Below are 144,179 nucleotides of genomic sequence, written 5' to 3'. Positions count from 1 at the left end.
GGTCGAGGAGCTGAACTCCATCCTGTGGGCGTACCGGACGACACCCCGGGTCCCGACCGGAGAATCACCTTTCAGCCTGGCTTATGGAACGGAGGCCATGATCTCGCTGGAGATCGGGTTACCATCGATCAGGGTTGAGCAGTATCGAGAGCCGGATAACTCCGAGTGTCGGAGAGCCGACCTGGACCTCTTACCTGAGCTCCGACGCGAGGAACAACTTCGTATGGCTTCCTACCGACAAAAGGTGGCCTGATATTACAACGCCAGGGTGAAGCCGAAGCTTTTCCGGCCTGGAGATCTGGTCTTGAGAAAGGCGGAGGTCTCGAAACCCTTGGATCGGGAAAAATTATCCCCAAACTGGGAGGGACCCTACAGGGTAGCCGACACCTACGGACCGAGAGCTTACCGATTGGAGACCCTAGAAGGGACGGCCATCCCGTGGACTTGAAATGCTGACAATCTGAGGATGTACTATCAGTGAACTCTGTATCCCCCTCACTTGGAATGCGACCTCAGTTTTAAACTTCGGAGTCTGAAACTTTGACTCTTCGACTGTTGTTCGGTGCTTACCAAGGGATATAAGTCCCCGACGTCCCAACTTAGACTTAACGTTCCACTGAGGGCCATCGGGTCGGTCACCAACGATGCGTCAGATGCTTAAAGGACCGGCGCATCCGCAACAACGGGAGTTGCACTCCTTCGGCATTTGAATCTCTCGACCAAAATGATCGAGCGGAACGGTCGGCCAACTTGCCGACCCTGCTCCGACCGGGATAGGCAAAGCACCAACGCAACCGACGTCGCGTTCACGACTTACCGACCAGGTCAAGACCGGTCGAAGGATATTCGGCTTGCCACCGTTTATCACACGGTGCGATGCAGGTACCCGACCTAAGTCTGGGTAGTGGGAACTCGACTTACCATCGCTTTCCCGACCAAACACGTTGACGCCGTATGCCGATGTGTCGGTCGCAATCCGACCGATCCCATCGGACGACATTGGGGTCATCGGGGTCCGCCCAAAGGTCGGTCGACCTTCGTCCCCACAAATGACCTCCGACTCCTCTGGCACGACCGACTCAACGGACTCGTGCCCGGAAGTCGGTTGACCCCCGACTCATCCCAGGGTGATGCACGTTCGACTCTGTCATTCGACTTACGACCTAACGACGGACGTTCGATCCAGGTCTAAGGACGGGCGATTAATGGTCGGAGTTCGTCTTGCTTACCCTATGGCGCACTACCGATTATCTCGACTGACAACTCGGGATGTCGTAGGGTGCCCTAGTGCGGTATGTCGGAACTGCACCTCTCCGACCTTATGACCCCACGACTATAAGTACATCCTAGCGGGCAAGGAAAAGGTGTCGGAAAAAAAATCAGAAATTTCTTAAGTCCTTTTAAGTCTACAAAATCGGGTCGAAGCCCGGTTACAAGTGCGCAAAGAAAAACAAAAAGCAACAAAGGAGGATAAGGCCGCGATCATCCTTCGGAGTCGATCTCTTCGACTGATGAAAGTTCGGGGATGACCGGTGTATCTACAATGGTCGGCACTGGGTCAACGGTCGGCGTCGGGTCGACGGTCGGCATTGGATCTTGGGCCGAAGCTTGGTCTGGGGTCAGGACCGTCCCTCCTTCGACGATCCGATCCGGGACAGCCTCTCCCACCACAGCGACGTCCCCCGACGACGGGTCGGCCATCTCTTTCGTGGCTTGGTCCTCGGCCCCCGGTGGAATGATACCGCTGAGGTCCAGCTCCGGGTACAAAGCTTGGACTGCATCTCGACCGTCTTCGTACCCCACCCGGTATGATGCAGAGCCGGTCTCTAGCAGCTCCTCCCGATATCTATCGGAGCCACGGAAGTCGTCCACCGCCCGACTCAGTGACTCCTTCGCCGACCTCGCCTCCACTTCCACCTGACCGAGAGAGTCCTTCGCCGACTCCGCCTCTGCCTTCGCTATGTCGGCGTCGGCCTGGGCAATCGACAAGTCCTCCTCAACCTTGGCGAGGTTCTCCAGGCTGACCCGGAGCTGCTCGCGTTCGGCCTCGAGCTCGGCGGCAACGCCGTCCTGTTCGTGCCGCAGACGGTGCGCAGTCCGACCCTTGCATTTGGCCTCCTTTCGAGCCGACTTGAGTTCGGACTCGAGATGAGAGACCTCGTCCTCCAGCCTCGCCTCCCGGTCGGTCGACTGCTTTAAGTGCTCGACCAGCGCCGCCTTGTCCGCTTCGGTGGCCGCCGCCCTGTCCTTCCAGGCTGCCCGGATGTTCCCAAACCTCCAGTACCCGACCTCAAGTTCGGACATGATATAAATTAGCTGCAAACATGGACGCTGCGTCAGGAAAGCGAAATAATGAGAACAGTAAGAAGGAAAGAGACGAAGTGGAACTTACTCCGACCATGGTCGGGTAGAACGAAGATAACATCTCGGTCACCTGCCGAGACCTCAGGACCTCCACGTCGGCTGGGAGAAGGATCCCCTGGCATAGCCTCCTGGCCAAGTTATGGTCGGCCAAGGCCGAAAATCCTTCGGGGGCCTGAGCGCCAGGTGACGCGGCGGTACTCCCTGACCTTGGGTCGTCGATGGGGGCCATTGGGGTTTTCCCCCGGTCGGCCACCCCTGCTCGAGCTTGACTGAGCGCCCCCCGTTGCAGCTGCAGACGCCATCGGACGACGTTCGGGTTCCCGAATGGTGTCCGACGCCACTCTCATTGGCGAAGCCGCCGACGTTCCTTCGGCCACTTCCCCCGTCGGCCGCTCCACCAGTTGCACCGTCGGAGCCAAGAGTGCGATCACCGGCTCCGACTGTTCGGTCCCCGACGCTGCGACGGTCGGCGCCGCTGTTGAGGGTTTCTTCGGCGGTCGTGAGGGTCCGACCCCGGACGCCGGCCTCTTCCTCGCCGCATACTGTCTGATTTCGACGTCGGTTGGCCTCATCCTCGACGGTGTCCCTGCGATTCCGATGAGAGGATCAGTATGTGCTCGAGAATAAATACCGAATAAAAAGACAACCGGTGGATCGAGCGATACCTAGGCGGGGGACCAGGCTCAGGCCAGCATCATAGAGGGCTTGTTCGGTAACAAGCTCCCTCTGCTTCGGGACCGACATGTCCTTGAGTCAGTGGAAGTCCTCCCGGTCGTCCGCCTCCACCCAGCTGTTCTCGTTTGCCTCGGTTCGGGGCGCGCCCCAATGAGAAGGAAAGCCCCAGGGAGAAGAAGAAGAAACAAAGAAAAACTGGTTCTTCCACCCGTGAATGGACGTTGAAAGACCAGTGATGAAGGAAAGACCCTTCCGGGGGTTGAAGGGCCACCACCCTCGAGCCTTAGGGTGGGGTCGGAGGACAAAAAATACCCGAAAGAGAGAGATCCGAGGGTTGGTTGGCAGGAGCTGACACAACAGGGCAAAGCTGATTATCAGCCGAACCGAGTTCGACGCCAGTTGCGTCGGACAGAGTCCGTAATAATCTAGCAGATTCCGGACGAACTCCGGAATCGAAAGCCGAAGACCAGCCCGGAGGTCCTCGACGTACAATGCCACCTGGCCCGCGGGTGGGTTGTTAACCCGACCGCCGGCCCCTGGGGCGGAAAGTCGGAACTGCTCTGGGATATGATACTGATCCCGAAGCCGATCAACATTCGGCCCCGAAAGCGAGGAAACCTCAACTTTCGGAGTCGACCGAAGGTCATCGGTCGGGTTTTCCGACCGAGCCTCCTGAGGTGAGGTTCTGGCCATAACACCAGAACCGAGAAGAGGACAAGACCGAAGAAGAAGGGGAAGGAAAAGAAAGAGTTTTAAGGAAAGCAAGAACAAAGAAGAAGGGGGCACGAACCCCGAACGAACCCTTGCGAGAGTGAGGGTGGGGGCAGCTGCCGGCGACGACGGAGAGACCGTTCGGGCAGAGTCTCCGCAGCAAGACCGTCAGAAATGAGGCTTCGAGCACAAGTGGCCCCATATATATAGGGCTGTTCGACGGTCGGGATGTCGCCGCGCCGACCGAAACTTCTCGGATGGGCGACACGTGGCAGCATCCGAGCCCTCTTTCGGTCCGGCGGTTCGGCGCACCCATCCCGGAAGGACCACGTTGCCTTCATTAATGCGAGGGACGCCGGCCCAACAACCTTTGACGCGTGGCGGAAGGGCCGCGATTCGGAATTAAATCGCCCGCGCCGATTCGCGTCCCCGATGGGACTCCTGGCAGCGGCCCGCGCTCCCAAAGCCGGCGTCGGATGACGGTTGGCGTTCCCCAAAAGGCGCCGGACACCCGATCGCCTGACGTCGGATCATCCGGCACTCGATCGTCTGACACCCGATCGCCTGACGCCGGATCGTTCGGCACTCGATCGTCTGACACCCGATCGCCTGACACCAGATTGTTTGACGTCGCATCACCGAACAACGGGACACCTGACATCGACTTGCCCGGATCATCCATCGGCAAGACTAGCAAACTCGATCCAAGACGCAGCAGAGAATCCACTCCTTTCGCCCAACGTCCCACCCGCGTGGAGATGCGGGCCAATGCGACATCAGGCTCGGGAGTGGGGGGGCAACTGTTGGGATATACCGACCGACTCCATCCGACCGACCGACTCCATCCGACCGACGGTGGGCGACACCGACAGCGACTACCGATTGTGCCTCGACCGGAGCGGATCGGCCTAACGACCCGACGTCGCCTCCGATCGCCTGAGGGCCGACCCCCCGCCACTGACTTCCTGTCGGAAGGGACGCCGACGACCCACCATCAATTTGGATGACTGACGTCCCACCTCTACAGGCCCTCCTAGCCATCGGATGAGCGGCATGGGCTGCAGTCCCTCAAGTAAACACCGTACGAACGCCGGGGGGCATTACCCTGCCAGGAAGCCTGGGGCGCTGTCCTGCTAAGGACGAGAATTAATTTCTAGGATCTGTCAACTTTGTCAACGACGTGACAACCTCCGACGATTTGACAACTCTCCAGTTGTCTACATCACCGACGGCGAGGCCCAACCACCTCCTACTATAAATCGGGGAAGGCAACAGCGCTAGAGGCCGCTCCGAAAAAAAGAGCGCTCAGGCTCTCTCTCTCTCTCTCTCTTTCTCTCCCTCTTCCTGTAGAGCTTCTTGTCTCTTTTTTTACTGTTGCCTAGTCTCCTCTCTGATTTGACCATCGGAGGGTCTCCGCCGGAGCCACCTCCGGTCAGCGTGGACTTTCTTTTGCAGGCGCTCGTTTCCGGCGACCAGGTGATGAGGGGATTGGCCGCAACAACATCTATGCCGGTGGATAGAAGAAAGAGATTGTAGTGCTTTGACAGTTGTGCAAAGTGCGATCGGACGGTTAATATAAAGGATACAACCTGACCCTTTATAGAGGGGTGCAACTTAACTTCTCTACATTTTTTTTTCTTTTTGCTGGTTGCCTGTATTACACTTGCTAGATATGGTTTATATATAATGCTCAAGGTTTAGAAGCTTTAGTAATACCCTGCAATTAGCGTCCCAGAGTCAAACATCCAAGGGATCTATTCATTTTTTTAATACCAACAGAAAAAAAAATATTATCTTAAAATAAAACATGTCTGTCAATTTTTCTTGATGATATTTGATTATGGGGTAGGGCTGTTAGTGGGCTGGTTTGGCCCAGTGACTGGATCCAAGGAAAACTGAAATGGGGTTCACAGACATTGCCCAAGGGCTAAATTATAGGAGCATGAGATCCACCAATCTTGGTTGGACCAAGTCAGGGTCGGGCTAAAAAATTCAGGCTTGTTCCTAGATTTGGGAGCCACCAATCTCACTAAGATAGCGTTTGGTGATCCAAATGAGATCACCACAGTGATCCGAGATCATCGATGATCTAAATTCTGTGATGATTTGATCATCAGTGATCTAAAATCATGATATTTAGTAGGTCATGATCAGTGATTAAAGATCCTTGAATATCCACGAGTAATCTGTTTAGTATTCTATGGAAATCTAAAATTACGGATTATATAATATATTTCATAAAAATATATTTATTAATCATATATAATATATTATAAATAAAATATTATTATATTTATTACTATATTAATAATTAATAGATTCTATAAAAAATACATTTATTAATACTATAAATTATTAATCCTATAGAATTAATATTCTTATTTATACTTATAATATAATATTTATTAATACAAATGTTTATTTTGATTAAAAAAATAAGGTAAATTGAAGTATTATATTAAATATTTTATTATATAAATATAAAGTACAATAAAATATCTTTACTCTAATTTAAAATTATCATTAACTCATAATATAACAATAATATTATTAATAATATATTATCATATAATATATATCATAAATATAATATATAATATCAAATATAATATAATATTATATATACAATATTAATATGATATATTAATGATATTAATATATCAATTTTTTTTATTAGATCAAGGAGTATTTTTATCCTTAAATTTCAGTTCAGAAATGATTTTAGATTATCAACCTCGAGGACGAATATCCCATCATTGGATTGTGGGATAATTTGAAGAGTAGAGATAATTTAAAATTACTGTCATATAGGATCATCATAGTGCAATCAAATAAAGTGATCTCATCATCTTCATCCTCATCATTTCTGATCTTGAGTGAATCATCTTATATCAAACCTTTCTTATCAGTGATAACTAGGTTATAATTTTTTTTTGATAAACTTATAATGTGTCATGATCCTCCGTATTTTGATTTTCTCATTCCGTATAACTCACATGGTGATCTAACTTTTTTTTTTTTTCTTCTCTTTTTCACTTTTTTTTCGGAATAAAGGTGTTTTTGACGTATGGTTTCCAATCACATAATTGTTGCATTTTCTCCAAAAGCTAAGGTCAATTCAGGAAAGTCTCCATTTTCTAGGATAAGTGCGGCTGCTTTTGGGAGGACCAAAGCCCCACACAAAGCCGCTCTTATCCTGCCGTCGCTTCGTCCTAACCCCCTATTCACCCATAATTAAAGACGAGAATAAATGTAAAACCTTTGAGGCCCAATCTAGGAACCAAATGGAATTGCTTTCTATGTATCTCAAAGAATTGGCGATTACCACAACAACAACGGTGACGTACAACGGTTTTAGCTCCTTCGCCATGTCATATATAATGACCGATAGTATTAGACTGTTATAACACTAGGAAGACCAGACGGACAAGACCACGGAGTGAATCCGTCACTCAACAGTTTCATTATCATGAAGAAGGAATCATACTCCCTTAGTATGAGTACAATTAATAAATCAGCAAATAAAATCTTTCGAAAGAAATTACATATAAGATGTTCCAAATCCATCCATTCAAATGCTCCACAACATACGAAGTAATCCAAGCAGTCTTATTCGCCTCTTGATACATATGCAATGCTCGACAGGAGACATAATCACCTGCTAGCCTCCAAACATTTTGCAAGGATCGATTACCATCCGTCCGCGGCTCCTATTAGCTTCATTATTTTATAAGACACCAAGTACTCCCCTATACACAACATACTCATTTCACCAAATCCTAGCATTCCCTTTTTTTTTTTTTTAACACCAACTGGAAGCGATATGCAATCAAACTCTTCCACGTGTCTTATAATCCACTGTGGCCTGGTCACGTCACCTTGACCTCAGAAGTCTCAGGTCTTCCCACCCAAGCTTCCAAGCCCTTTCCCATTTCCCCTCCATCTTTTCCTATTTGTTCCTCCGAGCAAAACAGCGTGAGAGAAAGAGAGCAAGGAGAAAGAGATGGGAAACGCCGTTATCAAATTTCTCAGGGGAGACTGCAACCTATCCATACCTCCTGATGAGCCCCAATCCTTGGGTCCCCATGGGGTGACAAAGGCCACCGTTGGCCTCTCTGCTCTAGCTCAAGATCTCTTCAACTTTGACATCACCTCTCAGGTAAACTATCATCACCTCACGACCTCCATCTTTGTAAAGACATCAATAGTAGTTTATCCATGTCTTCTTCATTTTTTTTTTTTTTTTCCTTCCATCCAGAATTTATTCAACATAGATATGTTTATCCATGTCATTTTATTAAAGATTGACATGAAACCCTCTTCCATTTTCAATGTCAAAAAAGGTTCCGGAGGGACTGAGCCGCCATGTGGTCTCCTCCAAGAAAGCACAAGCTATTTGGTATAACTACTCACTCTTAGCTTGTTACCCAGTGTTTAACACTTTGTTCAGTTGTGATCAAGTGGGAAAAGATGAGGAAGACAACACTAAGGGAATGGACTACTGTGATTCATGACTTATGAGCTGCTTGAGTCCATGATATGAAGAGAATGTTGCTCTCATATGCTTCATACCCACTAATTGAGATTTCGAAGTTTCTCAGTATTAATTGAATACTAGCTGTATTAGTTTTGAAGGGCATGTCCGTCAATTACTTTCGATCTTAACGTAGGTACAAGAAGCTATTACAGGCATGGAAGGAATCCAAACCACCACCAAAAACACCAGAAGAAGCAGCGAGTCTTGTTATCCGGACTTTGAAGCAAACTCAGAATGCAGACATTGAGGTGAATTCTGACCCCCATGCAGCTGATTGCACCAGAACCTTTTAGTAGAATATATGGTTCACTTTCCTCTTCATGTTAGAATGAGGTTATTTGAGTATCTTCATCTCATAGGCCTTATAAATAAAGTCTGACATCCTTTTTTTTTTTTTTTTTTTTTTTTTGATCAGGGTCTCTTGGCTTTCTATGGACTTCCTTCTCCCCAAATTCCTGCAGAAACCTCCAGTGCTTCATCATCATTGCCTGAGGGAGTGAAATTTAAACTGCATACACTGCCCGTGAGATAGCGTTAACCTTGTATGACTTGACATCATGTTGAAAGCCTGCAGCTTTATTTATCTCATATGATCTCTGGTATTAGGTTGATGCAAGAGCCGTTGTTGATGGAGATGGTTTATCTGTGTACGTGGACACAAAAGACCCAAGAGAGTCAGCCAGTGTGCCACTAGAAATACATGAGGCAGCCATCGCGAGAAGCAGCGCTCGTGCTGCAAAAAACTACTCAGAGGCAGATGCACTTCACAAGACCATCATAAATGCAGGATATAGGTCATCCAACTCACTATCTATCATAGTATGTTATTTACTATGGCTGAAACAATTAACTTCCATTGCAGAGTTATCAAAGGTCCAAACAATGAGCAGATCCTAGCAAAGAAATATCGAATTAGGCTGAGGTAACGAGCAAAAGTTAGATGTTCATGGACAGTAAGCTTGTGTCTGTATTGTTGTCAATGGTCTTGTCGTAACTTGAAATGCCTGCAGGGGGATTGATGCACCAGAAGGCCCAATGCCTTATGGGAAGGAGGCTAAGGATGAACTGGTTAAGCTCATTCAGGGGAAGAAGTTAGAAATCCATGCATATGGCCAAGATAAATATGATCGATGTGTTGGAGATGTTTATTGCGACGGTGTATTCGTGCAGGTGAGAGCAAGTCCTTACCTGTGTAGTTGATGCTCTGCTACTGATTTGCTTTCCAACCTTTTACTGCAGGAGCAACTGCTGAAGAGAGGCTGTGCGTGGCATTATGTAACCCATGAGCAACGCCCTGAATTCTCAAAAGTGTGTTCCGGTAGTATTGGCCTTCATATTTTAATGCTTTATAAATTTTATTAACTCAAATCTTTGGATAAAATCATAATCTCAGTGGGAAAAAGCTGCACGCAATGCACGGAGAGGTCTGTGGGCTTTACCAGACCCTGAGGAACCATGGAAATGGAGAAAAGATAGAGGCAATGGTGCATGGAGAGCAGCCAATGTCCCAGTGCAGGTTCACTAACTGATGGATGGCCTACTTCTGGGATGAAGTCTGCCTCAGGGAGCTCGAGATGTACCTGTGTTCTTCAGTATTCTCACACAAAGTTGAAGAATTTCTTTAACAAAGTATGGGAGTCAAGAAAGAGTTACATCCGGGAGAGATTTACGGCAGGCACAAAACCAGGAAATGGGGATAAAAAATTAAAAACATAATCAGCATCGATTGTGAGTTGTGTGATTAGTTCATGATCTTATATTTTAGTAGTCATGAGATGTTTGTGCTTTAGTAACTCATCTGTACATTAAATGTTAATAATGTCTTGCACTGATGTGTTATTTGTTGTACTCTTTTTTCCTTTTTTTGTGATAAGTACCATTTGTGTATATTTGAATAGAAAAACTCACAAATAACAAAATCATGCGAAGGAAGCTCATTACGTTTTATCGACATATCACAACCTGGGAATATGATCTTTCTTGCACCAGAAAGAAAACAGCTACTACAGCCCCTGCTACTTATCACTTAGTACATTTTGTATATTATAATCAAGTGAAAATATATTGATATAAAATCAGGAGCATACCAGAAACAATACCTCTATATTGTGGAGCCATGATAAAGGCATTGGTAAGCCATTAATCAACGAGGACTTTGCCAGCACATTACCACAGTATTTGGTTATCCTTCAATCTGCCAAACTCCAATCAAAATACAACCAAAAATTACAATGCATATTACAAGAAAAAGCTTATATACTTTGATATAGTCGTTCACATGATAAAATTTAAGTGATAAAATATATAATATGATGTAAAAACCATCTCCAGTGTTTGTACCCTAGACTTCTTATTTGTGAGAGAGGTGCCAACCGAGTTAAGGCCAATTAACAACCCATTAATTGGATTAACTGGAGAGATTAATGTATGAATCAACAAAATTATTATTTCAATTTCTGCTAGCGAAACCAATTTATGTCACTCAGTCATATACAACTAATAACGGGGAGCTACCCTTGTTTTGCCACCGCAACATCTGTTGAGCCCTGAAAACAGTATATAAAACTTATGCAGGTGACTGAAAAATTATTGCTATGATATTTTGGGTGTCAAAAACGGGTCAAACCAGCTTTTCTCCATTATTTTGTTCAGCTAATGCAGAGGTCAAGAGAACGTTATTTCTTAAAGATCACGTCAACGAGCAGAATAGATTTGATTTCATGATTACTACAAAACAAATGAGAAACCGTGGAAAATGCATGAACAGCTACCGAAGAAACCAACCTGCAGTCAAGTGCAAAACGGGAGGGGACATCGGATGATTAAAGGACACATGCTTACAGATCACCCAGAGACCGCTTTTATCACTGTATGATCGGTCCACTCTCTGGGAACCACTTGATCTAGGCAGGACCACTAGATAGAATATTCAGGTTACATCAGTACAGTGGAATTCTGAGATCAGGTTCTGACTGCCTTGGTCTCCTATATTTAACAGTTGCATCACACATAGCTGCATTTGATTTTCCCCAGCAACTTGAAACATCCTGCAATGAGGCAATGCCATGTGTTGCATCTTTCAGTGTGGCCTCCACACCTTGACTTCTCAAGTCTCCCCTAGCAAACTTCATACTCTTTCCCCTCTTCCTCCTGTATATCCGAGCCGAATAGAGTGTAATTGATTAACGGAGGAAAATGGGAAGTACTCTGTCCAAATTTTTCAGAGGAGACTCTGACCAGCCTGCACATCCCATGAGGCTCATGATCTTTTTACCTTCAACATAACCTCTCTGGTGTTTATCATCAAATCATCACCACCACCACCATCTTTGTCTCTGTCATCTGAAGCTAAAGATATCAACAGTATTTTATCATGAGCTCATTCCAAAGATGACATTTTTGCAAACTTGTTACCCTGGAAACTTGCTCTTCAGTTTTTACTGATAGGATGGTTCCAGGAGGGCTGAGCCAACATGTTGTCTCCTCCAAAAAAGTGCAGATCAATTGGTATCACAACTTGCTCTTAGCATGTTAGCCCATAGTTCAACAATTAGTTCATCAGTAGTCAAGTAAGAAATGATGAGCAAGATAATGGGAGAATGAAAAAGAAGGAAAGAAAGCACATCTTGTGAGGATCTATACGGACGTATATTTACTCCAATATCGATTATTCACTAGAAAGATTTAAGATTAGAAAACCCAAATAATACCTTCTGTCTAGTCTTTTTAGATGAGGTCCTGCATTGTGACACACCTACAAGAGTATCACTTCAGGTTCCCAAGCAGATGGCCTTGCGATCTTGGGATGGAATGCCTTGCCATCCACATGCAGCTTGAGTCTGTAGCATTAAAAGAATTTTGCCCTCAGGTGTTGTGTAGTAATGAGCTCTTCCACCGTCACAAAGATCACATGATGCTGACTAACAATTAATAGGCTATAAACTATATTAGTTTAGAAGAGCATGACACCCGAGTAGCTGAAGAGGTCCATTTTTATGCTTTCCTACTTAATATAGGTAGAAGAAACCATCAGCGGAGTGGAAGGAAACCAAGCCATTACCAAGAATACTAGAAGACGCAGCCAGGCTTGTCCTCTGACAATGACAAGGAATCAGAAAGCTGATGCTGAGGCGAAACCTGTGGAATCCCATCAACCTGTTCACACCAGACATTTTTATACTAAATTGTTCACTCTTCTCTTCCATCTGGGCATTGTATAGCATTTTTCATCCTTCTTTGATCAGGGCATCTGGGCTTCCTATGGTCTTCCTCCTTCCAAAGTCCTGAAGACACCTCCAGCATTCCCATCACTGCCAGGAATGAAGTTTGAACTGCATACATTGCCTGTGATTTACAAAAAACCATGAATAATTCAAACTCAAGTTGAAAACATGCAGCGCTGATCATCTCATATGACTGACCTCTGTCGATAGGTTGATGCAAAAGCTGTTGCTGATGTAGATAGTTTTATGTTGCATGTGGACACTGCAGACACAAGGGAGCTAGCAAGCAACCCATGAAAAGTGCATGACACGGCCATTGAGAGGACCAAGGCTCAAGGTGCAAAGATTTATACGAAGGCAGATGTACTTCAGAAGCCGATCAATAATGCAGGATATTGGTCACCCAAATCTCTATTGTAACCTTTACTTATCATGAGTGAAACAATTAACTTTGATTCCCTCAAAATAAAAATGAGAAAAGATTCTTTGATCATAGGGTCATAAATTGTTTGAATTAGAAGACCCTCACAAGTAAATACTGAATTAGGCAAAGGTATGAGGCAACAAATTTGATGGACAGAGAGGAAACTTATACCTGTACTGTCATCAGGGTTCGTCGTACCGGCCCGAACCGGCCGGTACGGGATGTACCGAGCCGGACCGGTGCTTTAACGGTCCGGTTCGGACCTTTTTTTCGAGAAACACCCCGAACCGCACCGAACCGAGCGGTTCGGTCCGGTTCGTTTCCATACCGTCCAAAACCGGACAGTATGGTTCGTTTCAGTCCGATTCGGCGTGAACCGAACCGTACCGACCGTCCCATGTGAATAAAGTGAGGAGGGGGGAGGGGGGGAGGGGGGTAGGGTCGGAGACCACATGCATAAAGAGAGCATGTTTGGAGTTCTCTGAGATATCTCAGAGAACTCCCGAGGGTCCGAAAGTTGCGAAGGTCTCAACGAAACCGTTGAGACATCCGAAAAATTAGAAAAAAAGAAAAAAACTCCGTCAAATTGTAGGAGTGGTTCGAGGAGAGACTGATCTTTGGCCGGAGGTAAGATAATGTGTTATTTTCTTAGTAAATATTTTTTTTTTATTTTTATTGTTAAAAATAGGATAAGAATGAGAAAGAATGAAAATAATAGAAAATCATGCCAAAATCTTATGATTTTGGGATGATTTAATTATATGTGATAGATCTTTGGAAGATCTACACGATGACACCAAAATTGTTAATTTTTGTTAATTATATTTTTTTAAATATTTTTAAATATTTATTTATTTAAAAATTAAAAAAAATTAAATTTAGGAAAAAAATCAGAGTTTGGGAATCATGTTTAGAATGATTCAAGCTACTTAAATCTAATTTCAATTTTTTTTCAAATATTTGAAATTAAAATATTATTTTTTTAATTATTTAAATTAAAAAATTTAATTATAAAATAAAAAATATATAAAAATAGTGTTATATTTTAGTTAATTTAAAAATATTATTTGAAGCATATAACATATTTATTTTGAATTTATAAGTTTTAAAATAATTATTAAAATTATTTTAAAATTATATATAATTATTTTAATTATCGTTAAACTATCGTGTTTTGTTATACTTGCATATATTTATAAGAAAAAAATTTAGAGCATGACGTTCGTTCACTTTAATTAATCAGCTATTTTATAGTATATATTTATTTATATAAAAATTATTAAAAAAATAAAAAAATAAAAAATCAATGTTAGTTTTAAAATTGAGAATAATGTTTAGAATGATTCAAAACAATTGAAATATTTGAATCTAACTTGAGATTTTTTTGATTTTTTTTTTGTAAATATTTAAATAGTAAAAAATGTTATCAAATAAAAAATATATGTAATTAGTGTTATATTATAGGTAATTCGAAATAATTAGTATTTTGTTATATCTGCAGAAATGAATAAGAAGAAAGATCAAGAGCGTGACATCGATTGGGATCATGGCGAGATGCTCTCGGCTCGGCATCATTGGAGATGCAAATGGTGCAACACAGAGTTCAAGGGAGGAGGAGTGACTAGGTTGAAACAGCATCTGGCTGGTGGTTATCCTGATGTGTCCATGTGTCGGAAATGTCCGCAAGAGGTCCGACAATTGATGAAAAAGTACTTTGCTGATTCGAAAGCAGTGAAGGAAGGGACAAAGCAGAAAAAGACCGAAATAGACCGTCGAGCTGCAGAGCTACCTTCTTATCACTCTAGAGAGTTAGAGAAGGCTTCTGCTCCAGATGATAAGGAGGCACAGATTGAGGCTGCCATTCATGCGAGCTTGGCGGATCAGTACCAGCAGGAGGAGATGGCCCAGTACAGAGACCGATTCGGACCATCATGCTACGAATCAAAATCTGGATCAGCGACTGGTAGGGAAGAATTCGAGTTCAGGAGGACTACCTTAGTCAGAGAGCCTGGTGGTAGAGGGAGCAGACGCAGCATGTCTTCTTTGTTGGGAGCTTTTGGCAGTAGGAGGAGGTCCTCCAGAGATATTCCAGCAGGAGCCAGCATTCAGGATTTGGATCCACATGCTTTGTCCAGCAAGGATTCAAAGCAGCAGAGAATTGACAGTATGCTGAAAAAAAATAAGAAGAAGGATATATGGTGAGCTATTGAATCATGGTTTCATTTCAGCCAGATTCCAGCAAATATAGCAGTCAATCCTTACTACCGATCTGCTATTTCAGCTATAGAGGCTGCCGGTCAGGGTGTAGATCCTCCAGGACCTAAGGACATCTATTGTCAGCTTCTTGACAGCAATAAGGAGGATCTGCAGAGATGGATTGCTTCTTACAAAAATAAATGGCCTACATACGATCTGACAGTGATGTGTGATGGTTGGACAGATCCTACTAGACGGAGCATCATTAATTTTTTGACATACTGTGATGGAAAAATATTTTTTTACAAATCAATCGATGCTTCAGATAAGATGCACAATGCCACATATATCCTTGGTCTGATGGAGGAGGTGATTGATTCAGTAGGTGAGCAGCATGTCGTGCAGGTCATCACAGATAACGGATCACAATATAAGGCTGCCGGAGAGTTGCTGATGGAGTAGCGACCGCAGATATACTGGACCCCATGTGCTGCACATTGCATTGATCTTATATTGATGGATATCGGAAAGATTCGCAGGGTGCAGCAGGTAGTGGAGATTGCCCAGATCATTATTAGATTCATCTACAACCACACATGGGTTCTTTCATTGATGCGGATGTATACTGGGGGGGAGATCTTACGATCGGATATCACATGGTTTGCTACCAACTATATAGTACTTGATAGTCTTCTTCAGAAGAAAACAGCCTTACGTCAGATGTTTGTCAGTGCCGAGTGACAGGAGAGCAGATATGCGAGGGCCGGCACTGATGGAAGTCATGTGGAGAACTTGGTGATGAGTCAGTCATTTTGGCAGCAGGCTGAGAAGATAGTGAAGGCTATTAAGTCTTTATATGAGGTGCTTCGCGCCGTGGACAGCAAAAGATACCCCCAGATGGGCTTCCTATATTACATGATGGAGAGAACAAAGAAACAGATCAGTGAGAATGATCCCAAGCATGCTCAAGAATTCATTAACATTATTGAGCGCCGTTGGGACTATCAGATGGGCAGAGATTTGCATCTAGCTGGTAAGTTTGGATTCAAGAATGTTTTAAAATATTTTTTCGAAGCATGAAAATAAAATTGTGCTCAATCAGTCTTGAAATTTATCTGCAGCTTATTACTTGAATCCGAGATTTCAGTATACTATTCCGGAGATAGATATGGATAGCGAGCTTCTTGCTGCTCTTCGCAATGTCATATATAAGATGGTGTCCGATCCAGAAATCGCGTCGTTGTGTCTGCAAGAGGTATGCTAGTTTAAAACAGATATAATTATTCAACTAAATTCGATCTGATATATTTATAAATAATAAATATATTTTATTTTAGACGAAACAGTTTAGAGAGGGATCAGACAGTTTTGGAATCCCATCAGCTGTCGTAAGCAAAAAACAAATGAATTCAGGTAAATTACATATCAATAATGAGCAATATAGATTGATATGTAATTTTGCTTAATAATATCATCAAATTTGATATGTAATTTTACTTTTGTAGCTGAATGATGGATTCATTTTGGAACGTCAGCACAAAATTTGAGACATATGGCTGTCCGTATTCTTTCTCAGACGATCTCTGCTAGTGGCTGTGAGCGTAATTGATCCACTTTCGCCCTTATCCACAGCAAACAGAGAAATCGTCTGACACAAAAATGCCTCGACGATCTTATATATGTTCACTACAATCTGAGGTTGAGGCTAAAATGTATTCAGGAGGAAGTTCAGTTGAAGTACACTGATCCGACGCTGGATGATTATGCCGACGAGGACGACGATCCGATCATCAGATGGCTTGCAGGTCAGTAGTAGGAACCAGAGCTTGATGAGCCAGGATCCCCTCCACGACCAGCCAGTGTGGTGACAAGGGAGATCAGGGTGGATCCAAGGCAATGGGCAGAAAAAAATATTCCACATAGGATTCCAGCTGATCAGCCACAGTCTGAGGGGACACAAGGGACTCATTCATCACATGACTCACTATCCGATACATCTTTCCAGATATTCGAGCGAGAGATGTATAAACGTTCCTCCCAGCAGCCAGCAAGAAGGCATCCATCCTTCCAATCACAGGAAACTCAGTCACAGAGGGGCACAAGGGGAGGGAAAGGAAAAGACAGTTGCACGTGCACCACTCTCGAGAGTACAGGAGTTATCTGATTCAGATAAAGACACCAGGGAGAGTGATGATGATACTGGTAGTAGTAGCCATGGATCTGATGATCAGGGAGGAACTGGAGGACAGGAGACCACCGTTTATGAGACACAGCCACAGAGTGATATTCGATTCACCGGTGAGTCTCAGTTTACGCATGTCACACAGGATAGGGATCATGGTGGACGAGTCGGTAGAGATCGTGGGGAGTCGATTTCATATAGACGACGGGCTCCTAGAGGTCGTCCAGCACATGATGCAGCTGCGGACAATCTTGCACGTGAAGTAGGATCCATGGATGTATCTGGATCATCCTTGCATTATGGATCCTATTATCCACAGTCACCTTATGATCCATATGCATATGGTGCATCCGAGGCATCATCTTCTAGTGGTTACTATCCTATGCAGCCTGGAGCATCTTACAGATCATATTTTGCTACTAGCATATTTGGATGGACTCCTCCACAACCGTACCATCATCTCGAGGATACTTCTCAGAGTCAGAATTTTAGCGAGAGATCTGAGATATCTTACAATCCAGAGAGGATGCCTTATGAGATGATGAATATTCGAGAGTACGGTGCAGCTTGGCTAGAGGGTTGGACTGATGTCCCTTCAGACTATGTTGATGATCCAGATATCTACGAGCGTCACAGACACTCGACAAGAAATTAAATGCAGAGTACATCTTAAGGTTCGTATATCAGTTATTGCGTTTTGTACTTAAATATTTAGATACATTTTAATGCGTATTTTATATATTTTTTCTTTAGTTTTAAGATGACATAGTTGAAATATAATGTAAATAAATATATGTTTGAAATTTTGGATCAAAAGTCTTTGTACCGCAACCTAACTTCAAATTGAACCCAAATATGTCAATAATATGTGTTGTATTTATCAATTATTAACTTTAAAAATCTAAAAAAAAAATTTGAAAATCGAAAAAAATTGTGTACCGGATCGATACGCTTGGGCGTACCGTATGTTGGTACGGTACGGTACTGATACCGTACCGTACCGATTCGGCACCGGCACGCCGTCCAGTACCGGTACAGCAAACCTTGACTGTCATAAATTTATCTTGTCATAATCTTTGAGAAGCCAACTGGGGAGCTTAATGCCTTGTGGGAAGGAGGCCAAGGATGAGGTGGTTAAGCTCATCCACAGGAAGAGTTTGCAAATTCATGCATATGGAGATGATCAGTATTGTCTATGTTGTCGGAGATCTTTATTGTAATGGTAATTTGTGCAGGTTAGAGATCAAGATTAAGTACTTGCCTTCGTGCTTAATGGCTCTGCAGATGCCCCTGTCAAGCACTTGTAGGAGCAGATGCTGAAGAGAAGCTTAATTATGTGACCTATGATCAGTTCTCTGAACTTGCAGTAGTGAGTTCCAGCAGCATCAGCCATCACATCTTATAATCCTTTGAAAACGCTACCAACACTATCCTTTGCTTGAATGATACTCTCAGTGGGAAAAAGAAACTTGGACTGCACATAGAGGTCTCTGAGCTTCACCAATCCCTGAGAAACCATGAGAATGGAGAAAAAACAGATGTATTAGTGCATCAAAAGCATGCACGGTCCCACTGTAGGCTTATTGACTGATGGAAGGCCTATTTCTGGATTGGAATTTCTGCTTCAAAGTGCTCAAGATGTGCCTGTCTTCTTCTGCATCCTCACAAAATATTGAAGAATTCCAAGAGGAACAAAAGGTGGGAGGAAAGAAATAGTGACATCTCGGAAAATTCTATAGATGAGAAGACATGATCAGCATCAAACCAGAGTCTTGTCACTAGTTCGGCATCTATCTTATCAATAGTAGCTTCGACATGCTTGTGCACTGATAACTCATCTGTGAATCAAATACATTACAGCATCTCAGTTAGATTGCAGTGATGCACCATTTATCTATACTTTTCTTTCATTTGGAGAAGTATCATTTCTCGACATGTGACTAGGAGAAAACTCAAAAAATACAAACACATACCTGCAAACTTAATTTATGTTCTATTGACATAAAAAATAATTCAAAAATAAGATATTGGAACATATCACTCATTGGGAACATAATCTTTCTTCGACCACAAAGGCAAATGGTCATTACAGCACCTTGCTCAACTTATATTTTATATTCAAGTGAAAACATATCGATATATGCATATTCAGAAGCAAAACAAAAACAATATCCCATAATTAAGTAGGCATGAAACAGGCATTGATAAGGATTGATCAAATACAATACTGTCAACAAAATACGTCAGAAGTCAGTTATCTGTCAATAAAGCAACCTTCAATTGTACATGCTAAAACAAAACCAATAATCTAATACAAACTAGCATTAAGCATATGCCTTTATATACATGTTTGGGATGCATGGGGACTGGGGACTCTCTACATGTCTGGGGTGCACAGGACTTTGATTGCAAAAATTAGAGACACTGCTCTGCCATCTGAAAAAAAAGAAGCAGCAAAAATGTGGAGTCAATCTCAGGGAAGGGATGCTCAAGAACAAGTCATATATGGTGGTCTGGTCCCTATCGGAGAGTATTTTTTTAAGAAAAGTAAATTTGGGATGGAGTCCAAATAAGAGACTTTCTATTATAATGGTAAGATATTGTAAGAAGATACCAAGCAATATAAATGGTTGAACATGTTCAAGTACATTGCAGATGTTCTGACTTATCTGCCTGACATGATCAGAAGATTTGGCCTAATGAGCATAGCGCTTTCAATCTGTCCCATCACAGCAGCAGTATCAGTAAGCTAAAAAGTAGTAATTAGTCAGGGTATTAAATTTCCATTTGGTTGAATGGTTTTAACTATACCACTTCGTCAATCATTTCTCATCATTGGTTGAGGAGAAATCAACTCAGGAACCATACCAACTTCAATAAATTGATATGTATACAACTACAACAATCTTCATTAATTTCAACAATATAAATAACTTCTTTAAGTTACAATAATCTGTTGAATCACCAATAATCATTGCACGAACACAAACCATCTTTGAAACAGTGGTACCGGTTATTATCCCTCACAATTACTTCACGATTGATAATTTTTGAAATGAGTTTTATAGCTTCATGACAGTCATTACAGACACGAAGGTTCTTCACCACCCGGATTGTTTCATCTGGTCTGGTACTGATGAGACCAAATGCAATGGCTAGCTTCTCGCTATGATGCCCAAGGGAATGCTCCTTCTCTTCCTCTTCTATGTCAAACAAGACTACTTCTGTTGTTGGCATGTATCCTAGTGCCTTTAGTTGCTTACCCAACTCATCAAGCTTTGAGTAAATTTGTTTGCTCAAGGGATGGGATTTGTCCCCAACATGGAACTCGTGAACCACACCTTTCAGTTCAATCCAGCTACGTCCAGGTGTCTTCTGGATCCCTTTCTCCTTCATGACTAACCTGAGTTTTGCTGCATCTTCCCATTTGCCACTTGTGGCATATATATTTGATAGCAGGACATAATTCCCTGAATTTCGAGGCTCTAGCTCAATAAGCTGCTTCAAAACAAGCTCGGCTAGTTGGGTGTTACGGTGTATCCTGCAACCACCCAGCAGAGCCCCCCAAACAACTGCATTGGCCTCCATAGGCATCTCCTTAATCAACCGATGAGCCTCCTCCAACAAGCCTGCACGGCCAAGAAGATCAACCATACAACCATAGTGCTCAATTCTGGGAGTCAAGTTATAAACCCGATTCATGCTATAAAAGTACTTCCTTCCATCTTCCACTAGACCAGTGTGAGTACAGCTACAGAGAATGCCTATGAAAGTATTCCCATCAGGTTGGACTCCCATCTTCTCAATTTGAGCAAAAAGCCCAAATGACACCTTCCCATGGCCGGTCATGGCAAGCCCTGTTATCATTGCATTCCAAACTATAACGTCTTTTTCCATCATTCTCTTGAAGACAGTCCAAGCCTGAGCTGTGCTTCCACATTTGGCATACATATCGATCAATGCCGTCCCTAACACAGGGTTCGAGAGAAAGACATTCATGTCCATTTGACGGCTGACCTGTTGGCCCAACTCCAGAGCTCCTAATCTAGCACAAGCTGAAAGAACTCCGACCATGGTAAAACAATCAGGCCTCACATTCACAGCCTGCATTTGAAAGAAGAGCTCCAAAGCCTCTTGAGGCAGCCCACTGGAAGAATATCCACCAATCATCGCACTCCAAGACACCACATCCTTCTCAACCATCCCATCAAAGACAGCTCGAGCCTTGTCCATGCTTCCACATTTAGTATACATATCCACAAGCGATGTAGCAACAAAAACATTCTTTTCCATCCCTTTGTCCTCTATATACTGATGTATCCACTCCCCGGTCTTCAAGTCCCCCAATTGGGAACAGGCAGTCAAGACCCTGACCAGCGTGAAACTATCTGGCCTCAAATCCATCTCTAATGACCTCCGAAACATATCCAGGGCTTCCACCAATCTTCCCTCGCCCATGTAGCCGCTGATGATCGCGGTCCAAGATACAACATTTCTCACCGGCATTTCATCGAACAGCCGCTGGGCTTCGTCCAGGAGGCCACATTTCGCATACAGACAGAGCAAGCTGGTCTTGACGAAGACATCCAACTCGAACCCGGCTTTCAAAACGTGGGCGTGGATCTTTACCCCGGTATCGAGGTCGAATAGGCGGGCGCAGGCCTTGAGGACGAAGGGGAAGGTGAAGTTGTTGGGGGACAGGCCCTCGCGCCGCATGTCGGTGTAGAGGTGGACGGCGTCTGCCATGTTGTCCGCGGCGACGAGGCCTCGAACCATGTTGTTCCAGAGGTAGAGGTTGGGGTGGTCGGTGCGGCGGAAGAGGAGGAGGGCGTGGGCGGGCTGACCGGAGTCGAAGGAGGAGCGGAGGAGGAGGTTGAGGAGGTACTGGTCGCCGTCGAGGCCGAGGCGGAGGAGGCGGGCGTGGAGGTGTTTGAGCTCTTGGAAGGAGCGGCATCCCTGGAGGAAGCGCCACTTTAGCTCCGGGGCGGCGGAGAGGAGGGCAGGAGGAGGGGATTGGCGGGGGAGAGGGATGGCGGCCATTCCCGGCCCAAAAATTTAAAGGGCCGCATGGAGGGAAGGAATGCAGGTTATGGAGGCTTTGGAAGCAAATTAGGTTAGACTTCATCGCCGGAGAAGGTTTGTAGTTATTGGTTTATACTATTAGGTTATATAATCAAATGTTTAGTATTTATTGAATTATTTGTTTAACATATTTTTTTGCTGTAAATTTAATGGTTATGCAGTCATATAAACTGGTTAAAAAGCGCGTAAAAGCAAACATTGCTTTTAAAGGTTTCAGATTTGGAATAATTTAATAAAATTTTGGTGTAAAAGATATAATTTAATTAATTATATTTATTTTTAATACATTATATCGCAAATCCATCTCTTGGTTAGGAAATATTTTTCTTCTTTTCTGTCGAAAATTATCAAAATCCAGATTTCTTGTTTAGAAGTTTTGAATTTTTTATTAAATTACTTTTTTACCTATTGTAAGGTTTATATGAGTAGGTTTGTTTTTGTAGATTGTCCCTACTCCTTATCTTATTTTCAAAGTACTTTAAAGATTAAAATTTAGTGAAGCATTTCTTTCTTCGGCTTGCGAGATTTAGAGAATCCGTTTAAAGAGATAAGGAAAAAAACTAGCCTAAGAGATGGGGACTGGATTATTCTCCCTCAACCTAATTTTTGAGGGATATTGCAATCCTCGTTTGAGGTGATTAATCCTGTCCCAAGACAATTAGGATTTGATCTTGCCACTAACCCGTTTATTGAGAAACCCTTCCCTCCCAATTTATTTGTGGACCCAGAAAAAAAAAATGCCACAGAGATTTTGTTGCACGGATGAGATCTTCCAGCGTTCAACTTACATCAAGTTTGAACTATCCTCCGTATTCTACGCGGTGGGACTAGTTCAGGCATATCGCGCAAGATCTATATTGATGTCAGCAGACCAGTTGCCGATACTGGTGCAAACAACATGCAAGGACAGGCACGCTAATCCAAACTCACTACTGCTGAAAGCCAACACAAGAAAACAATATTTCTCCTTCCAAATCCAAGGAAAAAATTGCAAATTACTAGTAAATCACTCTAATGATGTGTTTGTCATACCTCAGGAGAGAGTATTGTATTGTCCAGGTTGTCTAAACTCTAGAAGCGAATTTGCGGTGCAAGTTATTTTGCTTTTCTCCAATAAAGGTGAGATGAATTCCATACATCGTACATAGCATCAACTTAAAAAGGAAGAAAAAAAAAAAAGAAACTGTGTTGAAAATCTGCCACCCAGACTCTACCTGTGATTTGCCATGCATTACTCAGTATGCTGTTGAAAACATTTATTACGCATATGCAATCTGGATGATAGATTTCTGAACTATTTTTCAACTTATAAAAAAATATGCATAGATTACTTTTTATCAAAATACTGTCTAAAAAATATTTACTGAGAAAAATATAAATCCTGGATAAGTTTTTTACCCTTTAAAGGGGCCTTAAGGTCACACAAACACTCTCAGTCTCAAACCGAGTCAGCACTGACACGGGCAATAAGGCCTGCACAAAACCAGGAAATACTAGACTCTGAAGGAAGCTCTATGCACTTTAAAGATTTATGCCTCTTAAATCCACACACCAAAATTTTTCACTTAAAATTACATTGAGGGACAAGGACAAGGTCTGTTTCTTTCATCTAGAGCCTTCGCTAGTGAATACAAGCTCACTGTAAAATACATTTTGACACAAAGAAGAAAGGATCAAAAAGAATATTATACACATAACAATATATACGCACGAACAAAAAGACTCCCTTCTGTGCTGATTCTTTGGTTAACGCAGATTACTCCGGCTGTCACTGTCTCATGCCCCTGTTCAACAACTGTATTACTGAAGGAAAACTTGCATGATTTGGCATATACCAGATATGGAGAGCTCCAAAAGTTCAAAAAGTGATTGGTGCTTGATAATCACTCCAACTATGAAGAACTCCAATTCAAGAAATGTCAGGGCTTAAGAATCACTCCAACTATCTTCATTGTCTTCATCACTTCCCACAAATGCCTATACCAACAATATGTTTGCTAAGATGGTTACAATGTGAGAGAGAGAGAGAGATATTTAACTTATGGTCTATTGGTCAAGGACCCACCTGGCGGATTGCATTTGCTTTCTCTATGATAGCAGCAACCTTCAGATTTGTTGTTGGACCCTTAATGTTTGGTTTTGTGACAACTGCTGGTTTGAGGTTGAACGACTGACAAGAACAAACAATCTCTATGTGAGAACCAAAGCTAGGCCTTTAATAAAACCAAGGAAATCCAACTGAGTGCACCTAACCTTGCTTCTTATCTGCTCTAGTAATGAATCCCTTTCAGCGGCCTTTGGCTTATTGGAAGGTCGAACTATCTCTGATACCTTTCTCATCTGCAAAATCATTAAAACACAAGATAAATGGAGGAAAAATTCTTATGCAATTCTTATCTGGCATAGATTTCTAAAAATATAAGCTTGAGGCACTAAACAATCATTACCGTGCTTCTATCATGAGCAGCAACAGCCTCAATCAGAGGATCTCTAGGCCGGTTACGAATCGAACGAGGTTTGACATTTGAGTTCTCATCATCTGGTGTTGGTAAAACATCAATTTGAGAAGATTGATCATCTTCCCTTGAAGTTACATGGACTAGCTTAGGCAACTCTGGTCCCATAGTTGGTACTGGCACTGATGATTGCAGAAGATGCATATTTTCAGCTCCACAAATTCCAGAGCGATATTGACACTTCTCATCTTCTGTATCCGACTGTACCAAGAATGTTTCTGGAGGCTCGCTTGTTTTGCTCTCTAAACTTAAGTGACCATGTTCAGACTCTTGATCTCTCTCCAACTCTGAACTTAGCAACTGATCAAGTTGAGAACTCGTAACCCCTGAAGGCTGTAGTGTTTCGCCCTGTAATAGTGGGGGACACTGAGAGATCTCATCTTCTAATACTGATAATGATGCAAATCGGTTTGATGGCTGCAACATCACTCCCCCCACTGAATTATGACTGCATGGATGCTTCTCATCTTCTACAGGTGAAACTACCAAACAAGGGTTTGAAGAATACACAACTTTCCCCTCTAAAAATGGGGCATCATGTTGATGTCCCTCCTCACCTGCAATTGGTGGCAGTTCAGACAACCTAAAGGGATGCATCTTTTCTCCCTCTGATTTTAACAAACCATGCTGAGAACTCTTGGCTTCCAACACTGGTATAGTAACAAATGGATTTGTTGACTTAACCATTTCGCCTTCATCTGCCAGTAAACATCCATTCTTCCAATCAGTAGCTGATGGTACCATTGATCGATTTGTTCCACTTGGAGGTTGAAACAAACTTCCAAATGATGATAGAGAGCCCAGTTCAAGCTTTCCTCTTCTCCATTCAAGTGGAGGAAGTGGTGGAAGCGGTGGTGGTTCTTCAACATCTTGGAAAGGAAAGCTGGAGACTGGTTTACCAGACTCTGGCTCCACAGGCAATTGAGAAGAAGTTTCCAAAACCATGACATCAGAGCTTGTGAAGGATGGTAACATAACAGCTGGAACATTAGAAGCCAAAGAACTTGAGATAAGTTCAGAACTGCATGCAGAAGAAATGGAAGCTTCTGGCTCAACTTGCCAACACATGGCTTTGTTCGACGGTGGTGTTTCCAACTCACTAACATCTCCATTCATAGAAGAGTCATGGGACCTGAGTTCTGGCCCTTCTTCTGATGGTTCATCATTAAGATCAATAGTTTGAGCATGCAAATCAAGATGCTCACCCTCTTGATGTACAGGTAACACAATTAGTTCACTGCCAACCTCTAATCTGGAGGCAGCTTCTTCAAGTGGAATTGTTGGCTCTGAAAGGAAATGAGTAGATAGAGGCTCCTTTTCTTCTGTACTCTCACAACCACCATGTGGCAAAGCTTTGAAAACAAAATCTTGTTTGCTTTCTAAGGAACATATTAAATTTGCCTTGTCATTGTTGGAAGGAAGATCTGTTTGGACATCTCCAGATGACTTTGTTTGACAAACATCAGTAGGTAATATAGAATCAGATGGATCAGATGAATATAAAATGGATAACTCAGGGTCAAAAGCGGTAGAAGCAGTCACAGGTTGATCTTCCTCAGGAAGAGCTGTGTACTGGATGCGTTGAGAATCCATCGCTCTTTTGTCCTTTGGACTAATTGCTTCTTGTTTCTCCACTTGGTACCGATATAGAGCTGCAACATCAGGAATACCATGTTCTTGCAACTGTACTTGAAGACCTGATGTTTCTGGAGAATACGTTGAACAAGGATGTGCATTATCACTGTTATGTTCAAAAATTGCATTGTCAGCTACCATGTCCTCACATTGTGTAGGTTCCGCTGTCTGCAGTGTATTCTCCTGAGAAATATGTACCGTAAGCTTATCTAGTAATTTCAAACTATCATCAACAGAAATGGGACATTCAATCAGCTCATGCTTGGGAACATTGCACTGCAACTGCATGTCACTAGGACTGGCTTCTTCAACATAACTCAAATGGGTACACCCTGCTGAGACCACATGAGGGAACTCTTGAGGCTTCTTAGTAGATACAGGCTTCTTTTCTTCTGTACCATCACAACCACCATGTGGCAAAGCTTTGAAAACAAAATCTTGTTTGCTTTCTAAGGAACATATTAAATTTGCCTCGTCATTGTCGGAAGGAAGATCTGTTTGGACATCTCCAGATGACTTTGTTTGACAAACATCACTAACTAATCTAGAATCAGGTGGATCAGATGAATATAAAATGGATAACTCGGGGTCAAAAATTGTAGAAGCAGTCACAGGTTGATCTTCCTCAGGAAGAGCTGTGTACTGGATGCCTTGAGAATCCATCACTCTTTTGTCCTTTGGACTAATTGCTTCTTGTTTCTCCACTGGGTACTGATATAGAGATGCAACATCAGGAATACCATGTTCTTCCAACTGTACTTGAAGACCTGATGTTTCTGGAGAATATGTTGAACAAGGATGTGCATTATCACTGTTATGTTCAAAAATTGCATTATCACCTACTATGTCCTCACATTGTGTAGGTTCTCCTGTCTGCAGTGTATTCTCCTGAGAAATATGTACTGTAAGCTCATCTAGTAATTTCAAACTATCATCAACAGAAATGGGACATTCAAGCAGCTCATGGTTGGGAACGTTGCACTGCAACTGCATGTCGTTAGGACTGGTTTCTTCAACATAACTCAAGTGGGTACACCCTGCTGAGACCACACGAGGGAACTCTTGAGGCTCCTTAGCATCAGAGAAGTACTCCAAGTCGGGGGCCAGAGTGTTGGGAACTAACATATTATACTCAGCCATTTCTTCAGCATTTTCAAGGCCAACTGTTAAACATGCTAAATGTTCACTAGGTGCAACAGCATTTTCCATTTCAGCAGCTGAGCCTTCAGGCTGCACAGTAAAGCCAATTTCAGGAGACAAAGCAGGGTTGGTAGGTGATGTGCTCCCACATAAACAAGCCTCTGCATCTTGTTTCATGGATTCCTGTGTCTCTCCTATGTGCCCGGTTGAAGAAAGGGTTGAGTCTTCCCCAAATCCTAGAGGAATCTTCTTAAGAATACACTTATCTTGTGTTTGGGAATGATGATTGGTCATGTCGAGTGTGATCATCATATCTTCTGAATTTAGCTCCACAGAATGGTCTGAAGGATGCATCTTTTCAGGAACATCATCATGTTTAGTCCCAACGGATGAACCTGTCATATAAAATAAATGCAAAAACATCAGAAATAAGTTCTGTCTGTTTAAAAATTTTCATGTCATCATTTGCTTGAGAAGGAGGTTCAGAGGTCTCTGCTCTGCAAGACACTTACCCTTGAATTCTTCAGCTATGTTATGAGTGTCCTTCAAAAAGCTAGATGATCTCTGTGTAAATATATCTTCAGGCTGCATGCCATTTCCCAGTTCTATAGCCAAGTTGTCAGGCTTTGAAGCAATAGAATTGATGTCAGGGGAGAATGCAGAGATGGTTGGTGGTTTGTACCCACCTGAACAAGCCCTAGTATCTGGTTCTTCTGATTCTTGTGACTCTACTATTATGGACGTAGTTAATGGAAGCAATAAGTCTTCAATACACCCTGTAGGAGCTTCTCCAGACATACTTCTGTCTTCTATTTGGGAAAAGTGATCAGGCATGTCAAATGTTTCTGCCATATCTTCTGAAATCAGCTCTTCAACATGCTCTGGTGATTTGTCCCCGCCTGAACAAGCCCTAGTACTTGGTTCCTCTGATTTTTGTGACTCTACTATTATGGATGCAATTAATGGAAGCAACGAGTCTTCAATGTACCCTGTAGGAGCTTCTCCAGGCATACTTCTGTCTTCTATTTGGGAAAAGTGATCAGGCATGTCAAATGTTTCCACCATATCTTCTGAAATCAGCTCTTCAACATGCTCTGCAGGATGAGACAATTCAAGATAATCGCTCTCAAGAGATGGACCTGCCATATTATACATGGTAAAGCATCAGAAGAAATGTAAAAGTTTTCAGCAAATAAGAAAATAGCAATGCTATGTTAACACCAAATATCAAGACTCTTCTTTCTAACGGATAAATAACACCACACTGACAGGTGAGGACCACTAACAAGTGATGTTTGTATCCCAAATAAGAGTCTTTATATTTGTTCTCAGAGTTTTTCATTACAGCATTTTCCATATGAAGATCAATCATAAATTACCATCAAAATATTTGGTAGCTTCATTAGCTTCTGATGCTTCATAACCAGAAGGTAAGCCATTCTGGTCTCTGGCAACAGACTGGGACTCATGAAAACTCCCTTGATGATGAACACTGACAAGGATAGAAGTTGAATCTCCAATACAAGAACTAGATACCAAATCATCTGAAGAATTAAGTTTCGTATCCTCATCATTTTGCCAGAGCTCTTCAGTAGTTTTATCATAGATTTTAGCAGGGCAAATTTCTGAATTGGCTGGAAAATCAACAGAATCCATGTTCCTTTGAGTTGGCTGTGCAACAAGTGGACTAGTTGTAGTATCTGATTCAGAAACACACGTTGTTTCATTCTTAAACATATTGTTCAAGCTCAATGACTTGGTGGAGTTATCAACAGAATCTGGTTCTGATAAATGAGCTTGCAATTCCTGTTGCGCCTCACTATTGTCTGAATTCTTTCCATGAGATTCCGCGACAACAACACTCAGATCAGAATTTTCCATGTCTTCGCAATCTGTTTCAGTAGAATTATAGGTTTTAGCAGAGCAAATTTCTGAATTGGCAGGCAAATCAAGAGAAACCATACTCCTTTGAGTTGGCTGTGCAACAGCCAAACTACTTGTATCTGAGTCAGAAATACTTGTTATTTCATTGTTAAGCACAGTGTTTGAGCTCAACGATTTGGCAGAGTTATCAACAGAATCTTGTTCTGAAAATTGAATCTGCAATTCCTGTTGTGCCTCATTAATGTCAGAATACTCTCCATGAGATTCCATGTTGAAGACACCCGGCTCAGCTTTACCTCTGCATTCACAATCTGTTTCTAATTCTGATTCCATTGTATTCAAGGCATCCACAAAATTATCCAACTCACTACTTATGTCATCGGATCTATAGCCATCAGCACCACCTTCTGTTATGTATTCAGCATCCCCCAACAACTTGTTCTGATCAACCACCTGCAGTGAAGTTGTTTCAGGTTGACTAAATACACAACCATTAACACTGCCTTGGCCTTCTGATTTATATCCAGACTCGGTGGACATTTCCTTTTGCTTCACAACAAGATAGTCTGAGTCGGTCTTCTTTAGTTCATCAAATGAGTCATGCAGTACCTCTGACAATTCTTTATTCTTTATCTTCCGCATCTCCAATTCATTTAAAGGCAACCCTGCCACTTCTTTTTCAGTAGGAGACTGAATTAGGTTTGTCTCTCTAACTAATGGGCGCTCAGCTAAAGAATCAACTGCAATCTCGCGTATTACAGTAGCTGATTCATTTGAATCAATTGGATTTATTTTTACATGGGAGTGGCTTATAGAATTTCCAAACAGAACTTTCTGCTCAGATGAATGTATTTCAAGTAGACGCTCCATTAAGCCTCTCTCATTGCTTTTGCCCATACCATTCAAGTGCCTAGTTTTCAATTTCACATGTCTTGAACTCTTTTCAGAAACTTGGTCAGAAGTTATCTGCTGCAAACTGTATGTACCAACCATAACATTAAAGCCAAGAAATTGACATTATGCATCAATAACATGATCAGCTTGTAGATTAATTCAAAAAGACACTTACTCAGAATCTGCATCAGGTGCCAATAAGGACTCGAGTGTTCGACCATTCTTCCAACGTGATCCCTTCTTCTGAAAGAGAAATGATAAAGCAGGTTTCTTTCAAATTTCAAGAAATTGATAATTTAAACTAAGCTGATAAAATGGATATCTTCAAAAAAGTGAAAAATAGTAACGAAAAACAAAAACACAATATAGGGAAGAGACACAACATGATGGCTGAAATGAAATAGGATTAACTCCTATTATACCTCATCAATATGACAAGGATTCTCAGGGAAATATGAATCATAAAAATAGATCATGTTACAATGGAGAAGAAACTATCACATATTATTTTAAAGAGTCGTAGTTTCACCTGTCAAAATTCGCCACAAAATAATAATGATCAACAGCCTCTTAGCTAAGTAATATGCAAAAGTTAACTAAAAACAGTGTTGTCTATAGGTGCTTGTACATTTTAATAGTCTCTATCATATCTCATTAGTCACCTCAAAGTGTTAATAATAGATTCCAATACCATAGCTTCAAAAAATTCTTCTTTCCTGCAAATATCAAGGCCAAAGATTCTCAGAGAAATTATGACCATTAAAACACATGTTTGCTGTATTCTGGTATCTTGAAGTTTCAAGACCACTGGAAGTTGGCAACTATTATACCAAACAACTAGTTAATAATCAGACCACTAACTTGTGGAGTAATTGATGGATGGTTTACAAATTGGAAGTATAATGATAGACATGCATTGACAATTGGCCGAACCTGCATAGTTACAGTTACACCAGAATAAAACTTAAGTAGAAAATACATACCATTCTTTTCCCGGTCACCTCCCACACATATACACCTCCTTTCGAAAATGGCAATCATAGAACTATGGCTCGTCCTCGTAAATTGTGAAAGAATATTATGGGTTGAATCTTCTTATTAAGTTCACAATGTGCTAGATAGACTCCACTAAAAAAGAGATTCATATAGCGATTAAACTAACTATCAAAATGAGAATCAAAACCTCAATGTATTCCTCAAACAGGAATTTCGGTAAATGTGGAGACACAGGGCATTGATTCCCTACCTTTACCATCTGTGCTTCATCCCCCTAACATAAACATGTTTTGTGTGTTCATGAGGAGTTGGGTTGTTGGTTTTACTATTGGCACATATTATTGGTGATTAAAGTATAAGTATAGCACAAAAAGAGCACCAAAGGCAACTCACTGATTGGAGAGGAGGCTAAACAACCTCCAGAACATTACGAAACATTATCAGATAGTCAGATTGGTGCTTTTGTTAGAAGGAAAACATTGCTTCTTGCTGTTCTAGGTTATGACAGCATCAAAAAAGAAGATCAACTGTGGACTGCTGATTGGCAGAATAAGTGGTTCTCAACATAAGTACAGTATCTGGCCTTAAGCAAAGAGCCATAAGAGAATAAACAGCAAGAAGTGATGGCCTTTCAACGTACCAAAAGGCACACAAAAAAACTAGAGGTTGAAATGGAGAAGAAAATCAGCTTCACAAATGATCATATGCAGAATGGCAAGCTGGAGGACGGTCAAATTGACAAGATTATTTTAAACACTAGCGAATAAAGCAGGACAAAGCCCTCTTTAAACACTTCCTGCCAGATTGCATGTGGGAATCCAAACATATCTCGTTCTTGGAAGGCCAAGGTAGATTCCTAACTAAGAACGAAAAATATACATCAACCTTCAACAGTCCCTCCCCCGCCCCCCCCCCCCCCAAAAAAAAACATGGAAGTAAATATCACTGCTGAAGCAATATAGCCAAGCAAGATTTTGAATAACGGTACCAATGGCCGTTTCGGCTGGTGGACGGCACAGTCCGGCACGGCTCTTGGACTAGACCGGCATGAACCGACGAAGGGAGGAAGGGACGAAGCGACGAGGAGGAAAAGAGAGAAAGAGAGAGAGAAGAGGAGAGAGAAGGAGGTTGAGGAGGCAGTGATGCCGCCAGTGGCTACCTGAGGTCTGTGTGGGCCCTCGGAGGGCCACAATGGCCGCCGCAGCTCCACATTGTCTGCAAGAGAGAAAAGAGAAGAGAGAGGGGGAAGAATCAGACAGAGGGGGGTCTGATAAATCCTATAAACATATCAATAGAAGCATTAATTTATAGATTAATTGATATTTATTTTTAGAAATTGATGTTTTTTCTTATCTTTTGTAAAAGAGATGTTCACCATTGTAAAGAATCCGATTCGCAGGTTAAAAGGATTCAAATTGGACTCAAATCGAAGCTAACATGAGACTTAAAAGAAGCTTGAACCCAGCCCACAAAAACCGTATGGCCTAAACAAATGCTGCTCGGTTCACGCACGGCTCATCAGGAAAACAAGCACACGATCAACGCGAGTTATCGCGATGCACTTGCACAGCACCTCTTCGGTCTACACTTTGATTTGGGTGTTAAAGTGGTGCATTAAATGCTACATTTAAGTGGAGAAGCATTAAATGCTGCTGGGAGGAAGCAACGAAGCAAAGCAAGCCATTGAACGATAATTAATGCGTTGAACACCAAATCGGATGGCTGGGGTCTTGCTCTCCCATGTCAAGCGTGGTGACCCACATGAGCATTAAATGCAATTAAATGCAGGGGGGAAGCTTCACACGGAGTTCCCACAGCTTCAAGTGAAGCGGACATAGATCGGATGGCTTCAATTGTTTAACGGCCTAATGATGCCGATCTTTACCTCTTTGTGATGCCAATTGGAAGTCTGTGAAGCTGGGATGCAAGCATGATGCATTGATTTCACCTGGGACATGGAAGGCTTCAAGTTTCAACCGAACACCAACTCCCCTCACCTAAGAAACCCATTCAAACACTAAAACCTCTCTCACGGCTCCCTTTCTCATGCCATAACTACAGCGGGCCCCCTCTCTAATTAATTCCCAATTAAAGCCCACGCTTTTCCTCTCTCACACAAACTCTTCCTCTCCCTCTCCTCTATAAAAACCTATGCCGTGGCCCTAAATTAAGGACATCAGCCCCCCTTTGGGGGATTATCACTCCTCAATGCCTTCAAGCCGCCGTCCCTTTCTCTTCCCCTCTCGTCTTTCCTCTTTTTTTCTTCCACAAACCAAAAACTCTTCCTTCTTCCTCCATGGATAACCAAATTCAGGAAAATAGCGCAGCAGATCCAATACCTTCTTCCTCTCTTCTTCCAAGGAGCCAGATGATGAAGAAGGTGACAGCAAGCGGCTTCTCTACTATGCGCGGCTAATTCTCCACATTCTCGAAAAATCACTGGACTACTTGTAATGATAGTATTTTTATTTCTCTATCTTTTGTATTTTCTTCTTATTATGCAATAAAAGATTTGGTCTTATTTCTTCGTCTTTATACATGTCTTTTATTTGTTGTGATCTTAATTTTTACTATGATACGAGTCTTTAATAGCTTATGACTATGTAAAGACGGATCGTGATCTAAGGATATGACCCGTACTCCGCAAGATAGACTATGCTCGAAAATCGATCATAGATTTATTGGCTTATCTAAACAATTTTGACTAGCCTATAACTTTAAAGGACAGGCCGTTATCCAAGAATACGAGCTGTACTCTCTAAGATAGGTTATATCTTTATTGATGAGATACCAATTCAAGACATGTTAAGAAGAGTACCAGCTGTCTGACAAAAAAATAGTTGAGATCCTGAGAATCCATTTTCATACTTGCAACCAATCTTTAATTAATTCTCTTTATTTACTTATTTTCTTATTAATTTAAGTAGTTTTTTTAATCAGTGTTCATACTGCTCTCTAACCTAAAATTAACCGACTTAGTCATAACTAACACGATCCCTGTAGATACGATCCTAACTCACACTATCTACATAGTAGTGAATTAGGTTTATTTTTGACCACCTACAACAGCAAATAGGATACGGCGGAGAGGCTACTGGAGGGCCTCCTGCTGGCCGTCGAGTAGCGTATATGCCACCTCCGGCTACACGGCTGTGAAATAGGGGCTTAAAAAATCTCCTATTTTAGGGACTTTTTAAGGGGGCTTTTTTTAAAAAAACATCCGACAACAGTGAAGCCGGCAAACTCAGAAGCCGGCTCATTGCCGGCTTCACTAGTTCTGGGCTTTTTTAAAAAAGTATTGAAATAATGAGGTCGGTAAATCAATTACTAACTTAACTATTTTTAAATTATTTTAAAAAAAAAAATTAAAAAGTGAAATCGATAAACCAAGTGCCAGCTTCACCGTTCATCTCCCTTTTTAAAAAACGGCCGATGCGTGAATAGGGGCAGTCACCCCTATTTGGCGATCGTGACTCCACCCGCACCACTTCTGCTACCCGATGGCCATGACAGCTATCCAGAGACCCCCGACGGCCCCTTCGCCATCCCGTCCTCCCATCTCTGGCAGCCTCTCCCTCTCTCTCTCGCTCGTTGCGGCAACCCTTCAAGCGAACCGAGCTGCGGAGGCTTTCGCAACCCTCTAGCGACCACAAAGGGACCTCCGACAGCCTCTCCCTCTCCTCCTCCCTCTCTCTTCCTCTATTTTCCTCTCTTACTTCTCCGACACCGACGTGTGCCATTTTTCCTGCCAGAACTATCCCGATTCCCCATCGGTCCAATTTGGCACACCCCAAACCGACCGATTCAGGACGGTTCTGAAAACCATATAGCCAAGTAATGCTCTCATTCTTCAAAAGGCAAAAATAGCATACCCAATCACCATTGACTACACATCACCAAGAAAATGACAAAAGAGATTCTATTGGCCCTGGGAACATACAACAAATACATGAATTAATATATGAGTAAGAAGACTGGAACTAAGAGATGCCCAACCTGCCACACCTAAAAAACAAAAGCATGACTAAATGATGTTTGAATCATGATTTCTTTGCCTCCAAGGCAAAGGAAGCACACACACACATACATATATACATACATGACCCAAGCCAGTAATTTCCAATCTTCCTTGCAAGGTAAGTCACAAACATGAAGTCCACCAAAAAAATAAAATAAGATAAAAATTAAAAATTCAAGAACTTGGGTGGATCACATGCCCACAAGTTCAAAACTTAAAGTGGCAGAGAGATGTCTAAACCCATTATCAACTTGCATACATGACCTAAGTCCATATTTCCTGAAAAGATCACACCATCATATCCACTCTATTCATAAAGCCAAAGGCAGCATACAGTCTTCAACTATTTTGAAGAGTCTAAGCTACAGATGTCACATCACAATATTCCCAATCTGATTAAGGGTCCTCAGAGAGGGAGAGGGTTGAAGAAAATAGAGGGGAGGTGAGAAAACCAAAAAAAAGGGAAAGAAAATGAACATCCTCATTATTAAAAGTTTATGGAGGCCCTAGTCTACATTATGAAGTCAACTAAAAGGTAATGCAATAATCATAGGAAAACACAACACTGAACAACAAAATATAGCAAAAACAGATCTCTCAAGAAACTCCAGAGAAGCCATATCAAAATCCTAACATGGCAAATGTGTCATACTGTCATTATCTACTTTTTAATATGTTACCTTGATCTTACGAGCTTTCTTTTCTCTTGGGAGCTCTGTTTCCAGCATTCCAGAGGAGGCTAACTCCATCTTAAAGAAAGAGGGATCTGAATATCTTTTTAAACATGCCCCAGCACCAGCAACATCAAACCTAAAGGACCAAGGATGAGTCATCAAAGAAAATTTTTAAATATCGCAAAAGCAGATGAGGTGACAATGTCAACATCATACTTGTCCAGTGTAAATAAATGAGGTGGACCACGACATTCTTCATAAGAATCCAAGATAAAACGAGGCATATCTCCTTGTGTAATTAGATTCAGATCCATTTGAATATTAGCATGCCAGTCGATACCTGCAGAATGGTTCCACTAACAACAATCATAAGAATATATATGAACTAAAACATTGGAAGCTTTCAAGCGATTCTTACCAGTTTTGATATCATAACATTTCTTCTCGTTTAATGTTTAAGGACAGCCGGTTAAGAGAAAAGATACAAAACAATAATCCAACCTAATATGTAATAAAAGTTCTTAACTAAGCTTCTTTTTCAATATTAGAGTGGTTAATACCTAAAACTACTTAAAGTGAAACTGCATCAGCTTAACCGAACTGTTAACAGACCTATGTTTTGAAACCTTGTTTGCAACCTTAAAAATCCAACAACAGATTAGCATTATTGAAGAATTTAAAAATGCACACTAACCATCATTGCAAGCAAAATTTGGATTATTTGTCTGAGTGAAGAAGGTCTTCTCAATTGATGGAAACTCTGCCTCTAGCTGCTGGACACGAAGCATCAGTCCATGCCCTCTAGCAGCAGTGGCCATCACTTCTTCATGCAAGTCATGAAATATCTCTGCAGCAAACCTGTGGCAGAAAAGCAACACAACCACCTAGATTAATGACTAAACAATTGAAAAAAGTATGAGCAAATAATGAAATTTTATTGCACAGCTGCATAAAGGGGACCAAACTTCATGTCAGCTTTATGTTTTTGGAAACAATAGAATTAAAAAAAAAATGCAGACACACATAAGACCAACTCCCAAATTGAGTAATAAATGACATTTTAAAAAAGAAGGATGTAATAACTTCTTATCATACAGAACTATAAACTCAAAACAATATTGAGATTATATTCCATCTGGATATTATGAGTACACGTTCCATCTCTATCATGAAGATGCCAAGGCAGAAACATCCATTCACAAAGAAAAGGATAAAGGTGATAAAGCATGTATTACCTAATTTAGATCACCAGGTTGCTGTTCATATTGGTTCTTATGTGCTGACTGTATTTAAATGTAATAAACTTAACTACAATAGGAGAGATGTTGAAGTAGACAAAAACAAAACTCCCCTCTCAATTATTTATTTTTCTATAACATTAAAGATTAACTAAAGAAAATTTGTCTCAAGGGTTTGCCATCTCATTACTATATCAAATGGCCAATAACACTGAAAGCAAAGCCAGCAGAATCTCACCAAAATTACTAGGAAGAAAAAACTGAAGTAGTCAGAATATCTTGAATGTGTAGGATCCGTTGCACTCTTGAACCAGAGGAAAATAAAAGGCAATATTGCTACAACATGATCATAAGTCAACAATAAATTGGTATTTTTTACATATATACCAAAAGCATCCATAAAGCATAGTGGGTTAACTAGATAACATAGCCCATATTAACATTCACAAACTCCATCATTTTATTGGATTCAAACAAATAGATCATATTTCATACTCTGTACAGTAATATCAACATCACAAACTCCAAAATTAACTATAAAAGATGAAAATTCATAAAAAAAGATGTAAGAAAATACAGCCCTCCCCCTCATGCATAGAGGTATCAAAAAAATTATCTCAAGAATTTTCAGGAAATACCTGAAGCTTTTTTAAAATTTTGAAAAATAAGATACTTAAAATAAGTTACTTAAAATAAGTATCTAACGTATACCCTAGAACCATCCAACAAAATGGCATCCAATGTGGGCACGAGGCGCAATGTGAAGCATTTGTGCTTCCTAGGTCCTCATACTCTGTCTTGCTTTTACAAAAGTTTTCCCTCCACTGCTTGTGAATCACATATTTTGCTCATCTGCCTACTTCATAAAACACATCTCCCTTTTTATCTTCCTGTTTTGTCGTTTATTAGTTGTCACTTGTATCATCCATCGTCTGCCACTTGTTTGTATATAGTCGAGAGTTGGTGGAATCCTTTGATCTTTCATCCATTTTCTAAGTAGCTAAAATTATCTACCTACACTGTGACACCCTCTTCAGAATCTAAAAGTCCCCTCGACCACATCCCACTTGAGACTAATAGCTCCCTTTTTATCAAGCATAGTCCTCTGATACACAAGTGTTATTAAACATATAAATTTATACGCTTATGCATCACACCTTGTTTTTGCCAAATTCTAACTTTTAGCTTAAAGGTGTTTTTCATAACAAAAATATGACAAGTTTTTTTCTTAAATTAATGGTTAACCATAAATATTAGGTAGCCCTTACTCATGCTTCTGCATAACTTTTAGAAGCCTTGCTTTCCCATTTTATTATTTGAACTAGCTCTATTTCACTCTTATGCTTATGTTATGAATATCCGTACAAATTTGAACTAGCTACCTTTTCTGATTTCTTTCACTTTATCCCACCAAAGAACAAAACTTTATCTCAGAAAAGTGGAAGTTGGAGGGTCACTTTCGGAATTTCAAAGAAAGTTCTATTCATTTGTTCCACTAAACCTGCATAAACTTATTCTGAAAAATGGCAGAATAGAGTTTTTCCTTATTTTTTCATTTCAACCCCAACTCATTCTTCCTTTTCCACTTCATGTGATAAATCTGTTCCTGAACCACAACGGGCCTCAGCTTTATTCTCAATTTAGCTTTTTTCCCCTGTTTAGATACATTGGCTCTTAGAAGGCTTTTAAAGTGCATGTAAATCCTCAAATAAGAGACCCTAAAGCCTACAAACAAAGGCATGTTCTCATTACTTTGGTAATGAAAGCTTCATATGAGTATGGCACGTATTGCTAGTTTTTAACTGCGAGCGCATTGATGCTTCACCAAAATCCTGTTATATTGATTCCCAAGGGCTTGGAGGCATTTTAGTGCTGATTCCACGAACGCTGATAAGCAAACCCTTGCTTTTAGCCAAATGCTGATTGTGCATATGAGTTTAGGGTGGTCTGTCATGAGGTATCTCTATCCCTTTTTTCTCCCTTACGCCTCAGTCTTCAAAAACCCCATTAGTCCATTTGTTTCCATAATCCCCCTGCACTCTGATAATCACACTCTGATATAGCTCTATTGGTGCAAAAATCTGCTTGCGCCGGAGAAGCTGGAGTCGGGGAAGCCGCAGTCGCCATCGGGACCTGCAAGGGAAGTTTAAACCGGAGGTGGGGTTGCTCCGGCAAGACCCTCCGACGCTCAAGTCAGTTCTCTGCCTCAACAAGAATGGAGTGCTCGAACGGAGAATTTAGCAGAGTTTTGGGATAAGAAAATGAGCTTAGAGAATAACGTATCTGGGTCCCCCTTTTATAGGCGGAGGAGACAACGGATTGATGGCGACGTTTGTAACCGTCTGGTAGTGAGCCGCCCATGGTCAGAGAAATTGATTGCGAAGGATGGTGGAGTAGACACGTGGCCATCACCGCGGCTTGCCACGCGGAATCTGTTACGTGGGGTGGAGTAGCGTCCGTTGTCGTGACTCGCCAGTGGATGGGGGAATCGCCTGGTATCCGCCGCAGGAGGTGGAGCAGGTTCGTGGCCGTTATTGTGGCCTGCCAGGGGGTAGTGGAGCTGTGCGGAATCCACCACAGGAAGTGGAGCAGGGTGGCGATGGTTACTGCGGCCTGTCAGGGAATGATGGAACTGCGCGGAGTCCGCCACAGGAAGTGGAGCAGGATCATGGTTGTTATTGTGATCTGCCAGGGGGCGCGGATCTGTTGATCGAGGCTCGGCAGTAGTCGAAGTTCGGCCTCTGTAGGAGTCCGGGAGGGGTCCTCCTTTCGGTTGAGGTCGTGGGTGGAGTCCGGCTCCTGTAAGAGTCAGAACCCTCTGCAATCAAAGTTAAAGATGAAGTCCGGCTCCCGTAGGAGTCCGGACGAAGCTTACCAGCAGCTGATACTGAGGTCGGAGCCCGGCTCCCGTAGGAGTCCGGGCGGAGCTGTACTGCTGTCGATGGCGGAGCCCGGCTCCCGTAGGAGTCCGGGCGGAGCTGTGCTGATGTCGGCGGTGGAGCCTGGCTCCCGTAGGAGTCCGGACGGAGCTGTCCTGCTGTCGGCGGTGGAGCCCGGCTCCCGTAGGAGTCCGGGCGGAGCTGTGCTGATGTCGGCGGTGGAGCCCGGCTCCCGTAGGAGTCCGGGCGGAGCTGTCCTGCTGTTGATGGCCGAGCCCGGCTCCCGTAGGAGTCCGGGCGGAGCTATCCTGCTGTCGGCGGTGGAGCCCGGCTCCCGTAGGAGTCCGGGCGGAGCTGTGCTGATGTCGGCGGTGGAGCCCGGCTCTCGTAGGAGTCCGGGCGGAGCTGTCCTGCTGTCGGCGGCGGAGCCCGGCTCCCGTAGGAGTCCGGGCGGAGCTGTCCTGATGTCGGCGGTGGAGCCCGGCTCCCGTAGGAGTCCGGACGGAGCTGTGCTGCTCGAAGTCGATTCCGTCGAGGATCTCGGCTGTGGGTATTTTATACCCAACACCAGTCCCCCCACTTCCGAGTTTGAATTTCAAGCGAAGGAAGTACACAGAGAGAAAGATGGATACAGCCGGAACCGTCTCTTCGAATCCTGTGCACTGCCGCCTCCAGATATTTTGGCATTAAATGAGCGCGTGCCGGAGTCTTTTCGAATTGGAGCGGTGCGAGGGGACGCTTCGAAAATCCCGCAGGTACACTGGCCTAAATACGGCGCAATTATGGTTCTGCCAACCGTCAGCCGCCTTTAGCCGTCTGCCACGGGGAGTGGGACACGCGTCGGATGCGGACTGGCCTGGGGGGATTCGCGATCATTATGGCGCCGGATCCCAGGGTCTATTTAAATCCGTCCTGCCCCCTTCAGGCGTCCTACTCCATTTCTGATTTTTCGCTGGCGTCTGTCTTCTCTTCGAGAGCCTTGCTCTAGTGATCGTCTTCTCGAGCCGTAGGCGCCTCCCGTTTCTCGTCCCCCAGGTCTCTCAGAGCAACATAGATTAGTGCCAACCTTCTTCTCTCCGCCTAGGGGCTTCTCCTCCCTTCATTACTTTTGTACCTCCCTCCGAGTTGGCCTTCGGCGTCTCGTTCTCCTTTCGGTCTGCCTTTTTAGGATCCTTCAGGTTCTCCCTCCGAAACTGCTTAAAATGTCTTCCGACTCTTCCGCTCCCGTTAGTTCTGAGAGTTCTTCTGCTTCGAACCCCCAAGTCCCTGTCTCTGCGGACGAACCCATGTCCGGGGCAGGACCTCGCCCGATTTTTGCACCGGGCGCCATTCCATGTTCGTCAACTCCGGATGAACTCCTTCTGATAAGGGCTCGGTACGGGGTTCCTCCGGAGTACGACCTGGAGCTACCTGGCCCCTCTGACCGGGCCAGCGCTCCTCCTCCTGGTCGCTTTTGTTTGTATCAGTTGGCATTTCGTGCCGGACTCCGACTTCCGCTTCCTGTCTTCGTTGCCGCCTTCTTTCGCTTCTTAGACATTTCTCTCGCCTCCGTGGCCCCGAATTCCTTTAGGTTTTTGATAGGGTTTCTCTCTCTCTGCCACATAGCCGAGGTCCAGCCATCCCTCTCCTTGTTCAGGCATTTTTACACCTTCAAACGCCATCCTTCAGCGAAGGACTGGTGGTACTTCTCCCCCCAGTTTGGTAAGAAGGGGTTGCTGAAGGACGCCCCTTCTTCGATTCACAACTGGAAGGGGAAATTTCTCTTCGTCTACTACCCGACCCTGGAACTGGGCCTGCCCCCTTGGGGGTCTCTGAGGGATTCCGTCCGTCGGGCTCCCAGCCTAGGAGAGGACGACGTCCAGGCCGCCCAGAAGCTTCTAAGTTATCCCGCTCCTTCCCTTCCTAATCTTCTGAGGGAGCAGCTTCTTTTCAACATCGGCCTGAGCCCTCAGGATCCAGCAAGTATTTATCTTTCCTTTTCTTGCCTTCTTCTTCTCTTTATTTTCTCCTTCCCGCTCTTTTCTTCCTCTTTCTTTCTCTCTTCTTTTCTCTTCTCTCTTCTTTCTTTTTTTTTTTTTTTTTTTGACTCTGGACTGATCGGTGTCGCTTCTTCTTTCTTCTTTTCTTTTCCTGTTGTTTTTTTTTTTTTTTTTTTTTTTAGCAATGGACGCCGAAGCCACGCGGATGCTCGCCAAGGCCATGAGAGCTCAGAAGAGGAAGGGCGCGACGGCCTCCGGATCGGCGAAGAGGGCCAGGGTGGAGGAGACGAGCTTGGCTGCGCCCGTCCAGGCGACCCCGGCCATCGACCTTCCTTCGGATGCCGAGCCAGCGGCCCCCCGGGCTTCCTCAAGGAGCCCGCCGACTGGGGTCCCCGTTCCGGGGGCCCGCCCCACGGAGGCGCCCGCCGCGGGGAGGAGGAGGAAATCGGTGGCTCGCAGGGCGAGCAGCCACCGAGCTGCTGCAGACGAGTCCGTCTGCTCCGAAGGGGGATCAGAGAACCCCTTCAACGACAAGGACCTGATCAGGCGGCTGCTTGATGGCTGCATTCTGTCCGACGTCGTGGAGAGGATCGACCGCGCCGATCCCGAGCAGCGGGCTTGGGATTCTTTGGGATCCTTCCTTGAGGTAAGCGGATGTTTATTTGCATGGTCACTCGGCCTTTGTTGTAATTCTCTATCCGTCCTTGCAGATTGGGCACCAGCTCTTCGCCTATGTCGAGGCGTCGAGCCGCATGAGAAGGGACCTCCTTCAGGCGGAGGAGCGCTACCAGGCCGAGGTTGCTCGCCTTCAAGCGAAGACGGCCGAAGTAGCCGCCCTCCAGGAGGCCCTAGAGAGAGAGAGATAAGCCCGGAAAGAGGAGAGACAAGCCCGGGAGGAGGAGAGACGAAGCTTGGAGGAGTCGGTGAGGAAGGCGGAGGCCGAGGTCGCCCATTTGGCCGAGCAAACTCCGGTTCTGGTCTCGGAGGCCAGGGCCCTTGCGGTGGAGGAGTTCAAGGCCTCCGCGGAGATGAGAGAACTGAACGTCCAGTTCGGCCTGGAGGCGTTCACAAAGAGGTTCGAGCTCTGCCGAGAGAAGGTGGCCAGCAGATACCCCGACCTCGATCTCGGCTTTCTGGAGGAGTCTGAAGACGAGGCCGGCCCTTCGTCCGCCGCTACCGCAGTCGCACCCCCCGCGTCGAGCTCTCCACCTCCTGCCCCTGAGGTCTGAGACCTCCGATCTTGTGCCTTTATTTTGTCGCCATATTTCCTTTCTGTTTGTCTTCAAAATTAATCAATAAAGTCGAATTTCTTGTTGTGGATGGTCTCTCCTTCCCCCTCCTCCTCCTTTTCTGCCTTTCTTCTTGTAATGAGTCGGTCTTTGACGTTTGCACCTTCCGATGGCAGTGCCCTGCTGAAGCACTCCCTTTGCCCCTGGGGGTCCCGCTGAAGTCAACTATCCAACGGCTGAAAAAGGAGGTCCACCTGACGAAGAAGTTGAAGAAGTCGGAGGGCGAGCTCCGCAGGTCGAGAAAATGTCATTCCGAGGCCGCCGCTGAGGCCGCCCACTTCAGGAGTCTCCAAGTGAAGGCAATCATGGATTACAGCCGGAGGAAGGCGAACTTCACAAAGGAGCTAGAGGAATGCAAGAAGAGCGCCAGCGACCGAACTTAGGCTCAAGAAGCCAGGATCAGCGCCCTTAAGGTGGAGCTGTCAGCTGCGAGGAGGAGGATCGGCCAGCTGGAAGGGAACTCATCCCGGCTCTCCGCGCGGGTTGATGATGAGCAGAAGTGGTCGCAGAAGGTCTCCGACCTCCAGAAGCAGCTTCAAGATGCTGAGATGAGCCACGACGTGCAGCGGGCCAGCTGGCGCCGGCAAGTGGAAGAGTACAAAGGGAGATTCCGACAGGCGGCGGACGAGGTTGTTCGTCTCCAGAGGCAGCTGGTTACTAGGGCGCAGCTTACTACCGCCCAAGATACCGAAGAGCTCCAAGCTCTGAGAGGCACTGTCGAAGGGATTTCTGTCTCCCTTGGGGAGAAGACAGCCGAACTTCAACAAGTGAAAATCCAACTGTCGCTTGAGCGGAAGGCCGTCGCGGACGCAGAGGCGGAGTCCGAAGTTCTGCAGAAGCGGCGTCGAGAAGCGGAGGTTGAGAGCCGGCAACTTCGTCAGGCGCTCCAGGATACGCTGCGGAAGAAGGAAGAACTAGAAGAAGCAGTGGAGAGCCTGAGGCAGTCCTGGTTGAGGGATGGAGGTGATAACCCTAGGTCGGAGGGGGCGGGGCCTCCTTAGAGCTCTTTTGTAGTCACCCCCTTTTTGTAGTTGCTTTCTTCTTGTCGTTTTGTCCTTCTTTCCCTGACCGTCCTGGCCCTGTAGTACGTATATCGGAAATGAAGAAAAAAGCGCTTTGTGTTACCTTGTCCGCGCGTAGCACTGATATTGTCGTCCGTTGACCCTTTCTCGTCATTTGGCTTGTTTGACTTAGATATCGTCGGGGGAGGGGGCTCTTCCCTTCCATCCGACCTTGTCATGCGGCCAAGTCTCGCCACCATTTTTAACCCTTGCTGGCGGAGTAGCGGATGGAGCCCGGCTTCCGTAGGAGTCCGGGCGAAGTCTTCCTTGGCGGCGGAACCCGGCTCCCGTAGGAGTCCGGGTGAAGTCTTCCTTGGCGGCGGAACCCGGCTCCCGTAGGAGTCCGGGTGAAGTCTTCCTTGGCGGCGGAACCCGGCTCCCGTAGGAGTCCGGACCTTCCATTTTGCTTGAGTCGGCGCGAGGTTCTCCTCTCGTTACCAGCCTGGCTTGTGGGGGCGCGTTAGGGCGCTGTAAGGCCTCTCCCCCCTCCGGTCTAAAAAAACCGGGCCTTTGACTTTGCTCAAGTTAGGGCGAGGTTCTCCTCCTGTCCCTAACAGGGCTGTGGGGGCACATTAGGGCGTTGTAAGGCCTCTCCCCCCATCCGGTCTAAAAGAACCGGGCCTTTGACTTTGCTCAAATTAGGGCGAAGTTTTCCTCCTGTCCCTAACAGGGCTGTGGGGGCACATTAGGGCGTTGTAAGGCCTCTCCCCCCATCCGGTCTAAAAGAACCGGGCCTTTGACTTTGCTCAAGTTAGGGCGAGGTTTTCCTCCTGTCCCTAACAGGACTGTGGGGGCACATTAGGGCGTTGTAAGGCCTCTCCCCCCATCCGGTCTAAAAGAACCGGGCCTTTAACTTTGCTCATGTCAGGACGAGGTTCTCCTCCTGTTCCTGACATGGCCGTTGTTTTTGGAGGGGTCATATCCAGTCATAATACATCCACGTTAGGTAGGAGGGGCGCGTTAGCTAGAAAGAAAAGTAGATTCAAAACGAAATAGTAAGTGATATATTTACAGTTCTCCCGCTCCTCCTTGAGGCCCTCCGGCGATGGAGTCGATGGTCCCGATAGGAGGCCGGTCCCCGGGCTGCTCCTCCCTTTTCTGCAGTTCGGGCGGTGGGAGGGCTCTTGGCCGGTCTCCTCTACCCTCAGGCCTACGGCGGATGAATCTGTCGAGTCGACCTCGCCGGATGAGCTCCTCGATTTCGTCCTGGAGCTGGATGCATTCTTCGGTGTCGTGGCCGTGATCGCGGTGGTAGAGGCAGAACTTGTTGGGGTTGCGCTTCCCGGGGTGCGTGTGCATCCTCTCCAGCCTAGGGAGCTTCTCCCTGACCTCCATCAGCACCTGGGCCTTCGAGGCGTTGAGGGGGGCGTAGTTGCGGAATTTCCCTGGCGGGGAACCCCGCCGAAACCTGTTGTCCGGGCTTCTCTGCCTGCGTGCCCGGGGGGAGTATGGGCGCGCTTATGTCCAGGAGGGGATCGGGAGCGAGGCCGGGCTTCCTTTGGCCTCTTCTCAACTGCGGGCTTACTAGAATCTCCCGCCTGACGCTCCCTCGCAGTCTCTTCGTCCTTCATTTTGAAGGCCTCTTCCGCTCGGGCGTATCCTTCAGCCCGAGCCAGTAGATCAGCAAAATCTCTGGGGTACTTCTTCTCCAGGGAGTACAAAAGATCATTCTTCTGAAGGCCACCCTTCAGGACGGCCATGGCAACTGACTGGTCCAAGTTCCGGACCTCCAACGCCGCGATGTTGAAGCGGTTGACGTAGGCCCGTATGGACTTCCCTTCCCTCTGCTTGATGTTGATGAGGGACTCCGAACCCTTCCGGGGACGCCGGCTGCTGACAAAATGGGCCACAAATTGGTGGCTCATTTGATCGAAGGAAAATATGGTACTCGGCTTCAGAGCCGAGTACCAGTTCCTTGCTGCTCCCTTCAAAGTAGACGGGAAAGCCCGGCACAAGATGGCGTCGGGAGCACCGTGAAGCAGCATCATCGTTCGGAAGGCCTTCAGATGATCAACCGGGTCCGACGTCCCGTCGTAGCTTTCGAACTGGGGAAGCTTGAAATTCGGCGGGATCGGTTCCTGCATAATCATTTGGGAGAAGGGAGGGTCAGTGCAAATATCCTCACCATAAGCGGGAGGCGCGTGGCGGAGTTCTTCGATCCGCCGGTTCATCTCCTGGAGCCTCCGGTCCAGGAAGTCCTCTCGACTTCGAGTCTCGAGGGTCTTTTGGCAGAACGGGGGCAGGGATCTTCCAGGGGTGGAGTCGTGGTCCGATTGAGGGCTCTCTACCCTCGGATTCGCCTTCCCAGGAAGGACGGGGCGGCCGGCCCAGGTGGCCCGCCCCACCGCCGGGTTCTGGCATTCCGGAGATGCCCCCTCCGGATGCGCCGACGCCTGTGGTTGCTGCTGCTGCATTGCTTGTACGGCTTCGACGAGGTCTTTGACCTGCTGCGTCAGCAAGTCAAACTGTTCCGCGCCGACCGCCGCCGCCGGAGGGGGAGGAGGAGGAGGCTGAGAAACGGGAGGGGAGGCCGGAGCCTGAGATTTGGCCGCGGAGGCCGTGGACCGCCGGGTGGACGCCTTGCGCGGAGGCATTGAGTGTCGATCTCGCGGGGGAGGATTAGGAGTGGATGACGAAGAAACGGTCGGAGGCGGCTCCGTTGAACACCCCTTTAAGAACAAGGATGCTGCGAAGACACAGGCCCTCCTTCTAGCGCCAATCCTGTTGGTGCAAAAATCTGCTTGCGCCGGAGAAGCTGGAGTCGGAGAAGCCGCAGTCGCCGCCGGGACCTGCAAGGGAAGTCTAAACCGGAGGTGGGGTTGCTCCGGCAAGACCCTCCGACGCTCAAGTCAGTTCTCTGCCTCAACAAGAATGGAGTGCTCGAACGAAGAATTTAGCAGAGTTTTGGGATAAGAAAATGAGCTTAGAGAATAACGTATCTGGATCCCCCTTTTATAGGCGGAGGAGACAACGGATTGATGGCGACGTTTGTAACCGTCTGGTAGTGGGCCGCCCATAGTCAGAGGAATTGATTGCGAAGGATGGTGGAGTAGACACGTGGCCATCACCGCGGCTTGCCATGCGGAATCTGTTACGTGGGGTGGAGTAGCGTCCGTTGTCGTGACTCGCCAGTGGATGGGGGAATCGCCTGGTATCCGCCGCAGGAGGTGGAGCAGGTTCGTGGCCGTTATTGTGGCCTGCCAGGGGGTAGTGGAGCTGTGCGGAATCCGCCACAGGAAGTGGAGCAGGGTGGCGATGGTTACTGCGGCCTGTCAGGGAATGATGAAACTGCGCGGAGTCCGCCACAGGAAGTGGAGCAGGATCATGGTTGTTATTGTGATCTGCCAGGGGGCGCGGATCTGTTGATCGAGGCTCGGCAGTGGTCGGAGTTCGGCCTCTGTAGGAGTCCGGGAGGGGTCCTCCTTTCGGTTGAGGTCGTGGGTGGAGTCCGGCTCCTGTAAGAGTCAGAACCCTCTGCAATCAAAGTTAAAGATGAAGTCCGGCTCCCGTAGGAGTCCGGACGAAGCTTACCAGCAGCTGATACTGAGGTCGGAGCCCGGCTCCCGTAGGAGTCCGGGCGGAGCTGTACTGCTGTCGATGGCAGAGCCCGGCTCCCGTAGGAGTCCGGGCGGAGCTGTGCTGATGTCGGCGGTGGAGCTCGGCTCCCGTAGGAGTCCGGGCGGAGCTGTCCTGCTGTCGACGGTGGAGCCCGGCTCCCGTAGGAGTCCGGGCGGAGCTGTGCTGATGTCGGCGGTGGAGCCCGGCTCCCGTAGGAGTCCGGGCGGAGCTGTCCTGCTGTTGATGGCGGAGCCCGGCTCCCGTAGGAGTCCGGGCGGAGCTGTGCTGATGTCGGCGGTGGAGCCCGGCTCCCGTAGGAGTCCGGGCGGAGCTATCCTGCTGTCGGCGGTGGAGCCCGGCTCCCGTAGGAGTCCGGACGGAGCTGTGCTGATATCGGCGGTGGAGCCCGGCTCCCGTAGGAGTCCGGGCGGAGCTGTCCTGCTGTCGGCGGTGGAGCCCGGCTCCCGTAGGAGTCCGGGCGGAGCTGTGCTGATGTCGGCAGTGGAGCCCGGCTCTCGTAGGAGTCCGGGCGGAGCTGTCCTGCTGTCAGCGACGGAGCCCGGCTCCCGTAGGAGTCCGGGCGGAGCTGTGCTGATGTCGGCGGTGGAGCCCGGCTCCCGTAGGAGTCCGGACGGAGCTGTGCTGCTCGAAGTCGATTCCGTTGAGGATCTCGGCTGTGGGTATTTTATACCCAACAGCTCTACTAATCTCAAATCACACCAGATAGTGCCATGCTACCTAACTGTTTCTATCCATCAAGTTCATTCACAACTTAATCCTCGATGTACTGCATAATACATGGATTTCGAAACTCTTGACAGAAATCCAATTGTATTACAAAAGTCCAATGAATGGCCGATGTGTATTCTACAACGTTGCACCATTTAGAATCTTCACAGATAAGAGAGCCAACCTTAACCATTTCAGTTCCTAGAGTAAACAACTCAAGTAACATAAATATCAGAAGTCTTAAGAATCATGCTAACTCTTATCAAGGTGCCGCTCGGCACATAATCTAAGGACTCCAAATAAGCAATAATTCAGTAAGCATGGAGGAATACAGAAATTGAAAGATGGTTACTTTTTCTTTATGCCAGACAAGACCCTGTCAAGTCATATTATTCCATTCCATTAGTTACGAATAATAACTTCTTCCACTTGATATATCCATCTATCACTCTTTTGGCTCAAAAAGGAAATCCATATCCCCCAAAGTTCTAAACTTATAATCAAATCCAACGTTTCTCGACCAACACGTAATACATTAAGCAAGAAAACTGAGCAACTAAAATCCCCAAAAACCAAACCTTCACTTTTTTTCTTTGTCTTATAACAAAACCAAAAACCCTAGTACTTTTTTTTTTTCAATTACTCAAATTCTCCAAAGAAATAAAAGCGCGCGTTTTCTCTAATTCCACCCTGATGGCCGATTCAAACCACAAATCCTCTCAAATTCCCTTTTAAAAAAAAAAAAAAATCTCGACTCGGAATCAACGAGCAAAGGTTCAAGAAACGCAGGCGTAGCTCCAGAAAAGAAAAATCAAACTTACTCGGCGAGATCTCCGAGCTGCCTCAAGAGGCCTACGAGGCCTGCCATGGCGACCGCTTCAAGAAGCGCCTCGGGATCATCCCTCTCCGCGGTTCCGTAGAGCTCCGGGTTCGCCAATCCGTACTCATTCCTTATCTGGTATCGAATCATCGGCATCTTTCCGACCCAAAGAAAGAGAAGCAAAACCGCCGGATTTCGAAACTGGAAGCCGCTCCTCTCGCGGGAACCTGCTACCTTTCCGCCATTAGAGCTCGGCGACAGAGCTCACATCGAACGACAGAGACGTAAAGACGGGATTTTCTTATGCCTCCCCGTTTTCCTCCTCTCTTTCTTGGGGCCTTTTTAGGAATTTTGGGAATTTCGGTGAATATACAGTGGAAACAAGAGAGAAGCGAAAGCATTTAATAAGATCGTTAAAAACTTCTGAATTAATTTGTCAGTGGACCCCACGTTAAAGTGCGCCATTCTGGGGTCCAGCGCACCGCAGGAGCCGGAAACAAACACCATGCTTCAACCTGCTACATTGTACCGGTGGATTAACATAAGCGTTAAAAAGCTGGCAACGAATGCAAGATCCTCAACCTGGGAACGTTGAAAGCTTCATCAGTTCAACGGTTCAACCCTTCTTCTTACTACACAAGCTTTGGCAATGCAAGCTTTATATGAAATCTTTAAAACATTTCTCTCTATATACTTTTTTTGGTATTAAAAAAAAAAATCTTTTACTGGTCCCTTTTTTAATCAATTTATTGACTTATTCAATTCTTTTTAATATACGAACAAAATAAAAAGATTCTACTTAAACTTGAAAGTATATTTATTATTTTGCATAATTAAAAATTAAAATTTATTTATCTGCCAAAAAAATTAATTTTACTATTTTTCACGCACATACCGCTGAGAAGAATTGATAGATTTGTAATAAACATATTTTTAACAAATAGATATGTTATTTATCACTCAGTGATAACACTATTTTAATTGCACACACGCTCATTCTTGTAATTTAAATTTTAATACACTGGTTTACTAATGCATTTTTCAAACATTATATTTCTTGTAATGCATTGCTATCATGAAGAACACTGTCTTTTTTTATAAATCAAATGTAAATATTTGTATTTTTTTCAAAAAAAAAATCCAGTGAAGCTGTTTCTTAGATTATAAATCTATTTACAAAATTAAAGAAAATCACGAGCACATAACATTATCTCTGCCCTTATATCGGTGCGGCTTAGGGGGTGCACAGCTTTAATGGCTCTCACAGGGTCAGAGTCCAGAACATCAAGTAATTGCGATCACATGATAGAGGTAAGGAGACACCGTGTTAGAATGCTCCGCGGCGCAGTCTAAGTAGAAAAGTACGCGTACAGCAGGGTCATGATGGGGTCAAAACTTCTGCATTAATTAACGGCGACAATGTCTTCGAAGCATAATATTTTTACGGATGTAATCCAACAGTTTCTGCTGTTCTGGCTGCTGGTTGGAATCGTGTCGTTATCTCCAACCATGTCTGATACTATGGACCCCTCCCCTCATCATGACCGTCTACTTAGGGCAATACATGGGACCAACCACCTACGAAATCTGGCCATCCCATTCACAAACTTGAGCAGGTCCAAGAGAATTAATCATGTCTTAATCACAATCACAACAATGTTTTCATTATTCTAAGTGGAAAACGTAAATTAAGACACTAAACATCAACTTAACCTGAACAACTATGTATTCTACCTGTTATTTTATATCCCTTGTTCTGTTGATGCAGTCACCTTACTGATTATAACTTAACAGAAAATGGGGAAGATGAAATTATCAAACCAAATTTATAGCATTTGACCATGCAAAAAAAAAGGGGAAAGCAACTGCGAATTCCTATGTGCAGACAGTTACAAACAGTTATAAAATGCACCTTGTTGCTTAACTTAAGAAATAGAATTGCTATTTAGTAATTAGTGGGTTGCCATCTGATGGATATATCATATATATAGTATAAGAACTATTATTAATCATCTAATACCACAAAAGCTAGATGTCTTAAGGCTCATTTCACATGTCATATTTGTTACCTACTTATAGTATCATCGGCTATATATAATATTGTGAGTACATTTTGAGGAACAGTGTGACAAATCCATTTTTTCATCCTATACATATACAATGTTCTGATGCAAACTTGCAATTAAAGGAAATTGTCAGTGAATAGTGATATTAATTATATCCTTGTTTTCAAGTCTTCCTATTGAAATCACAAATTTCTGAAAACACCCTTCATATCAAGCATTAGTATAGTTATTTTCAAGTTGCAAAATTGTGATGATGTTGTTCATTTTCTTAAGCATTTCTCGGATGTTCATTTGCTTGAACAAGAGATGACACAAGAAAATACATTCTGCTGCCACCTCTGGTGCTTGAAAATTTCTATTAAATGCCTGTCAGATCTTAAGAAATCTGATATATAAGTGCCATATAGTATCTTCAATTTTCATATGAACTTATTTATAATGGCCACGACTGAAGGTACTTGACACCCAAAAAAAATGCAGGCCCTACTAAATGCGACTATAAGAACTTCAGCTTCAAGATATGGAAACCTCATACATCATTGATAATTGGAAGTTTGAAACGCACAATACAAGTATGTAGAATGTGAACGTTACACAATTGAAGTGTCTTATGCATCATGAGACAAAACTTTTGATGCTTCTACACCACTCAGGTGCCGTTTTCGTTTTAAATAATGGATGCTGTTAGTGCAATGAGTGATGAATCCTCTCCCTATCTCATAGATTTTTCCTTCCTTTGAGTGGGAAGGAACGTGGGCCTGTCTTTGGCTTGAAGCTACTGTTTCCCCAGAAATACTCCAAGGGAAAATGGAATAGCTGTTCTATTGTCCTCACAGTAAGGACGTGCTTGAACTGCAGAGCAAAATGTGTATGTCTGTATGCATGTGTATGTGTGTGTGTGTATATATATGTATGCATGTGTGTGTCAGTGTGTGCGCATGCGCGTGCGTGCTGAAAATGATGCAAATAGTTGATAAATGCGATGCTTGGATTTATATTAGATAAAGGCTTTGCATATACATGTCTTCGAGAAAAAGACATATTCAACCAATCTTAAAAGAAGCATGGGATCAGTTGCTGGTATCTATATTTTGGTATTTTTGGTTCGGGAGGAATAAAAAAAATCTTTCTTCATCAGCAAGCATCGTTTTTTTAAGTTCTACAAATGATGCTCCACTCTTTTCATCTATAGAGATATCTAGTATTGGAGAAAATGATTGAACGATATCATTAAATTTGGACTTGGATATTCTCTTTATCTTCATCTTACTTTCTTTTTCTCTTTCCCCATACCTCCTTGGATTTTCTTTCCTTCTTGCACATACTTACTTTAGATTAATTAAATTGAGTGGGAAGCATCTTACTTCCTCCACATTCCATTAAAATATATATATATATATTAGAAAAAGTGTTTTTGTGGGCTTGTAACGAGTCAGAGTTGGACTACTGAGTTTTTAATTATGTCATACCAGCCATGCGAAATGGTGGCCTACCATGACTATTCCAATTATGTAGTGGAAGTCATGGTTTAATCTCCTAACTGGCACCAACATGCATTATTTTGCAGTGCTACTAGTTGCTCGTCCTAGAAGTCTGACCCTTTGGTGAAGATGATTAAAATTCACATCGTTCTAAATATTATCGTCAAAAGATTGAATCAATTATGTTGTTGGACCAGATCCAAGAGCCAATTAACAAAGACAGAAATTATGTAATGAACCAAACATGGTCCACAGTAGCAAACAGAAATAAATGATTGGTGTACTGGTATGATTCTTATCAAGAAACGATGATTGAATTTGATACTTTTTAAAACAAGTGCCAATATAAAAAAAAGGAAAGGCCAAATGAGAACATCAACATTCTAGCAGGAACGAAGTATGAGCTCCAGTGCAAGTAAAAAGAAATTGACAAGCATTTCATAGTATATTTTAGATTATGTGTATTGTAGTACATTTAAATATGCATCTCTAACGTATTGTAGTACATTTATATTTGCATCTCTAACAACTGCATCCAACTGCACCACCAGTTTAGCTGAAATCAATTGAAAAATGAATTCCAGAGTGTTTTATGAGACAGAAGATCATGATACGATTACTTTTGGCATTTAAAATGTGAATGTGTGGATGGATGATGGAGTAGAGTTTGAGTTGGGAATTCCATTTGAGGACGGATGGAGAAAGAGTAATAGTAGTTCTTGAGGGGCTTGGTCAACCTTGAAGGTCCTTAACCTGACCACAAAAGTTATAGCTAAGGGAGCTCTGTAATTTGCAATTGGTATGTTCAGCACAAGCACGTCAATTGCTGACAACACTTGTCGTAGATGGAGAGGTTGATACCTCAAGAGTAGATCAGGAGTAAGAAGAATAAATTTCTTTTTGCATTTGAGGTATATTTAATAAAATGTTGATTCCCCTGAAGTTCACAGTCTTCAATTTTGATCATTAAATAGAGAAAGCACTATAGTTCTGCAAATAGAAGTATAATGTGTGGTTATCTTAGTTTTTATTTGGGCAAACAATGTGAACTGTTGCTTTCTTTCTTGGAGCAATGAATCTTTTAACTTCGTTGCTAGAGAAAAGTTGAGTATGATATCAAAATCCAGAATTAGAGAGAGAGAGAGAGAGAGAGAGAGAGAGAGAGAGAGAGAGAGAGAATTAGTTCAAGCCATTTATCCTCTTTACATAGGTTTCAGACCAAATTTACCTTTTTAAGAAGAAATTTCAGACCAAATTTCCTATGTTTAAACATCTCAAACCCTGACTTAGCCCAAAAGGCAAATGTCTAAATGAACCAAAGGTATATATTGATATTATTAAAGAGTCTGAATGCAGTAAGAAAACTTCCTGTTTTACTTGTTCTTCATACTTTTAGAAAGCAATACCTTTAGAAATAATGTATATATTCCTAAGACCTTTATGTCTGAATATTCACCATTTACATCAACCTCCTTCTTACCTCCCCCATCTCGATCGGAAATCCTACTTTATGGTACCAAACTTGCTTTAAATTATCTTTTATTGACATTATTAAAGCAGCTGAACTAAATATGAATTTTGATTTTCTTTAAGAAATACGGTGAACGTGCCACCATCGGTGCTCGCACCCGGATCTCTCTCAAGTGTAAAGGGATACCAACCACCTGTGCTAAGGCTGATTTTAAGCAATGCTACCTTTTAGTTTCGGTGATTTGCACTAAAAAGTTCTTAGTAGCTGAGTTTGAGATTCTAAAGCACCATATGCAGGGAATAGCAAGGCTGTCATTTTGAACATTAATAGGTCATAGAATGTTTATTTAATTGTACCATATTCTATTAAGCTGATGGCATCTTGAAAAGGAGAAAAGAAAGAGGGGCAAAAAGGAAGTCAGAGCCTAGACTATTTGGAGTGTTTATCTTCACGTTTCGAGAGCTTCTGGAAATCTTTTAGCCTGTCCTGGCAGCTAAAACAAGGCAATCAATGATCCAATTGCAGCATTATATTTTGTATTAGACACTGTCCTTAAGTATCACTTCACATTCATTCCTTGAGTATCACTTCACATTCATTTTGCCTAGATCATCTGGCTCTGATGAAGCTTCGTCTTAAAAGTTCGGAGGGATGTAAACACCATCTAAATAAGAAGAAAAAAGTATTAAGATGCCTATCAACATTTTTAGATGTGCAAAAATTGTGAGGTGGTCAAGGCTTGTTCAAGGGCTTTGGGGATGTCAGCATTGTAAACCAGAGGTGGAGGCTGCATGAAACCAGATCTGATAATTTTGTGTGAAGTGGGTGATCAACGTCACCAACTAAACCTGAATATAACGTTCTGAACCCTAGATTATTGTTTTGTAGTAGCTAGACAACATTCACGCAACCTTAAGCCCATGAACTTATGATCAATTAATTGAGTTCCTTTTGCTCCATCACTTGAACTTCAGGTAGAGGATCAGGAGCCCCTAAGATGAGAGAGATGTTAGTCTGCAGGTGATTCGCATGCAATAAAATTTTAGTTATGTTAACTACAACGGAAGCAGACATGAAATTTTTTTTTTTTTAGATCTAAGCATGCAGATTCAAAATCTTAATCACCTAGGATCGTCTAATATGCATAAATAAATTTATAAATCAGATCTGAAATCAAAACAAGAAGAAAAAAAATATACCCGATCGCTTTTTTCTCCTCCTTCCTCTGATCGGATCCTGCGGATGTCTAGGGTTCCCGTCGTAGCCATCCACATGCCCGATCTCTGCTGGTATCCACACGAAGATGTCTCGATCAGAACTCCAAAGTCTTCGGAGTGCTAGCTTCCTTGCAAGCTTCATTATTCAGCTTGGATCAGGATCTTTTTCCTTATATTACTTGAAATAGCCTTGTATAGGATTCTGGGGATTGATTCTAATCACCAAGAAAGATCAAGAACCCCTTTTTAATTTTTCTTTCTCTCTCTAAAGCCTCTCTCAAATCTCTATCTGGAGGTGGAACATGGTGTAGAAGGGAGGGAACAAGGAGGAGTTGGCGTGGAGGAGGAAGGGGCGATAAGGTTGTTGTGATGCAACTCTCTCTTTTTATTTTTTTTTTATCACACGCCCACCTCTCCCCTTTTTTATTTTGTTGCCCAAAAATGAGCCTCTTTCCACACCAATAACTAACTCTAATCAGATTAGAATCAGTTTAAAATTTATTAGCCTTATCCCTATCTAGATAAGAATTCAAATTAACCAAGAAATGAAGTGGCACTTTATCCCAATCCTCCCACACATGCCAAGAAGAATTGGCATGAGTTTCCATCGCCCCATCCTTCTTTTCTTTGGCCAGATGGAGAGAGAAGCCTAAATAAACATGGGCTCAGGTGGTCAGGTTCAATTGGGTTCAAATCGAATCCAATTTGAGTCTGATTCGAATCCAATTCGAAAAGCTATCAAACCTGATCCAATTAAGATTGAAATCCAAGTCTAACTTGAATTATTAAACTTAATTAACTTTAAATTAAATCAAGATCAATTAAATTAAATCTAATTTAAATTAATTAGGACTTGATTTATAATTTAATCAATTTCAATTAAATTACAACATTTGCAATTAAGTCCCTCTGCTAACAATTAGCAGTTACTAAATTTGTAACATTTACAAATTAATTTAAATCATCAATCTTATTGATAATTTGACTTTGATCCAAATTATTGATCGGATCAAACTTATTTTGTGTGTGATCCCTCAAGTTCTATTCTGTCTGGTAGTGAGATATACTATGATCTTTATCACAGTATCATCAAAACTCTTTTTGATGGACTAGAATAATTTCAGCTCAACTCAACAAGGATCGTTGATCCGTAAACAATCCTAGTGAGTTCTCATAATCCACCAGTGACATCTAGCAGCATATAATGATAACTCAGTAGAATAAAAAAAATCTGAACCCCTTAGTGCAGTTATCCTGTGATTTAATTTTTTTATTGTGAGTCCCGACTCGATGAAGGTCATGGAGAACTCGTCAAACCCCATCGTCAGTCAAATACCAAATTGGCTCGATTCGAGTTCACTTATGAATCTCGTAGAAACTCTTTTTTAGTATTTACACTTGTTTCGATCCAAGAGTTTCTGAACTCGGTCTTGCTATTTGCATAGGACTACTTTTCTACGAAGATCGATAGATTCCATCTAGGTGCATGTACTCTAAATAGCGAACCTGAACCTACTATAGACAACATATACAGTAAGGATCCAAATAGCTAGGGATCAAGTGAATGTGCAGTCAAACTCAATAGCCTCACTACGAATAGTCAATACACCGTAGGTCAAAGGACCACTCACACTATTACAGCATCAAGAAAATCACTGATGAGTGTGTAGACATCCAAGTGATTTCTCATATTGATCATGCTCAGTGTAAGTTATTTTCTAACAACCACCTGCATTCTCACCTCAGTGTTCCTATACCACAGACTCGAGACTTATTTGCCCAAAAGAGAGATGATCCGTGTATCGATTTTAAATGGATAGATCACTGTCCTCCGTGAAGGTCTTACGATCGAAAGTATTTAGAAACTAATCACTAATAATGTATGTGTCAAATCTCGATACCTTGAGAATATATAAAATTATCTTTGTTTATTTCTAAGACAAATCATAGACACATAAAAATGATTGAAAATAAAAATATATTTTATTAATAATATAAGTTTTATAAGTATAAAAATAGACTCTGTAAATACAAAATATGTCAGATAATAATTAACTTTTAGGATATACATCTAACAAACTTTCACTTGACCTAAAGTCAATTGGCCATATACCTAAGATCCATCTTTTCAAGATGAGCTTCGATCTTCTGCTGGCTAAGAGGCTTTGTCAGTGGGTCTGTCACATTCTGTGCAGAATCAACTTTCTGTACCTCGATGAACTTCTTCTCAAGATAGTTGCGTATGATGTGGAACCGCCACTCTATATGCTTGGACTTCTGGTGAAACATGAGCTCCTTAGCAAGAGCTATGGTGCCATTGTTATTGCAGTGCAATACAATGGCACCACACTCAGCTCCGCAATGAACTTCTTGAACTAATATGCTTTCTTAGTAACTTCAGAGACCGCGATGTATTCGGCTTTCATGGTTGAATCTGTAATAACCGACTATTTGAAACTCTTCCAACTAATCAATCTATCATTACATAGAAAAATACATTCGATGTAGACTTTCTATCATTGATATCAGACATAAAATCTGAATCGATATATCCTTCCACTTTCAACTCCGATCCTCCACCAAAGATCAAGAACAAATCTTTAGTCCTTCTCAAGTATCTAAAGATGTTCTTAACTACAATCCAATGCTCCTCATCTGAATTCGACTGATATCTACTCATGACACTCACGATAAGGGCTATATCAGGTCAAGTACACAGTATGACATAATGAGGCTGCCTATAGCCGAAGTATAAAGGATCTTTCTCATACATTAAATCTCCTTAGGTGTGTTAGAATACATCTTCTTGGAGAGATAAACATCATGCCTAAGGGGCAAAAGCTCTTTTTTGGAGTTTTCCATGCCGAATCTCTTCAGCACCTCCTCTATATACATTTTCTGAAAAAATCATATCATTCTCTTAGATCTATCCCTATAGACCTTTATACGAAGAATGTAGGAAGCTTCTTCTAGATCTTTCATGGAGAATTTCTTTGATAACTATCCTTTGACAGATGTCAGCATGAGAATATCATTCCTAATGAGGAGGATGTCATCTAGATACAATACGAGAAATATGATAGTGCTCCCACTGACTTTTTTGTACATACATGGCTCCTCATTTCTAATCAAATTAAATGATTTGATCACATCATTAAAGTGGATGTTCCAACTCTGATATGCTTGCTTGAGTCCATAAATGGATCTTTACAGCTTGCAGACTTTGTGATCACTATCACCGGATGTGAAACCCATAGGCTACTCCATATAGATATCTTCTTTAAGATATCTATTTAGAAAAGCAGTTTTCACATCCATATGTCAGATTTCATAATCATAGTAAGCTGCAATAGCAAGTAGAATCTGGATGGATTTTAGCATGGCCACTGAAGAAAAATATTTTGATAGTCAATGCCTTCGCGTTGACTATAACCTTTCACTACCAGCTTTGCCTTATAGGTCTCTATCTTACCATTCGACTCATTTTTTTTTATAGATCTATTTACACCTAATAGATACAATACCTTCAGATGGATCTACTAAGGTGCAAACCTGATTGGAATGCATGGAGTCAATTTCTGACTTCATTACTTCCTTCCATTTTTCGAAGTCTACATCTAATACTGCTTCATCATAGATTTTGGAATCATTTCTAATGTTCCTATCTCCCACAAGAAATACTTCTTCTAAATCCTCTATAAGAATACCTAAGTATCTTTCAGGAGGATGGGAGACCCTACTTGATCTACGAGATGGAGGAGGTACCACATCAACGGGCTCACTAATGGGTTCAGACTCTTGGACTCGATGCTCTTCAAAAAAAATTTTTGTGAGCTCAATCTTCCTCCCACTGCCTCCATCTTGGATAAACTTTTTTTTCAAGAAGATTGCATGACGGCTCATAATCACATTATGATCCTCTGAAAGATAAAAATAGTACCCCATAGATTCCTTAGGATATCCTACAAAATAAGCCCTAAGTGACCTAGCCTCTAATTTGTCTGTCTGCTGTCGCTTGACATGGGTTGGACATCCTCAAATCTTGAGATAACCTAGACTCGATTTCTTATTATGCCATAACTCATATGATATGGTAGGAACAGATTTAAAGGGAACCCGATTTAGAAGGTGAATAACAGAAGGTAATGCATGTCCTCAGAAAAAAATTGAAAGATATGTGAAGCTCATCATGAATCGGATCATATCCAATAGGGTCCGATTCCTTCTTTCGGATATCCTGTTGATTTGAGGCATCCCTGAAGGTATCCACTATATCGTTATCTTTAAGATAGATCCAAAATTTTTCACTAAGATATTTCTCTTTCGGATCAAATCAAAGAGCTTTTATGGGTTTTTTAGTTTATTTCTCCACTTCATGTCTGAACTCTTTGAACTTTTCAAAAGTTTTAGACTTATAATGCATCAAATACATAAATCCAAACCATGAAAAATCATCGATAAAGATTATGAAGTAGAGATAGCCACCTCTGGCCTATATATCAAATGGACCATACACATCAGTATGCACTAGGACTAATAACTCGATAGCTCTTTCCTCATATCCCACAAAGGGTAGCTTGGCTATCTTTTTTTGAAAACATAACTCACAAATTGGATAAGACTCAAAAGTCAATAGCCCCAGAAGGTCATTTTTCTCTAATTTGTTAAGTCTGTCCTCTTCTGTAGGCCTAGCCTAAGGTGCCACAGATATTTCTGGCTAATCCTATCTCTAGGTCTCTTAGACCTTACAGCATTCACAATTTGTTCGTTAACGTTAATACTTGCATCCACATACAAATGATAAAGATTGTCTATTAAATAGGCACGTGCAACACATTTATTTTCAAAATAAATCATGCATAAATTTTTTTTAAAATAAAAATTATAATTATCTTATGCTAGCACAGAAATAAAAATCAAATTCCTACTGGTTATAGGTATAACATAATAATTTTTTAAAAGTAAACTAAATTCTAACAGCAGTTTCAGAGAGTAGGTTCCGACGGTCATAGCAGCAACTCTTGCCCCATTACCAATCTAGAGAGTAATCTCACCTTCCCTCAGTCTTCTAACTTTTTTCAGACCCTACATAAAAATGCACAAATAAACACTCGAACCAAAATCTTGAATCCAACTAGAAGAAGAGGAAATCATTAAATTAGTTTCAATTTCAGATGTACTCCTTCTTCTTATTATTCACTATCACCACGTATGCAGGATAATTTCTTCTCTAGTGGCCTTCGACATCGCAGTGGAAACATTTTTCTTTATCGTTGGCCTTCTTTGGAGCTTTCTTCTTCTTCCCACTCTTGGTCTTTTATTTCTTCGCAGGCTTTTTATTCTTCTTCTTCCAAGCAAACTTTCTCTTGGAAGAGGCCTGCTCCACAGTAAGAACTATTCTCCTTGAACTTTTCAGAGTGTCCTCAGCTGTCACCAACATATTCAACAACTCGGACAAGGTGCTATCAATCTTATTCATATGGTAGTGCATGATGAACTGACCATATGAATCAAAAAAGGACTGCATAATTATATTTGCCTGCAGTTTCTTGTCCATATTCATTCTGAGCTTCTGAAGCTCTTCAATGTTCTTAATCATTGTCAGACAATGATCATGCATGGACTGCCTATCATGCATCTTTGCTCTAAAAAATCTCCGAGAGACCTCAAAGTGAGCCGTGCGACTCTGCTCACCATACAACTCTTGCAGGTGAGTCAGAATCTACTTGGCAATTCTTATGTCTTCATACTAACGTTGAAGATCATTAGACATGGATGTAAGAATATTGCACCTAGCCCTGTTGTCTTTGTTCATCCACTTTTTAAGTACAACTCGTTGATCAAAGGATGGACGAGCTGGCAACACAGACATTTTTTAGTCTAGGACATAGGTCAATTTCTCAGAACTGAGAATAATTCTCAAGTTTTGGAGTCAGTCTTTATAGTTTAATCCAGTAAACCTATTTGTGTCGAGGATTTGGGCTAGAGGGTTTAAACTCAACATGGTTAATTAACTGTAGAGAGAAAATAATTTTTAATTAGATGTTTATACTTGTGAATATTTGTTATAGGGACTTTAATAAACAAACAATACTCTCACTATTTCTACGAGTTTCTAACACTCCTCGGGTGGAGAAATGAAAACCTATATACAATCAATTTTTAGTTGGTACTGTGCTCCCACCGATCTATACGCACCTTATCTAACAATTATTGGTAACATATGAATCAATGAATGGACAACACTTTATCTATTATTTGACTAAGATGTAACAGGTTCGGTCTCTAAATCCTGTGACCTCATCTCATAGTTATTGGTATATTTCTTAGTTAAGTCAGACCCATTGTACACCAATAGATGCAAAATCATCATTGGATCTCTCACCTGATAGTTATTGAGCCCAACCCCATCTCTACCCCAAGATATTCAATGCCATGGAGTGGTTGTGCCTTTCTGATACAATCGAACCACTGTGACCAGTCGAGAATGATCAATATCAGGAAGACATCCGCATCTCTATAATGGTGAAAGACTGCTTGACTTAATATTTGATTGAAGAGATTTAGGTTCAGATCTCATCCTTAATTAGTCATAATGGTTATGACTAACCTAGTGACATGGGCTAGCTCGAGTCAACAAGTAACCTAATATAAAACATAATCTCCCAAAATGACTAGGTAAGTTAAGATGAGTGGGGTCCCCTTATTGCTTTTCTTAGAAACCAACGAATTGATCAGGTTAGACAATAAAATTAATTAAATAACCACCATCTAAGTACTTACCTTAGATACCAAATTGGTTGATTAGCATTGATCAGATTAACCTATTGACCTGGGCTCGAACCACTGAATCAAATTAGGTCTTAAGTTGATCGATAATATGTAGTTGTTAATCGATCTGACCAAACTACAACTAATTGGATTGGTCATGAGCATACTTGACCTAATCCTAATCAACATTTGATTCAATTTGATTAACCGATCAAACTAGACCTAATTGAGCTACCCATACCCAAAGCCCCATATTTTATGTAATAAAATTTAGATCTTAAATTCATAATTTTAGATCTTTTAATTTTAATTTTTAATTCTCAATTAAGTACATTATTAACATGGATTTAGTTTAGATATCAAAATAATTTTTAATCTAAATTAATTTGTATTGTATCACATACAATTTTGCTATCTGTAGATTTAAGTCGACTCATCTTGAAACTCGAATCGACTTGTCTGTGACGAACAGAAACTGTAGCACTCAATCGCAGGATTGAGTCGACTCATATGCAAATGAGCCAATTCATCAGAGTCTCGAGTTGACTCTAATAATGATGAATTGACTCGCCAAGGACTTGAGTCGACTTGAACTGAATCCGAGTCAACTCAATAGGGATGCCAGCCATAATTTTAGAATTTAATGCAAACAGATCCTAGAATTTCAAATCTAGAATTTTATAGAAATTAAATTTCAGATCATATATCAATAAATTATATATCATATATATAATTTTATGATCTAAAATTAATCAAAAATATATATCTAATATATGTGTGAAAATAAAATCTAGATCTAAAATATGTATCTGATACACCCATGATCTTCTGCTTACAGTTCTTCTTCATGGGAGATCATCACAAACAGCACCCCTACATGTCATAAGAGAATCCATTGATTGGGCAAGTGAGGGGCTTTAACCCCTGCTTCCTCTTATGATTGGATGGCCATGGTGATGCATCCAATCCAAGTACTAGGCTACTAGAAATTTAATCTAACATATCAAAATATGTAATCTATTAAATTTTAAATCAGATTATCTTTCACATATCAAATATATGAATAATAAATTAGATCATATGAACATAATTTTAGATTTAAAATTTATTTAAAATATGTTAGATCGATATGGCTCTGATACCACTATTAGTTTTCAGGTGATTCGCATGCAATAAAATTTTAGTTATGTTAACTACAACGGAAGCAGATGTGAATTTTTTTTTTTTCAGATCTAAACATGTAGATTCAAAATCTTAATCGCTTAGGATTGTCTAATATGTATAAATAAATTTATAAATTAGATCTGAAATCAAAACAGGAAGAAAGAAAATATATCTAATCGCTTTTCCCTTCTTCTTCGGATCGGATCCTATGGATGTCTAAGATTTTTGTTATAGTCGTGCACGTGTCCAGCCTTTGTTGGTATCCACACAGAGATATTTTGATCAGAACTTTGAAATCCTCAGAGTGCTAACTTCCTTACAAGCTTCATTCGTCGGCTTAGATGAGGATCATTTTTTTTATATTACTTGAAGCAACCTTGTGTAAGATTCTAGAGATTGATCCTAATCACCAAGAAAAATCAAGAACCCCTTCTTGATTTTTCTTTTTCTCTCTAAAGCCTCTCTCAGATCTCTATCTGAAGGTGGAACAGGGCATGGAAGGGAGGGAACAAGGATGAGTTGGCATGGAGGAGGAAGGGGGCAGCAAGGTTGTTATGATGCAACTCTCTCTTTTTATTTTTTTTACTACATGCCACCTCTCCCTTTTTTTATTTTGTCACCCAAACATGAGCCCCTTTCCATGCCAATAACTAACTCTAATCAGATTAGAATCAGTTTAAAATTTGTTAGCCTTATCCTTATCTAGATAGGAATTCAAACCAACTAAGAAATAAAGTGGCACCACTTCTTAATCCTCCCACGTTCATGCCAAGAAGAATTGGCATGAATTTCCATCACCCTATCCTTCTTTTGTTTGGCCAGATGGTGAGAGAAACCCAGATAAACATGGGCTCAGGTAGTCAGCTCCAATTGGATTCAATTTAGATTCAATTGAATCCAATTTCAGTCTGATTTAAATCTAATTTGAAATACTATCAAACATGATCCAATCAGGACTGAAATCTAAGTCTAACTTAGATTATTAAATCTAATTAATTTTAAATTAAATCAAGATAAATTAAATTAAATTTAATTTAAATTAATTAAGATTTAATTTATAATTTAATCAATTCCAATTAAATTATAATATTTTCAATTAAATTTCTTTGCTAACTGTTGGTGCAAAAATTTGCCAGCGTCGGAGAAGCTGGAGTCGAGGGAGTCGCGATCGCCGCCGGGACCTGCAAAAGAAGTCTAAACCGGAGATGGAGTTGCTCCGGCAAGACCCTCCTACGCTCAAGTCAGTTCTCTGCCTCAACAAGAATGGAGTGCTCGAACGAAAATTTTAGCAGAGTTTTTAGGTAAGAAATGAGAGCTTAGAGAATAACGTATCTGGGGTCCCCTTTTTATAGGCGGAGGGGGCAACAGACTGATAGCGACGTTTGTAACTGTCTGGCAATGGGCTGCCTGGGGTCAGGAGGAGTTTGTTGCGAAGAGTAGTGGAGTGAAATTGTGGCTATCACTGGGATATGCCACGTGGAGTCTGTTGCGGGGAGTGGAGCGGCGTTCGTTGTCGTGACTTGCCAGAGGATGGAGGATCCACGCGGTATCCGTCGTAGGAAGTGGAGCAGGATCGTGGCCATTATTGTGGTCTACCAGGGAGTGATGGAGCCACGCAGAATCCGTCGCAAGAAGTGAAGCAGAGTCGTGGCCGTTACTGCGGCCTGCCAGGGAGTGATGGAGCCGCGCGAAATCTGTCACAGGAAGTGGAGCAGAGTCGTGGCCGTTACTGCGGCCTGCCAGGGGGTCCACGCCTGTCGGCCGAAGTTCGATTGGAGTCCGATCTCCGTAGAAGTCCGGACGGAGATCATTTATCGAGGAGTCTCGACCAAGGCCGCTCGTGGTAGGAACTTGAAGTAGTTTGTTTGCAGCGGTAACTCGGAGTGGGTCACTTGCAACAGGAGCTCGAAGTTCGACTCCCGTAGGAGTCCGGACGAAGTCTTCCTACAGTCGAAGTCGGGGATGAAGTCCGACTCCCGTAGGAGTCCGGACGAAGTCTACCAGCAATTGAAGTCGGGGGGCGAAGTCCGGCTCCCGTAGGAGTCCGGACGAAGCCTACCTGTGATTGAAGTCGTGGGCGGAGTCCGGCTCCCATAGGAGTCCGGATGAAGTCTACCTGCAGGTGAAGTCAGAGGGCGAAGTCCGGCTCCCGTAGGAGTCCGAACGAAGCCTACCTGTGATTGAAGTCGTGGGCGGAGTCCGGCTCCCGTAGGAGTCCGGATGAAGTCTACCTGCAGGTGAAGTCGTGGGTGGAGTCCGGCTCTCGTAGGAGTCCGGACGAGGTCTGCCTGCAGTCGGAGTCAGAGACGAGGCCCGGCTCCCGTAGGAGTCCGGACGAAATCTTCCTGCAGCCGGAGTTGGGGATGAGGTCCGGCTCCCGTAGGAGTCCGGACGAGGCCTACCTGCAATTGAAGTTGGGGGTGAAGTTTGGCTCCCGTAGGAGTCCAGACGAAGCCTACCTATGATTGAAGTTGTGGGCGGAGTCCGACTCCCGTAGGAGTCTGGATGAAGTCTACCTGCAGATGAAGTCGGGGGGCGAAGTCCGGCTCCTGTAGGAGTCCAGACGAAGCCTACCTGTGATTGAAGTCATGGGCGAAGTTCGGCTCCCGTAAGAGTCCGGACGAAGTCTACCTGCAGGTAAAGTCATGGGCGGAGTCCGGCTCTCGTAGGAGTCCGGACGAGGTCTGCCTGTAGTCGGAGTCGGGGACGAGGTTCGGTAGGAGTCCGGGCGGAGTCTTCCTGCAGCCGGAGTTGGGGACGAGGTCCGGCTCCCGTAGGAGTCTGGACGAGGCCTACCTGCAATTGAAGTTGGGGGTGAAGTCTGGCTCCCGTAGGAGTCCGGACGAAGCCTACCTGTGATTGAAGTCGTGGACGGAGTCCGGCTCTCATAGAAGTCCGGACGAAGTCTACCTACAGCCGGAGTCGGAGATGAGGTCCGGCTCCCGTAGGAGTCTGGGCGAAGTCTTCCTGCAGCCGGAGTTGGGGACGAGATCCGGCTCCCGTAGGAGTCCGGACGAGGCCTACCTGCAATTGAAGTTGGGGGTGAAGTCTGGCTCCCGTAGGAGTCTGGACGAAGCCTATCTGTGATTGAAGTCGTGGGCGGAGTCCGGCTCCCGTAGGAGTCCGGCTCCCGTAGGTGTCCGGACGAAGTCTGCCTGCAGCCGGAGTCGGGGACGAGGTCCGGCTCCCGTAGGAGTCCGAGCGGAGTCTTCCTGCAGCCGGAGTTGGGGATGAGGTCCGGCTCCCATAGGAGTCCGGGCGAAGTCTACCTGCAATTGGAGTTGGGGGTGAAGTCCGGCTCCCGTAGGAGTCCGGACGAAGTCTACTTGTAATTGAAGTTGTGAGCAGAGTCCGGCTTCCGTAGGAGTCTGGATGAAGTTTGCCTGCAGCCGGAGTCGGGGATGAGGTCCGGCTCCCGTAGAAGTCTGGGCGGAGTCTTCCTGCAGTCGGAGTTGGAGACGAGGTCTGGCTCCCATAGGAGTCCGGGCGAAGTCTACCTGCAATTGGAGTTGGAGACGAAGTCCGGCTCCCGTAGGAGTCCAAACGAAGTCTACTTGTAATTGAAGTTGTGGGCGGAGTCCGGCTCCCGTAGGAGTCCGGACGAAGTCTGCCTGCAGCCGAAGTCGGGGACGAGGTCCGGATCCCGTAGGAGTCCGGGCGAAGTCTTCCTGCAGTCGGAGTTGGGGACGAGGTCCGGCTCCCGTAGGAGTCCGGACGAGGCCTACCTGCAATTGAAGTTAGGGGTGAAGTCTGGCTCCCATAGGAGTCCGGACGAAGCCTACCTGTGATTGAAGTCGTGGGCGGAGTCCGGCTCCCGTAGGAGTCAGGACGAAGTCTGCCTGCAGCCGGAGTCGGAGACGAGGTCCGGCTCCCGTAGGAGTTCGGGCGGAGTTTTCCTGCAGCCGGAGTTGGGGACGAGGTCTGGCTCCCATAGGAGTCCGGGCGAAGTCTACCTGCAATTGGAGTTGGGGGTGAAGTTCGGCTCTTATAGGAGTCCGGACGAAGTCTACCTGTAATTGAAATTGTGGGCGGAGTCCGGCTCCCGTAGGAGTCCGGATGAAGTCTGCCTGCAGCTGGAGTTGGGGACGAGGTCCGGCTCCCGTAGGAGTCCGGGTGGAGTCTTTCTGCAGCCGGAGTTAGGGACGAGGTCCGGCTCCCGTAGGAGTCTGGGCGAAGTCTACCTGTAATTAGAGTTGGGGACGAAGTCCGACTCCCGTAGGAGTCCGGACGAAGTCTACCTGTAATTGAAGTTGTGGGCAGAGTCCGGCTCCCGTAGGAGTCCAGACGAAGTCTGCCTGCAGCCAGAGTCAGGGACGAGGTCCGGCTCCCGTAGGAGTTCGAGCAGAGTCTTCCTGCAGCCAGAGTTGGGGACGAGGTCTGGCTCCCGTAGGAGTTCGGGCGGAGTCTTGAAGATGGTCGATCATCATGGAAATTTGGGTGGAGTCCGTCCGTCGTGAAGAATACGATCGACGCTGATGGGGGCTTATCCGTCAGCAAAACTTGGGAGTGTTGCGGAGGCTCGGCCGCCCGGGAGGTTTGAAGAGACGTCGTCGGAGGTCGGAAGTCGGTTGGATCCCCGGAGGGCCACTCCTGTCACGAACTTCGACTGGGAGGTATTTTATACCCAACACCAGTCCCCCTACTTTCGAGTTCGAATTTCGAATGAAGGAAGTACAAAAAAATTTCCACAGCCGAAGTTGTCCCCTTGAATCCCGTGCACGATCGTCTTCAGATATTCTGGCCTTTAATGCATGCGTGCTGGAGTCTTTTCGAATTGGGGCGATCCGAAGGGACCTTTCGGAATTTTCGCTGGAGCGCTGACCCAGGTACGGCACAGTAATGGCTCTGTCAGCTGTCAGCCGCTTTTAGCCGCCTGCCGTGGCGATTGGGACATGTGGTGAGCGCGGGTCGGCCTGGAGGGATTCACGATCATTATGGCGCCGGATCCCAGGGGCTATTTAAACCCGCCCTTCCGCCTTTAGGGGCCCTATTCTGCCTGAAAGTTCTGTCGGTGTTCGCCTTCTCTTCGAGAGCCCTGACCCTCCTTGGCGTCTTCCTTGGCCCTAGGCGTCCTTCGAGTCATCCCTACCCTCGCACCTTCTGCATCCTTCGGAGCGACTTAGATTAGTCCTGAAACTTTCGTTCCTCTTCTTGCCATTCGGGTGCCCCTTTTCCTCCATCTTTCTCTTGTCGCCTTCTTTTGGTTTGGTTCCCCGCAAACCTTTCGCCTCTTGTCCCACCCGATTTCTCTGGGATTTTTAGGATCCTTATTTGAAATGTCTTCCGACACCTCCGCCTCTAGTAGTTCTGGGAGTTCGTCCGTGTCAGCCTCCCAGGACCCCCACACTGTAGACGAACCCACATCTGGAGCTAGGCCTCGCTCGATTTTTACGTCGGGTGCCATTCCCTGTTCTCTGTCTCCGGATGAGCTCCTACCGGCGGTGATCGGAAATGGTCGAAGAAGGTCTCCGACCTTCAGCAGCAGCTCCAGGATGCCGAGGTGAGTTATGATGCGTACCGGATCGGCTGGTGCAGGCAGGTGGACGAATACAGGGGGAAGCTCAGGATGGCGACTGACGAGGTTGCCCGCCTTCAGAGGTAGCTAGCTGGAGGGGCTCAGCTTGCTCCCACTCTGGATTCCAGCGAACTCCAATCCCTGAGAAGAACCGTAGAAGAGCTATCTGTCGCCCTTAGGGAGGGGAGGGCCGAGCTGCAGCAATTGAAGATCCAGTTGGTATGCGAGCAGCAGGCCGTCAAGGATGTGGAGGCGGAATTTGAGGTCCTGAGAAAAAGGCATCGAGAGGCGGAGAATGAAAGCCAATGATTTCACCGAAGATACATGGAGATACTAATGAGAGAGAGGGAATTGGAAGCAGGAGTCGAAAGTTTAAGGCGCTCTCTGGCGAGGGTCGAAGCCGAAAGTTCGAGGTCGGAGGAAGTCGGGCCCCCTTAGGGCTCTTTTTGCCCTTCATTCCTCTAAGTGTCTTCTTTCGTCGCTTGTCTGTTTGTCATCGCCGTTGTCGTTGTTGTTTTTGTTGTTTTTTCTTCTTTGAGCTTCCAGGCTCTGTAACGCATATTCTACTAATGAAATGAAAAGGTCTTTGCTATCTTACCCGTATGTCGCGTTGAACTGTCGTGTGCCGGACTTCTTTCATTTTTGTCCCGCGTGATGTTGATGTTGTTTGAGGATTCCTCGTTCATCTGTGCATTAGGTCGTCATTGCCGAGTTTCTGGTTCGGCATCGACGCCGCTTGGAGGTTCTCGTTTATCGTCGTGTCGGTTTGCCTTTCGTTTGCGACCGTAGATCTTACTTTCTCTTCCTCCCTCTTCACAGAGACGAGGTCCTTTGTGCTTTTAATATAGTTCGGCCTCCATTTTTCGTTGGGGTAGGAGGTCATGGTGGCGTAGAGGGGTCATCGCGAAAGTTTTCTTTTTCTTGTCGGGTCTCGAACGGTCGGACCTTAGTCGGCGTCGCGATGAGGTTCTTCCCCTATTTCTGATGTGGTCGGTTTCAGCTCAGGTTAGGACGAGGTTCTCCTTCTGTTCCTAACGGAACTGTGGGGGCACATATGGGCGCTGTATGGCCTCTCCTTCCACCCAGTCTGAGTGTAGTCGGGCCTTCGACTTTGCTCATGTTAGGATGAGGTTCTCCTCCTGTCCCTAACATGACTGTGGGGGCACATGTGGGTGCTGTTTGATCTCTCCTCCCATCCGGTCTAAGAGGAACCGGGCCTTCGACTTTGCTTATGTTAGGACAAGGTTCTCCTCCTGTCCCTAACATGGCTGTGGGGGCACATATGGGCGCTGTTTGACCTCTCCCCCCATCCGGTCTAAGAGGAACCGGGCCTTTGACTTTACTCATGTTAGGGCGAGGTTCTCCTCATGTCCCTAACATGACTGTGGGGGCGCATGTGGGCGCTGTTAGGCCTCTCCTCCCATCCGGTCTAAGAGGAACCGGGCCTTCGACTTTGCTTATGTTAGGGCGAGGTTCTCCTCCTGTCCCTAACATGACTGTGGGGGTGCATGTGGACGTTGTGGGGCCTCTCCTTCCATCTGGTCTAAGAAGAACCGGGCCTTCGACTTTGCTCATGTTAGGGCGAGGTTCTCCTCCTGTCCCTAATATGACTGTGGGGGCGCATGTGGGCGTTGCGGGGCCTCTCCCCCCATCCGGTCTAAGAGGAATCGGGCCTTCGACTTTGCTCATATTATGGTTTATTTTTGTTGCCCGAAGGGGTCGTCCCCTGTCGTTACAAGTCCGTGCCAAAAAGGAAAAGATGTGCGGATCTGAAAGGAATCCTGATTTAAAGTAGAGTCGTTCGTTATACATATACAAGTTTTCAAATCCTAGCACTGTGGAAGGTCTGCTTCCTATCGAGGTCCTCCAGAGACGGAGTTGATGATCCCGATTGGAGGCCAATCTCCGGGCTGCTCTTCCCTCCTTGGCGGCTCAGGCTGCGGTAGGGCCCTTGGCCGATCGTCTCTACCTTCAGGCCGGCGTCGAATGAACCTATCAAGTCGACCTCGTCGGATGAGCTCCTCGATCTCATCTCGGAGCTGGATGCATTCCTCCGTGTCGTGGCCGTGGTCACGATGGTAGAGGCAGAACTTGTTAGGATTGCGCTTTCCAGGGTGCGTGCGCATCCTCTCTGGCCTAGGGAGCTGCTCTCCGACCTCCATCAGCACCTGGATTTTCAAAGCGTTGAGGGGGGCATAGTTGCGGAATCTTCCTGGGGGAGAACCCCGCCGAGCCCGGCGATCCAGGCTTCCCTGCCTGCATGCTCGAGGAGGAGTCTGGACGCGCTTGTGCCCGAAAGGAGTTCGAGAATGTGACCGAGCTTCTCTCGACCCTTTTTCGACTGCGGGCTTACTCGAGTCTCCCGCCTACCATTCTCTCGCGGTCTCCTCGTCCTTCATTTTGAAGGCTTCTTCCGTTCGGGCGTACCCTTCGACCCGAGCCAACAGATCAGCAAAATCCCTGGGGTACTTCTTTTCCAAAGAGAATAAAAGGTCGTTCTTCTGAAGGCCGCCTTTCAGAGCGGCCATCGCTACCAACTGGTCCAAGTTCCGGATCTCCAGCGCGGCGACATTGAAGCGGTTGATGTAGGCCCAAATGGACTCTCCCTCCCTCTACTTGATGTTGATGAGGGACTCCGAACCCTTCCGGAGGCGCCGGCTGCTGACAAAATGAGCCACAAATTGGTGGCTCATCTGATCGAAGAAAAAGATGGTACCCGACTTCTACGTCGAGTACCAGTTTCTCGCCGCTCCCTTCAAGGTGGATGGAAAGGCTCGGCATAGAATGGTGTCGGGTGCGCCATGAAGCAGCATCATCATCCCGAAGGCCTCCAGGTGGTCAATCGGGTCTGAAGTCCCGTCGTAGCTTTCAAATTGGGAGAGTTTGAAGTTTGGCGGGATCGGTTCCTGTATGATCATTTGAGAAAAGGGAGGGTCAGTGCAAATGTCCTCACTATAAGCGGGGGGAGCATGGCGGAGCTCTTCGATCCGCCTGTTCATCTCCTGGAGCCTTCGATCAAGGAAATCCTCTCGACTGCGAGTCTCGAGGGTCTTCTGGCAGAATGAAGGTAGAGATCTTCCAGGGGTGGAATCATGGTCAGATTGAGGGCTCTCCACCCTTGGATTCATCTTTTCCGGAAAGACGGGGTGGCTGGCCCAAGTGGCCCGTCCCACCATCGGATTTTAGGGTTCCGGTGATGCTCTTTTCAGTCGCACTGATGCCTGCGGCTGCTGCTGCTGTTGCATAGCCTGCACAGCTTTAGTGAGGCCTCTGACCTGCTGCACCAGTAGGTCGAATTGCTCCACGTCAACCGTCGTTGTCGGAGGAGGCTGGAAAATCGGAGGTGAGGCCGGAGCCTGAGATCTGGCCGCGGAGGCCGTGGATCATCGCGTGAATGCTTTGCGGGGAGGCATCGGGCAAAGACCTAGTGGGGGAAGGAGGAGTGGATGTCAGAGAAGATGATCGGAGGCAGTCCCGTTGAGCGCTCCTTTAAGAACAAGGGTACTGCGAAGGTTCGTCCCTTCCTCTGGCACCAATCCTATTGGTGCAAAAATTCGCCTGCGTCGGAGAAGCTGGAGTCGAGGGAGTCGCGGTCACCATCGGGACCTGCAAAAGAAGTCTAAACCAGAGGTGGGGTTGCTCCGACAAGACCCTCCGATGCTCAAATCAGTTCTCTGTCTCAACAAGAATGGAGTGCTCGAACGAAAATTTTAGCAGAGTTTTTAGGTAAGAAATGAGAGCTTAGAGAATAACGTATCTGGGATCCCCTTTTTATAGGCGGAGGGGGCAACAGACTGATAGCGACATTTGTAACCATCTGGCAGTGGGTTGCCCGGGGTCAGGAGGAGTTTGTTGTGAAGAGTAGTGGAGTGGAATCGTGGCTATCACCGGAACATGCCACATGGAGTCTGTTGTGGGGAGTGGAGCGGCGTCCGTTGTCGCGACTTGCCAGAGGATGGAGGATCCGCGCGGTATCCATCGCAGGAGTAGAGCAAAATCGTGGCCATTATTGTGGTCTGTCAGGGAGTGATGGAGCCACGTGGAATCCGTTGCAGGAAGTGGAGTAAAGTCATGGCCGTTACTACGGCCTGCCAGGGAGTGATGGAGCCACACGGAATCTATCGCAGGAAGTGGAGCAGAGTCGTGGCCGTTACTGTGGCCTGCCAGGGGGTCCAGGCCTGTCGGTCAAAGTTCGGTGGGAGTTCGATCTCCGTAGAAGCCCGGATGGGGATCATTTATCGAGGAGTCTCGACCAAGGCCGCTCGTGGTAGGAACTTGAAGTAGTTTGTTTGCAGCGGTAACTTGGAGTGGATCACTTGCAACAGGAGCTCGAAGTCCGATTCTCATAGGAGTCCGGACGAAGTCTTCCTGCAGTCGAAGTCGGGGATGAAGTCTGACTTCCATAGGAGTCTGGATGAAGTCTACCTGCAATTAAAATCGGGGGGTGAAGTTCGGCTCCCGTAGGAGTTCGGACGAAGCCTACCTGTGATTGAAGTCGTGGGCGGAGTCCGGCTCCCGTAGGAGTCCGGACGAAGTCTACCTGCAGGTGAAGTCGGGGGGCGAAGTCCGGCTCCCGTAGGAGTCCGGACGAAGCCTACCTGTGATTGAAGTCGTGGACGGAGTCTGGCTCCCATAGGAGTCCGGACGAAGTCTACTTGCAGGTGAAGTCATGGGCGGAGTCCGACTCTCGTAGGAGTCCGGACGAGGTCTGCCTGCAGCCGGAGTCGGGGACGAGGTCCGGCTCCCGTAGGAGTCCGGGCGGAGTCTTCCTGCAGTCGGAGTTGGGGACGAGATCCGACTCCCGTAGGAGTCTGGACGAGGCTTACCTACAATTGAAGTTGGGGGTGAAGTCTGGCTCCCGTAGGAGTCCAGACGAAGCCTACCTGTGATTGAAGTCGTGAGCGGAGTCCGGCTCCCGTAGGAGTCCGGACAAAGTCTACCTGCAGGTGAAGTCGGGGTGTGAAGTCTGGCTCCCGTAGGAGTCCGGATGAAGCCTACCTGTGATTGAAGTCGTGGGCAGAGTCTGGCTCCCGTAGGAGTCCGAACGAAGCCTATCTGCAGGTGAAGTCGTGGGCGGAGTCCGGCTCTCATAGGAGTCCGGACGAGGTCTGCCTGTAGCCGGAGTCGAAGATGAGGTCCGGCTCCCGTAGGAGTCCGGGCGGAGTCTTCCTGCAGCCAGAGTTGGGGACGAGGTCCGGCTCCCGTAGGAGTCCGGACGATACCTACCTGCAATTGAAGTTGGGGGTGAAGTCTGGCTCCCGTAGGAGTCCGGATGAAGCCTACCTGTGATTGAAGTAATGGGCGAAGTCCGGCTCCCGTAGGAGTCCAGATAAAGTCTGCCTGCATCCGGAGTCGGGGATGAGGTCCGGCTCCCATAGGAGTCCAGGCGGAGTCTTCCTGCAGCCGGAGTTGGGGACGAGGTCTGGCTCCCGTAAGAGTCTAGACGAGGCCTACCTGCAATTGAAGTTGGGGGTGAAGTCTGGCTCCCGTAGGAGTCCGGACGAAGCCTACCTGTGATTGAAGTCGTGGGCGGAGTCCGGCTCCCGTAGGAGTCCGGACGAAGTTTGCCTGCAGCTGGAGTCGGGGATGAGGTCCGGCTCCCGTAGGAGTCCGGGCGGAGTCTTCCTACAGTCTGAGTTGGGGACGAGGTTCGGCTCCCGTAGGAGTCCAGGCGAAGTCTACCTATAATTGGAGTTGGGGGCGAAGTCCGGCTCCCATAGGAATCCGGACGAAATCTACCTGTAATTGAAGTTGTGGGTGGAGTCCGGCTCCCATAGGAGTCCGGACGAAGTCTGCCTGCAGTCGGAGTCAGGGACGAGGTCTGGCTCCCGTAGGAGTCCAGGCGGAGTCTTCCTGCAGTCGGAATTGGGGACGAGGTCCGGCTCCCGTAGGAGTCCGGGCGAAGTCTACCTGCAATTGGAGTTGGGGGCGAAGTCCGGCTCCCGTAGGAGTCCGGACGAAGTCTACCTGTAATTGAAGTTATGGACAGAGTCCGGCTCCCATAGGAGTTCGGACGAAGTCTGCCTGCAGCCGGAGTCGGAGATGAGGTCCGGCTCCCGTAGGAGTCCGGGCGGAGTCCTCCTGCAGTCGGAGTTGGGGACGAGGTCCGGCTCCCGTAGGAGTCCGGACGAGGCCTACCTGCAATTGAAGTTGGGGGTGAAGTCTGGCTCCCGTAGGAGTCCGGACGAAGCCTACCTATGATTGAAGTCATGGGCGGAGTTCGGCTCCCGTAGGAGTCCAGACGAAGTCTACCTGCAGCCAGAGTCGGGGATGAGGTCTGGCTCCCGTAGGAGTCCGGACGGAGTCTTCCTGCAGCCGGAGTTGGGGACGAGGTCCGTCTCCCGTAGGAGTCCGGGCGAAATCTACCTGCAGTTGGAGTTGGGGACGAAGTCCGAGTCCCGTAGGAGTCCGGACGAAGTCTACCTGTAATTGAAGTTGTGGGCGGAGTCCGGCTCCCGTAAGAGTCCGAACGAAGTCTGCCTGCAGCCGGAGTCAGGGATGAAGTCTGGCTCCCGTAGGAGTCCGGGCGGAGTCTTCCTGCAGCCGAAGTTGGGGACGAGGTCCGGCTCCCGTAGGAGTCCGGGCGAAGTCTACCTGCAATTGGAGTTGGGGGCGAAGTTCGGCTCCCGTAGGAGTCCGGACGAAGTCTACCTGTAATTGAAGTTGTGGGTGGAGTCTGGCTCCCGTAGGAGTCCGGACGAAGTCTGCCTGCAGCAGGAGTCGGGGACGAGGTCCGGCTCCCGTAGGAGTCCGGGCGGAGTCTTCCTGCAGTTGGAGTTGGGGACGAGGTCCGGCTCCCGTAGGAGTCCGGGCGGAGTCTAGAAGATGGTCGATCATCGTGGAAATTTGGGTGGAGTCCGTCCGTCGCGAAGAATCTGGTCGATGCTAGTGGGGGCTTATCCGTCATCAAAACTTGAGAGTGTTGCGGAGGCTCGGCCGCCCGGGAGGTTTGAAGAGACGTCGTCGGAGGTCGGAAGTCGGTTGGATCCCTGGAGGGTCACTCCTGTCACGAACTTCGGCTAGGAGGTATTTTATACCCAACACTAACAATTAGCAGTTTCTAAATCTGTAATACTATCAAATTAATTCAAATTATCAATCTTATTGATAATTTGACTTTGATCCAAACTATTAATCATGTCAAACTTCTTTTGTGTATGATCCTTCAAGTTCTATTATGTCTGATAGTGAGACATACCATGATTTCTATTATAATATCATCGAAACTCCTTTTAATGGACTAGAATAATTCCAACTCCATTCAACAAGGATCGTTGATCTGTAAACATCCATAGTGAGTTCTCACCCACTAGTGATGCATAGCAGCATGTAGTAGCAACCTGGTAGAATAAAAAAATTTGAATCCCTTGGTGCAGTTATCGTGTGATTCAGTCCTTCTATCGTGAGTCCCGACTCGATGGAGATCATGAAGAACTCGTCAAACTCAATCGTCAATCAAATATTAGATTGGCTCAACTCGAGTTCACTTGTGAATCTCATAAATTTTTTTTTCAGTATTCACACTTGCTTCAGTTGAAGACTTCCTAAACTCAGTCTTACTAATCATATAGGACTACTCTTTTTCTATCAAGATCGATAGATTTCACTATGTGCATTCTACTCCAAACAGCAAATCTGAATCTACTGTAGCCAATATACACAGCAAGAATCTAAATGGCTAGGGATCAAGTAAATATGCAGTCAAACTTAGTAGCTTCACTGCGAATAGCCAATGCACCGCAGATTAAAGGACCACTTACACCACTGCAGCATTGAGAAAACTACTGACAAGCATGTAGACATCCAAGTGATTTTTTGTATTGGTCACGCTCAATGCAGGTTATTCTCAAACAACCATCTGTACTCTCATCTCAATATTCTTATACTGTAAACTCGAGATTCATCTATCCAGAAAAAAGATGATCTATATATCGATCTTAAATGGATAGATTACTATCCTCCATGATAATCTTATGATCAAGAGCATTTAGAAACTAACCATTAATAATGTATGTCTCAAATTCTTAACACCTTGAGAATATAAAAAATCATCTTTATTAATTTTTAGGATAAATCATGAATACATAAATATAATTAAAAATAAAAATACTCTTTATTAATAATAAAAATTTTATAAGTACAAAAACAGACTCTGAAAATATAAAATATATCAATCAATAATTGACTTCTAAGGCACACATCTAACAAGAGAGATATACAGAAGGACATGGAACTTTGCTATTCACTAACAAAGTATTATAAAACCTATTGGAATTTGGTGATGGGTACTTCTTATGCTTATCCTCTGATACCACTTTGTTAAGATGGATAGAGGAGGAGTAAGTATTCAATCACATATGATAAGAAATGCTTGAGAGAGGAGAAGAACAATATCATAATTTTTATTTATTTCATATCCAACTCCTACTACACACTAAGAAAATCACTTTTATTTATACTACTCAAAGCACATTAATTACTAGACTTATACAACTCTTTAATCTCCACAAGATATTAATTAATATCCTACACATTTCTCTAAGAGATACACATATATTTCTAAACTTCTCACACATATTTCTAAAAGCCACAAATATATTTCTAGACATAAGTTCATATATCCACATTTAATATATCTCTTGTACCTAGACATGTATGGATAATCCCACTCACATAGTTCAATGTAATTTATGAAAGCAATAAATTCATGTTTATCTTCCAACACCCCCTCTTAAACATGAATTTTTGTGTAACTCTTCTTCTTTAGCTTCTCACAATTGGTCCACATTTTGAAAGAAAATCTCTGACAGCTGAAACATGTCTTCGAGGTAAATATTTTTTCTTCTCATAATTGCTATCGAATCCCTCTACATTATTATCCAATGTCACCAGCTTTTTTTTCAACACATCACATTTCTCTACCATTTTTTTGTACATCTCAGTCAATTCTTGATGGTCATATTTCAGATTACATAATTCTTTGTAGTTTATGTCTCTTACTATAAAATCATACATAGTTCTGAGATGCCTGATTGTTTTTAATGTTGTTTCTTGCTCCGCTTCTTTTTTTGTACTAACTTTATTTTTATAAATCATATGTCTCCCGTATCCATCATCACGATTAGTATAAGTCAAAAAGTAGGATCATAGTCTGATCCATACTTTTCACATAAAAATGAGACTAGCGATAAATTTAATTTCTTAAGCAAATCTTTAAGTACTGTTTTAAATAAGATTATCACAATAGTTGGCATTACCTCATCGGATACATAATTCTTCATTGTATTTTATCAAAACTCACAATTCTCTTGGCAGTTGCACTTCTTCAAAGACTTTGTTCATCTCTTCCATGAAAAACTTCTTGTCTTCTTCTCTTGCGGAGTCACTCTTTTGGACTCGCATCGTCTCAATGGATATCTATTTCTTATCTTGAATCTGCAGTATCATACAAGTTGCAAATTGCTCACTCAACAGGTCTTGTAGTCCAGAATTTTCTACTTCAACTATGAAGAAATATTTTTCTACCTTTCACATCTCTTTAAATTGTATCTTGCTTTGACTGTTGCCTTGGAACCGAACCGGCTCTAACTACTATCGTAGGACCGAACTTGGCTCTAATGCTACTCCATGCTTCTTGTGGTGTTATCCCTTCCAAGTTCTTTGTAGGACATCTATTAAGCAAATAGACTGCACAATTGACAGCCTCGCCCTAAAACTCCTTCGGCATCTCCTTTATTTTAACATGCTTCGAACCATATTAAGTAAAGTTTGATTTTTTCTTTTCACGATGTCATTTTGTTGAGGTGAGTATGGTGCGGTCAAGGGTCTCCAAATGCTATGAGATTTATAAAAAATTTCAAACTCTTTGGATATGAATTCTCCTCTACGATCTGACCGTAATGCCTTAATGGTATAGCCTCTTTGATTTTCTACTAAAGCTTTAAACTCCTTGAAAGCTTGAAATACTTCTGATTTCTCCTTCAAGAGGTACACCATATTTTTCTATTGAAATCATCAATAAAAGTTAAAAAATAACGACGACCTCTAAATAAGCTTGGAGTGATCGGTCCATAAATGTCGGTATGGATAAGTTGTAGTATTTTTGCTCTATTATAAGACTCCTTTGGAAAACTCCTCCTTAGATGTTTGCAAAGAACACACCCCTCACATATATTATTAGGAACATCAATATAGGGCAGCCCCTTCATCATTTTGTTACTTGAAAGAAGCTTTAAAGCATTAAAATTTACATGTCCGAACTGTAAATGTCAAAGCCAAGAAACATCTTTCATACATGCACTTAGACATTTAGCAATAACATGATTTATGTTTAGCACAAACATGCAGTTATTTGACATAAGAATATAAGCAATCAATTTATTTTATTTTCTTAGATAGAAGATTCCTTCCTTCAATTGCATATCAAGTTTTCTCTCCAAGAGTTGCCCAACACTAATTAGAATATTGATTTTTATATCAGACGCATAATAGATATTGAAAATAAATTGTTGGCTTCTATCTTTGAGTTGAATAAGTATCTTACCAATTTTTTTCACCTTTATCCTGGAAGCATCTCCAAATGAGACATGATCATTCATCGATTCATCAAGCTTCATAAAAATTTTTGTGCCTCAACATGTGGTTACAAGCCCGATATCTCTCATTTGAAGATTTTTGGGTGCATAGCTTATACACATATTCTAGATTAAAGGAGAAGCAAGTTAGATGATAAAAACTTATCGTACATCTTCATCAGCTACGATGCAAAATCCAAAGTCTACAAACTTTATGAACCAAAGCAGAAAAAAGACATTGTAAGCTAAGATATGGAGTTTCAAGAAGACGGTATTTGAAATTGGAGCACTAACATGGTGATGATACATGATGAAAAGTAGATCATGGCTACCGGAGCACTTCCTATTCCTTATCTTGCCAACAACTTTGAGACTTAAAGTATTCAAATGAAGGCATTACTTGGCTCCTAAGATATTTGGGAGATTGTAGAGAAGGGGTATGTTGGCTCCTATAACTCTCGAGGTGCATGCATGCACATGTATGTAAATGTGCACAAGCATGCATACGTACATGTCAGACACACACACACACACACATAGAGAAACAAAGAGAGAGCAAGGAGGAGGAGGGGAGAGAGGCAGAGAGAGGAGGAGAAGGAGGAGAGAGAGAGGCAAAGAGAGTATGTGCGTGTGAGAAAGAGACTGCAACATCTGCACTCAATTAGATGCTTATTGACGTCAAGACATCTTTCTCTCAAAGCATATAAGATGATTTCGGGCCTTTTTGGATGATTGACTAAAATACTTAGGGGACATTTGGTTCGCAATCGAAATCAGAATCAAAATGGTCAAATCCCACTAATCACTTGGTTCGTGACTGGAATCAAAATTGAAATTAAAATTAGAATAAAAATTTGAATCTATAAAGGAGAGTAAGGATTGAGTTCTATATAGATTAGGCCATTTTCATTCCATCCCAAAATCGAAATCAGAATGAAACTCCTTCCAAAAATATATTGAAATGAGAGTCACCCATTCCCATTCCGATCCAGCCCCCCACTCCCTCCAACCAAGCACCCTCTTATAAGATTCATCAATTGAGCTAGTATGGCTAGCAATATCATAAAATTATAAATTAAAATAAGTTTATATTTATAAATATATATTTTAGGAGTAGACTGATCCAAAATTTCATAAATATTATAGAATTTTGAGTCCAGCCATCCAAACAGATCCTAAAGGAGGAAAAAAAATAAAAAGTACATACTAAAAAGTGAAATATATTAAATTAGATATATGCTATAGTTAGGTTTGAGAATCATTAAAAAATTATAATAACCAAGAACCTTATCCTAAAAAAACTAATCAGAAGATATTATTCGGATCTTTAGCCCTTTATAAGTATCCAAGATTGACTCAATGCATGGTTAATGCGGAACTAAACATAAGCCCATATGGGTTCTCACACACTCCTACATCCTCATCAAGCTAAGAATCAATCCAAATACAAATATCACAAGTAGCCAATGGTTAACCCAAATAAGCCCACATGGATCATGGGCCAGATCTATTCTACTAGTATTTATAACAACCTAGGGCCTCACCTGAAAAAATTAGCTAAGACATTATTCAACTTCCTTCATTTTGTATAAATATCTAAAATCTATTCAATACATAGTCGATATAGAATTAAACATATATTTGCATGGTCCTTATAGGAATGATTTATTTTTGCCTCCTATTATAGATTATTTGTTTCATAGCTCATTATTTTAGGTTTTATTCCAACCGCTTAATGTTTTCTTTAATGGACCACCTTATGACCTCTCTCCCTCAAGTCACACCTCCGGTGAGATCTCTGCGCTACTGTAATTGCCCTTGATGCCATATATGAGAGATCAACTAGACATATTAAACCTGTAAAACTCGTTTGCATAAATTTTTTATAGGATTCAAGAGCTCTGGTTTGCACATTGGCACTCCAAATTCTGTATGTCACATACTAAATTCTTTCCCTCCCCTCAAGGGAAAGGCGAGTTCTCATAATTCTACTAGTCCTTTTTTGGAAAAGACTTATAATTCTACTAGTGATGGAATTATGTATCACATAGGCCATTATATTTATTTCAAATATTTATTTTAGGAGGGAGGGAGAGAATTGTATAGCGTGCGGTGTTTAAAAGATTGAAGAGTGGTAGGTGTAGAAATCAACCCATTAGCACCCAATTTGTCAATGACAACTCCATAATCTTTTTTTGTCGCTATAAAAAATAATAAAAAAACAATCCATAATCTTTTCTGATTCAAATCAGACAAAACTCTAGTATAGGTTATATATGTTTCTCTGGTATAATCTTCTACTACAATATAAACCAACTTATATTTCTAATGCGTTAAGGCTCCGGAAAGAGTTTGGATCTTTTCTGGATTGCCCTCTATCTCTTGTCAAGTCACTAAAAAGCCAAAAAAAAAATTTGATGTGACCTCAAAGACACATTTGTTTGGCTTCATCTGATGTCGTCGTAGTTCATCGAAAGCTTTCTCGAGATTAGTTATATGTCAATCAACTTTTATACTTTTGATGGACATGCTGCCAACATACACTTTCATGTTGCAACCGATCTGGCATTTGAACATCTTGTTGACAAGGTGTTGGCAAGTTATATCTGTATTCTTTAAACCAAAAGACATCATTCTGTAACAATATAGACTTTTATCGGTTATGAATGTAGTTTTATTCTTATCTTCGGATGCCATCCGAATCTAATTGTATCCCAAGAAGATATCGATGAAGCTTAATAGTAGATATCCTGAGGTGGCATTGACGAGTTGGTCAATTCTTGAGAGCGAAAAGCTGTCTTTCGAATAAGTCTTGTTGAGATCAATGTAGTTAATGCAGATTTTTCACTTATCTTTGGCTTTCTTGACCATGATAATATTGAAAATCTATTCTGGATATTGTACTTCTTAGATGAATCTTGTGGTCATCAACTTATCAATCTTTTCATCGATAGCCCATTGCCTTTTCGAGATGAAGCTTCTTTTCTTTTGCCATACTAACTGATGACTCAAGTTCATATTTAACTTATGAATAATGATGTGAGAAAGGATACCTGGCATATCCGTACCTGGCATATCCGATATCAATCAGGCAAAGATATCCTCATTGGCTCAAAGGAAGATCATCAGCCGATCTCGATTGCTGGTTGTGAGCTGGAAACTAATTCGAATTGTTATGGTTGGATCATTTTCAAAAGGGATGGTGATGAGCTTCCCGATCGGCTCTCCTCGGGACTCTTTTTGCTTCCTCCTTGTATCCTCAATTTGCAGGGCCTTCATCAGCTTCTTGCCTTTGATTGTTGTGAAGAAGCATTGTCGAGCAAGTATTTGGTCTCCTTGGATTTCACCAACTTCACATCAAGTTGGAAATTTAATCATCAAGTGGTATGTGTAGATGATTGCTCGAAATGCGTTGAGTCCAGATCATCCTAAAATCATGTTGTAAGCAAAAGGCACTTAAATGATAAGAAAAGTGAGCCACTCAATTCATTGTCATGGCTCTATTTCGATAGTTACTGGCAGGATGAGTTCTCCTTCCACTATCATGGAATCTTATGAGAATCCAACTAAGGGAGTGTTTACTCATCTCAGTTGATTAGTCAACAATTTTATTTTTTGAAAAATATCATAAAATAAGATGTCTGCGAAGCTTTCATTATCAACAAAGATTTTTTTTACATCATAATTTACCATCATCATTGAAATAACGAAAGCATCATCATGAAAAGTTTGGACTCCCTCATCATCAGAAAAAGAAATCAAACCACCTGTCCTTTGTCTCTTCGGACTTCTGACTTGATCATCTACTCTTCTAGTGCCTCCGAGGCCTGAGATCATGTTAATGACGCCAGTCATTGATCGGTTATTGCTGTTATCCTCGTCAGACTGGCACTGGGTCATTTTCTTGGGTGCCCGATTATGCTGCTTCTAGATATATTTACCGAGGTAGCCTCTCTGGATGAGATTCTCAATCTCTTCCTTCAATTGGAGATATTTTTCAGTGTCATGATCGTGGTCACAATGAAAATGATAGTACATTCATCTATTCCACCAAGTGGATGGGGTCTTCATTGGTGGTGGTCGGTGAAGATACTATTTATTCTTGATTTCTATGAAGATCTGGGCTTGAGGGGTAGTCAATGGGGCATAGCTATTATAGCACCAAGGTAGACTCCTCAGCTGTAGAGCTTTTATCGGTCAGGAGGATTCTGGTCTAGCCTAGTTCGAGTGTGTGTCCTCCTATGTATGCTTTTTGTTGGAGGCCTGATCTTCCTAACACGTGAACTGATCCTCTTTGATCTGCATGTACTTACATACCTGGGCCAGCATAGTCTCTCGGATATGTCTTATCGAAGGAGTAAATGAGGCACTCATTGTGAAGGCCTCGCTTCAAAGTCAACATAGCGATGGCTTCATCTAGGTTGCACACTTCCAATGTGACTGCGTTAAACTGTATCACAAATCGTGTGGAGATTCTTCCTCTTTCTGATGGAGGAAGAAGAGATTGTCCAAAGTCCTTGGTTGGACTCAGTTGTTCCCAAAGTGAGCAATGAACTGACATTCGAGTTGCTTGAAGGAGATGATGGACTCTGACTGAAGTGTAGAGTACTAGGTTTACGCCGCCTTCTTTAGGGTTGTAGGGAAGACGAGTCAGAGGAGGGTGTCCAAAGTGCTTTGGAGCATCATGAAGGTCTTATAGCCCTCCAGGTGATCCAGTAGGTCGGTGGAACCATTGTAGCACTCCACCATCGATATCCTAAACCAACTTGACATCGATTCTTGAATAATGGAGCGGGTGAAGGGTGGCTAGAAATTGAAGCTGAAGATTTCGTTGTTCCCTCTATCACCCATCTGGACCTCGGTTAGCTGACACTCGATCTCATGGATCTTCTACTCGAGGCCCTCCTCCTGACGAGACCGTTTGGGCTAAGGGGAATAGTCAGGCATCGAGTCTCCATCAGATGAGGTGGGGGATCATCAATGTCATCTACCATGAAAGGACCCATAGCAGGATGGCGATCGCTGATCGGGTGAGGATGACCGACGTATTGCTTGGGGTGGACTCTCTAGGATTGGAGATTGGTCTTGGTGGCTATGCTGAGACGGCACCACATAGATGGTGCCACCTGAAGGGCGAAGTGTGGTGGCTGTCGCTACTTCATGGCTTGCTGCAGGTGCTGAATGAAATTCATTAGCACCTGGACCTAGCATACCAAGTTGCCAAATTGTCGGGGGTTTGCTGCCACGATCGGCTACACAAGCTCCACAAATCTATAAGGGACAGACAGCTAGGTGGCTCTACCTTGACTTCCCCGAGTAGATTGCTGGTGGGAAGCGACAGAGTTCTTGTGGCAAGGCATTCTCTTTCTGTTATTGGGTTCTCCTTCATTTAGCACCAATCAATTGCATCGAGGCTCTGGGAAGAGCTAATGTAGTGGTGGATGTCACGTCCCAAATTTGAGACATAATACGATTATGCTATCAAGGGGTACCGCTCTCGATAATACAAAACCTATCAATCATAATCGATTAAACTTCTTCATAAACAAAATATAATAAAAGATTCAATTTGGTTATTCATCAAGTAATTAAACTAAAATTGATTTAGGGCATCTAAATCTAAAATAAAGTATCAAATTCATATCTCAAAATTCATTAATAATTCATTACATGTCCATAATCATCCTATAAATTATGATTTGGCTGCAAAATCTCCAAGCTCACTAGCATAGACTCTCTAACCTGGATCATTCTTTGTTCCTAATTTTATTCATCTGAATAAAAAAGAAACAAATAGATATAAGCTACACCAGCTTGGTAAGTAAACTATACACCATCTTATCAAAATCAAGCATAAGTTTATATATGCATTTATAATCATTTAGAGAAGATGATTGTCATTGAAATATAGAATCTTTATAATGACAATATATCATAAATAAATCATGCTCTTGCATATACATAAATCATGTAATTTATATAAATATAGTTTTCAATGCATAAAATAAATAAATTTATAAATCATATTAACTTTATAGGTAAAGTCATAAATCATCTATTATTTTGTCATTTCATAATTCTTAATAATTCTCTCAGACTAAACACTAAGGTCACTATTATACCTATGACAGGATCATAATTATGTCATGCTAACTATGATAACCTGTTGGAGAGAGCCGTATACCGACCTACTATAACCAGCTGGTGAGGACCGTGTACCCAGCTATTGTAACCCACTGATGAGGGCTGTATGCCAACTACTATAACCCGCTGGCAGGATCGTATATAGTTATCTGAGAGTCCATAGTCATATTTCTTAAATCAGATTTTCTTAAAGCAAGCATGCTTAAATCATGCTTCATTGAATCCTACTTTTTTGAATCATGTATAAATAAAGTACTAGATAATTTTATAGAGCTTATAGTCAATAAATAATTTTTAACAATAAAATATTCATGAAATCATTCTTTTCATAACAAGGCATACATTTCATAAATATGGAGTTCATATTTCATAAAAAATTATTCATATTAAAATAGTCATAAATCACTATTTTATCATGAATCATGAATTTCACAATGCATATATTTGATTTTTATTTTGAGAAAATATAGAATAATCTTTTTTATGATAAAATAGTTGATAATTTTAAAAGTAAGTAAGAAGTGTCGGAATTACTTATCTTTTTCTTCCTAGCTCTTCAAACTTTGATAGATGAATTTATCGAACATATTTAATATATTAAAAATATAATTAATTCTTATTCAATAAATTCAATCATAAGAAAAGAAGACTACAAATTGAGTGATCGGTTCAACAGTCTGTCTGGACACCGAGGTAATACAGGATCTCTAATTGAGAATTAGATCTAAGTGACTTAATCAAGAAATCATGAAGTATGGACAGGATTCAAGATCAAGATCAATCAATATGGTTCATTAATAAAGAATTTCAAAGATATTTGACATGATCGGAATGGGGTCCGACATCTTGTATGGATATCAAAGTGATATTGGGCCTCTTTAAGAAAATCATTTTGAGTTTATATTAGGGTCCGTGGATCAAATAAAGAGAGATAGATAGTGTACAGAGAAAAATTCTAAAGAAGAGAGACAAGAGAGAGATCCCTTCTCTCTCTTTCCTCTTTCTTTTCTTTCTATTTCTTCTCTTCTTCTTCTTTTTTCTTCTTCTTTTTGTTGGCCGAGCAGAAGAGGGACACGAATAGTGGTTCCTGGTTGGAAGACCGACAGCAGGTCATGATAGTAAGTGGCCGACAGCGGTGGAGCAAAAGACGGCCGGCGATAAGGACCGATCAGTGGGAAAAACATGGGAAAGGGCCCAAAAACAGAGGATCCGAGGGCTTTTCTTTGTTTTGGCTATTGGCCACTTGCCGGTGGCCATGATCTTGTCGTGGAGGGTTATAGGGAGGTCGAGGGCCATGATCCAGGGGTGCAGCACCATGGGTGGTTGCACCAGAGGCTGGAAAATAGAAGAAATCAAGGGCCAAAAATAGTAGAAAACAGGTCATTAACTTTTTGGGCCTTTTCCGACGAGTTTGACAACTAGCGGCCGTGCACATAGGCAGGGGAAGATAGAGAAGGAAGAGAGGAAGAGGGGGAAGGATTTTATCTTAGTTTTGAAAGCATCTTCGATCTTGATTTTCGATGAGCACAAGCACGGGAGGCTGCCACTTCAACTGAAGACAAAAGGGAGAAAGAAGAGAGAAAAGAGCTGGGTTCGTTGTGGATTGCTTAGGAGGTGGAGAGGGAGATTTATAGAAATCTCTCAAGGGTTTTTGGCAGCCCTTGGGAGTCCGACTCCCCGTCGGCTATGGGGAAAGGAAGTCTTCATCTTAGATTTTTTTTTTTTTATTTTTTTTTCATGCCTTAAGTTTCGTGCAGGATGGGGTGGGGGCTTTTAGGGCTGGATATCATAGTGGAGGTTCATCGGTGGGGCCACTCGGATACTATGGGAGACCTACAAAAGAAGTTTGTTCATGCTGAAGAGAGATCTCAGACAGAGAATCTTTTGATGCTTAAGTCAGCTAAATCTTTGAGTATAGTCAAAAGAGGAAAAGAATGCCAGTTTTGTGGGGCGTTGAGTGCATACCCTCTAGAGGGTCCCCCTTAATACTTTTATATAGATGGGAGGTGCCAAAGTTTGTGATGCACCTAGGCTCATAGATTGTCAGGATAGGGAGTCCACGTACTAACTAGGTTGTTAGCCGTGGGTGTTTGTTATATGACGTGGCCACATTCCGAAAGTTTGTTGAAAGATTCCAACTACTTGTCATGTGAAACAACAAGTTAGTTGATTGAGGTTAGCCCATGGCAGAAGTGCTGTCTTAAATAAATCCACATCAAGGTAGATCGTTGGACCTTGTCTTTTGTGGTCGATGAGTTTCCGACATGGTGGTCGGTGAGATTTCGACCTGGAGGTTGGTGGAAATCTGAATTGGCATTGAGACTCCGATCCTATCATTGATGAGATGTCGATCTAAAGATTGGCGGTACTCTAATATGAGGGTCGGATGGAATCCGATGAAGTTGCTCCATCATGATGATCCACGATGGGTTTGGTGGTGCACGTTGTCATAGTTCATCTTGATATTTATGCTAGTCTGAAATGTATGGTGGATGAGCCACGAGGATACCGGCTAAGGTGGCGTGACTCCATAACAATTTCCATTGCATAATGAATTTTCTTATGAATAACTAGGATAAAGAAGGAGATCAAACTTTTTACAGTCTCATGAATGTCTTTTTTTTTTTTTTTTTTTTTTTTCGAGGGCAGGCAAAAAAATCCACTCTCAAGAATCTCTGAAAAGACCAGACTCCTATCTGACAAAGGAAACTTGCGGACATCCACCCCCGATTCTTGCTGAGCCGTCCACCACTCGCAAACCTATCTCTTCTCTTGTTCAACAGGTTGGTTATCTTCAAGCTGAATTACTGGCGGAATAGGTGGTTTCGTCGTATAATCATTCTCAGACGTCGAAACCTCTGTTTTGGTGGTGATTGCCGAATCCTCAGAAGTACAATCTGCTGCTGTTCCATCAGAATTTGATTTGCTGTTCTCATCTGTAGCTGGGCTAGATTTGCTCAGAATTGGGTAGCTTGGTGCAACCATTGGCCCCAGTCCACCTTCTCGTGGCAGAGGCCGCAAGGCTGGGCGGCTCTCCTCCCCCAATATTTCTTTTCGATAGAAGCTGTCTTCCTCGACGTCGTAGAAATTCGCCGTCCGCACCTCCTGAGCCAGAGAGCATGACCAGCAGAAGAGCCACTGCATGCAATCAGTCACATTTGGATAACCACAACAGAAAGGATTCCCAGGAAGTTTGAATCTTTTCCTCATCCGAGTCCTCCAAAAGCCTCCATAGAGTAAGCCAAGAAAACAGAGCACGATGCCTGTAATCCTCGCCATGTATCTAATCACGTCGTCCTCTATGTTGAGGGCCGAGACATAGAACACCCAGAAAGGAGCAATGCATAGCAGCATAAATGTAACGATATGGACGTACATATTACCGAAGCCAAGCCTTTCCATGTTCCACCCAAAGACACAGAAGGTGCAGAAGAACGAGAGGTAGGCCGCAGTGAGATCATCCCAACAATCAACGAGCCCTCCCACCCACTCTGGGCTTGTCACCACTACCATTTTGGAGTACTGTTTCATCTCACCTGCTTCTGGTTTAGTAGCCATGGCTACTTCATGCCGCGACTCTTCATCTGTCATGGATTCATACTTCCTCCCCAAGGGGCTGTAGACGACGTAGAGACCGGCGATGACCGGCGCCACAACCCCAAGGCCCATCAGGAGGTTCACCGCCCAGTCCGGCCGCGTTTTTCTGGTGTAAACCCAGTAGAGAGCACACATGGCGTACTGGCATAAACAAGTGATGTGGAGAAGGACTACGACGAGCATCATGTGAGCCCGCTCATAAGGCCGGTGAGCTCCGGTCTTGCAGTACACCTGCCTCAGCTCAGCGGTGTCGCTCGATCTCCATCGGCATAGGAGTATTAGGTGGTGGAACAATTTTGGGTGCTCATAGAGACACATGATGGTGAAGAGAGCATTGAGGATTTGGTTGGTGATTTCAGTCCACCTCTTTCTGACGGCGCTGCTCGGTATCGCACCGTTCAGTAGGCCGGTCATGAGGAGGAAGAGCATGATGATGCCGGCGGCGACGAAGAAGAGCCAGACAAGAAGAGCCATGTGCATGGGATGCTTTGCCCAGTTCTTGCAGTACCTGGACAAGGCCACCCAGTTGATCTTCCTGGCGAATTGAACATGGAAATGCCGCCATCGACCACCGGGAGCAGGATCAGGTGGAGAAGAGCCATTCCTTTGGCTTCCCATTCGCTTTAGGAAGGTGAAAGGAGATAACCTACCAATGAAGCCAAAACTGAGGAACCAATCCTTGGATGGATGGGCTTTTAAGAAGTCCAGAAATCTTTTCTTGCGGGTTTTCCGATCCAAAAGTTCCTTTTCAACAGTCGGGATACAAACAGGGATGTGATCCCTTCGGCACTTTCCAAGTTCTACCTCGATCTCATCCTTTTTCACGTCGTTTTCGTTGGAATCCATTGTTTTTTGTATCTATGTAGAACCAAGGACTCCAATATCGATGCTGATGGAAAGTCCACACCCTTCAACAGCGGCCAATTACCTGTACACACTCGATGTCAGAATCCAAAGCACAATTGAAAAGCCATTTCATTTCAGCAATAACTAATATTTGGATGGATGTAACTTGTGGTTTCACATTTTATGAAATCAAAAGACCTTCTCTTTCACCTCATGTTTGTTACTGAAACCTTGTTTTTTTTTTTGTCATAACATTATTTTCTCTTATCATGATGTTGTCCTTCTCTTCGTCCTTTCTCCTACTGATACCTTTTCTGTCCTACTCATCCATTTGTTTCCAAATGACTTAAATTCTTTTCTTTTTTGCGTAAAACAGATGTCAGCGTCATTTCTTCTCTCTCATAATGATTTTATAAGGCTATCCAAATAAAAAAAAATATCAATAATTAACTGTAGAATTTTTTTAAAACATAAGCATGCAAAATCTTCAAAATATCACTCGATTCCCAAGCCATGATCTTTCTGTACAGATCAATCGGCATGTCGTTATGTTTTATAGAACTATGAGTTACAGAAATCATATACCTTTTCCATTCACAGCAAATATATCCTAAGAAAAGAATAATATAACCTCAAATTTGATCAAGAAAGCACGTAATCAAGAAGAAAAGCAGATTTATTCTTTGAAGACTGAAAAACTAATACACCAACGATCATAGCGTCAAATTCAATTTCAGCAAGAATAATTTCTTTTCCTAAGCACAAGCTTTTAATAGTCCTCCTTGATATATCGATACAGAAGAAGTAAAGGCAAGCAATAGTACCTCTGGCTAAGAGGAGAGACCAAGCAGGAGGAGATGACGACTAGCAATGCATGCTCCTGATCCCTCCCTTCTCCGGACTAAAGAGACCAGGAAAAGCTTTAGGAGCACTTTGGAGATGCAATGCCTTTTCCCACTATATATAAAGAAAGAGAGAAAAATATATGATAAGGACCAATGCAAGTGGCCTTTCCGCTTTATGAGTTACTAAATTCATTATTGCCTCCTTATTAAAAAAAATATATTATTATTTGGGAAGGGGGGACGAAGAGGTCAGAGAAGGGCGGTAAGAGACGGTGGGAGAAGGATCGTGGACTGTTTCGAATGAAGCGGGCGGAAGGGGTCGACTTCCTCGGAGTGGACCACTGACCAAATTACCCGCGGGTGCACGGTCTCCTACCGTGTTGGAGATGCTGGATCACACCACAATTACCGAACTACCCCTTGACTCGTCTGATTGCGAGTCTCGTGGCCGTCCAATTGATGAGGTCATTCTTTGGCAGTGTATCTTCTAATATATTCGTGTGGATGGCTGTCGCAGAGTCACTGGGTAATTCCTAATTTTTTTTTTTTCATATTTATTCTTTTTGATTTTGCTAGGAGCTTTAACAATTATTTTAATTTTTTATTATTTATTTATTTTTAATTATTATATTAAATATGGACCATTCAGATTTTAACCAATTAAAATGTTAATATGTGATAAATATTTCAAAGATTAAGATTATTTCAACATTGAAATTGATAATAAAATTTATAATTAAATTAAATTCTATTTTTTATAAAAAAATCTTCTCCATAGGTCATCAAAGACGGAGGGACCATGGATAGGGCAGGGACTGTGGTCGAAGGTGTCATGGATGAGAGGCACGGAGAATCCACAAGCGAAATGACATGGAGCAGCCATAGACAAGGGTTAGAGGAATGGAAGAGCCGCAGATAAAGGAACATAGAGGAGCTGTGAATAGGTGGAAGAGCCACGAATGTGCAGAAGAGAAAGAAGAAAGGAGCTATAGCCTAGAGAGATGGGAGAGTCACGGATGGCGCAGAAGAAGGGGCACGGAGAAGCCGTGAGCAAAGAGAGGTAGAGGAGATCCGGAAGATAAAAAATAATAATAATAATATATTATTTTTTAAAAAAATAATAAAAAATATAAAAAATGATAATGAATACTGTCACAATAGCAAAATCCTTATTTTTTATTGTCATTGTGTTTGCTCAGGAACCAGAGGTCTACACCTTTGTTTCGACTAATTACCTTAACGACATGTGAACGTGAGGGAACAGACTACGTGCATACACAAATATGCATGCGTCCAAATTATCTCCATTAAAGAATGGAATCAAGAACTTGTAATATTAAAATTATTTCAATTCCAAAGTTAAATATTTTGGAGGATGCATATATAGTCCATACACCAAATTTATAGTAGGATAATAGTACTTAAGAATTATTGGAATATATGTTATACCATGTATGCTAAAATCTTGATCTACTATATGTACTAAAATGGAGGCTCCGTGTTTGTAGAGCTCTCCGTTTGGAAGCATATATCTAATTCAATGATAAAATGGAGGGGATTTTCATAGTATAGAAGAAAAAAAAAATATTTCAAACGAGCATTCATAAGATTTTATTTTTATCCATGGAAACCACATGTTTGCATATTATTTTGACATCTATATAATACTATAAATATTATTTAATATCCGATCAATGATATTTAATTTCATAATTAAATGGAGGAAATTTTTATTTTGTAAAAAAAAAAAAAATTGATGAGAACATTCACAAGGTTTTATTGTTGTTCATAAAAAATAGAGCCCACTAATTAATTATGAAGCATGTGGGGCCATGTAATGTGTGGGGTTGGTTGCGGTCCAACATTTTACTAATATAGAGTATACAGGGCTCTATTTTTATTAATAATAATAATAATATTATTATTATTATTAAAAATATTTTAAAAGATTAATAATGTTTAATAATATATTAATATAGTAATAAAAATATATCTTAAAAATAAAAAATAAATATTATATAGATTAATTTAAATATCATATTTTTAAAATAATTATATAATTAATAAAAATAATATTTTAAAAATATTATACTTTACAAATAAAAAAGTATCCCATGCCTTCATTCAGGTTATATACTAGTTATGATATTTATAATGCAGGGAACCTTGAGTTGTCTTAATGTATTAAAGAAATTATTTATTCTTATAAAAAAAAATTATTTGTTAACTTCGACAGTGAAACGCACCTATTGTACTTTTTGTATTCTGTCACCTAGTTCCTTGTGTTTTTTTGGTGTTCTAACATGCAAACGGCAAACTTTTGTGAAAAGCGAATTTATATATTTGAACCATTATTAGCCGTTGCAAATACTTTGTTTGAAAACATGTTATATATTTAAGTAGATAATTTTTATTTATGATCAGCGATCAAGATTTTCACTTTTGCAAAATTGTGTTGGATGAAAAATTAATAAAAAAAAATTAGCCGAGTTCTTGGCAAACCATATGATTACCCACCTAATCTTTTTATTTTTTGAAAACCCGACTAACTAATCAAAGGATAAATTTCATTTCTCTTCTATTATACATTTCAAATGGAGATCCGTACAAAACTCTTTATTCATCACATGAATATACTTTAATGATGCTATTTTTAATATATTAATTATCATTAAAATTTATTACTTAATATGTAATTGTTATTACTGTCATTGATATTAATGTATTTGGTCATCATTATTGTTCATCGCTTAATATGCAACAAAAATTTAGCCATTGAAATATTCTATTTATTATTTATCAAAAAAAATTATTTATCATAATTTATTATATTATTATATTATATTTGGAGAATATCTAGAAGAAAAAAGAGAGAGAAAATCATACCTCACTTACCACACGGGATCGATATTAATAATGCCAGTATCAATGATAAGAATTTCTATATGGAGATTGAACTTGTGTAGAGTTTTTCATTCATGAAATATGGTATGGAAATACCAATATTTAAGGATTGGAGTTTTTTCTTTTCAACCCAGTTTGTCTATTATGTACCTAACTTGTGCAAGCTCTACATTTATAGTATTGACGTCGTACTAGCAATGCTAATATTAATGTGCTGACCATCGCTAGTGCATTTATCCATCATTAAAGTTTTTAATAAAATCTTCCATTCATTATAGTATATTATATTATTATTATATTTTATTTTTAAAATAATTAAAAGAAGAGAAAAATCATATCTCTCATGGAGTCGGTATTAATGGTAGTCACGGCGTGCGAGTGCTTGTGGAGGAAATGAAACAATCAAATTTTCCGTTTTGAAGCCTCTTCACTTAGTTTTTCTGCGGTGCATCATGCTGGTTGTCCATTGCCGAACAAACGGCCAGGAAATAACGCATGCATGGACCCAGGCCATGCACACATGCTGCATGCATTTTTTGCTGTACGTACGGTTTACGCATGAACACGATTGGACTTGTAGTGCGATCCCATGTACTGCAAAGGAGCTAGTTTCGTTCACATAGACCACTCAAATTTCACGGTGGATAACATGCCACAGTAATTCTTATATTTTACGAATTTTTGACTGCACGTTATCCATCATGCACGTGCTTCGAGATTTGTGCTGGTCTGCCTAGGCGTGGTCCAGGCAATAATTTCTGGTTTCGTCCGCCTGACACGGTCGGGGAGCCAATCTCCTTTCCCCGTGGGAAAGGGGACGTTGTTCTCACGAAGGACACCTGGCGAGGAACTTCAGAGGATGCTTCAAAACGCAAGGTGCCAGTAGGAGGCGGACATCCATATCTGGAGAGAAGAAATAGATTATTGCATGCCGCTTTCATGGTTACCAAAGATTCCGTCCCCTCTTTGTTCGGATATTACAAGCTATCATCGATGTTCCCACCTTCCACCCTCTTCTTTAGAGTATCCTTTTGTCTTCTCAACATGGTCGCAAGTGAAACCTCAAATATGTAACATTTGTCCTTGTCCATCCCTAACAATACCCCTTTTTTGGGGTGGCTTCAGCCCCCTTCATATTAAAAGCAAATATTAATGATGCTGGCATTAGTATTTGGAGTTTTTCATAAACACTCTGTTTGTTAAGAGTTCTTCATCCGTTATGAGTATCTACAACATCGTTACCAATAAGCTATTATTGGTAATATATAATATATTTAATCTCTACCTAATATAACATATTTAATCTTGCGAAATCAAATCCCACATGACGTAATCTCCAACCGTTTTTACATCCCTGCTGGCCAGCTCGGTCACGCTAAGCACGCGTACTTTACATGCCGTGAGCTGATTTGCCGCAGGCTCTTCTTGGTCAATTGAGGGACAATTTTCCGGCCGCTAGATGGAACTGGTCATTAACATAAGAGCAGAGGGAGACGCTCCGTTATTGGGTGGCTACTTCCCTCAACTTCCCAAATCCTTATCAAACTGAGCCAAGGAATCTAATTAGCCAACTGTCCGGCAATTGGGGCCTACCATCATGCCAAAGTCTAACCGAATTTAATTTAGGTCATTTTGTCTACCTGACTTTGGGCCATTATGTATCACATTTATGGGCCGGCTAATGGTGCACACTTGACCTGGCCTAGTGGAGCATTTAACTTGGTTTTAAGGTGCAATTTGTGAAATAATCATGGTAATGATAGTAAGACTACCAATTGCCTGCATACTAAAATCAATTCATCAATCTAACTTTGGGCATCGCATTCATTGGCCGGTTAACAACATGCCCTGGACCAGGTGATCTAGCCAAATGGAGTAGGTAACTTAGACTAATGATGCAATGCAAGAATCAACCATGGTCACAATAGTCAGATCACTAATTACACTGCCAATGTGCCCGATTTGATGATGTAAGTGATCCCACCAATCTTGACCGATTAGCATCTGATAAGCCTACCGAAAATTGACAGTATTATCGCATCAATTATCATTGACTAAGAACCATGCATGGACTATAATCACAATCTGACCCTCTGATTGGTCCAGCTTTGAACCCTTAAAGCTAGGCTACAGAAGAGGATTGAGACTTGTTATTGGCTAATCTAAATGGTTGAATAAGTGATTAGAAATCTAGTGGACTTGCAGACGACATCCAGAGCATATTATATCACAGTTATACGTGCCCTGCCCTTCTATAAACTTGAGAGGTCAATGGAAGGGTGAACAAATCAGAAGGCTGGGAACTTTTGCATCAGCGCAGTAGTTAGCTTCCATTCACCATAGCCCCAAGCTTGAGGGGCAACTCAATTAATTCCAATCATTTATCAAGAAATTTCACTAAAAGTGTTCACATGTGACATCCATGAGTAATACAAACTAATCCTTGCTAGGTTACAAGGGATTTGTGATGAAAAGGGTAAGAAAATATTATTCAGAATATTTGTAAAATTATTGATTTGTCTGTATACAACTATGCTGAAGGCCAATATAAAGCATATCCGTGGAAACAATAACCCTGACCACTAATTTACGCTTATCTTAAATAAATGTAAAACTAATTGGCAGATAAATCATGAATTTTTTGGCACAGTAGAATATCATGTGAACAATTGATTGTCTAGGCTCATATTTCTTTTTAATGCAAGAGAGTTTAAGCCTCTTCTCTCTCTCTTTTCTATTTATTAATGAAGTTTTAACAACTTGATATATGAAAGATTCATGTAAGATCACAGACCTCTTCAGTAAACAATGAAGCAATATGACTTGACTCAGGCTAATCTGGGGTCCATATTAAAACAGGGTATCCCAAAGACAGCTGACCTCATCTGGTATGATGCATCAACAGGGTGCAAAAATAATGGGAAGATTTTGATCTTGAATATGTCTGACTGAAAATATTAAGTTTTGACCTTGTGTCTGACTCACACATTCCTGCAATATTGTTGGAGGCTGAGAGTTCAGTCCACTTATTTGAAAAAAAAATATATATTTTCTGAACATTATTACTAAAAATCCAGAACTTGGACTAATGTTGCTTTGCCCAACTCCAGACGATTTCTTCCATTTAATTAGTGGCTAAACTCTTTTTTTATAGAAATTTAGTTATGTATTCTTCAAAAATAAATAATTTCAAACTCGTATGATTGAAAATCCATCTTTTCAAAAGTCACTGCCTTTTTCCATTCATAAATTTAGCAAAAAATAAAAACCCATTTTCTGAGTATAGAATTCTTAATTTAGAAATTCATGAATAGTAATAGTATCATGATACATAAATAAACTTTGATTTTGTGTAATTTCTTTCTGTTGTTCAGAGAATATGCCTCAACTTATAGAAGATCACAAGCTTATCTCTCATGTGATAATAGTTTCATGTACGATCATTAAATCCCATAGTTGTGTCAACTGATCTTTTAGAGCTATTTAGTTTCATGAACAAACCATTAACTATTGCAATACATTAAAGTATGCCTAAATATGCAGTAATGGAACATGTAGACATATCAAAAGTTGCTTATCTACTATCAATGTTCTTGTAAGAAAAAGATCATTGTACAAGAATTCCATGCTCTTGTACAAGTATGGAAAAGTTCTGTACATGCATGATTAGAACCCTAAGACGGCCACCAAATATCATAGTGCAAATTTTGAGAATTTACAATTAATACCAATGATCTTATGCAGAGAGTGCAATCCTTGTACAACTATAAAAGAGTACTACCACTAATTGTTACTGTACAAGTGTGAAAAATATACTTAACATTATAAGGAACCTTAGCAAGATCATGAAAAAAGTCTAAGAAGCCAATTTTTAACTGGTGCAAAAATTTACTTATACTTTGCTCAAAAGAAAAAGTTTCCTTAGAATTTCTGTGAACACACCCGGCTCTAACAACAATCTCTGGTGTGTCACATAGTTTTTATTTCTTAGAAAAAGAAGAACATGAAGAGAAGAGGAAGGAACAGCAGGGACCAGAGCAAAGATCGACATTTTCCTCTAGCCGTTGTGGTCCTCATACGCATAAATTATGATCCTGACATTGCTCTATCTGGTTTACTAGCTATTCCAAGCTCCCAAGTCATGCAATAAGATCCAAAGAAAAAAGAAACAAAAAAAGATAAGTTTTGGTGAATTTTATTTCATCATTGCTTATTTCAATTCTAGAGGTTAGTCTAAGTTGAGACGTGTAGGTTCTCACGATGGAATGCAGCACCAAAATTTGTCTAGGAGTCTCAACATTGTAGGGAAGATGTGCAACAAGACCATCTAATAGACAGGAAAAAAATTAACATAATGTGGATCTTTGAGTTAATATAGAATGGAACCTAATACACAGTTGCTCATGGAATTGACAAGAACTCTCTACTCTACAGTGGAAAAGAAAGAGAGGGTGTAAAGATCTGTCTGAATAATTTACTGCTATGTAGTAAATTTAGTTATAAAATTGTTTTAGGTATCTAGAATTGAAGAAATTGATTTTTACAAGAATCTAGAAGTTAAGTTTAAATTGTAAGAAACAGTTTCCATGTGTTGAGGTCATATTCAAGATTTTTATTCTTGACTTCAATATGTGAATGAGCTAAAAGAATTATTACTGCAAGGACAATAAATTTCTGAAATTCTCCCAAGAGTCTCAGCATTGTCATCAATGAAGAGAAAGCACCTAAAGCCATCAATAAAGTCACAACCCATCTAGCTCAGCTGAAAGTACACTACAGTCTTCTGGAAGGACATTGTTGTTCATCTTTAGCATCACATTTTCATTTGCAAAGTAGGGAAGCAAAGATAAGAATACTAGGTTGTGTGGTACATGTAAATCTTTTCCTGAAGTAAACCTAAAAGCACAACAATGCTTTTATTGCATAAAACTCTCTTTGATGAAGATCTTGTCAAAATGCATAGATTCTCCATAATCTGTAGCAATGAAAAACTTTGAAGTTGATAATCATCTAAAACTACAATGGAAACAAAAATCAATTAATATAGGTAGAAAATGAAAAAGGCAAAGAGATTTGTTACACGATAAGTGATTACAGGGTTGCACCTATAGTTTTTCAGTCTAACTATCCAGATATCGTGGTCCAAGGAGGGTGAGCCTTGGTGCAGCTTTGTAAGGTTGTTTCCACTGTGATCTGGGTGTGATGGGTTCGAAACACAGAAACAGGCTCTCTGCACAAGAGATAAGGGTATATGCATCTGTCCCTCTCATAATCTCATAGCTGCAAGAGCCTTGCATACCACACCATCATTTTCTTTTATTAAGATATAATGAATGAATGAATACTCTCAAATTTGATGCTCTGTTGTAATGTTTAAAAATTGAAAGAATAATGAGATAGCTTTGATGAATGAGAGCAGCACTCTGTGTACACAGTAATGAACTAGTTATAGTAAAGCAACATTGCACAATCATTACAAACTCATAGGATTTCACATTTTAAATTGGAGGTGGTGTTTTATCCTCCGTATGTAATATCGATGCCGAAGCCAGTGGTGCTGTGGTTGTATCACTATCACTAGCTTTGTCTTGAGACTGTATCAATGGCTGAACAGGTGGAGTCATTACATCATGAGGAGTCAATATAGAGCTCTCTTGCCTTCTTCTAAATGACTGATCATGTGGACTGCTACATTCCTCTCCTCTTGCAGAAGTTGGTGACTCAGCTATACAAGAGGTTGGAAGAGGGGAGCTACAATCAGATGCAATTGCCGGGCTCGATCCGCCATCGTGAGGTGGATGATCTAATGCTGGCTGGCTTTCTTCATCACCATCCAATAGCTTCCTATAGAGGCTATCGTCCTCAATGTCATAGAAGTTCCCAGTTCTCACCTCCTGAGCCAGAGAACAAGCCCAGCAGAACATCCACTGCACGTAATCAGTCATTGAAGCAGAGCCACAGCATATTTTATTACCTGGAAATTTGAATTTCTTCCTCATCTGAATTCTCCAAAAACCACCATAGAGCAGACCAAACACACATAGCAGTATCCCTGCTATCCCCACCGTATCGCCAATTACAATATTGTGAATGTTGAGGGCAGAGATGCTAAAAATCCAAAAGGGAGCTACACATAGCAGAAGGAAAGTAAAGATGTGAACATACATGTTCCCAAACCCAAGCCTTTCCATATTCCATCCAAAGACACAGCAGGTGCAGAAGAAAGAAACGTAGCCGACAGTAATGTCGTCACTGCAATCGAATAGTCCACCGACCCATTCTGGCTCACTTATCACTATTCTCCTTTCATATAGCTTCAGACCAACCTTATTAGATTGCTTAGCATCATTACCAGAAACCTTAGACTGTGATTCTTCATCAGATTCGGAATCAGAATCACATTCCCTCCCGAGAGGACTGTAAACAGTGTAGAGACCAGCAAAGACTGGTGAAGCAATCCCCAAAGCGAAGAAGAAGTTCTCAGCAAACTCAGGCCGCTGCTTGCTGGAGTATCCCCAGTAGAGACCACACAAGGTGTACTGCGCAAAACAAGTGATGTGGAGGAGGACCACGACAACCATCATATGAGCCCATTCGTGAGGCCGGTAAGCTCCATTCTTGCAGTATATCTTTCTGAGCATGATGATGTCTTCTGATCTCCATCGGCAGAGTAGAATGAAGTGATGGAAGAGATTGGGATGTTGGTATATACTCATGAGTGTGAAGAGTGCATTAAGGACTTGGTTGTTGATCTCAATCCAATGATTTCTAGATGATGTTGTAGGGAAAGCCTTGTTTAAAAGCCCAAGCAGGAGCAAGCCCAGCATGGAAGCAGAGACAGCAACACATAGAAACCAGATAAGAAGAGCAATATTCATTGGGTTCTTCAACCATTGCTTGCAGATATTGAAGAGAGAAGACCAGTTAATCTTCCTGATGAAGTGAATATGGAAATGGCGTCTGGTACCAACTGGAGAAGGAATTGAAATTGAAATTTCTTCTCTTTTGTTTACAGTGCGCTTGAAAATTGCAAAGGGGGAGTAGAATTTGAGATTCTTAAACCACTCAACGGATGGACGAGCTTTCAGAAAGTCCAGAAGCCTCCTTCTATGTGTTCCTTTATGCAGTAGTCGTGCACGAAGTGAAGGGATCCTAATGTGGTATTCCCTTAGCTTGGGGAGACTTGGAGCTGTTCCAGATTCTAATCCATCATGGACTTCTTCTGTGCTATCCTCATTACCGCTAGAAACCATTGTTTTATGCCGATAATTTGAAGAATGAAGAATTCAGTGGACCGATCTTTGCCAAATCTTTCCAGATGGATAGGATGTAAACTTTCAAGAGGATGCCAGAAATTTGGATTTGTAAATATGATACTGGTTGGTGACACCAAAATTTGCACGACCAAAACCAAATTTCCTGCACCAAAAACCTAAAAATGATGAATAATTCTTGTCATGTTTTTGGAGCAAAAGTAATCCTAAGCATGCTAACTTTGGTGTTTCTATCTGAAAAGCTGTATCAATACTGGCATACAATCAGAATCTGAAGAACTTCATCTACCCAGAAACCTTTTTATTTCTTCTTTTTTCTAGAAAAAAAGGCAAATCATAAGTTTCAAACTTTAAAGCACACTATCAGAAAACACAAACACCTCATCCCTTTCCCATCCTAGCAAAGAATTCACCGAACTATGATTCAAAGAGTTTAAAAGTTCTAGTGATCAATTGTTGTCATGTCAGAAACCAATGGCAGCTGTTTTTTTTTTTTTTTTTTTGGGCGGGAGAAACAATGCGAAGTTGCTGTAGTAGGCCCTTAATACCATCGCTAAATTGAGATATCCAACACAAGATTCAGAATGACAATAAGAATGCATCCATTGACCCAAAAACTGCTTTCAAGGCATCGAGAAAATATAAGTTGTAATAATCCCATTCTAACTGATAAATCTAGCATGAAACATCAAAACAGTTGATCAAAATATAAACATTTCTATGGAAATTTTCTGCAATTAAAGAATCTTAGTGCAACAGATCCTACCGAGTTCAGCAACATGCCAAATTCACGCAACTAAGATCTCTCACTCCCACCCTGAGAAAGCAAGAAACTCAAAACCTAATCTTAGGAACCAAAAATTCTATTATCCAAAAATCTCATGCCAAAACCTTCACGTCTTCATATTTATGATCCACCAGATGCCACCAAGCTCCAACTTTTAAAAGCTAGAAATAAATAAATCCTACTACCTAAATATAATCAAAGAGCAAGAGTTACCTCTGCGATGGGGAGAGGAGATATGCTGATCAATCGAAAGAGTCTCGGAAGTCCACACCAGAGCTCTTCCTCCTTCCCCTGTCAAAAAGGTTTGCCCAGGAGAGAACAAGCATTGGCTCCTCCTTTATATAGACTTCAATCTCAAATTAAAGGAAAAATGGGAAAGTTTCCATTTAGTTGTAGCACAGACATGTGAAAGCCTAACTTTTATTTTATTTTTATCTTTTTTAGAAGAGGAAATTAAATTAGACATCAAAAGGAGCAGGCCGAAAGGGATATCACAAGCAGAAGGACGGGTGGAAACGGTCAGCTCTCCACCAGATGTTCAAACTTTCGTGGGTCAAACGAAGAGAGCCCAACCGCATCTTTCCCCCAGGTCACGGAATTGCCCTCCCCGTTGAGTTGAGGCCGGAATTTGCCTTATTCCTTTTTTTTTTTTTTTTATTGAATAAATTTTATCTTATTCCTTTGGTAGTATTTGGGTATCCAAATTTTGGATTGAACAAGGGCTTATTCTACTTTATTTTCTCGAACAGGTGAAAAAATTGTGGTGGGCTACCTTGGTTTAGCAATTCTGATCAATCCTCCCCAATACCAGGCAATCCTCGTTTAGCAATTTCATGGTGGATCATGAAATTACTTATTCTAAGTCTTTAATAAGTACCACCTAAGCATAGGAATAATATTGTATGAATTACATTGAAATAAGGGTTAGAATACTCGATTTCCAACCAAATAGAAATCTGAAATAACAAAGAGGAATTGTTATTCTTTGAGAATTCGTATTCCTATTCTAAAAATAAAATTTGGATATCCAAATATGAGATAGTGTTTGGTTGGGTAATTCTGGATAAAATAAGGACTTATTTCACCTTATTTTTCCAAACAGGTAAAAAAATGGTGGTGGATCCTCTTGGTTTAGCAATTCCGATCAATCCTCCCTAATTTTAGAATATCAATTCTGTGGTGGATCATGAAAATGATAATTCTAGATCATATTAAATATCAATTAAAATAACACTGCATTAATTACATTAGAATAAAGGTAAAATATCATATTTCTAACCAAACAGAAATCTGAAATAATAAGGATGAATAACTATTCTCTGAGAATTCATATTTTTATTCTAAAAATAAAATTTGAATATCCAAATACTATCTAAACTAAGAACAAGGCAAGAATTCTTATTCCCATCAGACCTACTTACTTCTGGAATAATTATTTCAACGGAGAGATAGGTTAATTTTGTTCTCAGAATAGGATCCTCCATTAATTTCCAGGCATTGCCTTTTATAGGGACAGAAAATACCCTCAATATGAGAGCTAATCAGAAGAAGGAATGACTACTCTAAGAGGGATTCCCCAACGATGGTGTGTGTCTCGTAAGGTCCGTCCGGTGGACCGACCGATTATTTTTGCCAGTCGAGGACCATCAGGCTAATAGAATTGCAACTGTCTAGTCATGATTATTTGACTGGGACTCAGGCTTGAGAAGGATATATAACTAACAAGCAAGTGGGTGTCTCGTCTAAATAGCATATTTACAAGCAAGCAGCGCGACGTATTTGACTGGGAAACAGTCTCTGGCTTTGGAAAGCCGTTATGACTTTACCCCCTTCCACATCCTCTCTCTCTCTTTGTTGATTCCTCTATTTGGGCAGACTTGGTACGGTCGACTGCATGCTCGGACCCACACGTCGGCACCCCACTCCAGTGGAGCAGGAAACGGACCGTGGTGGTGGCCCAAACATGACCAAGTAAAAGACTATGTATATTAGATCCCAAAGAAATTAGTAAGCAATTTCTTCTTGAGAGTTTGTTTTTTCCCCTATAGTTTTGTATCTTGTAGACAGTAGAGTTGTTTCAAATTTGTTGGTAAGCAACTTGCCAGTGGACCATTTTCAGAGTATTTGCTCCAAATGATACTCCGTGTTATGGACACAAGACTCTACATTTTCCTTTACACATGAAACTGCGTTGTTATCCATCTTCGTATGTTCTCCTCTTCTTTTTGATAGCAACAGCATGTACCTTGGTGAGAGTTGCCTGCACTCGCAAATCAGCGGGATCCTACACATATTAACACCTGAAGTACAAGATCCATGATACAAAAATTTTTATGATTATTTGAATATGCGGATCAACTACTACCGGCGAATCTTTCTGATGGCTCTGCACCATGTTTCCGTAATTTTATTATTCAGAATATCATAAACAACATTGTCTCCGTAAACATGCACATGCACACACGGAGACATATTTTTACCCATGCTTGATTGCACACACAGACTAATTGCACCCAATTGTTACTTCTAAACAAGAGAGTAATTCAGCATAGAAGTTTAAGTCCCAAACTCCGTTTTATACGAAGGGTACCAAAAACTTCATGAAAGGTGGGACGTGTTCTAGCTCAGGGAAGTGGCATGCAAGAGTCCAGGCTTAATATCAAATTGATCCAAGTAGCAGTTTGAAGCCCCAGCCATCCTGTTAAACAGCTAAATGTTGGATGGGAAGAGAGTTGACAACAAGAAGCTTTTCTGGGATCACCCATTTGACACAATTTGCCATTGATCTGGGTACAAATAATCGATGAATAAAGAGGAGTTTCTAATCATCGGAAATGCTATTGAACGGCAGAATCCTCTTCTTGTATGATACCAGGAAAGAAAATTAGTTCCAGCATACTCTAACTTAAATATCCGACATGCCGGAAGGCTACATGCTAATTCATTGCTAGTCTAACAGGGGACAAATGCCTCAGCTTGCCTATGCGTCATCCTGCTTCCACTGGACAAAAGATAAGAAGATGTATTAAACCAACAATGATAGCTAATATCACTAAAACAGTCTCATCAATTGTTATCTTGAAACATTGCATCAATTGTTATCCTTCATATCCAACAGCACGTTTACAGGGAAATAAAAGATTAAACAGAATTGAAAGGATTTGTTGGTTTAAACTTTATATACTTTATTGGAAAGGAAAGTAGTTGGAGCAAGTTGATGGGCTTTTGCATCCGAACAGGCAAGCGATTGACCGGCCTTACAAGTCACAATGGGAATGGAGGTGGTTGGAGAAAGTGGGTGGTCTTCTATGTTTGAATTGTGTGCTCCCCCTTGGATTTAGACCTAAGGCTCAAAGTTTAGTTGCTATTGGATCTCATTTTACATGATTTAATTTCCAATCTCTTCAGTATAATAGAAAACATTCAGTGCTGTGGCAATGAAGTCATAGCAATGGCTTAAGGAGCATGGAATGAAGGCTACCCTCGTCGCTTTCTAGTACTCCGAGATTGATGTCAATATTATAGCAATCATAAGTAATTTGAGTCCAACTTTGTGGGCTTCACCCTCCCAGACCCAAGACTTGCTAGGACTGAATATGATGGAAAGAGAGAGATCCATTCTGATCAATATATTTTAGATTTGTTAGAACTGGAAAAGTAACAATGAATATACAGTTCTTCTGCAAGTAATTAAAAAAAAAAAAAAAAAAACATATTAATCACATCGCACTATTCAGGCATTACACTTGACAAGGGAGTAAACAAGAAGCCAAACACACCAAAACAATAAGCAAAAGCAAGGTAAAACAGTATCCAGCAAGGTCTTCAATACGTAACACCTTCAGTAGTAATTATATTTTGTTCATATTGTGCAACGAAAAATACATAAGCTAATGACAAATAAATATGATTAAACTTCCGAATATTTAACGAAAGGTTGTGATTTTCTGTGAAAACATCTAAGGGCAGAGAGAGATCAAAATATCGAAACTAAATCACTTCCATTTCATGCAACACAATATAGAAATTCTATACAGTGAGAAGAAAGTGCTAAAACAAAAACAGTTTGACTAGAATGCACTCACAATTACAATTCTCTTATTCCACAAACTATGGTGCCCGGGCATCTTCTGTTTCTATAACATTTTGAATAGGCGGTCTCATTTCATCCTCTTCCATTTTCTGAGCTGAACCTTCCTTTACAGCAGGCAAATGCCTGTCTGGAGTATGCCCACCTGAAAACCTGCTGGGGCTTGACGAGTATTCCATCTTGAAAAGAGATGGACTGGCATTTCCCCTATAAGGAGAACTAGGGGTTGATTTGAATAGAGGCAACCCGTCTTCATCGGGCAAAGGAGACAATGCAAGCTGGTTATCATCACTGTTTTGCTTTATGCAAAACTTATCTTCTATAACATCATAATAGTCTGCAGTCCTCACCTCCTGAGCAAGAGAACATGAGCAACAGCAAAGCCACCGAAAACAATCTGTCGCGGAGGGATGACCACAGCAAAAGGTGCTTCCAGGAAGGTGAAATTTCTTCCTCATCTGAATCCTCCAAAAGCCACCATAGAGCAAACCAAAAAAACAAAGTAAAATGCCGCTAATTCCCAATGCCTCTTGAATAGCTTCATTATTAATATTGACCGCTGCCAAGTTAAAAATAAAGAAAGGAGCTGTGCAGAATAGGACAAAAGTCAAGATGTGAACATACATGTTACCAAACCCAAGCCTCTCCATGTTCCACCCAAAAACACAGAAGCTGCAGAAGACCGAAAGGTAGGCTAGAGAAATATCATCCCAGAAATCAAATAACCCCCCTATCCATTCTGGTCTACTCTCTGCAACTCCGTGGTCTTCTCTTGCAATAAATGAATATTTCTTTTCAAGTGACTTTATTCGGAGAGTTGATGGTCTGCTATCATCAGTAGAGGTGATCTTAACCTGTGCTTCACTATCCATTTCGATCTCATAATCTCGACCAAGAGGGCTAAGAATATTATATACACTGGCAAAAGCTGGTGCAGCAATTGCAACAGATATGCAAAGGCCAACTCCAATTGCAGGTCGCTTTGATCGGGGGTATCCTAAATTAAGACCACATAAAGCATACTGAGCAAAGCAATTTAAATGGAGAAGAATCACCACAACCATCATGTGCATCCATTCATGAGGCTTGTAGGTTCCATTTTTGCAGTATATCTTTCTGAGCTTTAGAATGTCATTGGGTCCCCATCTGCATAAAAGCACAAGATGGTAGATTCGTTTTGGGTGTTGGTAGAGGCACATGAGAGTGAACAGAGCATTGAGAATTTGGTTGTTAACTTCAAACCAGGTGTCTCGCTGGGATTTACTTGGTAAAACACCATTTAACATGCCAGTCATGACAAGGAACAAGATAGCACCAGAGATTGCAACACAAGCAATCCAAACAAAAAGAGCCATGTTCATGGGTTCTTTGATCCATTCCTTACACAGTTCCCACAGATGAGCCCAATTGACTTTCCTGACAAAGGGCACATGGAAATGTCTCGGAGAACTTTGATCAGCAGAATGAACTGATCGTGAGATCTCTTCTCGTTCCGCTGCAAGCTGCCAGAATTTAGCTGAGGGGGAGGGCCCTAATTTCTTAAATCTGGATTTACCAGGAACAGCTTTTAATAAATTCATAAATTTATTGTGGTGCTTATTCTCATCCAGAAGTCCCCTCTGAGAAGTTTGGACATAGAGAGGTATCTGATCCTTGTTTCCATAACCATTTGGTGGCACGGTTGACCCTACTTCCTGGATTTCGTTTGTGATTTTTCCATTGTCATTTGAAACCATTCTCTTGTATAGTTTTTGCAAGCTTCAATGGATACTCCACTTCAGGTCTCTTAGGCAGCTGTGAATGGAAGTAGTTGATGATTAACTACTTGATGGAAATCCACCCTACTATAGGCTCTCTCTAAAGTCACTCAAGGGCATAAGATGCTAAGATTCACTATTTTTTTCTCAACTTTTTGGGTTTTTGAAGGATATGCCAGAGATGAACTCTGAGTTAAACATCAATAGGTATGACAGCATTCTGTACTAAAGTGAGGTGCATGAAATTCCGTCCTAGGAACAGCACCAACTCTAATCATGGTAAGCAATCAACAGAATAACCTGCAGTAGATTAATATTTAAAATCTCAAATAACTGTCATAATTATAGTGATACTTTTTCAATTAAGCTTTCCAACAGATAATAATAACATGATACTGAAGATCACTAATTCTATGAGAACATCAGACAACAAACTTGAATGCAAATAAAAAGAAGATACATTAGAGACTTGTTATCCAGGACAGACTATTAATGATAATATGCATCACTGTTAGAACAAGCAAAAATAGAATATTAAAAATCAAGGAAACTGACCTGTACTAGTTTAATACAATTAAAGATATTTCAGTTTAGGTGATATTTGAATTCAAATAATATTTTAAAAAAAAATATGCAAAAATAATTATCTTTGGACTTTCATGTTATTTGTGCAACTACATCAAATAAAAAGGCCACACCCTTGCATACAACCTCCCCCACCCCCCACCACAGAAAAAGAAAGAAAGAAAGAAAGAAAGAAAAACAAAACAATCTAACCACCATGAATCTTGTCAGTAAATTCTTTTTCTTCTTCATTCTTTCGTATACTTCTCTGCAAATCCCTTAAAAGAGGGCTGGCATATGCTCTAAATCACCTCTCTATCCCATTGCTCGAGTGTTAAAGCCATGACAAACAGTTTCAACAATATCTCCTACAATCCCACCTTTATCGCTTGTAAATACAACATAACTAATGAAATATTTTTTAAAAGCATGTTCCACAACAAGGCGCCAGATAAGCAATTCTCTGCCTGAAAGGCTACCACACCTTATACAGTAAGTTAGTCCAGATTCTCAGATAATTTTTTTTTTTCAAGAAAAAGCCCACAATTACGGTTCCCTATTCCTTGTCTAATGTGTACTCAGGTCATTTTTCTTTAAAGTTTTTATCAGAAAAATAAAAGGAAAAAACATTTTCTTTCTTCCATTGTTTCTTCCCTCGACTTTGTTAAATTTGAATTTGGACCAGTCCTCAGAATCAAATGGTGTCCTCCTTACTGTAATCGACAAACTACTGTGCTCCTCAAACCTTCTAAGCCTGGTTTCCTGCCTTACAAAGATCCATACCTCTCACTACAGCTCCTCTTACTTCACTAGCATCGCTAATGATCCTCTTCCTTGCAGTTATAAACTTCTTAGCCACGAATTTCATTATTTTATCCTATAAGGGTCAGACTAATTATCGAATACCAACAATTTCTTCCCTCATATATAGGTTTTGGTGGAAGCATTAATCCTTCCTTTTTTTTAATCGTATCGCCTGCATGTATTTCAGCATGTCATTGATCAACGAAGTTTTCCTAATAGAAAACTTTACAATTTGAAGAAACATCAGCTGACAGATTTGTTAGAACGAGAGAGAGACTAAAAACTTTTTCTTTCAATAAATCAACAAAAATTTAACAAAAACACGACCTTCAAATCCCTGATTCCATCAAACTTACCTATTTCCAGATAAAAATCATCACCAAAACATATCAATTAACAGTCAAACTCACATATAAAGCCACAAATCCGATCCAGAAGAACGAAACATAAGCATAAACCACAAAAATCTCAAAGATTTCCATTACGCCATTATAAAAAACACAGAAACAAAGGGGCAAGAACAGCTCCAGATAAGTAACACTTGAATCCAGAAATCCTAAATGGAAACGGTTGAGGTACTCACCACTGGCTTCGAGATTGGTCAAGAAACGAAGGGAGATTCTTCTCTTCCTGGAGAACCAAGAAGCCCCCAGAGATGGCAGAGGTTACAGGAGAAAAGAGCAAAAGGACAGAGAAAAAGGAGGGCTTTTTAGGGTTTTTCTTTAATTCTTCATTCCTTTCTTTCGTAGACATTCTTCCAGTTTTGGTGAGATCAACCGAAGGTGGCACCTAACAATTCACCATCGAATCTCGAGGTATTGATGGATGGTGGCACCTAACAATTCACCATCGAATCAACTCTGACGTGGCCATTGATGGATGGTGGCACCCCTACCATCGTTATATTGCACCAATTGGGGACTGGTGACTGAAGGGTGATTCTCGCAGTCGAGAATGGTTGGGTTTTATTGGGAGTCAACCCGTAGGCAAACGCTGGGACAAATACCTCATCTTCTCATCGGAATATCGGATGGATGACATGTATTCGATGAAAGAGTTCGATCATTGCACCGAGCACGAATTGGCTGTCAGGAGAGCTGCGAAAATCATACTGGTATACCACATGGGCTATGCACCTCAGCAATGACATTTTCCCTCCGGAGAGTTGCACAACATAACAGGTTATTGGTTAGGATTATTCTGTCACATGGACTTTGGACTATCTCATAAAATATTACGGATGATTCAAAATTTCAAATTTTCCTACTTGATTAAAAAGTAAGAATAAAAATAGACATAACTAATCATGGTTGGCCATCTCAAATTCAATTTTATTGGATTTTTTTAATCCACTAAATGATGTGGCGATATTTCGTTGGATGGTCCAAAATTTATTTGATAGAATAATTCTAATCAATAATTTTTTTTCATCCACTTGTTTTTCTCTCTTTTTAATAAAAAAGATCGAATCTTTTCGAAATTTGAGGAGGAGAGCTCAAAAGAGCGAATGGAGATAAAAGGACGGATGAAGTTCTTGCAAATAAACTCTTCCTAGGCACTGGGTCGTGGGTGACCATCTAAGCGATAAGGAGGCACATCAGAAAATCAATGAGGAGGACTTGGAGCATGACAGGGATGATGAGGTCCGCAACAACGAGGAAAATAATCTCATGATCGATGGAGGTTGATGAGGACGATGGCAATCCAGGCATCAAAAAGGCAATGCCATCATGGAAGAGGGTAAGCAACGATGGAGTATCCCGATGAGGATCGAGATAACGATGGGGACAACAAGATCTTTGATGATGAGAGAGATAAGTTTATGGTCAATGAAAATATGAAAATAATAACATTCTGAATATCGATGGAGGTGGCTAAGTCATGGGGAGGGAGTGGAACACCGTCCCCTTTATGATAGAGAGCAAATGAAATGTTGATATAGTTTTTTTTAGCTATACGGTAAATTTTTATTGGTGTGATGTATCGTTGATACGGTGCATCTGATAGGAAATATAATTTCTCCCATTCGATAGAATTTTAATGAAGAAATTATTTTCAACATTGCCCTCAAGCACCCAGCCGGCTCAAGCCAAGTCATTTTGAGGGCTCTGCTAATCCAACACTCGTCTCGATGTACCATTGTAGAAACGGGCGACTGTGTAGATATTCGCTTGCACGGCGACGTGGTGGATGCAGTGTACGGGATAATTTCTCGTGTTAATGGGGATAGGGAGGGACTGCGGCCACCCCCGTGGCTCCCGCGTTTATGTGACAGAATGGGCACTGAGGTGCGTTAGAAGTCGGTGTACTGCGTCCTGCTTCTAAAACGGTCCACATCACATTTATTTCAGAATACCGTCAGTCACATAAAATTGATGTGACTGCGAAGACGAGGGAATAAAAACAGAAACTGGGATTTTTATATATAACTCTTCTCTTTATCCGTTGTACATGAAGTCCCATTTTTTATATATAGAGAGATTTTCCTTATGCAAAAAAATTATCTAATAAAACTCTAATTATCTTTCCCTGTAGCCATGTTGAAGTATTTATTGGAAACAAATCTCTTTTCCTCCACCTTCTCAATCCTTTAAAAACTTTTAACTGCTGAACTACATTTCTCCCTATTGTTGTTGATTGCAAATTTGAGATAGTATGAAAATCTCAATTATAACGATGATTTTGGCAACAAAACTAAAACTTGACAAGAAGACCATTGAAAAGAATGAATGGCTTATTGGTTGGATGTTCTAAAGAGCTCAGCAAGAGTGAAATGGCAAAAAAAAAAAAATGAAAAATATTCTCTTGTGATCGATAAGAAGTTCAGTTAAAGATTTATAAAAAATCTAGAAGAAGAGAGGCCAACTGCTAAGAAAGGAGTCTTTGCATCCTTAAAGATGGTTTTTTGATGACCCCATCCTATAAGTTCAACAATGTCTAGTTTTTGAACCAGCATGGTATAATGTTAGAGTGCCTGGGTGCGGTCGATCGTCTTTCATCAATTTTTGTGCGACCGTTGGGGCATTTGGGCGAACGGATGGTATGCTGTGGTTTCTGGGTCATTGAGGGGAAGCAATGGCGGAAAACGAGAAAAGAATGAGTGATAATGGACGTTCTTCACCAGAGCTAAGCGGCGGGAAGCGTTCGTGGGCTCATGTTGCGCTGGGGCCACCGAGACAACCCCGATGGATGGAGCATCGAATCATATTGGAGGAGGTAGAGCAACTCCAACGCTTCTTCACCAAGGTATTGGAGTTCCCGAAAGAGAAGTTAGAAGCTACTTGGAGCCAATAGAGAAACATCTCGGTGCTGGCCCATAGCCTTGGCTGGAGAGTGCCATCAGAGTGGGTTGCAAGGGAGTTCAAGCTCAAGGGGCAACTCCAATATGACCCGGAGCCGTTTGCCCTAGCAGAGGATCACCATCTTGTACGATTCCAATCGGAGGAGGATTGCAGGGTGCTCGAAGGGGGGGCCTTGGCTGGTCACCGGCCAACTCATAGCGGTGGAGCCATGGGTTTCGAACTTTATCCCTGGGGCCAACAAAATCCGACAGACAATGGTTTGGATTAGGCTTTCTGCCTTGCCAATGGGCTATTGGGACAAGGACATATTGTTGGGATTATAGAGGAGGTGGAAAAACCAGTCGGCCTTGATGGCTTTACTGACGGTTCTCGAAAGCTCATATTTGCAAGGATCCAGATGGAGGTTGATGCGGAGGAACCCTTAAAACCAGGGGTGTCCATCAGGGAGAGTACAGGGTTGTTTTGGCAGCCATTCGTGTACTAGAATGTGCCGACGGTGTGTTATCGATGTGGGTGGATGGGCCATGATGATAGTGATTGCAGCTACTCACCAGAGTAGCGAGTGGACTGGGGTCATGGGCTTCAACCGAAGCACTTCCTTGTGAGCCCCCTGATGGTGGAGGAAGCGGCAGCGGAGAGTGAGCAACTGCCTAAGATTGTTAGGCCCCGGATGGGGTCATGGGTGGCTACCTTAAGAATCCGGCAGCTTAAACCAGCTAGAGCTCTGATGAAAGCAGGGAAGATGATTGATTCCAATCTGAATTTGTCGGCTCCAAGTTCATCCCCTTCCCGATCGAGCTTGCCGCGTCAACTGGCGGATCGCCATCGAACTTCGACGGCTGGCACAAGTCGACCAAAGTTGCCCGCCGTCGTGTAGAAAGCTCAGGAGAGCCTTGACTTGGCCCAAGCCGAAAATGATGAAGGAAGCATGGGCCTTGGTCCGGAGGCAATGAAAGTGGGCGTCGAGGTGAGCCCAAGCCCAAGCCCGCTCGACCACTGCATGGTGGAGGCTAGTGGGTCTTCCTTGAAGCGAGCCCGTAGTTTGGTTCAGAAGTCGACCCAAGTAGTGGCCCTGCCTATTTTTGCACCGATTGAGGGGGGTTTGGGTGCTGAGAAGGATCGAGGAGATCTTGACCTATCCGGAGGTGCATAACTCGAAGGAGCAAAGCGACCTCAGGCTGTAGATGCCGCCGACATCTTGGGTGTGCCTCGCTAGTCTGTCGGAGATGCAAACTCCAGGATGGGGGGACGCATGGCTGATGATGGAGAAAAAAATTATAACTGTTGAGAAAAATACCTCGAGATTCGATCCATAACAAGTCCAAAATGAGGTTCAGAATGAAAAATGAAATCGAATGAGACTAAAATCAACCCTAATGGAGTTCGAATGAAAAAGATATACGTCATGAAGCAGGATGAAAGTAGATGGTACGGCCCATAGGCCAGCACGGGCCGGCCACAGGCGCAGCCCAGGCGGGGCTGCACGGGCATGCACGGCTAGCCACGGGTGTGGCCCAACGGGCACGTGTGGGAGGCCTAGGGTGCGGCTTACCGCAGTCCACTGGATTGGCACAGTCCATGGAGGGTCGCATGGACCAGGCGCCCATTTTCCTCTGGTTTTGCATAGTCCATGGTGGACCAGAGATGTTTTTGAATGGTTTCTTGCGGTCTATCATGGTCTACAGGGCTTGTTGCACTGTTTATCATGTGGGTACATGATCTAGCGACCGTGGGAGTTTGCAGTAGCGATTAGATGGCTCAGAGAATCCTGGAGTTTTGATAGAAGATGGAATTCTCATTGGACTTGCTTTGGAACTCCTGTGCATAGCCTGAGACGATGTCTAAGGCCTTTAAGAGGCCCTGTGGACAACAGAGGCTGTGTGGTTCGATAGAGACCTGGGTGCAGCAGTAGAGGAGAGCAATGAGAGGTTCTAGAGGGTTGTGAGAGATAGAGAGATCTTCTTGGATTTTTTGAAAGCTTATGTGAGGGTAGCTTCTAATTGAGAGATATCTATGTATAAAGGTTGAGAGTGTGAAGATTTTTTCTTGTACTTATTCTTTTCTCATAGTGAAGCTTTGCATGCCCTATGAAGACGAGCATTTTGGCTGATCCACATATTTTGATTGTGTTCTAGTTTTGTTTTTTCTTTCTTTTTTCATAATAATTAGTACCGAATCATGTTCAACAATTGGTATCAGATCCAGATGGTACTAGCATCAAATTACGATGGTGTTGATCGAGATTGGAGATAGAGAAGACAAGCACAATCAAGGTGGAGATAAATCGATTCGACGGAAAGAGTAATTTCTTCTTATGACAAGCGAGGATGAAGGATGTGCTCATCTAACATGGATTGATCGACGCTCTCTTGTACGAGAAATCGGCCATCATGGAGGAGAAGATCTAGGAGCGGCTACAGATGCAAATGATGAGTACCATCCATCTGTACCTGATGGATAAGATGATGATTCATGTACTTAGCGAGACTTCTCCGATGATGCTGTAGTCGAAGCTGGAGAAGTTGTACATGACGAAGTTCCTCACCAACACTCTCTTCCTCTGAAGGTAGTTTTACTAACTGTGGATGGACGAGGGACAGAGCGTACAAAAGTATTTTAGCCACTTTCAGAAGATTCTCACTGATTTTCTAAGTGTAGGTAAGAAAGTTGAAGAGAAGACCAAGGCATTAATCTTGCTGGCATCGCTTTCTCCTTCATATGAGTCTTCTGTGACTGCTCTTCTAATAGAAAAGAGCACCATCAAGATGGATGAGGTTATCGTGGTGATTCTCTAGAATGAGATTTTTAGACGGAAACTAGACTTTAAGCTCAGATGGTAGCAGCTCAGCTTTGACGATTTCTGGAGGAATAGGTGGCAACAGATGAAGCGACAAAAGATCACGAGAAGGACGATCCAAATTCAAGATGAGGGATCCCAGCAAGTTCAAGTACTATGAGTGTGATGAGTTAGGACATCATGTCAGAGATTGTCCTTAACTTAGAAATTGGATAAGGACTACTGCAGCGACGGCCAGTAGCAAATCAGAGGATGATATCCTATTGATATCTAATAATGTATCTACTTCTTTTCAATAACAGATTTTAGATTTTGCATGCATCCATCATGTTTATTATAGAGAGAAGCTGTTTGACTTCTTAGAGAGTAGTGAGGATATTGCTCATCGACCGGATGGATTGAGTTGTGTGATCAGGGGCACCGAAATAGTCAGCTGGAGGATACATGATGGTGTAGTGAGGAGATTGGATGAGGTCCGATATATATCCAATTTCAGATAGAATCTTATCTCACTGAGTAGACTGGATTCAAACGGCTATAGGTGGATAGCTGGTGATAGAATCCTAAAAGTCATGCACCGTGATAGGATGATATTGGAGAGAGAAATATCAGAGGAAGATATTATTATCTGATAAGGAGCCCAATACGAGATGGAGCTTCAAGAGCTAGGAAAAGCCCAGTGCAAGGTGGAGCTCCAAGTGCAGGTGGATCGGACACGAGACGAGAGATTTGGAAGAATGAGAGGCGACATCGCAGAGTGAAATTTTTATTACCATTGGAGACTTTTTCGAGTAGGTCTTTGGTCAGAGTGGACACAACCCATGATGGAGGTGGGATCGAGTGGTCTGGCTCGACTCCCATATTTGTCCATTCATGAGACAGCAGTTCTATCCTAAGACATGGGGCGAGATGGATCACAGGCTCTCAAAGATAAGTGGAGATCAAATATCGAGTCGAGATGAAGATTGTTGAAAAAAATATCTTAAGATTCGATCCATGATAAATTTAAAATGAGCTTCAGAATGAAAAATAGAATCCAACATGACTAAAATTAGTCTAAACGGAGTCTGAATGAAGAAGATACATACAAGGAAGCAGATTGAAAGTAGATGGTACGGCTATGGGCCATCGGAGGGGCCCATGGGCCGGCACGGGCCTACCACAGGTGCGTGGCCCAGGCGAGCATGTGCGAGCCAGCCGCAGGCATGGCTCAGGCGGGTGCACGCAGGCGTTGCCCCACAGGCACGCTCAGGAGGCCCAGGGCATGGCGTACCATGGTCCCCTGGGCTGGCGCAGTCCATGGATGGCCGCATGGACCAGATGCCCATTTTTCTTTGGTTTCACATGGTCCATGATGGATTGAAGATATTTTTGGGTGGTTTGCCGCGGTCCATCATGGTCTACAAGATTTGTTGCACTATTTATCATGCTGGTACATGATCCAGCGGTTGTGGGAGTTTGCAATAGCGATCAGATAGCTCAGAGAGTCTTGGAGTTCTGATAGAAGATAGAATTCACGTTGGACTCGCTTTGAAACTCCTGTGCATAGCCTGAGACGATGTCTAAGGCCTTTAAGAGGCCCTGTGGACAATAGAGGCTGTGTGGTTCGGCAGAGACCTAGGCACAGCAGTAGAGGAGAGCAGTGAGAGGTTCTAGAAGGCTATGAGAGATAGAGAGATCTTCTTGAGTTTCTTGAGAGCTTTTGTGAGGGTGTTTCTGGTTAAGAGAGATTTGTATATAAAGGAAGAGAGTGTGAGGATCTCCTCTTGTACTTATTCTTTTCTCATAGTAAAGCTTTGCATGATCCGTGGAAGTGAGCCTTTTGGCCGATCTATGTATTTTGATTATGTTCTTGTTTTGTTTCTCCTTTCTTTTTCCACAATAATTGGTACTAGATCCTATTCAATAGTGGCGGCCTGGGTATGGATGGCGAGGGTGTCTCAGACGGTCGGGTGGAGTCCTCGAGGCAATGTCTTGACATGGCAATGGGGAAGTCAGGCTTGAGCACGGATTTCAATGGGGAGCCCCCATCGAATGAGAAGAAGAGTAGGGGGATAGTGAAGGGGGAAGTGGGGCTCAGGTATAGGGGTCAAGCGGCTTGTCTCATAGGGAAGCTGTGGGTTGGGTCAAGCAGGCTCTGTGTACTTTTGGGAACCTAAAGAAGGCTGTGGAGGGGGACCAGGCAGCTAATGAAGGGGATGTCTTAGCACGAGGCTCTCGTACTCCTAAATCTGATTCCCTATGAAGGTGCAATTATGGAATGTGAGGGGGGGGGGGGCAGGGAAACTAGCCTTCCACTCTTCCTTTAGGAGATTATTGCAGCAATATGATCTTGATCTGTATGTTTTGATGGAAACAAGATTGTCGGGGTGGAGCTTGGAGTGCATCCGACGTCGCTTCCTTGGTACTTGGGGGTTTTATGCCATTGAGTCTTAGGGTCTCTCTAGGGGGATTATTGTTGTTTGAAAAATTGGTATAGCTTTTGTGGATATAGTGCACCAATGTGACCAACAAGCTGTAATTACTATTTTTGAAATGAATAGGATCACTTGGCTTTTGTGTGGGATTTATATGAGCATGGATCATGTGGTGCGTTGTGTTTTGTGGTGTGAGGTGTCGACCCTGATTGATCAGAGGATTCCAGTAGTGGTGTGGAGTGATTTCAATTATATTATTGGGCCTTACAAAAAAAAAGAGGGGCAGACCCAATGTTGATGATGTGGAATCTTAGGAATTCAAGGACTATATCCAGGCCAATGGTCTTGTGGACCTTGAGTTTGTTTGCTCAAGATTTACTTGGTGCAACAACCGTCAGGGAGGGGCCAGAGTTTGAGAGAGAATTGACAGGCTCTTGGTGACTTTCTCTTGGATCTAGACCCATCCTACTCATGTAGTTCATCATCTGCTGCAGATCGCTTCCGACCATTGCCCGTTGCTGTTCGTTACTGACACTCTCCTCTCTCATCGTAGCCCCTTCCGATTTGAGAAGATGCGACTTTTCTAACTTCGATCCTGGGATAGTGTGAGGAAGGTCTGGCGCATGCCAATACGTAGAGATTTCAGGTACAGGATTACTCAGAGATAGAAACTTACAAGAAGAAGGCTTTAGAGATGGAACAGAGAGGAGGTTGGTAACATCTTCAGGACACTGGAGGTCATTGAGACATCCATTGCTAAGCTCTAGGAGTAGGAGGATCGAGAGGATGGGCTTGCAAATAGAGAGCTGGCTACCCTTCGGGGGTTGTTGTCTGAGCATCACTAACTTTTAAGTCAATAGGAGGTCTTCTGGAGGCAAAAATTTAGAGTGCACTGGATCAAGGAAGGAGACTGGAACACGAGATTTTTTCATCGGACTACTTCCATTCGGAGACATATGAACCGGATCTGGATGGTCAAGAAAGCCGGTGGGCAGTGGCTGATGGATGAGGATTCGATTAGATAGGAGATAGTGAGCTTCTTCAAATCCTGATGGATGACACCTCTTGGGATAAGTTAGATCTTCCACACCCCTATCCTTGAGCATCGGGTTATAGAGCTGGAAAATAGGGACCTTATTGGTGAGGTGATGGAGGAGGTTGGAGGGACTCTATGGTCGATGATAGAAGACAAAGCTCTAGGCCCTGATGACCCCCCCTCCTTTCCTTTAGGCGATATTGGCCTATGATTCATTCCGAGGTTGTGATGGCAATGCAGGAGTTCATCTCTCTAGGCCAGGTTTCAGAGGTTTGACAGTAAACCTTCATTGTCCTCATACCGAAGAGATAGGATGCATCTGAGCTGGAACATTTCAGACCTATTAGTTTGTGCACAACCATGTACAAGTTATGCGCTAAGCTAATGGCCCGCAGGATGAAGCATATTCTTTTGCACTTGATCTGTTCGAAGCAGGGGCTTTCGTAGGGGGCCGCATTGTTGGGAATAGTGTCTCAAATTCAATCATCAGCCTGTTGATAGTTGTGCTCCTTTTGTATTAGTACATGAATTATAAATAAATAAAAATTATTTTAGTATTTTTTTTCATCACAAATATTTTATCTTCTAATGAACTCCTGTGTTGTGGTGAAGTCCTTAGGACTATTTAGACTCGACAAAGGAGGATTTGTCGCTTAGTCCTTAAATCTGTTCATGATCAAATGATACGTTGTTACCAAGGACGACAACGTTTATCGAGCATAGGTCATTGTGTGTCATATGGGTTGGTTGTCCTCATAATCAAGGAGTGTGGAGACACTGGTATGGCATACAGGTGAGATGTAATGGTACATCTGTACTGAACGTGATCGACTCCGAAGCTATTTCTGCTGTCAAGATTTGCTCCGATGGGATATGGGTATAAATATCCCTTCGATCTGAGACTGCCATGGTGACTTGCAAGCAACTCACTGCACTTAGGCACTGGACTACCTGAATTTCTAATTTAGTGACGGAAGGCTGCTGGGTGTAGTCAAGTACTTGACTTGTCGGTGCGTGTGTCAAGATGGGATTGACCACTCCAGTTTAGGAGCTGTGTACAGTCGTATTTCAATTTAACAAAATCTTGACCAGGGTAGTCCTAGTGAGGAGTCACAGGACTAATTGAGTTGAGCATGATTCGGATGATCTCATCAGAGTTGACAGTTTAATCCTGAGTCATCCTAAACACAGGGGTCAAAAGGGATGAATTATACGGTAACCATATTCACATAGGTTCTGAATGTTGCGATTGCGACTATTCGACCTATCCGATCGTCGGGTATCATTGCTAGATGGTCACTTCGATTAGTACAGAAATTGGTTCCTGTGCTACCGACTTAGGTTCGAACCTGCAGGGTCACATACATTAGAGGTTCCTTTCTAATCTGATGGCTGATTATGAGTCTTATGTGTCTGAGACTCTATGATTGAGAATTAGGATTCTCTGATCATGAGTTCCACATATTTTGGGTACCGAGGTCAAAATTTTGAATTTCAAATTTTGAATTTGAAATTTGAACTCTTTGATCAGGATTTCATATCGATGGTCTCTGATGCCTAATTGCCCATCGAATTTGGACTCAATATTTATGAGAGATTTAATTAGTGATTTGATCACTAATTAACTCAATTTGATTGAGTAATTATTTTTAGATCAAGTCCAATTGAATTGGATTCAGTTTGGATTGACCCGATTATGTTAAGTGTTGATCTAATCGCTAAGGTGGCTTAGTCCCTGATTTGATCAGGGGTTAGGTTTAGTTAATTTTTGATTTGATTAAGATTTTATTGAGCCTAATTAAGCCTAATTGTGTTGGGTTTAATCTGGTCTAATTGTGCTTAACCTATTTTAATTAGGTTGGCTCAATTTGAATCAAACCTCCTTGTTTTAAATTTTCTGCGCCACCTAACTTCCTTGTGTCCATTTGAATTCACGAGAAAAATTTTTTTTGTGAATTTTCTTCCACGCAAAGCTCTCTCACGCCCATGTTTCTGTGCGCCAATTATTTGGATTAACTTGGTTTGTTATCCATCCAAATTCAAAGGGGTTTTGAATTTGAATGGATAACCAAATAACCATGCGCCAGCTTATCCTCTTTTGTGCACCCCATATGAGGATAAGATTGGTTGACACTTGAATTCAAATTTGATTTGAATTTGAGTGAGCAACCACCTCTTCTTATCCACTCACATGCTTTCAACATCTCTTGCGATGTTTTATAAAATGAGAAAGGGAGGGGGCATGGGCAATGAAAGAAAGAAGAGATAAGGGGCGTGGAAAGGTTCTGAAAAAATTTTGAAGTGTTCAAAATTTACCGAGAGGAGAGAAAAAAGAGAGAGAAGTGGGCGCAGGATTTTTGGTGTGTATCCTAAGGTTTCTACCTAGGGTTCGAAAAGTGAGATTGCTGTGCCACGAGTGTCGTGAGTCCACCAAATTTCAGAGAGAGATCCATCAGCCTCTCAACCAACTGTGCAGATGATCCGAAATATCTGAAGAGTCGGCACACATCGATCGAAGGAGTTCGATCAACATCAGCCATCAAAAGGGTGAAATCACGAACTAGCATTCGTAAGGAACCGATCAGACGGGAGCTTCGTGTGGATGATCCACAGAGGTCAGACACTAGTGTGGCTGTGACGTGACGATCAGAGCTCCCCGACGATGATCAGATTACGGTGATCGACTACCCACAAAATGTGATGTGTTCTGAACACAGTACAGTAAAAAGTTTACTATTTCAAATTTAAATTTCAAATTTAAATGCATGCTGTTGTATCATATTTAGATCCTAGTGTAGGGTTAATTAGTATTAATTAATAAGATTAATTAATAATTTCGCTGTAAAATAGTAATTTTGAAAAAAGTTTTTAAAATTATCATTTTGCCCCTGCACTGAATTTTCGCTTCAAATGGTATCAGAGCATGGTTCTAGAATATGATATATATATGCATGCGTAGATTAAGGTGTAATCTATAAGTTTAAATTTGAAATTTAAAATTCTAAATTTGAAATTCAAAATTTAAAATTTAAAATTTGTTAGAAGTTTCAAATTTAAAATTTAAAATTTAAATTTTGAATTTTAAAATTTGAATTTTGAAATTTGAAATTTATTTGAAATTTTAAATTTCAAATTTAGAATTCAAAATTTAAAATTTGAAATTCAAAATTCAAAAATTTAAAATTCAAAGATTGAAAATTCGAAATTTAAAATTTGGTTGAAATCTCAAATCTCAAATTTGAAATTTAAAATTTGAAATTTAAAATTTGAAATTCAAAATTTGAAATTTAAAATTTGAAATTCAAAATTTAAATTTTAAAATTGGTATATTTAGATATACTTGATCCAAGTAGCAAGTAATCTAATTGGGTTGGTTGCCATGGCCGTCCGATCATAGGAGAAAAGTAGGGTTTAAAGGTCCTCTCTTCCCATTCGATGGGGTCTCCTATGGCGGTAGGGGTGCCGATGCAATTATATCCCATACCGATGAAGCAGTGAAATGACTTAATTAAAAAATTTATCATGAATGTATTAGATTAGATCTAAAAAAAATTCATAATTTATTTTGAGTTATTTTCTGTTATGAAATGAGCAATAAGATTGCTGTTTATGAAATGTGCTGACCCGTTTGTGAAATGAGTCAACACATTTGGTGAACAGAAAATAAAATCTTTCAAAATTTGAAAATTATTTTTGAAATGCCAAATCCTGACCCATCTGCCCAAGTACTTAATTAAAAGAATTAAGTGTTGTCTAGTAGGTCTAGAATTATGAATTATGACCTAAGATAATTGTATAAACTTGTGGGTCAATAGATTAGATGAATTAGGTCTATAATTGGGTTAGACCTAAGGTTAGCTTAAAAATGGACTAAATGGAGTAATTGGTCAAATCTAATCAAAAGTTGAATTAGATTAGGTCAAGGATACTCTAGAATCAACTTCAATAGTTGTAGTTGAATGGGTCCATGTCTTTAACTAGACCAAGATGGACTTAATTCATGGCTACGCGGTGGAGCCCTATTTACTAAGTTGATCAAAATTAAAACTAATGAACCGGTTGGTGTCTAAGGTAAGTTCGGCAGTTTTGACCAGTGGTTCTTAAGCGGGAGCTACTCGCATTGATTCGATCATTGACGCGTTAATGGCAAATCCCCACCACTGATCTTACTTACCTGGTCAATCTGGTAAGTTAGATTTTGATTAGATCACTTGATGATTAGAGCTCACCCATGTCATTAGGTAAATCAGTATGACTGATTTAGATACTTCTAATGCCAGCTTTAATTAAATCTTTTTTTAATCTGACTTGGTGAAGTCAGTGGGAGGATTGAAATTGGCTGGATGATTTCTTCTCTACTATCCTTTAATAAAATCCTCAAAAATTATTAGGTCCCTAAAATGATTAAGTTATAATGATAACTAAGTCAATGCCTCCCATTAAGTGAGTGATAATGAGTCCATTAGTTCAATGATCATTGGAGGCCCAAAGGCCTGGTGCTCATTGGCTAATGGAATTATCATTCATAATATGATAATTTGGTTGAGTCTTTCTGATGGTGATTAGGTTGGTCGATCAAAGTCGGGCCTGATCATTTATTGATCTGATTCACCAAAATTAAGTCATGTTAATGGTTAGACCTAACCAGATCTTTTCAGTGGAGGCCAAAGCCTACTGATTAGGTTCTGGGGCAAAATCAATTACTAGAAGTTGTTTAGAGAAACAACTGATTAAGAACCTACCCATAGATGCACATGGGTTGACCAACCAAAGTTGGGCTCATGTGTAGTCTGTGTGGATTCTAGTACCCATTAAGGAATTAAAGTAATTTCTTGAATTGCAGGTTGAGGCTACCAGTTCGTAAAAATATTAGAAAAAACTCTAGACTAAAGTCCAAGTCTTTAGTATTAATTTTTGTACTAATAGAGGTCTGGTTTTCCTTTATACAGCTATGGCCACTACCCTGTCGCTTCGATCATTATTAGATAATGACAAGCTCATGGGACCTAATTTCGATAGCTGGTATCGAAAATTAAAAATCGTCTTTGAGCATGAGCGGATCCTTTATGTAGTAACGGATCCAGCACCTGAGGAGCCAGCTCCGAACGCTAGTAAGGCGATCAGAGACACTTATCAGAAGTGGCTCAATGACCGCACTACCGTCCGATGTATTATGCTGATAGCAATGAATGACGAGTTCAGCCGCAGGTTTGAGAACGCCCAGCCACAGGATATGCTTCAAATGTTGAACGACTCCTTTGGCACGCCTGACGATGTTGAAAGGCACAAAACTAGTTGTGCCATTTTTAATGCTCGGATGAGGGATGGGGCCTCAGTCACTGATCATGTACTGTACATGATCGAGATGATTGAGCGCCTAAGCAAATTGGATTTTTCTCTGCACGAGCAGCTCGGTAAGGATGCGATCCTTAATTCCTTGCCCAAGTCCTTCCTCCCATTCCTTACTCATTTTCGAATGACAAAGCCTACAGTAAACTACCACAGATTGTTGGGGTTGCTGCAAAACTTTGAGAAGGATCACCAGCTTCATAAGGAGTCAGTGAATGTAGTGGGAGGGTCTTCTTCTCGTCGTCAACCCTTTGAGAAGGGAAAGAAGAACAAGAAGAAGAAGAACAAGAAGGTGCAGCCTCATGCTGGGACGGTTGCACAGGGTCAGACCAAGAAGCGCAAGCCCGACCAGAGCCAGGCGGAGTGCTTCTTTTGCAAGAAGCAGGGGCATTGGAAGAGGAACTGTCCTCAATACATTGCCTCTCTGGACCCGAACAGGCTGAAGAAGAAGCAAGGTAATCATATGATAACTCCTTGTAATTTTTTCATTTATGATACTACTGTCTGGATATTGAATACCGAAAGTCCTTATCATATTTGTAATTCGATGCAGGGTCTGCAGGTCAGTAGGAGATTTGATGAAGGCGAGAGGTTCCTGAACGTTGGAGATGGAAGCAAAGTTTCAGTTCTAGCTTTAGGAATCATGAGTCTTGTAATCAATTCTCGTAATGTAATTCTGAGTGAATGTCACTATTGTCCAAGCTTTTTATTAAAAATTATTTCTGTAGGCCTTTTGGCCATGTACGGTTATGGTTTTTTAATAAAAAGAAATATTTACAATATCATTTTGAATGGTGTTACAATGTTTGTTGGATAATTAAATAATAAAATTTACTTACTATCATAGCCTGTTAATGTGGTTCAAAACTTTGGTAAACTCCTAGAATAGATAATGTGTCAGAAGTCTACCTTTGGCACTGTAGGCTAGGTCATATCAATAAGAAAAGGATAAACAGGTAGGCCCAAGAAGGAATTCTTGAACTTGGTGATTGTGAATCACTTCCAACCTGTGAGTCTTGTCTTCTTGGAAAGATGACCAAGTCACTTTTTACTAGAAAAGGTGAGCGAGCTAGTGAACTCTTGGGTCTGGTACATTCTGATGTATGTGGACCTATGAGCTCAAGTGCAAGAGCTGGATATTTATACTTCATAACCTTCACAGACGACCTATCGAGGTATGGGTATGTCTACTTAATGAAGCATAAGTCGGAGTCATTTTAAATGTTCAAACTATTCCTAAATGAGGTAGAAAAATAAACTGAAAAGTGTATTAAAATTTTTCGATCTGATCGAGGAGGTGAATACCATTTCAATGAGTTTCTGACATATCTAGGGGAGAATGAGATTCTCTCTCAGTGGACTCCTCCTGAAACACCACAGCATAATGGTGTGTCTGAAAGGAGGAATCGGACCTTATTGGACATGGTTCGATCCATGATGGGATTTGCTGGTCTGTCGATCTTCCTCTGAGGATATACGCTCGAATCGGCTTGTTACCTTCTAAATAGAGTTCCGAGTAAGTCTGTAGCCAAAACGCCATATGAGATATGGATAGGACGTAAGCCAGGACTCTCGCACCTTAGGGTTTGGGGATGTCCGACTTATGTTAAACGTTTAATTACAGACAAGCTTGGACCTAGGTCTGACAAGTGTAATTTTATAGGGTACCCAAAAGAGACCAAAGGGTATTATTTCTACCTTGCTGATGAGCAAAAGGTGTTTGTCAGCCTTAAGACAATCTTTTTAGAAAAGAAGTTCCTTAGTGAAGGAACTGTTGCCTCTAAGATCGAACTTAACGAAGTTCGACAGGTGAAAAATCCGACACATGTTACTGAACCTAAACCGGATTTGATTAGATCAGATCCGGAGCCCATTGATTATGCACCCTTAAAGCGGTCTGGTAGAATACCACATCAACCGGATAGATACTATGGTTTCTTGGTCTGGGATGGCGATCCTGTCGAACTTGATGAAAATGATGAGGATCCGATCACCTACATGGATGCAATGCAGAGACCTGACTCTGAGAAATGGCTAGAGGCCATGAAATTCGAAATGGAGTCCATGAAGGTCAACGATGTGTGGACATTGGTTGACTCACCCGAAGGAGTAAAACCCATAGGATGTAAGTGGGTCTTCAAGAGGAAGAGGGGCACAGATGGAAAGGTGGAGACCTATAAAGCCCATCTGGTTGCCAAGGGATATCATCAACGTTATGGTATAGACTGTGACGAGACATTTTCTCCTGTGGCAATGCTCAAATCCATTCGGATTATACTTGCGATAGTTGCCCATCTAGACTATGAAATCTGGCAGATGGATGTGAAGACAGCTTTCCTAAATGGAGAGCTGGACGAAGAGGTGTATATGATACAACCTGAAGGGTTTACATCCACAGATGAGTCTAAGGTATGCAAGCTACAAAGGTCCATTTATGAACTTAAGCAGGCATCTCGGAGTTGGAACATATATTTTGATAGGACAATCAAAATGTATGGCTTCGTTAAGAACGGAGAAGAGCCCTGCATTTATAAGTGACTAATAGTTCAGTAGTAGTATTTCTTGTATTGTATGTGGATGACATTCTCTTAATCAAAAATAATACCCCTGCATTACAGGGAATAAAGATTTGGCTATCATCACAGTTCTCCATGAAGGATCTGGGAGAAACTTCCTACATCCTAGGGATGACGATCTATAGGGATAGATCCAAAAGGTTGCTTGGCTTATCCCAGTCTACGTACATTGATACTATGCTGAAAAGGTTCAGCATGGAGAATTCCAAGAAAGGCTATCTACCGATAGGCCATGGAATTTTTCTCTCGAAAAGAGATTGTCCGACAACACCTCAAGAGAGAGAGCGTATGGGTAGGATTCCATATGCTTCAGCAGTGGGATCTATCATGTACGTCATGACATGTACACGACCACATGTGGCATACTCACTAGATGTAGTGAGTAGATACCAATCTGATCCAGGGGAGAATCACTGGAAAGTTGTTAAAACCATCTTGAAGTATTTAAGAAATACTAAGGACCAGTGGCTTGTATATGGTGAATTGAACTTGAGACTTATAGAGTTTACAGACTCTAGTTTTCAATCTGATCGTGATGACAGCAAGAGTGTGTCAGGATTTATTTTTACCCTTAATGGTGGGGCTGTCTGCTGGAAGAGTTCCAAGCAGCAAACTGTGGCTGATTCAGTATGCGAGGTGAAATATATTGCTGCATCAAATACTGCAAAAGAAGCGGTGTGGCTGAAGAAATTCATCACCGAGCTCGGAGTAGCACCCTCCCTTGTTGGTCCAGTTTTGCTCTACTGTGACAGCTCTGGAGCCATTGCTCAGGCGAAGGAACCGAAGGCACACCAGCGGACGAAGCATATTCTGCGCCGCTACCATCTCATCCGAGAGATCGTGGATCGAGGTGACGTCGACCTTCAGAAGATCGACGAAAACAAGGCCAAAATAGATCTAATTGCAAGTCTTCCACCACTTAAATTTGTGAAAGAAATACGTTCATTTTTAGGTCATGCTGGATTCTATAGAAGGTTTATTGCCAACTTTAGCAAAGTAGCACGTCCACCGACTAATCTTTTGGCAAAGGATACCAAATTTGAATTTACTCATGAGTGCTTGGAATCTTTTGAATTTCTAAAAAAAGCACTTGTATCAGCTCCAATCATTCATCCTCCTGTCTGGTCTGAACCATTTGAATTAATGTGTGATGCGTCCGATCATGTTGTGGGCGCAATCTTAGGTCAACGGATAAATAAGCTGTCTAGAGTGATATATTATGCAAGTAAAACCTTAAATGATGCGCGGCTTAACTACACCACAACTGAGAAGGAGTTCCTTGCCGTTGTCGTTGCTTTAGAGAAATTTAGATCTTATTTGGTTGGGACCCACACCATTGTTTACACCGATCACTCAGCCATTAGACATCTCCTAGCAAAGAAGGATGCCAAGGCACGCTTAATCAGATGGATTTTGCTCCTTCAAGAATTTGACCTAGAAATTAGGGACAAGAAAGGCACTGAGAACGTTGTAGCAGATCATTTATCCCGAATTTCAGTCGCACCATCTAGTGAACCACCCATCAATGAATCTTTCCCAGATGAGCAACTCATGTCTGTGTCTACTGAACCTTGGTTTGCTGATATTGTAAATTATTTAGCCATAGGTAAGATACCTTCTCATTGGACTAAGCAGGATAAATATAAATTTTTTGCCTAAGTGAAGTATTTCATTTGGGATGATCCTTATCTTTTTAAACAATGTCCTGATCAAATTATTAGAAGGTGTATCCCAGATAACGAAGTCATGAATATTTTATCTTTTTGTCATGATCAAGCATGTGGGGGTCACTTCGCGTCTAAGAAAACTGCTGCTAAGGTTCTCCAATGTGGTTTTTATTGGCCCAATTTGTTTAAGGATGCTCATGAATATTGTAAAAATTATGCTCAATGTCAGAAAATGGGTCGAATCACCAAGCGACATATGATGCCACTCAACCCAATCTTGGTAGTTGAAGTTTTTGATGTTTGGGGGATCGATTTCATGGGACGATTTTCAAATTCCTTTGGAAATGAATATATTCTAGTAGCAGTTGATTATGTTTCAAAATGGATAGAAACAATTGCATGTAGAACACCCGATAGCAAAATGGTCATTAAGTTTCTTAAAGAAAATATTCTCTCCCGTTTCGGTATTCCTAGGGCAATCATTAGTGATCGGGGAACCTATTTTTGTAACCGACCTTTTGCAACATTGATGAAAAAGTATAATGTCACCCACAAATTGGCCACACCATATCATCCTCAAACTAGTGGGCAAGTTGAAGTATCAAACCGACAAAACAAACAGATCCTGGAAAAAACTGTTAGTGCCAATAGAAAAGATTGGTCTTTGAAACTAATTGATGCACTTTGGGCATACCGAACCGCTTTCAAGACCAATCTAGGAATGTCTCCTTATAGGATTGTGTTTGGTAAACCATGTCACTTGCCTATTGAGATAGAACACAAAGCCATGTGGGCCATCAAATAACTAAATACAAATTTGAACGACGCTGAAAACCATAGGAAGCTTCAGTTGAATGAATTAGAAGAACTTAGAAATGAAGCCTATGAAAATGCAAGGATATACAAGGAACGAACCAAAGCATTTCATGATCAATTAATTATGAGAAAAACTTTCAATATCGGACAAAAGGTGCTCTTATATAACTCTAGATTACATCTGTTTCCAGGAAAGCTTAGGTCTAGATGGACAGGACCATTTTTAGTAAAAGAAGTCTTTTCACACGGAGCTGTTGAGATAGAAAACCCAAGTAATGGTGTTATCTTTAAAGTTTATGGTCAACGATTAAAACCATTCTTGGAATTACCTGTCGAGACTTTTGAAGATGCCATGGTTCTTTATGAACCAACTTATTCTGATTAAATTGCTTCGAGGTTTGGTCTGGCTGAAGACATAAAACTTAACGCTTCTGGGAGGCAACCCAGCTTATTTAATTTCTAATGCTTTCTTTGTTTTCAGTTTGTTTAGGACAAATAAATTAGATAAACTCCATTGGGGACAATGTCGGTCAAGTTGGGGGGAGAGCTTGAACAAAATTAGGTGTTATCATTTCCTTTTCCTTTCAATATGAGTTATTTCTTGCATTTAATATATTAAAAAAAAAATGAAATAAATTAATCGAGAAAAGAAATAAGAGTAAGTTAGAAAGTATTTGCTAATAAATGTAGTGAGTCACGGAGAAGATTAGCTGGTTAGACTCTTGGTGGCCTAGATCATTTAAAGACTATTAGCACTTCCAATTGCACATGCACACTAACAAGGTAAAGTAGGTGTTAATTGTAAGGCCAATTAAAGATTTGAGTATTATTTAAATTAGATAATTTTTTCTACACCCCAATTGAAGAAATTTGAATTTAAGGAAAGAGCTACCTGCCTGAAATAAAATGTAAAACACAGAGTAAATGTGGATTGCCCTAAGCCTAGTAACCGGACCTCTTCACTTAAGTCAAGTGTTGAGATTCGCGTCAAACGATGGTGAGAAGATCAGGATGCTCAGCAAAAAAAAAAAAAAAAAAATAGTGTGAAAGCTACCTTAGTTCTTTGTTTAATCTGGGGTGTATAGAAAATTAATCGAACTAAGTTATGAAAAATGATACAATTGGCCTGTACAAGTTAATACTGAAATACTAAGTTAGTCATCACTCACACAAGTGCTATAAAATTTTAAGTGTACTCTAAGAAAGCTACTAAATAGACTGACTACCGATTCTAATTCGAAGCTCATTACTTAGTAATACTAGAAAACTTGTTGAATTTCGATCTTAAATTAATTTGCAAAGGAAGGATCTTTTTGAAATATGATCTTATTTTGGTACATTACTAAGGGACTAGCAATGATTAAGTTGGGGGGTGTGATTTATGTCACAAATTGACATAAAAAGTATCAATTAATATCTAAATTATCTAACTTTATTAAGAAATTGATACTTGTTATTATATTTTGCAGAAAAAGAGGTCATCAATAGAAAGAACAAGGAAAGAGGATTCCAATGGCCTAAATTTTACGCAAAACGGAGTCAAATTGACCCAGGAATTGAAGAATGAAGAAAGAAGACTCAATTGAGTCAAACTCGAGTCAAATCAGGTCAAAATTGATCAAAAATCAACTGATTTGGTGATCTGATTAGCCGCCTGGTCCACAGCAATAGGCGCCTGGACCATGGACCCATCGGCGTACCATAAACCAGTCAATCAGCGAGTCTCGGCTCACCGCAATGCATCGCGAGCCCGATCCACGCGCGCGGTCCAGGGCTCATGAGGAGAGAGAAGAAGGTCCGAAGGGCAACCTGATAACTTCACATCACTCGATGGTCCGATCTTCTCTGATCAAGATCCAACGCTCCATATTTTTATGCCATCGGATGGCCACCATCGCAGCCGGTCAAGATCCAACCGTAATCAAGGCAATTGCAAGAATCAATAAACACTAGGACAACACGGGATCCTTCTGCAGCGCGATCCAACGGACGAAATCTTCCAGCACCTTGATCGGACGGTCCGCGATGCATCCGACCTGATTCCATCTCTGCAGTGCGATCCAACGGCAGCACTTCACCCAGATCGTGATCCGACGGCCCAGAATCGCTTCCGGCTTGATTTATTAGATGAATTGGATCCTTTAGATGAAGATCGGACGGCTGAAATAATTTCTAGGGTTTTTTGATGGATTTAAGTACTTTTTGAGCGAGATTTGAGCCCCTAAACCTCCCTAACAGCCCTCTAAAACCTCTTAGTCCCACATCTAAAATTTTGAAAATCTTATAACCCCTAAATGCCTATAAAAAGCCCCCAAAGGCCCTTGTTTTAATGATTCTTTCCTTCCGATCAAGCTTGTAACCCTAGATAGTGGGGTTTTTAGCTTTCTTCTCAAGTCTCGAGCTTTGAAGTTTTTGTAATAATTTTTTTTATATAAAATCTTATTTTTATGTAATTTTATCTCTTTACATTATGCAATTTATTTTTCTTGCAGTTAGGATAGTTTAATTTATGCAATTTAATTTTATGCAATTAGGTTAGTTTAAATTATGCAGTTTAAATTTATGCAATTAGGATAGTTTAATTTATGAAATTAGGATAGTTTATTTTTCTGTATTTAAATTTTGCAAGTAGATTTAGATCATGTCTAGCTAAGCATCCCTTCTAGGGTTTGCGATGAAGCTAGATCATGAGTAGGGATTTTACATAGGGTTCTTTCTTTTTCTTAGGGTTTCTTTTTCTTCCTCTTTTATCAAGAATTTTTGATGAACTACAGTTGGGTCAGAGTCCCTTCATAGTTCATACTTGATTCAGTGCATAGGAGGAGAAAACCCTAAAGGATCCTAGTTACTACTCCCCTATAAAGAATCTTGATGGGTTATCGTTGGGCCTTAGTCCCTTCATAATCTATGCTTGGAAAAGACAAGAGGAGTAGTCGTTAGGATCAATAAGAAAAATTCTAGGTAGAATTTTCTAATCTAGATCTAGTGGATTCAAAAACCCTAGATCCTTAGTCTTATTGTCTTTAGCAAACAACTTTCAATTTTCGATTTTCGTTAAAGCTCGCTTGAGCATAGATTTGAAAATCATTTTTAAACCAAGTCTCTGTGGGATCGATCCGTACTCGCTGGTCGTGCTACATTGCACACCGTGCGCTTGCGGTAAATTTAAGACATATCAAGTTTTTGTATGTGATTTATGTCACAAATTGACATAAAAAGTATCAATTAATATCTAAATTATCTAACTTTATTAGGAAATTGATATTTGTTATTATATTTTGCAGAAGAAGAGGTCATCAATAGAAAGAACAAGGAAAGATGATTCCAACGGCCTAAATTTTACGCAAAACGGAGTTAAATTGACCCAAGAATTGAAGAATGAAGAAAGAAGACTCAATTGGGTCAAACCCAAGTCAAATCAGATCAAAATTGATCAAAAATCAACTGATTTGGTGATCTGGTTAGCCGCCTGGTTCACAGCAACAGGCGCCTGGACCATGGACCCATCGACGTACCATAAACCAACCAATCAGCGCAACGCATCGCGAGCCCGATCCACGCGCGCGGTCCATGGCTCATGAGGAGAGAGAAGGTCCGAAGGGCAACCTGGTAACTTCACATCACTCGATGGTCCGATCTTCTCTGATCAAGATCCAACGCTCCATATTTTTGCACCATCGGACGGCCACCATCGCAGTCGGTCAAGATCCAACCGTAATCAAGGCAATTGCAAGAATCAATAAACACTAGGACAACACGGGATCCTTCTGCAGCACGATCCAACGGACGAAATCTTCCAGCACCTTGATCGGACGGTCCGTGATGCATCCGACCTGATCCCATCTCTGCAATACGATCCAACGGCAGCGCTTCACCCAGATCGTGATCCGACGGCCCAGAATCGCTTCCGGCTTGATTTATTAGATGAATTGGGTCCTTTAGATGAAGATTGGACGGCTGAAATAATTTCTAGGGTTTCTTGATGGATTTAAGTACTTTTTGAGCGAGATTTGAGCCCCTAAACCTCCCTAACAGCCCTCTAAAATCTCTTAGTCCCACATCTAAAGTTTTGAAAACCTGATAACCCCCAAATGCCTATAAAAAGCCCCCAAAGGCCCTTGTTTTAATGATTCTTTCCTTCCGATCAAGCTTGTAACCCTAGATAGTGGGATTTTTAGCTTTCTTCTCAAGCCTCGAGCTTTGAAATTTTTATAATAATTTTTTTATATATATAAAATTTTATTTTTATGCAATTTTATCTCTTTACACTATGCAATTTATTTTTCTTGCAATTAGGATAGTTTAATTTATGCAATTTAATTTTATGCAATTAGGTTAGTTTAAATTATGCAGTTTAAATTTATGCAATTAGGATAGTTTAATTTATAAAATTAGAGTAGTTTATTTTTTTGTATTTAAATTTTGCAAGTAGATTTAGATCATGTCTAGCTAAGCATCCCTTCTAGGGTTTGCGATGAAGCTAGATCATGAGTAGGGGTTTTACATAGGGGTCTTTCTTTTTCTTAGGGTTTCTTTTTCTTCCTCTTTTGCCAAGAATTTTTGATGAACTACAGTTGGGTCAGAGTCCCTTCATAGTTCATGCTTGATTCAGTGCATAGGAGGAGAAAACCTTAAGGGATCCTAGTTACTACTCCCTTGTAAAGAATCTTGATGGGTTATCGTTCGGCCTTAGTCCCTTCATAATCTATGCTTGGAAAAGACAAGAGGAGTAGTCGTTAGGATCAATAAAAAAAATTCTAGGTAGAATTCCCTAATCTAGATCTAGTGGATTCAAAAACCCTAGATCCTTAGTCTTATTGTCTTTAGCAAACAACTTTCGATTTTCAATTTTCGTTAAAGCTCGCTTGAGCATAGATTTGAAAATTATTTTTAAATCAAGTCTCTGTGGGATCGACCCATACTCGCTGGTCGTGCTACTCTGCACACTGTGCGCTTGCGATTTTATTTATAAATTTTAAGATTTGCACATCAAGTTTTTGGTTATCCCCGGCAACGGCGCCAAAAACTTGATATGTCTTAAATTTACCGCAAGCGCACGGTATGCAATGTAGCACGACCAGCGAGTACGGGTCGATCCCACAGAGACTTGGTTTAAAAATGATTTTCAAATCTATGCTCAAGCGAGCTTTAACGAAAATCAAAAATCGAAAGTTGTTTGCTAAAGACAATAAGATTAAGGATCTAGGGTTTTTGAATCCACTAGATCTAGATTAGAAAATTCTATCTAGAATTTTTCTTATTGATCCTAACGACTACTCCTCTTGTCTTTTCCAAGCATAGATTATGAAGGGACTAAGGCCCAACGATAACCCATCAAGATTCTTTACAGGGGAGTAGTAACTAGGATCCCTTAGGGTTTTCTCCTCCTATACACTGAATCAAGCATGAACTATGAAGGGACTCTAACCCAACTGTAGTTCATCAAAAATTCTTGGCAAAAGAGGAAGAAAAAGAAATCCTAAGAAAAAGAAAGAACCCTATGTAAAACCCCTACTCATGATCTAGCTTCATCGCAAACCCTAGAAGGGTTGCTTAGCTAGACATGATCTAAATCTACTTGCAAAATTTAAATACAGAAAAATAAACTACCCTAATTTCATAAATAAAACTATCCTAATTGCATAAATTTAAACTGCATAATTTAAAACTATCCTAATTGCATAAAATTAAATTGCATAAATTAAACTATCCTAATTGCAAGAAAAATAAATTGCATAATGTAAAGAGATAAAATTGTATAAAAATAAGATTTTATATAAAAAAAAATTATTACAAAAATTTCAAAGCTCGAGGCTTGAGAAGAAAGCTAAAAACCCCACTATCTAGGGTTACAAGCTTGATCGGAAGGAAAGAATCATTAAAACAAGGGCCTTTGGGGGCTTTTTATAGGCATTTGGGGGTTATCAAGTTTTCAAAACTTTAGATGTGGGACTAAGAGGTTTTAGAGGGCTGTTAGGGGGGTTTAGGGGCTCAAATCTTACTCAAAAAGTACTTAAATCCATCAAGAAATCCTAAAAATTATTTCAGCCATCCGATCTTCATCTAAAGGACCCAATTCATCTAATAAATCAAGCCGGAAGCGATTCTGGGCCGTCGGATCACGATCTGGGTGAAGCGCTGCCGTTGGATCGCGCTGCAAAGATGGGATCAGGTCGGATGCATCGCGGACCGTCCGATCAAGGCGCTGGAAGATTTCATCCGTTGGATCACGCTGCAGAAGGATCCCGTGTTGTCCTAGTGTTTATTGATTTTTGCAATTGCTTTGATTACGGTTGGATCTTGACCGGCTGCGATGGTGGCCGTCCGATGGCGCAAAAATGTGGAGCGTTGGATCTTGATCAGAGAAGATCGGACCATCGAGTGATGTGAAGTTACCAGGTTGCCCTTCGGATCTTCTTCTCTCTCCTCATGAGCCCTGGACCGCGCGCGTGGATCGGGCTCGCGATGCGTTGCGGTGAGCCGAGACTCGCTGATTGGCTGGTTTATGGTGCGCCGATGGGTCCATGGTCCAGGCGCCTGTCGCTGTGGACCAGGCGGCTAACCAGATCACCAAATCAGTTGATTTTTGATCAATTTTGACCTGATTTGACTCGGGTTTGACCCAATTGAGTCTTCTATCTTCATTCTTCAATTTCTGGGTCAATTTAACTCCGTTTTACGTAAAATTTAGGCCGTTGGAATTCTCTTTCCTTGTTCTTTCTATTGATGACCTCTTTTTCTACAAAATATAATAACAGGTATCAATTTTTTAATAAAGTTAGATAATTTAGATATTAATTGATACTTTTTATGTCAATTTGTGACATAAATCACACCCCCCAACTTAATCATTGCTAGTCCCTTAGCAATGTACCAAAATAAGATCATATTCCAAAGAGATCCTTCTTTTGCAAATTAATTTAAGATCGAAATTCAAGAAATTTTCTAGTATTACTAAGTAATGAGCTTCGAATTAGAATCGGTAGTCAGTCTACTTAGTAGCTTTCTTAGAGTACACTTAAAGTTTTATAGCACTTGTGTGAGTGATAACTAACTTAGTATTTCAGTATTAACTTGTACAGGCCAATTGTATCATTTTTCATAACTTAGTTCAATTAATTTTCTATACACCCCAGATTAAACAAAGAACTAAGGTAGCTTTCACACTATTTTTTTTTTCTAAGAAATTTTCTAGTATTACTAAGTAATGAGCTTCGAATTAGAATCGGTAGTCAGTCTACTTAGTAGCTTTCTTAGAGTACACTTAAAGTTTTATAGCACTTGTGTGAGTGATAACTAACTTAGTATTTCAGTATTAACTTGTACAGGTCAATTGTATCATTTTTCATAACTTAGTTCGACTAATTTTCTATACACCCCAGATTAAACAACGAACTAAGGTAGCTTTCACACTGTTTTTTTTTTTTTTGCTAAGCATCCTGGCCTTCCCACCACCGTTTGACGCGAATCTCAATACTTGACTTAGGTGAAGAGACCCGGTTACTAGGCTTAGGGCAATCCACATTTACTCTGTGTTTTGCATTTTATTTCAGGCAGGTAGCTCTTTCCTTAAATTTAAATTTCTTCAATTGGGATGTAGAAAAAATTATCTAATTTAAATAATACTCAAATCCTTAATTGGCCTTACAATTAACACCTACTTTACCTTGTTAGTGTGCATGTGCAATTGGAAGTGCTAATAGTCTTTAAATGACCTAGGCCACCAAGAGTCTAACCAGCTAATCTTCTCCGTGACTCACTACATTTATTAGCAAATACTTTCTAACTTACTCTTATTTCTTTTCTAGATTAATTTATTTTAATTTTTTTTAATATATTAAATGCAAAAAATAACTCATAGTGGAAGGAAAAAGAAATGATAACACCTGATTTTGTTCAAGCTCTCCCCCCAACTTGACCGACATTGTCTCCAATGGAGTTTATCTAATTTATTTGTCCTAAGCAAACTGAAAACAAAGAAAGCATTAGAAATTAAATAAGCTGGGTTGCCTCCCAGAAGCGCTAAGTTTTATGTCTTCAGCCAGACCAAACCTCGAAGCAATTTAATCAGAATAAGTTGGTTCATAAAGAACCATGGCATCTTCAACAGTCTCGACAGGTAATTCCAAGAATGGTTTTAATCGTTGACCATTAACTTGAAAGATAACACCATTACTTGGGTTTTCTATCTCAACAGCTCCGTGTGAAAAGACTTTCTTTACTAAAAATGGTCCTGTCTATCTAGACCTAAGCTTTTCTGGAAACAGATGTAATCTAGAGTTATATAAGAGCACCTTTTGTCCGATATTGAAAGTTTTTCTCATAATTGATTGATCATGAAATGCTTTGGTTCGTTCCTTGTATATCCTTGCATTTTCATAGGCTTCATTTCTAAGTTCTTCTAATTCATTCAACTGAAGCTTCCTATGGTTTCCAACGTCGTTCAAATTTGTATTTAGTTGTTTGATGGCCCACATGGCTTTGTGTTCTATCTCAATAGGCAAGTGACATGGTTTACCAAACACAATCCTATAAGGAGATATTCCTAGATTGGTCTTGAAAGCGGTTCGGTATGTCCAAAGTGCATCAATTAATTTCAAAGATCAATCCTTTCTATTAGCACTAACAGTTTTTTTCAGGATCTGTTTGATTTGTCGGTTTGACACTTCAACTTGCCCACTAGTTTGAGGATGATATGGTGTGGCCAATTTGTGGGTGACATTATACTTTTTCATCAATGTTGCAAAAGATCGGTTACAAAAATGGATTCTCCGATCACTAATGATTGCCCTAGGAATACCGAAACGGGAGAGAATATTTTCTTTAAGAAACTTAATGACCATTTTGCTATTGGGTGTTTTACATGCAATTGCTTCTACCCATTTTGAAACATAATCAACTGCTACTAGAACATATTCATTTTCAAAGAAATTTGGAAATCGTCCCATGAAATCGATCTCCCAAACATCAAAAACTTCAACTATCAAGATTGGGTTGAGTGGCATCATGTGTCGCTTGGTGATTCGACCCATTTTCTGACATTGAGTATAACTTTTACAATATTCATGAGCATCCTTAAACAAATTGGGCCAATAAAAACCACATTGGAGAACCTTAGCAGCAGTTTTCTTAGACGCGAAGTGACCCCCACATGCTTGATCATGACAAAAAGATAAAATATTCATGACTTCGTTATCTGGGATACACCTTCTAATAATTTGATCAGGATATTATTTAAAAAGATAAGGATCATCCCAAATGAAATACTTCACTTGGGTAAAGAATTTATATTTATCCTGCTTAGTCCAATGAGAAGGTATCTTACCTATGGCTAAATAATTTATAATATCAGCAAACCAAGGTTCAGTAGACACAGACATGAGTTGCTCATCTGGGAAAGATTCATTGATGAGTGGTTCACTAGATGGTGCGACTGAAATTCGAGACAAATGATCTGCTACGACGTTCTCAGTGCCTTTCTTGTCCCTAATTTCTAGGTCAAATTCTTGAAGGAGCAAAATTCATCTGATTAAGCGTGCCTTGGCATCCTTCTTTGCTAGGAGATGTCTAATGACTGAGTTATCGATGTAAACAATGGTGTGGGTTCCAACCAAATAAGATCTAAATTTCTCTAAAGCAAAGACAACGGCAAGGAACTCCTTCTCAGTTGTGGTGTAGTTAAGCTGCGCATCATTTAAGGTTTTACTTGCATAATATATCACTCTAGGCAGCTTATTTATCCGTTGACCTAAGATTGCGCCCACAACATGATCGAACGCATCACACATTAATTCAAATAGTTCAGACCAGACAGGAGGATGAATGATTGGAGCTGATACAAGTGCTTTTTTTAGAAATTCAAAAGATTTCAAGCACTCATGAGTAAATTCAAATTTGGTATCCTTTGTCAAAAGATTAGTCAGTGGACGTGCTACTTTGCTAAAGTTGGCAATAAATCTTCTATAGAATCTAGCATGACCTAAAAATGAACGTATTTCTTTCACAGATTTAGGTGGTGAAAGACTTGCAATTAGATCTATTTTGGCCTTGTCCACTTCAATCCCCTTTTTAGAAATGACATGACCAAGAACTATTCCCTGTTTGACCATAAACTGACATTTTTTTTTGTTGAGAACTAAGTGCTTCTCCTTACATCATTCTAGAACTAATTGCAGGTGATTCAGACACTCGGAGAAGGTTAGGCCAAAAATAAAAAAGTCATCCATAAAAATTTTTAAAAATCGTTCTATCATATCTGAAAACATGCTGATCATGCATCTCTGGAAGGTTGCCGGTGCATTACATAGTCCAAAGGGCATTCGTCTATAGGCAAAAGTACCAAATGGACAGGTGAATGTAGTCTTTTCTTGATCTTCAGCGGCTATGGGGATCTGGTTGTAACCGGAGTATCCATCAAGAAAATAGTAAAACTCTTGTCCGGCTAGTCTTTCCAACATTTGATCAATAAATGACAAAGAAAAGTGATCTTTCCTTGTCGCAGCATTCAACTTTCTATAGTCTATACAGACCCTCCATCCCGTTTGGGTCCTAGTTGGGATAAGTTCGTTTGCATCATTTTGGACCACTGTTACCCCAGATTTCTTGGGGACTACTTGAACTAGGCTTACCCAAGAGCTATCAGAAATAGGATAAATTATTCCACTATCTAGGAGTTTCAGAATCTCCTTTTTAACTACATCCTTCATAGCTGGATTAAGCCTTCTTTGGGCTTCTCTTGTTGGTTTAGCCTCTTCCTCTAAGTATATTCTATGTTGAACTATAGAAGGGCTTATTCCTTTGATATCTGCTATGGTCCAACCTATTGCTTCTTGATTTATTTTTAGAACTGACACTAACTCCTCCTCTTGCTTGGGATCTGGTCTGATGCAATAATTACAGGCAAAGTTTCTTTGGGTCCTAGATATGCATACTTGAGATGTTCTGGGAGGGGTTTCAGTTCTAAAATGGGTGCTTCCTCTATCGATGGTTTAGGTGATGATTTCACCATCTCAATGATTGGTTCAGTAGGAAGTGTCGATTCCTGATTAATCTGATTTTTTTTAAGTATTTCATTGACATCCTCAGACTCATGGATTAACCAGAGGTTAGACTCTAGGTCGACTTCATCATCACTAATGTCAATAGATTCATAAATACCATCTTGGACTACATTGACATCAGCATGAGAAGAGGATTCCTGTTCTAAGTTAAAAACATTAAGCTCAATGGTCATATTCCCAAAGGATAACTTCATTAGACCATTTCGACAATTGATTTCAGCATTGGCCGTAGCTAAGAATGATCTTCCTAAAATGACAGGTATATATCCTTTAGGATTCGCAACTGGCTCAGTCTCTAAAACAATAAAATCTACAGGGAAAATGAAATTTTCAACCTTTATCAGAACATCCTCGACCATTCCCTTAGGGATCCTGAGAGATCTATCGGCTAACTGTAATGTGATCCCAGTAGGTTGAAATTTTTCTAATCCTAGTTGCTCATACACCGAATATGGAAGGATATTCACACTAGCTCCTAGATCTAGCAAGGCCTTTTTTATATTGGTTTCTCCAATAACACAAGAAATTGTTGGAGCTCCAGGGTCCTTATATTTAATTGGCACATGGCTAGATAGGTATGAACTGACAATTGCAGCCAAAAATGCCTTCTTTGGTACATTAGTGGTCCTTTTCCTAGTGCAAAGATCTTTTAAAAATTTGGCATAAGTTGGAACCTGATGGATTATATCTAAAAGAGGAATATTAACTTGGACTTATTTAAATACCTCTAAAATTTTGTCTAAATATTCAGATTTATTAGATTTCAGTCTGTTTGGAAAAGGAGCTCTAGGACTTTTAAGTACTGGACTAGGTGAATTTTCAGTTTCTGATGCTTGAGGTTGAAAGGTAGTAGTTTTAGAAGGTGACTCGGCAGATGAGTCCTCTATATCATCAAGTGCAACTACCTTATTGTCTATTTATTTTTTCGATCTTAAGGTATGAATGGCATTTACACCATTAACTTGGTTTCCTTGTTGGGGTCGTGGACCATTTTGGTTCCTAGGATTTGGCTCAGGTTGGCTAGGTAACCTACCATGTTCTCGTTCACTAATGGTCGAAGCCAGCTGACTTACTTGCATTTTCAGACGGGCTATAGCTTGGGTGTTATTATTTATGAGTTGACCCATGGTTTGCATAAAGCTGGTATGTGTCTTCGTCATGACTTCTAGGCTTTTCTCTAAAGAGATAATTTTCTTATCATTATCATGGAAGCTTGGCGGGTTGTTCATCACTGGGTTGGACCTTAGATTTTGCTGATTGAAATTTGGATTGCCTACATTAGGATTCTGGGACCATGAGAAATTCGGGTGATTCCTCCAACCTGGGTTATATGTGGGTGCATAAGGATTGTTCAATGGTCCTTGATAGGTGGCATTCACCTGTGCACACTCATTCGAGTAGGAATATTTTTCTAAGACATGGTCTGGTGCATTGCACCCTTTACACATGGGTGCAGATATTTGATTTACATTGGCTGGTCTCTGTAATTCTAAGGCTTCCAATCTACGTGTTAAGGTTGCAATCTTGGCCTCTGATGCTAGGGTTGGTTGAATTTGATGCATTCCTCTTCTTGAAGGTGTAGCTTTATCAGGTTCCCTAGTTGTTTCCCACTGTAAATTTTTCTCGGCTAGGTTTTCTAAGAATTGCCAAGCTTCAGTAGTTTCTTTGTCCATAAATTGGCCTTGGCACATGGACTTTAGCATGGTTCTTGAGTTTGAATCTAACCCCTCATAGATGATCTGGCATAGTCTCCAAGTTTCTATTCCATGGTGAGGGCATTGGGTCAAAAGATTCTTGAAACGATCAAAGTACTTCCAAAATGATTCACCAGCTAGTTGGTAAAATTGATTTATTTCATTCCTAATCCTAGCTGTTTTATGATGGGGGAAATACTTTTTAAAAATATTCTCACAAAGCCCTCCCAGGTAGTGACAGAATGGTTTGACAGACTATAAAGCCACTTCTTAGCATTATCCTTAAGGGCAAAGTTGATTAATCTAAGTTTGACCTCATCCTCTGTTAATTGCAGTTTCATGGTTGCACATACCTCCTCAAATTCTCTAATAAATATATAAGCATCCTCTAATCCTGTGAATTTTGGAAGCATATTTATGATTTGAGGTTTGATTTCAAAATTGTTAGCTGTGGGTTGTGGCACCCCAACTTAATCATTGCTAGTCCCTTAGCAATGTACCAAAATTCCAAAAAGATCCTTCCTTTGCAAATTAATTTAAGATCGAAATTCAAGAAGTTTTCTAGTATTACTAAGTAATGAGCTTCGAATTAGAATCGGTAGTCAGTCTACTTAGTAGCTTTCTTAGAGTACACTTAAAGTTTTATAGTACTTGTGTGAGTGATAACTAACTTAGTATTTCAGTATTAACTTGTACAAGCCAATTGTATCATTTTTCATAACTTAGTTCGATTAATTTTCTATACACCCCAGATTAAACAAAGAACTAAGGTAGCTTTCACACTATTTTTTTTTTTTTTTTTGCTGAGCATCCTGGCCTTCCCACCATCGTTTGACGCGAATCTCAACACTTGACTTAGGTGAAGAGACCCGGTTACTAGGCTTAGGGCAATCCACATTTACTCTGTGTTTTGCATTTTATTTCAGGCAGGTAGCTCTTTCCTTAAATTCAATTTTTTTTAATTGGGGTGTAGAGAAAATTATCTAATTTAAATAATACTCAAATCCTTAATTGACCTTACAATTAACACGTACTTTACCTTGTTAGTGTGCATGTGCAATTGGAAGTGCTAATAGTCTTTAAATGACCTAGGCCACCAAGAGTCTAACCAGCTAATCTTCTCCGTGACTCACTATATTTATTAGCAAATACTTTCTAACTTACTCTTATTTCTTTTCTAGATTAATTTATTTCAAATTTTTTTTTTATATATTAAATGCAAGAAATAACTCATAGTGGAAGGAAAAGGAAATGATAACACCTGATTTTGTTCAAGCTCTCCCCCCAACTTGACCGACATTGTCCCCAATGGAGTTTATCTAATTTATTTATCCTAAGCAAACTGAAAACAAAGAAAGCATTAGAAATTAAATAAGTTGGGTTGCCTCCCAGAAGCGCTAAGTTTTATGTCTTCAGCCAGACCAAACCTCGAAGTAATTTAATCAGAATAAGTTGGTTCATAAAGAACCATGGCATCTTCAACAGTCTCGACAGGTAATTCCAAGAATGGTTTTAATCGTTGACCATTAACTTTAAAGATAACACCATTACTTGGGTTTTCTATCTCAACAGCTTCGTGTGAAAAGACTTCTTTTACTAAAAATGGTCCTGTCCATCTAAATCTAAGCTTTCCTGAAAACAGATGTAATCTAGAGTTATATAAGAGCACCTTTTATCCGATATTGAAAGTTTTTCTCATAATTGATTGATCATGAAATGCTTTGGTTCATTCCTTGTATATCCTTGCATTTTCATAGGCTTCATTTCTAAGTTCTTCTAATTCATTCAACTGAAGCTTCCTATGGTTTCCAGCGTCGTTCAAATTTGTATTTAGTTGTTTGATAGCCCACATGGCTTTGTATTCTATCTCAATAGGCAAGTGACATGGTT

General features: G+C 41.9%; 6 protein-coding genes, 1 non-coding gene and 1 pseudogene across 12 annotated transcripts; 3 read left to right on the top strand and 5 right to left on the bottom strand.

The window, feature by feature from the left end:
- The first annotated feature begins 7,661 nt into the window (after positions 1 to 7,661).
- Positions 7,662 to 10,135, top strand: LOC105045918 (probable staphylococcal-like nuclease CAN1). Of its 2 annotated transcripts, XM_019850391.3 has the most exons (9): positions 7,663 to 7,909; positions 8,094 to 8,149; positions 8,421 to 8,535; positions 8,703 to 8,810; positions 8,894 to 9,081; positions 9,150 to 9,209; positions 9,298 to 9,457; positions 9,527 to 9,595; positions 9,681 to 10,135. In XM_019850391.3, the coding sequence occupies exons 1-9, from the start codon at positions 7,754 to 7,756 to the stop codon at positions 9,810 to 9,812; spliced, it is 1,044 nt and encodes a 347-aa protein (XP_019705950.1). In that variant the 5' UTR covers positions 7,663 to 7,753; the 3' UTR covers positions 9,813 to 10,135. The 2 variants fall into 2 exon arrangements, with proteins under 2 accessions (XP_019705951.1, XP_019705950.1); XM_019850392.3 differs by lacking the exon at positions 9,527 to 9,595 and having other exon boundaries at positions 7,662 to 7,909.
- A 4,250-nt stretch (positions 10,136 to 14,385) lies between these two features.
- Positions 14,386 to 16,423, top strand: LOC140857862 (uncharacterized; annotated as a pseudogene).
- Positions 16,424 to 20,201: 3,778 nt separating this feature from the next.
- On the bottom strand, positions 20,202 to 22,440 carry LOC105045919 (putative pentatricopeptide repeat-containing protein At3g08820). Its single transcript, XM_010924360.4, has one exon. It carries the CDS (start codon positions 22,350 to 22,352, stop codon positions 20,274 to 20,276), a length of 2,079 nt encoding a protein of 692 aa, XP_010922662.1. The 5' UTR covers positions 22,353 to 22,440; the 3' UTR covers positions 20,202 to 20,273.
- Positions 22,441 to 23,895: 1,455 nt separating this feature from the next.
- Positions 23,896 to 50,075, bottom strand: LOC105045920 (SCAR-like protein 1). Of its 2 annotated transcripts, none has more exons than XM_010924362.4 (11): positions 49,706 to 50,075; positions 36,846 to 37,009; positions 36,368 to 36,491; positions 36,158 to 36,287; positions 30,639 to 30,706; positions 29,065 to 30,545; positions 28,198 to 28,824; positions 24,842 to 28,080; positions 24,648 to 24,734; positions 24,460 to 24,564; positions 23,896 to 24,371 (listed from the first exon to the last, which is right to left on the bottom strand). In XM_010924362.4, exons 1-11 carry the CDS (start codon positions 49,858 to 49,860, stop codon positions 24,321 to 24,323), a joined length of 6,231 nt encoding a protein of 2,076 aa, XP_010922664.3. In that variant the 5' UTR covers positions 49,861 to 50,075; the 3' UTR covers positions 23,896 to 24,320. The 2 variants fall into 2 exon arrangements, with proteins under 2 accessions (XP_010922664.3, XP_073114544.1); XM_073258443.1 differs by lacking the exon at positions 49,706 to 50,075 and adding an exon at positions 39,142 to 40,324.
- Positions 50,076 to 88,719: 38,644 nt separating this feature from the next.
- On the bottom strand, positions 88,720 to 91,499 carry LOC105045921 (uncharacterized). Its single transcript, XM_010924363.3, has 2 exons — positions 91,375 to 91,499; positions 88,720 to 90,632 (listed from the first exon to the last, which is right to left on the bottom strand). The coding sequence occupies exon 2, from the start codon at positions 90,548 to 90,550 to the stop codon at positions 88,868 to 88,870; it is 1,683 nt and encodes a 560-aa protein (XP_010922665.1). The 5' UTR covers positions 90,551 to 90,632; positions 91,375 to 91,499; the 3' UTR covers positions 88,720 to 88,867.
- An 8,180-nt stretch (positions 91,500 to 99,679) lies between these two features.
- LOC140850772 (uncharacterized) lies at positions 99,680 to 102,773 on the bottom strand. 2 transcript variants are annotated; one of them, XM_029264764.2, is made up of 2 exons: positions 102,574 to 102,773; positions 99,680 to 101,731 (listed from the first exon to the last, which is right to left on the bottom strand). In XM_029264764.2, the coding sequence occupies exon 2, from the start codon at positions 101,550 to 101,552 to the stop codon at positions 99,798 to 99,800; it is 1,755 nt and encodes a 584-aa protein (XP_029120597.1). In that variant the 5' UTR covers positions 101,553 to 101,731; positions 102,574 to 102,773; the 3' UTR covers positions 99,680 to 99,797. The 2 variants fall into 2 exon arrangements, with proteins under 2 accessions (XP_029120597.1, XP_010922666.1); XM_010924364.4 differs by having other exon boundaries at positions 99,680 to 101,718.
- Positions 102,774 to 105,092: 2,319 nt separating this feature from the next.
- On the bottom strand, positions 105,093 to 110,379 carry LOC105045923 (uncharacterized). Of its 3 annotated transcripts, XM_029264767.2 has the most exons (3): positions 110,159 to 110,379; positions 106,446 to 108,507; positions 105,093 to 105,361 (listed from the first exon to the last, which is right to left on the bottom strand). In XM_029264767.2, exon 2 carries the CDS (start codon positions 108,184 to 108,186, stop codon positions 106,471 to 106,473), a length of 1,716 nt encoding a protein of 571 aa, XP_029120600.1. In that variant the 5' UTR covers positions 108,187 to 108,507; positions 110,159 to 110,379; the 3' UTR covers positions 105,093 to 105,361; positions 106,446 to 106,470. The 3 variants fall into 3 exon arrangements, with proteins under 3 accessions (XP_029120600.1, XP_029120599.1, XP_073114543.1); XM_029264766.2 differs by lacking the exon at positions 105,093 to 105,361 and having other exon boundaries at positions 106,343 to 108,507; XM_073258442.1 differs by lacking the exon at positions 105,093 to 105,361 and having other exon boundaries at positions 106,343 to 108,244; positions 110,159 to 110,377.
- A 31,977-nt stretch (positions 110,380 to 142,356) lies between these two features.
- LOC140858229 (small nucleolar RNA R71) lies at positions 142,357 to 142,463 on the top strand. The gene has a single exon (XR_012141798.1). It is a non-coding gene; the product is annotated as a small nucleolar RNA R71 (small nucleolar RNA).
- The last annotated feature ends 1,716 nt before the right edge of the window (positions 142,464 to 144,179 follow it).

This window comes from Elaeis guineensis, chromosome 5, assembly GCF_000442705.2.
Source record: "Elaeis guineensis isolate ETL-2024a chromosome 5, EG11, whole genome shotgun sequence".
NCBI lineage: Eukaryota > Viridiplantae > Streptophyta > Magnoliopsida > Arecales > Arecaceae > Elaeis > Elaeis guineensis.
The sequence above is the reverse complement of the archived record's forward strand: the minus strand, read 5'-3'. Positions and strand labels throughout refer to the sequence as shown.

Excerpts from the sequence above, each read along its gene's own strand:
- LOC105045918 (XM_019850391.3), top strand. The coding sequence starts at position 7,754 with ATGGGAAACGCCGTTATCAAATTTCTCAGGGGAGACTGCAACCTATCC. Across the intron at positions 8,811-8,893 it reads TTAAACTGCATACACTGCCC|GTTGATGCAAGAGCCGTTGT; the intron begins GTGAGATAGCGT and ends CTCTGGTATTAG. Across the intron at positions 9,596-9,680 it reads AACGCCCTGAATTCTCAAAA|TGGGAAAAAGCTGCACGCAA; the intron begins GTGTGTTCCGGT and ends TCATAATCTCAG.
- LOC105045919 (XM_010924360.4), bottom strand. The coding sequence starts at position 22,352 with ATGGCCGCCATCCCTCTCCCCCGCCAATCCCCTCCTCCTGCCCTCCTC.
- LOC105045920 (XM_010924362.4), bottom strand. The coding sequence starts at position 49,860 with ATGCCGATGATTCGATACCAGATAAGGAATGAGTACGGATTGGCGAAC. Across the intron at positions 37,010-49,705 it reads CAGCTCGGAGATCTCGCCGA|GTTTGCTGCAGAGATATTTC; the intron begins GTAAGTTTGATT and ends TTTCTGCCACAG. Across the intron at positions 30,707-36,157 it reads AGAAAGCTCGTAAGATCAAG|AAGAAGGGATCACGTTGGAA; the intron begins GTAACATATTAA and ends TTTCTCTTTCAG.
- LOC105045921 (XM_010924363.3), bottom strand. The coding sequence starts at position 90,550 with ATGGATTCCAACGAAAACGACGTGAAAAAGGATGAGATCGAGGTAGAA.
- LOC140850772 (XM_029264764.2), bottom strand. The coding sequence starts at position 101,552 with ATGGTTTCTAGCGGTAATGAGGATAGCACAGAAGAAGTCCATGATGGA.
- LOC105045923 (XM_029264767.2), bottom strand. The coding sequence starts at position 108,186 with ATGGTTTCAAATGACAATGGAAAAATCACAAACGAAATCCAGGAAGTA.